The 135,303-nt window shown below is 44.1% G+C and overlaps 9 protein-coding genes and 1 non-coding gene across 18 annotated transcripts; 5 read left to right on the plus strand and 5 right to left on the minus strand.

The window, feature by feature from the left end:
- Nucleotides 1-19,790: 19,790 nt before the first annotated feature.
- Nucleotides 19,791-46,989, plus strand: RNF212B (ring finger protein 212B). Its single transcript, XM_063090102.1, has 14 exons — nucleotides 19,791-19,890; nucleotides 21,868-21,920; nucleotides 22,291-22,365; nucleotides 34,914-35,029; nucleotides 35,770-35,830; nucleotides 36,689-36,717; nucleotides 37,733-37,779; nucleotides 37,998-38,040; nucleotides 38,210-38,270; nucleotides 39,136-39,184; nucleotides 44,242-44,281; nucleotides 44,571-44,668; nucleotides 45,342-45,403; nucleotides 46,924-46,989. Exons 1-14 carry the CDS (start codon nucleotides 19,791-19,793, stop codon nucleotides 46,987-46,989), a joined length of 900 nt encoding a protein of 299 aa, XP_062946172.1.
- On the plus strand, nucleotides 33,275-33,710 carry LOC134373977 (U6 snRNA-associated Sm-like protein LSm5). Its single transcript, XM_063092108.1, is given in 2 exon segments — nucleotides 33,275-33,458; nucleotides 33,607-33,710. Coding segments are annotated over 2 exon segments (288 nt in total).
- Nucleotides 46,990-48,166: 1,177 nt separating the features above from the next.
- Nucleotides 48,167-56,728, minus strand: HOMEZ (homeobox and leucine zipper encoding). 2 transcript variants are annotated; one of them, XM_063090293.1, is made up of 3 exons: nucleotides 56,532-56,728; nucleotides 52,993-53,023; nucleotides 48,167-50,904 (listed from the first exon to the last, which is right to left on the minus strand). In XM_063090293.1, exon 3 carries the CDS (start codon nucleotides 50,870-50,872, stop codon nucleotides 49,301-49,303), a length of 1,572 nt encoding a protein of 523 aa, XP_062946363.1. In that variant the 5' UTR covers nucleotides 50,873-50,904; nucleotides 52,993-53,023; nucleotides 56,532-56,728; the 3' UTR covers nucleotides 48,167-49,300. The 2 variants fall into 2 exon arrangements, with proteins under 2 accessions (XP_062946363.1, XP_062946362.1); XM_063090292.1 differs by lacking the exon at nucleotides 52,993-53,023.
- A 5,230-nt stretch (nucleotides 56,729-61,958) lies between these two features.
- On the minus strand, nucleotides 61,959-67,496 carry PPP1R3E (protein phosphatase 1 regulatory subunit 3E). Of its 6 annotated transcripts, none has more exons than XR_010022930.1 (4): nucleotides 67,083-67,496; nucleotides 66,319-66,779; nucleotides 64,661-64,801; nucleotides 63,918-64,361 (listed from the first exon to the last, which is right to left on the minus strand). XR_010022930.1 is itself a non-coding variant. In XM_063090464.1 (2 exons), the coding sequence occupies exons 1-2, from the start codon at nucleotides 67,494-67,496 to the stop codon at nucleotides 66,357-66,359; spliced, it is 837 nt and encodes a 278-aa protein (XP_062946534.1). In that variant the 3' UTR covers nucleotides 63,918-66,356. The 6 variants fall into 6 exon arrangements, 1 of the variants encoding a protein (XP_062946534.1); XR_010022931.1 differs by having other exon boundaries at nucleotides 65,989-66,779; XR_010022932.1 differs by lacking the exon at nucleotides 63,918-64,361 and adding an exon at nucleotides 61,959-62,205 and having other exon boundaries at nucleotides 64,661-66,779.
- A 3,678-nt stretch (nucleotides 67,497-71,174) lies between these two features.
- On the plus strand, nucleotides 71,175-87,860 carry PABPN1 (poly(A) binding protein nuclear 1). 2 transcript variants are annotated; one of them, XM_063089619.1, is made up of 7 exons: nucleotides 83,295-83,645; nucleotides 84,011-84,125; nucleotides 84,819-84,886; nucleotides 85,178-85,284; nucleotides 85,713-85,800; nucleotides 85,883-86,034; nucleotides 86,974-87,860. In XM_063089619.1, the coding sequence occupies exons 1-7, from the start codon at nucleotides 83,295-83,297 to the stop codon at nucleotides 87,011-87,013; spliced, it is 921 nt and encodes a 306-aa protein (XP_062945689.1). In that variant the 3' UTR covers nucleotides 87,014-87,860. The 2 variants fall into 2 exon arrangements, with proteins under 2 accessions (XP_062945690.1, XP_062945689.1); XM_063089620.1 differs by lacking the exons at nucleotides 83,295-83,645; nucleotides 84,011-84,125; nucleotides 84,819-84,886; ... (2 more) ...; nucleotides 85,883-86,034; nucleotides 86,974-87,860 and adding exons at nucleotides 71,175-71,230; nucleotides 71,526-71,613; nucleotides 72,077-72,516; nucleotides 73,165-76,041.
- A 6,877-nt stretch (nucleotides 87,861-94,737) lies between these two features.
- LOC134374196 (U6 spliceosomal RNA) lies at nucleotides 94,738-94,844 on the minus strand. The gene has a single exon (XR_010023069.1). It is a non-coding gene; the product is annotated as a U6 spliceosomal RNA (small nuclear RNA).
- A 5,385-nt stretch (nucleotides 94,845-100,229) lies between these two features.
- On the minus strand, nucleotides 100,230-106,874 carry SLC22A17 (solute carrier family 22 member 17). The gene is made up of 11 exons (XM_063090103.1): nucleotides 106,864-106,874; nucleotides 106,467-106,614; nucleotides 105,777-106,286; nucleotides 105,581-105,684; nucleotides 103,123-103,277; nucleotides 102,369-102,534; nucleotides 102,025-102,170; nucleotides 101,751-101,856; nucleotides 101,374-101,591; nucleotides 100,961-101,072; nucleotides 100,230-100,815 (listed from the first exon to the last, which is right to left on the minus strand). Exons 1-11 carry the CDS (start codon nucleotides 106,872-106,874, stop codon nucleotides 100,527-100,529), a joined length of 1,965 nt encoding a protein of 654 aa, XP_062946173.1. The 3' UTR covers nucleotides 100,230-100,526.
- A 2,767-nt stretch (nucleotides 106,875-109,641) lies between these two features.
- EFS (embryonal Fyn-associated substrate) lies at nucleotides 109,642-118,441 on the minus strand. Of its 2 annotated transcripts, XM_063091363.1 has the most exons (7): nucleotides 118,404-118,441; nucleotides 113,578-113,856; nucleotides 113,175-113,315; nucleotides 112,351-113,073; nucleotides 111,892-111,978; nucleotides 110,457-110,558; nucleotides 109,642-109,894 (listed from the first exon to the last, which is right to left on the minus strand). In XM_063091363.1, exons 1-7 carry the CDS (start codon nucleotides 118,419-118,421, stop codon nucleotides 109,697-109,699), a joined length of 1,548 nt encoding a protein of 515 aa, XP_062947433.1. In that variant the 5' UTR covers nucleotides 118,422-118,441; the 3' UTR covers nucleotides 109,642-109,696. The 2 variants fall into 2 exon arrangements, with proteins under 2 accessions (XP_062947433.1, XP_062947432.1); XM_063091362.1 differs by having other exon boundaries at nucleotides 109,818-110,558.
- Nucleotides 118,442-123,584: 5,143 nt separating this feature from the next.
- On the plus strand, nucleotides 123,585-129,690 carry IL25 (interleukin 25). The gene is made up of 4 exons (XM_063090104.1): nucleotides 123,585-123,645; nucleotides 126,874-126,929; nucleotides 127,035-127,372; nucleotides 129,426-129,690. Exons 1-4 carry the CDS (start codon nucleotides 123,585-123,587, stop codon nucleotides 129,688-129,690), a joined length of 720 nt encoding a protein of 239 aa, XP_062946174.1.
- A 1,657-nt stretch (nucleotides 129,691-131,347) lies between these two features.
- On the plus strand, nucleotides 131,348-133,646 carry CMTM5 (CKLF like MARVEL transmembrane domain containing 5). The gene is made up of 5 exons (XM_063090105.1): nucleotides 131,348-131,473; nucleotides 132,494-132,646; nucleotides 133,174-133,266; nucleotides 133,456-133,540; nucleotides 133,633-133,646. Exons 1-5 carry the CDS (start codon nucleotides 131,348-131,350, stop codon nucleotides 133,644-133,646), a joined length of 471 nt encoding a protein of 156 aa, XP_062946175.1.
- The last annotated feature ends 1,657 nt before the right edge of the window (nucleotides 133,647-135,303 follow it).

Here is a 135,303-nt window from a genome sequence, read left to right on the forward strand (position 1 = left end):
CCATCACTCATGACAGTACTTAGTACTTAGTGGTTATATTTTTATTTGTGAGATTGAAAATAAAAAGGTCTTTCTTTCCTACTGTACTGGAAGTGTCTTGAAGGCAAGAGCCATGTCTATTATGCCTTCAAAAAGTTTATGGAAAGATTCATATTATCTTTCAATTCTATTTTTCTATGAGCTTTTTGTATCATTGTACAATTGCTACATAATGTAGAAGCTCAATAATATTCGTTGACTGAGTAAATAAATATTTTTGAAATTACCACATATTCTGTTTTGTAGTACACAAAATTGTATACACACTTGGATTCACAATTCAGTACTAGGGTTTTTGAAGGAATAGATGATATTTCTTACGTCTTTGTACCCCGTCCCCCTCCCACCTAGCTTTGTGTCTTGTATACAGTGGAAGCTTAGATAAAACTGTCTCACTAGAACCACAGGAGAATGTAAACTCCATGAAGACCAGGACTTTCCTCTTCCTTGCTATATCCCCAGTGGTGAGAACACTTGGTCCATGGCATTTGCTTAGGAAATATTTGTTGAATTAATGATTTAATTGCTAGATGGTTCTTTCTCCTACAGTACCTATTGGTAACAACTTTATATAAAAACCAATCTTCTTTTTATCCCTAAATTTCTCTTCCTCTTTGAAATGTAATCCTGTTCAAGCGTGCTAAAGTGGCAGTGGGGTAAGTGTCTCCCTCATAGTTTTTTCCCCCCATTCCATTATTCATCAAATATTTACTGGGCACCTACTATATATCAAATACCATGGAGAGCCTGGTAATCCCAAAATGAAGATACAGTCCCAGTCTGGTTAGTTAGAGAAAAGTGAAAAATTACAACACGGGGAGACAAGAGCTATGATAGAGAGACACACAGGCTACTCTGGGAGCACACCCCAGTTGGGCAGATCAGAGTAGGCATCTGGGGGAAGTGGTTTCTGAGCTGAATCTGGAAGATAAATAGAAGTTAATAAGGAGAATATGCCAAGCAAAGGAAACCTCTTGCACAAAGGCACACCAGTGAGAGAGTGTGATTTAAAGTCAGTGTGACTGAAGCATACAGTGCCTTTTACCAAACCCTGAGAGATGGAAAAAGAAACATAGATCATGAAGAGTTTAATGCCATGCTCAGTAAATTGTCTTTAAAATTTCAGGCAATTTTAAGCAGAACAGCAATCAGATCTGGCAGCAGTGGTAGAACAGAATGGAGCTGGGCAAATCTAGAGGCAGGAAGCAGTTAGGAGGCAATTAGGGTAATCAAAGCAAGGAATAAAGAAGGACGAAGAGAAAGCAAGACTGGTAAAAATGGAAAGAAGATGGATTCAAGATATATTTATAAAATGTCTATAACTGATGAACAATTGAACTTCTAGAAAATTACTTTTACACATAATTGCATGAATGCTCAAAGATAAATGAATAAAGATGTTTATTACAGCATTTTTGCCAAAGTTAAGAATTGGAAACACCCTATATGTACATCAATATGGGATAAGTTAATTAAATTAAGGTGTAACTAATCAAACCACACGACCTTTAAAAAGAATGATGTATAAAGGTAAAAATGAAAGATTAACTAAAAAAACAAATTGTAGACATTATACATAATATTATCACATTTTTCTTTAAGTGTGTATAACAAATATTTATGTTACTTGTTGATATATGTATTGAAAGAAATTCTGGAAAGATTTATACAAAGGCTGTCAACCATGTTTGTTTTGAAGAAATAGGATCAGGGGTGATGGGCTTTCACTTTCTAATTTATAAACTTGTGTTTTAATTTTTTTTTTTTAACAACTGAATGCAACATGTGATTTTTTTCTTTCTTTTTCTATAAAGAACATTTGTGGGACAATTGGCAAAATTTGAATAGGTCTCTAGACTTAATAACAGTACAAATTAATGTTAATTTTTTGATTCTGATAATTGAACTGTGTTTATGTAAGAGAATGTCCTTGTTTATAAGAAGTACTCACTAAAATGGACATTAGGTCTGCAACTTATTCTCAAATGGTAAAAACCAATAATGGAGAGAGAACGACAAATCAAACGTGGTAAAATGTCAAAATTTGGGGAATCTGAATTAAGGTGAACAGGAATGATTTGTTTTATATTTGCACTTTTCTGTAAGTCTGAATTTATAAAATTAAATGTTTTAAAAAGGTGAAAATGTAATATATGTACATATATTTGTAAATATATAAATGATCTGTGGTAAGCTACACAAGAACTAGTACTATTAATACTTTGGAAATGAGAATTTAGCAGCCGGGAACAGGGAAAAATGAGACTAATTATTCACTGAATGCCCTTTGATACCTTTTGATCAAAGAAAATAATTTAAAAGAAAATAATTTTCTCATCAAAAATAAATATAATTTTCGGGCCGGCCCCGTGGCGCAGTCGGGAGAGTGCGGCACTGGGAACGCAGCAGCGCTCCCGCCGCGGGTTCAGATCCTATATAGGGATGGCCGGTGCGCTGAGTGGTGTGGCCGGTCACAAAAAAGACAAAATAATAATAATAATAATAATAATAATAAATAAATAAAATAAATAAATAGAATTTTAAAATAATAAAACATTTTGTATAATGCAGAATTTCAAACATACTCAAAAGTAGAGAGAATACAATGACCTCTCATATTCCAGAACCATTGCCCAGATTCTATGGTCATCAAGATTTCCCTTCATTGCTTTATCTCCATTCCCCCCACTATTTCTTGTCTTCTTTGCTGACGTATTTTAAAGAAAATTCCAGACATCATGCCATTTCATCCCTACATATCTCAGTAAGGACTTCTGAGAAAAATTATGAACATTTTCTTATACGAAACAAGGCCATCATTACACCTAACAAACAACAATAATTCCTTGGTATCAACTAATATCCAGTCCATAATAAAATTTCTTCACGTCAAAAACGTCCACATACTGTATATAAACACTGTGCTCTAGCTAGTAGATTTGTTTTTCATGGAGTGTGGGTTAACAATTCTCAAACAGGTATACTGGGGTTGAACAAATGTGTATAGTAGATGTTGGGAGTCAGGGTTCTCACTGTTAGAAAGAGAAGTTACATTAATTCAAGAAGGGAAGGGTAGAATGAACCCTGTGGTACTGGGTTAGAGTCAGAGACATCAGTATGAACTCATGTTTAGCTAAATATATATACAGATATAGATATATGTATAAACAGATATATGTATAAACAGCCTCAGCTATTCATGGTCAAATATTAAATGAAAGATTCCAGAAATAAACAATTCATAAGTTTTAAATGCTGCACTGCTCTGAGTAGTGTGATGAAATCTCCTGCCATCCCTCTCCGCACTGCCCGGGACGTGAATCTAGATGCTACCCCCTCCCGTTAGTCACTTAGTAGCCATCTTGATTATCAAATCAATTGTCCCTGTATTGCAGGGTTTGTGTTCAAGTAACCCTTATTTTACTTAAAAATGGCCCCAAAGCACAAAAGTAGTGATGCTGGCATATTGTTATAATTGTTCTATTTTATTATTAGTTGTTGCTGTTACTTTCTTACTGTACCTAAGTTATAAATTAAATTTTATCATAGGTATGCATGTATAGGAAAAAACATAGTATGTATAGGGTTCAGTGCTATCTGCAGCTTCCGGCATCCACTGGGGGTCTTGGAACATATCCTCCATGGGTAAGGGGGGACTACTGTACATGGGTTAGTGTACTGTTAAAGTAAAAAAAATTATATAGAGACAAATCTCTAAGAAAACATTTTATTCAGGAAAACAGGATTGCATACACACAGACTGGGATGGTCTCTGGTATGTCTGAAAAACAAAGAAAGGGTTGGGAGTTTTATTAGAAAGAGAAATGCTACTTATTGTTTTGAAAGGAAGCTCATTGGCACTAGTGAAGTTTTTTGGAGTTGGCAGGTATTGATTGGTGAGTGACAGCAGTAGGCAAAATTAGTCTTAGAGTCATGGCAGGGCGTTTTAGCAACTATTAGGTAAAACTAGTCTTAGGGTTACAGTAGGCTGTTTTCAGAAAAAAACTCTTCTTGAAGCAGGTGCTGTGTGCCCCAAGTGCTTTTTCCTCCTGGCCCTTTGATTCCAATTTTAGTTTGGGTATGACAAGAATGACCCAATTTGCATAACCAACTTTCACGGTACATACAAATATTACCTAGCACTGTTCATTGACAAGACCTAGAAGTAATGACACCCTTGTGGCAATGAGCACATGTTGTGCCAGAATTTGGTTTCAAAATGCAATTCTCCAATAAAAGCAACCAGGGCTCCTTGAAGAAATGGCTGATTTTAGAGCTGGAGCAAGGTAAATACAAGATGAGTCTGGAGGATTTCAAAAGTTCATAGGAGTCAATCTGAAAGTGCTCCACAATGGCCAAAGCTGGAATAATTTGAGCAATAAAAGAAATGGCATAATATTACATTATAATCCAAAGTATAAAATAAATACTAATATACTTGCATCCATACTTATAAATAAATGATTAAACAAATAACTAAATGCTGGAGTAGAAACATCTTCTTTATGGAAGAATCCCAAATAAAATTTGGAGATACTTCTCCCTGCAGAAGGTGGTGCTTAACCACCCCATCCCCACACACAGGGTGGGCTGAATGTAGAGTCTCACTTTCAAAGAACAGATTATAGAAAGGAAAAAACAGTAACTTTACAGTGGAGGAACCTGGCAAACACTCTTACCCAAGTGATCTAGATTGATACCACCAGTTTGTTATGTGGATATAATAGACACCCAATATGATGTAATGAGGGGGGCACTTCACCTCTGTGGTATTCTTTTTAAAGCCCGTGACTCAGTTGAATCATGACACAACATCAGGCAAGGCCAAAGTGAGAGACATTCTACAAAACGTGACCAAATTTTCTCAAAACTGTCCAGGTCATGAAAAACAATGAAAGATTGAGAAATGTTCACTGACCAGAGAACACTAATGACACATGACAACAAAATGCAATATGGTATACTGGATTCGATCCTAGAACAGAAAAAGGACATTAATGGAAAAACTGGTGGAATCTGAAAATGAAGTCTGGAGTTTAGTTAATAGTAACATCCCAATGTTGGTTTCTCACTTTTGACAACTGTACCATGGAAATGTAAGATGATAACGTTAGAGGAAACTGAAACTGGGTGAAGGTATATGGGAACTCTCTGTACTACCTTTGCAACTTTTCTGTACCTGTAAAACTGTTCCAAAGTAAAAAGTTTATTTCACAGAAAAAAAGGGAATTTTATTTTATTTATTTATTTAGCCTTTTCTTTTTTTTCGTGACCGGCACTCACCGGCCATTTATATAGGATTCGAACCTGCGACGGGGAGCGTCGCTGGGCTCCCAGCGCCGTGCTCTCCCGAGTGTGCCACGGGCTCGGCCCGAATTTTATGAACAATTTTATACCAATGAATTAAACAACTTAGATAAAAATGGACAAATTTCTTGAAATACATAAACTACCAAAACTCTTGGAAGATGAACAGATAACCTGAATATCCCTATATCAATTAAAGTAATTTAATTTGTAGCTAGAAAGCTTTCCACAAAGAAAACTCTAGACCCAGATGGCTTCACTGGTGAATTCTACCAGACATGTAAGAAAGAAATAGTGCCAATTCTACACATATACTCTCAGAAAATCGAAGAGGAAGGAGTAGTTCCTAAATGATTCTTTGAGGCCAGCATTACTCAGATTCCAAAACTAGACAAAGATATTACAGGAAAACTAAAGACCAATTCTTCTCATGAAAATAGATGCAAAAATTATAAACATACTTTTAGCAAATCAAATCCGATAATATATACAAAACATAATACATCATGAACAAGTTTATCACAGGAATACATAGCTGGCTTAACATTCAAAAACAGTCAATGTAATTCACCATAGTAACACACTAAAAAAAAGAAAAATTATATCAACCAACACAGAAAAAGCATTTAACAAAATCCAATATCTAATCTTGGTTAAAATAAAAAACTCTCAGCAAATTAGAAATAGAAGGGAACTTCCTTGAAAGGGCATTTGTGAGAAAACTACAGCCAGCATTATACTTAATGGTGAAATACTGAATGTTTTATTTCTGTGGTCAAGAACAAGACAAGGATGTATGCTTTCACCACTTCTACTTAACATTGTATTGACAGTTATGACCAGTGCAATTAGTCAAGAAAAAGAAATAAAGGCATCCAGATTGGAAAGGAAAAATAAAATTGTTTTTATTCACAGATATCACGATCATCTATATATAAGCCAAATGGAATCTGCAAAAAAACTCAGAATTAATAAAGGAGTTTGACAAGGTTGTAGGATACAAGGTGAATGTACAAAAAGAAAAAAAAAATCAACTGTACTTCAATACAATAAGCAATCAGAAATTTAAATTTTAAAAAACAACACCATTTACAATATCATCAAAAAGTATGAAATTCTTAGGGATAAATCTGATAAAATATGTAAAGGGCCTGTACACTAAAAACTATAAAGTATTACTCAGAGAAATTAAAGACTTACATAAATGGAAAGAAACATTTTGTTCATAGAATGGGAGACTCAATATTGTTAAGAAGTCAATTCTCCTCAAATTGATCTATGTATTCAATGCATTTCCAATCAAATTTCCACCAGGAGCAATGAGGTGGAAGGAGGAAGTAGTGAGGTGACAAATCCACATCTCCCTGTTCCTCAGCAGAGCCCAGTGGCGAACTAAACTTCTATCTCCACTCAGCAGCAAGGAAGCAGTGTGAGTCAATGCTCACTTTTCCCTGGGGAGGTGCCAGTGGAACCCAGTGGAGGGCTGGACATGCCCCCTCTCCAGGAACTATGTGCTACACCTAAGCAGAGTAGCCTCATGTAAAAAGAAAGAAAAAAAAAAAAAAAAAGAAAGAAAGAGAAGGGAGGGAGGGGGAGATAGAGGGAGAGAGAGAAAGAGAGGAAGAGAGAAAGAGAAAATATGATTCAGAGTCTCAAAACATAATACCCAAATGTCCACTATATAATCAGAAAGCACTCATCATGCAATAACCAGGAAAATCTCAATTTAAATTAAAAAAAACCAATCAATAGACACTAACACTGAGGTGTCACAGATGTTGAAATGATCTCACAAGGATTTTAAAGGGGCCTCCATAAAAAATGTTTCAATGAACAATTACAAACACATTTGTGAAAATATAAAAAAGAGGAAGTCTCACCAAAGAAATAAAAGATAGAAAGAACAACCAAATGAAAAGTTTAGACGTGAAAAATATGATAATCAAAAAATTTTTAAAACCTCACTGATGGGCTCAATAACAGAATGGATAAGACAGAGGAAAGAATGTGTGATTGAAGACAAGATAATAATAATAATCTGAACAGAGAGAGCATGGGCCTAAAAAAATGAGCAGGACTTCAAAAATCAGATTTAACATTTGTGTCATTGTAGTCCCAGAAAAAGAGGAGAAAGAGCGTGAGAATAAAAACATATTAGAAGGAATAATGACTGAAACTTTTCCAAATTTGGCAAAAAAAATAATAAGCCTATAGGCTCAAGAAGTTGAGTGAACTCCAATCAGAATAAAACCAAAGAAATCCATGCCAAAAAACATCATAATCAACACTAATAATTTTCAGAAAATAATTAAAGACAAAGAAAAATTCTCGGTAGCTAGAGAGGAATGACACATTACCTAAAGAGAAACAATGGTTCAAATGACAGTGCATTTCTCCTTGGAAACCATGAATGCCAGAAGAAAGTTGCACAACACTTTTAAGTGCTGAAAGAAAACAACTGTCAACCCAGAATTCTATACCGAGCAAAAATATTCTTCAGGAATAAGGTGATATCAAGAGATTATCAGATGAAGGAAAACTTAGAGAAGATGTCATTAGCACCAAAACCTAAAAGAATGGCTAATGGAAGTTCTTTAAATGGAAAGAAAATGATATAAGAAGGAAACTCGGAACACCAGTAACAAAAAAAGAACAACAAAAAGACAGTGTATTACATATAGGTAAATATAATACACTATCCTTCTCCTCTTGAGTTTTCTGATTATTTTCATATTGAATTATGTTGATATCACCAGACTGATAAGTTATGTATCTATAGATGATAAATTATGTATGTACAGTGTAATATCTAGAGCAATCACTAAAACATTTACACGAAAAGATAAACTCAAGGGCTGGCCAGTTAGCTCAGTTGATTAGAGCATGGAGTTATAACACTAAAGTCAAGGATTCAGATCCTCATACTGACCAGCTGCCAAAAGTAAATAAATAAATAAATAAAAGATATACTCAAAAACATTGTAGATAAATAAAAATGGAATTCTAAAAAATATTCAAGTAATCAATAGGAAAGCAAGAAAAGTGAAACAGAGGAATGAAAAACAGGAACAAACAGAAAACAAACAATAAAATAGCATACTTAAGCCCTAACATATCAATAATCGCATTAAATATAAATGATCTAAATATATCAAAGACAGAAATTGACAGAATTAACAAACAAACATGACCCAATATAATTCCCAGAGAAATTGTGAGAAATTATGCTGAGTGAAAAAAAAGTCCAATCTCAAAATGTTACATAATGTATGATTCCATTTAAATAACATTCTTGAGATGACAAAATTATAGAGATAGAGAATAGATTAGTGACTGCCAGGTGTTAAGAATGGAGGCAGAGGAAATGGGTGGGTTATGGTAAGGGATAGCACAAGGGATCTTTGTGGAACAGTCTGTTTCTTGATGTGGAGTGACTTCACAAATCTGTACGTGTGATCAAATTGCAAACACACACACAAATGAGTGCATGTAAAACGAGTGAAATCTGAATTATGTCTGTGGATGGTATCAATGTCAATTTCTTATATTATGTGAGAGGCTACCATTGGGAAAAACTGAGTCAAGGGTACATAGGACCTCTCTGCACTATTTTTTTGCAACTTCCATGAATCTATAATTATTTTAAAATAAAAAGTTAAAATCTATGGTATTAGAAATCAGGATAATGGTTAGCCTTAGGGGAGATGCATGTGAAAGAAGGAACAAAGAGTTGTCTGGGAGCTAGAAGTATTCTGATCCTGATCTGGGTGCTGAAATCATGGGGGTGTTGAGTTTGTGAAAATTCAGTGAGCCATATGTTTATGAAATATGCACATTTCTGTATGTATATTATATATACATCAATAAAAAATTATAAAAATATAAAAGCCCTTAAAAAATCTCATCAGGCTCCTTTTAGAAATTATGTGATTTTAAAATTCACTTGGAAATGCAAATGACTTAGAACAATCAAAGCAACCCTGTTAGAGGCTCAAGACTACCTCATTTCAAGACTTATAAAGCTACTGTAATCAAGACTGTGGTACTGGCATCAAGACAGACATATCAATGGAATAGAATAGAGTACAGAAATAGGCCTGCATATCTATGGAAAACTGATTTTTCTTTTTCTTTTGGTAAAATTTTATATAACATAAAATTTGCCATTTTAACTATTTTTAAGCATACAATTCAGTGGCATTAATTACATTCAAATTGTTGTATAAGCATCACCTCTATTTCCAAAAGTTTTCATCATCTCAAACAGAAACTTTGTACCCATTAAGCAATCACTTTCCATTTTCTCCTTCCCCCACTGCCTGCTAACCTCTAATCTACTGTTTCTATGAAATGAGCTATTCTATATATTTCATCTAAGTGAGTTCATGTAATATTTGTCCTTCTGTGTCTGACTTATTTCACTTAGCATTATGATTTCAGCTACATTCATGTTGTAATATATATCAGAACTTCATTTCTTTTTATGTGTGAGTAATATTCCATTGTATGTAAATACCACATTGTTTATACATTCATCTGTTGATGGAAACGGGTTGTTTCTACCTTTGGCTATTGTGAATGCTGCTGTGAATACTGATGTACACATATATGTTTTAGTTCCTGTTTCCAATTCTTCTCAGTACACACCTAGGATTGGAATTGCTAGATCATATGGTGGGATAGTTCTGTACTTAACTTTTTGAGGAAACACCAAACTTTTCTACATCAAGCACACCATTGCACATTCCAGCCAGCAATGTTAAAGGGTTCCAATTTCTTCACATCCTCCCCAACAGTTATTATTTATATTTTTTAAAAAATTATAGCCATCTTAATAGGTGTGAAATGGTATCTCATGTGGTTATGATTTGCATTTCTCTAATGACTAATAATACTGAGCATCTTTTCATGTGTCTATTGGCCATTTGTATACCTTACTTGTAGGAATGTCTATTCAAGTCATTTGTCCATTTTTAAATGACCTATTTCTTTCCGTTGTTGAGTTGTAGTTCTTTTTATATTTTTGATATGAAATCCTTATTAGATATATGACTTGCAAATATTTTCTCCCATTCTGAGTTGGCTTTTACTCTTTTAATAGTGTCCTTTGATGCACAGTTTTCGATTCTAATGAAGTCCCATTTATCCATTTTTCCTTTTGTTGCCTGTGCTTTTGTCATACCTGTTATTTAAGAAACCACTGCCAAATACAAAGTCATAAAGATTTCCCCCTATCTTTTCTTCAAAGACTTTTATGGTTTTCACACTTACATTTAAGTCGTTGATCCATTTTGAGTTAATTTTTGTATATGATGTAAGGTAAGGGTCCAACTTTATTCTTTTGCATGTGGATATCCAGTTTTCCAAGCACTATTTGTTAAAAAGACAGTTCTTTCCCCAATTCAATGGTCTTAGCATGCTTGTCAAAAGTCAATTGACCAGAGACATAAGGGTTTATATCTAGACTGTCAACTCTATTCCGTTGGTCTCTATATCTATCCTTATGCAAGTATCACACTATTTTAATTACAGTAGCTTTGCAGTAAGTTTTGCAATTGGAAAATATGAGTCCTCTAACTTTGTTCTTCTTTTTTTTTTTGGCAGCTGGCTGGTACAGGGATCGAACCATGGACCTTGGTGTTATCAGCACCATGCTCTAACCAACTGAGCTAACCAGACAGCCCTTGTTCTTCTTTTTTGAAATTATTTTGGCTATTCTGGTTTCCTTGAATTTCCATATGAATTTTAGAATGGGTTTTTCAATTTCTGTCAAAAAAACATTTGGAATTTTGATAGGCAGTACATTGAATCTATGTATTGCCTTGAATCTGTATAACAATATTAAGCAGTTTTCCGTGTACAAGTCTCATACCTCGCCTTGGTTAAATTTATTCCTAAATATTTTGTTCTTTTTGATGCTCTTGTAAATGGAATTGTTTTCTATGCACAACTAATTCCTGACAAAGACAATCTAGTTGAGAATAGATCATTTTTTCTACAAATGGTGCTGGAACAATTGGATACCCTTATGCAACACACATTTTTATCCATACCTCACACCATATAGAAAATTAACTCAAAATGAATCATATACCTAAATGTAAATCCAAAATAACAAATCTAGATTTCTAGAATTTTTGAATAAAATATCTAGAAGAAAACATGAGAGAAAATCCTTGTGACCTTAAGCAAAGTTTCCTTAACTATGACACCAAGAGCATGCTCCATAAAAGAACAAATTGATAAATTGGATTTCATCAAAAGTAAAACCTTCCGTTCTTCAAAAACCTGCAGTAAGAGACTGAAAAGCCACAGGCTGAGCATATATTTGATAAAGGAGTTTATTCAGAATATGTAAAGAACTCTCAAAACTCAATAATAAGAAAATAAACAACCCAATTAAAAATGGGCAGAAGATTTTAACAGCCACTTTACAAAAAAAAAACAAAAAAACCCCAAAAAACACAGATGGCATATAAGCACATGAAAAGATGTTTATCATCATTAGTCATTAGAGAAATACAAATTAAATCACAATGAGATACCAGTACACATCTATTAGAGTCACTAAAATTAAAAATACCAAGTGCTGGCAATAATATAGAGAACCTGGAACCCTTATACATTGATGATGAGAATGTAAAGTGGTACAACCCTTTGGAAAAGTTTGCAGTTTCTTCAAAAGTAAAACTACCTACCATACTTACTATATGATCCAGCCATTCAATTTCTAAATATATATATACAAGAGAAAAGAAAGCATACGTTCTACAAAGACTTGTACATGAACATTTAAAGCAGCTTTATTTGTAATAGCTTCAAAATGGAAACGACACAAACATTCAGCAACAGGTGAAAGAATAAACAAATTGTGGTATATATTCATCTATACAATGAAATAATACTCAGCAACAAAAACAAAAAAAATATTGATGCATACAACAACACGGATGGATCTTAAAATCATTATTCTGAGTGAAAGAAGCCAGACAAAAAAGAGTATACACGATTCCGTTTACATAAAACTTAGAAAATGCAAAATGATTTGTAGTCATAGAAAGTCCTGTGTTACCTGAGGAGAGAAGTTATGGGAGGAATGATTTACAAAGGAGCATGGGAAACTCTGAGGGAATGATAGGTATCATCACTCCATTGCAGTGATTATTTCAAGGGTGTATTCATATGTCAAAATTTATCAAATTGTGTATTTTAAATATACGCAGTTGATTGTATGCCAATTTTATATCAATAAACCTGTTTTTAAAAAAAGTCACCAATCTGATAGACAGTTAAATCCATTTGTTTCAATCCCTACTGCCCTCCCCCCGCCACCCCGGCTCAAATTTTAGAAATTACTTTTTGGTTTTTTGGTGGCTGGTCTGTATGAAATCTGAACCCTTGACCTTTGTGCTATAACACTCCACTCTAATCAACTGAGCTAACCAGCCACCCAGGAATTGCTTTTTAATTCTATTTTTGAATACACAAAATAATTATGTTTCCAAAGACAAAATTATATACAAGTTAAATTCAAGAACTCTTCCTTCCATATTGTCACCTCTACAATGTTCCCTACCCTAAAGGTAGCCTTTTTTTGGTAATTTGTTTTATCTTCTAGTGTTTTTTAAATATATATTTATATCCCCCCTTTCTTAAACAAAGGATTACATATTATGTAATCTTCTACGTCTTTTCTTTTTACTTGACAATAAATTCTGAAAATTGCTTCATGTTGATGTATAAAGATCTTTCTCATTTCTTTTTATGTCTGGAAATTCAAATGTTCTTGGTTCTATTTCTGAACTTTCTACTTTGTTTCATTGATCTGTATGTTTATTCATGCACCAACACCACACTTCTTTTCATGTGTTTCAATACTGGGTGGGGCTAGCTTCCTGCATACCCCACATGGCACTAAAAGATTTTAAAGGTTTCTTGGATATTCTTGTTTGTTTGTTTGGTTGGTTGGTTTTCATATGAACTTTGTAAGTGATTTGTTTAGTTCCAGAAAGGCAACATGTCAGTGTTTTTTACTGGGATCATGTTAAATTTATAAATTAACTTAGGCAGAATTGACATCATTATAATGTTGAGTCTTCCTATCTAAGAGCAAGGCATGTGTTTCCATTTGTTTAAGCTGACTTTTGCCTCTTTCAGTAATGTTTTAAAATTTTCTTCATATATATTTGCCAATTATACAGAGGTTATTTTGCTTGAGGTATTCTCATAGTTGCTGTGTTTGTTCCCTTTTTTCTTATTCTTTTCTCTTTTTGCTCCTTTGATTTGATATTTTCATATGTTTTATCTTCATGCTCACTGAGTCTTTCCTTAGTTTTATTAAGTCTGCTGTTGGAGCTTTCTATGGAGTTTTTCTGTTCAGATAATGTATTCTTTATTTCTAGAATTACTATTTGTTTTTTCTTTTTAATTGATCCAAATTCTTTGTCAATTTTCTCATTCTGTTCCTGGATTGTTTTCCAGATATCACTTAATTTTCTCTCTATTTTCTTGTGACTTCCTGAACATTCTTAAGAGGGTTATTCTGAATTTTCTGTCAGCCATTTCATAAATCTGCTGTTCCTCTGGATCTACTGCTGGTATTTTGTTTGTTTCCTTTAATGGTGTCATATTTCTTTGTTCTTTCCAGATCTTTGTGTCTTTATGTTGATGCCTAGACATTTGAGGAGACTGCTACCCCTTCCAGGTTTTTTTTTTTTTTAAAGAAGACCAGTAAGGTGATCTTATCCCTTGACTTGGTGGTGTCAGCACCATGCTCACCAAAGTGAGCTAACCAGCCATCCCTACAAAGGATCTGAACACATGGCTTGGTGTTATCAGCATCATACCCTCCTGAGTGAGCCATGGGCCGGCCCTTCTCTTCTAGGCTTTATAGGTGTTCTTTGGTGGTGGTAGACCTTTACTGGTCGATATCAGACCTTTGCCTCTGGTCTGTGGGTTTCTTTTTGTTTTTGCTTTTTCTTTTCAGTTCTGTATTGGGTTTTTAGCTTCAACCAGCACTTAAACTCTGTACTGGAACTAGTTTTTTGTCCTTTGGTTAATTCCAAAGTTGGGGGAACTTCTCATGGGGACCTGCACTGGAGCCCTGTGGTTGAGCTAGATTGCTACTTTGCTGCTGATTCTCTGGGGAAGGCTTTTGGGGCAGATCAGATTTTAATTGTTGGCCTTTTAATCACTTCCAGGTCTTGTGAGGTCAGATACACCTGGGCTGTATGGAAATTCTGGTCCAGGGAACTGAGTCTTTCAGCAAGCTGTCTCCTGCAGTTCTATGGCTACCAGTCTCCACTGAGTGGGTCTGTGCCAATGGGAAGGCAGATCAGCTGGCCACACTATGCTCCAGTGTTCCCCCAGTGGGCCAGCCTCTCCACCACCACTCCAAACACTTCCTCTGGGGCGGGCAGTGCTTTGGTGCCTGTGATAACTCACCAGCCTTTGGGTGGCTGCAGCCCCTTGCTCTGATGTGAATCCATGGGAACCCTGTCAGTAGTCTTGCTGGCTTGGGGGCTGGTATGGTGTGCTCTGAGACTCTCTTCTCCCTTGCAGATTCCAAGCAACTTCATGCAAAGGGCTCAGCTATAGCTTTTCCTGGCTCCTGCTCTGTATGCTGCCACTTCTTCCCATCCCTCACCAGGAAGCCCTGAAACACCAGGGACTTGAAACAGTCGGAACAGTACTTTCTCCCTCTTGCCACAGCTTTTCCCACCATCATGAACTCCATAGGTCTCTCCTTCTCTTCTCCAATGCTCCAGTGATACTTGGTTGGCTGTCTTTGCATTTTAATAGTTGTACATTGGGCCGAGCCCGTGGCGCACTCGGGAGAGTGTGGCGCTGGGAGCGTGGCGACGCTCCCGCCGCGGGTTCGGATCCTATATAGGAATGGCCGGTGCACTCACTGGCTGAGTGCCGGTCACGAAAAAGACAAAAAAAAAAAAACAAGAAAAAAAACAGGCCGACCCCATGGCTCACTCAGGAGAGTGCGGTGCTGGGAGCACAGTCGCTCCTGCTACGGGTTTGGATCCTATATAGGGATGGCTGGTGCGCTTACTGGCTGAGCACGGTGCGGACGACACCAAGCCAAGGGTTATGATCCCCTTACCAGTCACATAAAAAAAAAAAAAAATTTGGAAAACTTATATCTGTAACTGCGAGCTTGACAGCTTCCCAATACTCAAAGTCTTACCTGATGGAGCTATGTAGTAATATTAACAAAAGTGATTTTTTAATATTATATAATGAAGTGTCTCAATATTTAATATTGTATAATGAAATATGTCAATGTGCATAACTCAGTGAACCAATATTTTCCAGTGACCAGTTTGGTCTAAATGTATGATGTTACAAAATCATGCATAGGTAAAAGATCCATTTAAAGTGCAAGACAGGGCTGTCTGATTAGCTTACTTAGAACGTGGTGCTATAACACCACACCAAGGCATCAAGGTCAAGGGTTAGGACCTCTGTGCTGGCCAGCTGCCTAAAAAGAAAAAGAAAGTGCAAGACAGATCAATAGGATTTAATGTAACATAGTGTAAAAATATTATTAATATGGTTTCAGATCCCATTTTTCAATTAGCTTTTAACAAACTCCTACTTCCTGAGTTTTGGCATAATATGAAAGAAAAATGTTCACAATTATCTGAAAAAGGCTATTAAAATACTACTCTTTTTTCCAACTATGAATTTGGGTTAGTCCAGACCTTCTCATGCACTTCAGCCAAAACATCCTATTGCAACAGACTTAATGCCGAAACAAACATGCTACTCCACCTGCTTCCCATTATGCTAGACAGTAAGAGATTACAAAAATGTAAAAACAATGTCACTCTTCTCACTAAATTGTTTTTGTTTTGGAAAATATATTTTCCGTAGGTTATTAATGTTAACATTTAATGAGTTTATTACTGTTTTTAAGTGAATTAATAAATAATTATTTTTAAATTTCTTAGTTTTAGTTGCTAATATGGTAAATATTGATAGATACAATCCACATAAACAAAAACTCTTTGGGAGGGGTTTCAACAGTTTTTAAAATGTAAAGGAGTTCTGGGACCAAAAAATTTGAGAATCACTACTCTAGTGCATTCTTCAGGAAGAGCTCATGTTCCCATTTTTTTGTCAGTGGCCTTTATACCTGAATACAACATGAGGGTGAGGAGATGTAAAATTCTTACATCCTATTTTCTTTCTTTAAAAATCCTCAAAATGTTGTTTTATACTTTCTAGCATAAACTGCTGCTGAGGAGAAGTCTGATGCCAATCTCATTTTCATTTTCTTATAAGTGACTAGTACTTTTCGTCTAGATGCTCAAAGGGATTTTTCTTTATCTTTAAAGTCCTTGGGCCGGCCCGTGGCTCACTCGGTAGAGTGCGGTGCTGATAACACCAAGGCCACGGGTTCGGATCCTATATAGGGATGGCCGGTTTGCTCACTGGCTGAGCGTGGTGCTGACAACACCAAGCCAAGGGTTGAGATCCCCTTACCGGTCATCTTTTAAAAAAAAAAAAAAAAAAAGATAAAGTCCAATAGTTTTCCTAGAAAATGTCTTGGTTTTTACTGCTCTGGGTCGATTTTTTTCTTATACATGGTATGCCCTTTCAATATGTAGGACTCAAGTCTATTTTTTTTCTTTTTTTGGCACTGACCAGTATGGGTATCCAAACCCTTGACCTTGGTGTTATCAGCACCGTGCTCTAGCCAACTGAGCTAACTCACAGCCGCAAGTCTTTCTTATTTCATGAAAATTTTTACAAAATTTTGTTATATATCTGTTCTGATAAACTGCTTTAGTTTTCTTTGGGGGACAAATGTGTGTATAAAAATCTCTTTGTTTTCTATACCACTTTCTCTTGAAATCTTTTATCTTTATTTCTTTTTTTGTAAGCCTTTCTTCTTTCAGCCTCTATTTCTTTAACTATGCTTTTTTCTCAGTTTTTATTTCTGAAGAAAAAAAAAGTTAAAATTTTTTTCCCCTGGTATTTGCTAGCTGTCATTCAACATTCAACTGTTCTCTATCCACATCATCTTTTAGATTTTCTGTTCCTTATTAACGTTATTCTTTCAAAGCATTCATTATTTTCATTTCATTTTAGGATATTAGGTTATTTAAAGTTTCCATCTACTTTGCCACCATATTTCCTGGTGTGTTCTCATCCGTTATTGGAACATTATTAGGTTTATTTTCACCTTTTTGTTTCCATAGTAACATGCACGGGATTAGATCATAGTCCTCATTGATCCCCAATCTTTAAATGAGGAGAATTTTCCTGGGCTACTAAAAAGAGAATCCTTTACCTCTCGTATGCCACCGCAAAGACCCCTCCTCGCCCCCAGAAATCCTGTGCGGGCCCCGCCCACGCTCTTAGCACACCTCCCGGCCACGCCCACGCCTCATGCACGCCCCGGGGCCCCGCCCACTATTTTAGCAGAGCGCCCAGGCCCCGCCCACGCGTCTTACTTGCTTCCGCTGGCCTCGCCCAACCTCTTGCCTCTCCCGGGTGTCCGGCCCACTATTTGTTTTCCCGCCATTTCCAGCTCTTCGTGAAGAGAGCTGGATGATTTAGGTGAGATCTGAGGCCTTCTGGGATCACAGCTGCCAAGCGAATACGGAAGGTAGCTAGAAAATGAACTCCTGGGAAATCTGAGACTGCTGAATCCCCAGCACCCCTGGAAACCAGGCGAGTTTTGCCCTCAGGGGGGTCGTCCTACTCACCCCGCTAACTGCCTTTCTTATATGGGGTTCATCTGGCCACCCTATGTGATTAAATGGTTGTTACTGTCCTTAAACAACCAGGAATATAGAGTGGGGCCGTTTCAGTAGTTCTTCCTGGTAGAAATTAGTGTATCGTGAGCAACAAATAGAAATCTGAAGTTAATGGCACTGCTGTATACCTTTGCGTTGAATTGTTTATTCAGTAAGTTTTTATTGTAAATCTTGCCTTATGTTACAAAAATGTTAAAGTATGGTGCAAACTAGCCTTCATTCATTTAGCAACTCTCTTCCATAAATAACTTAAAATAAAAAAAAAAATATATATATATATATATTTTTTTTTAAAGATGACCGGTAAGGGGATCTTAACCCTTGACTTGGTGTTGTCAGCACCACGCTCAGCCAGTGAGCGAACCGGCCATCCGTATATGGGATCCGAACCGGGGCCTTGGTGTTATCAGCACCGCACTCTACCGAGTGAGCCACGGGCCGGCCCCAAAAAATATTTTTTAAAGAAAAAGGTGTTAATGGGAGAAAATTACCTTCTACCTTGATTATTTTCTCAATGTAATTTTAAAGGAAATCAAACTAATGAATATTATATTATTAAATAGCATATTCATTAAATTAAATATATGATTTCATCAAACGTGTGAACTAATTATAGCTCAGTTCTGTTTTTTGTTTTGTTTTTTGGTGGCTGGCCGGTTCGGAGCAGTTCTGTGTTTTTGATATGTCAATATCTTCATTTAAAAATCCTACAGGGTTCGGATCCCCATACTGGCCAGCTTCCAAAAAAAAAATTCTACGGTTACATTTACTTAGTTATATATTTAAAAAATTATATGAAATTGGTTTTGGCAGAAAATAGGGGATGGATGTTTACCATATCTAACACAAAGACTATTTAATGTGGAAGCAAGAACTTTCCACAGGGAATCGGGAGACCTGGGTTCTGATCCTAAAGCTACTACTAACTAGGGATGGAATTTTGGACAAGTCATTTAATTTCAGTGAACACCAGGTACATCTTTTGAAAAATGGTGGGATTGGAAAAAACATTAAATGATTTTCAAGGCTTCTTCCATATCTATGATTTTGGGTTTCTGTAGAGTAGAAGGGAAAATGTACAAGCTGAGACCATACTGTCATTCATCATTCCTGTTTCCCTTAAGTAAAATGTGTCCCAAGTGACTCATGGGTGGTCTTTTATATCTGGTCTCCACTACCTCCTCTTGGCTCCACTCTGTCTCACAGTAGACCGTTAAGAAAGAAATAGATGGTTCCATTTTTCATTTTTGGTTTTCTAAGATTGTTTTTTCTAATTACAAATTGGTATATGAATTAGTCCAGAAAACTTGGAAAACAAAAAAAGTATAAAGGCAACACACACACAAATATTCATAACTTCACCACTCTAAAAAACTCACCACTGTCCTATTACTTTTCTAACTGTATATATATTTTTTAATTTTAAAAAAATGGTATATCAGTGCGCAGATGGGTGAATTAAAAATGATACAACAGTCTGCAGTCTGCTTTTTTTATTTTGTAGGTATATGTACTTCCTAACAACCAATTTGAAAATACACAACGATATGCCCACGTCCCAATAAGCTATCAGAAGCTAAGCAAACATTGTTATGTAGATTTTGGAACAGCTATAATTATATTATGTCCCAGATTGTTTTACTCTTTCTCTTTATCTGCTCCAGAATGGATTGGTTTCACTGCAACCAGTGTTTTCGAAAAGATGGGGCCCCTTTCTTTGTCACCAGCTGTGGCCATATTTTCTGTAAAAAGTGTGTGACTCGGGGTGAGTGACTTAACTGTTTTCAGATTCAGGCAAATATATTTATTTAACCTAAACATAATGGTTAGCCATTTCCCTGTGTGGCTTAGGATGAAAATGACTTAGTAGGCCAATGGCGGTGTGGATACTGTAGGAAACTGTCAATTTTGGAAATTAGAGGAATTCATTCATAAAGAATGGTGCTAAATGATTTAGCAAATCTGTTACTTGAGCATCAAAAGTACTCGTCAGTGTTTTGAAGTCTGTGGCAGGCAAAGCTGCAAGGGATCAGATTACTCAGGGAAAAGAAAAAGAATAAGAATAAATGGATAGGAATGAGGGAAAGTTTGATAGCCAGAGCCATTTCTAAAGGGAAAAGTGGTCTAGCCAGTGAAATCAATTTGCGTAGAAATGATAACGATACCTTTGCAGTTTAAAAAACATTTTTATCCGTACCGATTTTATGTACTCCTCACAACAAACCCAGGTGGTAATGAGTAGAACCATTTTACAAATAACCATTTGGCTTAGAAAGGATAAGAAATTTGACCAAGTTCTTACAGCTGTTAAATCTTATAAGGGATACTTGAATTGAAGGCTTGTTTTTTGTTTTTGTTTTTGTTTTTTTAATGCTAAATAAAATACAAGATATTTTAACTTTTTGTGTGTCTTTTTTTGGTGGCTGGCTGGTACAGGGATCTAAACCCTTGACCTTGGTGTTACAAGGTGGCGTTCTACCCAGCTGAGCTAACCAGCCAGCCACCAAAATACAAGATATTTTAAATGCTAAAAACAAGATATGTAAATGGCCACAGAGGGACTTCAGGTAGGATGCTTTCATAAGGGAAGACTTCACAGAAGAGGTGCTGCTTCAGTAGCGTTTTGAATAATAAACTGGAGTTTGCCAAGTGGATAAGGCAGGGAAGATCATTGTAGTTTAAGAGAACACACGCATAAAAACATATTACATCATAAAACCATATTGTAGTGGACTACGCATAGTTGGGATTGGTAGAGTGTACAGAGTAAGGAAACAAATGGTGAGAGATGAAGCTAGAGAAGTAGTCAGTGGCCAGATGGCTCTATACACCAGGCTAAAGAACTTGAACTTTACCCTGCAGGTGATGGAGAGCTGTGAAAGTTTGTTTTGCTTTTTTCTTAAATAGAAGAATGTTTAGCGCTTGCTAGTTCACTCTGGCAACAATATGGAGGGCAGGCTGTTCTTTCCCCAAAGAAAGAACAGTCAGATAAGGTAGCCTCCAGAGAAGCTTTTTTCTGTATACAAATCTTATGACCCTTTTTAAAGTTACCTGCTAATGTAACAAGGCTGTTTACTATGGTAACAGCAGCTCACTTTCAAGTAATCTGTCTCTGTGAAGCATATGCCATGTGACGTTTTCTCCTGATATGGCATTTATTTTAATCAATAACCAGCACCACTACTAAAATTTAACTTTACAAGGACAGATTAGGAATTTTAATATTTTTGCAACTTTCAGATTGGATTAATGGGAGAATAAGAGGAGGAAAGCTTCAAAGCAAGATCCAGAAATATTAGCAAAGTGACCAGAAGATTAACTGGGGAATTTTTTGTGGTACCCAATGGATGCTTGCTGTGAGGTAGATAAGATTAAAAAAGAGTAACTTGAAGTCACTGGTATTCTTGTGTTCTTCCCGGTACTCGTTTAAATGTACTCCAGTACTCCTGCTGGGGGTTTAGAGTTGTCTCTTATGTACCAGAGAAGAAAATTGGAAATTTAAAAAAAGAGAGGGAGATGGGTACAGGGTGAAAGCCTTACTTATACTTCAATATACTAGTTTGGAAATACTGATTTAGAAAATAGAGCTTTAGTTGATGTCCTTTTACAGTACAATGATATTCTAAATTCAGTAAGAACTCTTTTCTGCTCTTGCTAGCCTACTTGACTGTTACCATTTACTTAAGGAAAATCTTACCTCATGCCCTTGAGAACAAAATATATTTCTCCCTTTTCCTCCCAGAAAAATGTGCTGTTTGTGGAACTGCCTGCAAGCATCTGGCTCTTTCTGATAATGTAAGTTTTCCTCCCCCTGTCACAAACCATTTCATCCATTCCTGGCCTGTAGGAAGTATACACAAAGTACAGATGGTGAATTTGAAGAAAAAAGAAAAATAAAAAAACAAAGAAACTTACAGATAGCAATTGTAAAAAGGGATAAACAACATAGAAGAATTATTTGTGACTGCTGTTATAGAAGCACAAGGTAAGGAGAATCTGGAGACAGGATATACGTCTCCTAGAGCAGTGGTGATCTCCCTCTTATTTACACACAGTGGAAATACCAGGCAATTTAGAAAGGGTGGTACATCCTTTACCATATTTATCAGTATTTTATTTCATTCCATTGTGGATATTCTCACTGAGAGTCTTACTCTCTTGATAGCTGAAACCTCAGGAGAAGATGTTCTTCAAAAGCCCTGTGGACACAGCTTTGCAGTATTTTAGTCACATCTCTCAGGTATGAGAAACAAAAGTGAAGAAAATATGAATCTCCAGGCAAATTCTAATTGCACCTTATTCCTTTATCAAAGGTTGTCTTTAGACTGCATTTGTACACAATGGAGAGAAATAGACTGTTCTCTTTGCTTTCTTCTTTGATAGTATGAATCTCAACCAGTTAACTATTTACTGACCCAGAATCTGTGGTAGGCTATAAAAACCACCGTGTAGTTAACGTCTTGATTTGTGCTTCCTAGTTCTACAAAGTAACTTCTAAGACTAAAGGCTATTCTAGGGAGCTTTATCATCTTTCTCTGCGGATGAATGCATCTTCTAAAAATTGCTTGAGTACATCGATCTGACCCTGCAAACAATGGATTTGGCAGTTTAACTCAACTTTTTGCTTATAGACCTAGGTTCTGGCTCCCCAATAACCTTTCTAGTAATATTTAACTCTTCACTTAGAGTTTACAACTGATTGCCTGAATTTTAGAAAATGCTTGTCTTTTTCTGATGTACCATATGTTGGCATACCAATTACTTGGTCAGGAGCAATAGAAATGTAGAAGAATGTAGCGAGAAGGCAGGACAACTTTATTAGTCCATTTCTGTTGCTTATAACAAAATACTTGGAACTGGGTGATTTGTAAGAAAATGGAACTTATTGCTTACAGTTTCTGAGGCCAGAAGTCCAAAGTCCAGGGAACACATCTGGTGAGGGTCTTAGTGGTGGTGACAGTGACCTGGGGGTCTCACATGGAGAAAATGGCAGAGCAAAGAGAGACTCTTTGTGTGTTCTCCTTTTAAATCCTTCTGAATCACACCCCTTACCACCATTATTAATCCACTCACTATGACATGGTCCTACAATCTAATCACCTCTTCAAGGCCCCACCTATCAATTACTGTAATAGGATTCCCTACCCTCAACAGTTACAGTGGGAATTAAACTTTTAATATATGAAATTTGGGGGACACAATTCAATCAGTTCATAGCAACAATCATTTATTTATTTATTTATTTATTTATTTTAAAGATGACCGGTAAGGGGATCTTAACCCTTGATTTGGTGTTGTCAGCACCACACTCAGCCAGTGAGCGAACCGGCCATCCGTATATGGGATCCGAACCCGGGGCCTTGGTGTTATCAGCACCGCACTCTACCGAGTGAGCCACGGGCCGGCCCAGCAACAATCATTTAAGAGAGTTCCCAATTTGTAAAAACTTTTTTTTTCCTTCCACTCTCCATTTATCCACTGGGATTATTTTATAGCCTCAAGGGATTCCTATCTTGGCATGTTTCTTGAGACTTTATCACTGTTCCCTTCTTATACTCTTACTTCTTATTCTTATGAGGGGTACTTATTCTTATGAGGGTACCCCTTCACTAATCATGAAGATGATCCTTAGCCATTTTTTTGGTTGAAGGTAGATTTAATTTTTCTTTGGTGTCTTGTCCCTCAATTCTAATTCTGGACAGAGAGTGAGGGGAATTAAGGTTTCGGCTGCATTCTGTCTAGGCTACTTGGGTGTACCATCATATTTGAGATACTATGTTTAACATAATGAGGAGATAAAATTCAGCTGAGCCTCAAGGAGATATGAAAACAAGCTCACATGAACAAGAGAAAGGGCAGACTTTTGGTTAATAACTAACCCCAGGGTTAGTTAATGATCAACAGAGAAGTTGTATGTAGCTTGAATTCTAACCTGCCTAATCATGGGACCCATTACACATGGTCAAATAGTCAAGATAAAATAAATGGAAACTGTCAGTTAATCATCACTTTAGTGAAGGGCCAGTTTGGTGAAGTCAGCAAAGTCTGAAAATGTGTTTTCCCAATCTGTGAAGTTGAATAACTGATCCAAGTAATATCTAGATTGCTTCATTCATGCTTCTACTCAAAACTTTCTTCCTCAGTCAGACCTTTACTGACTCATATCTCAAATAGTAACCTCAACATTCTCTGCTCCTTATCCTGCTTTATTTTTCTTTTAGTTTTTTTTTTTGTTGTTGTTCTATGCTTTATTTTTCATCATAGCACTTATCTCTAACATTATATGTTTGTTTATTGTATGAATCCTGCACTAGAATATAAGCTCCATGAAGACAGAGATTTGGTCAGTTTTATTTATAGTTCTCCTTGAATAGTTCTTAATATGTAGTAGGCCCTGAAAACATTGTTAAATGAATGAATGGAATGTCACTCTAAATATCCATTTGTGTTTTACCCATCCCCAATCTCTATAATGACCTGACAAGGGCATTTTTCTACTGCAGACTGTGCCAATAGCTGATCAAGCTGCCTGTTTTGAATTCTTTACTCACTTCTAGATAAGTTTTCTAAGGGATTGAAGAACCCCATATGGACCTGTTAGCTTTTTCTATTCCTAAGTCATATACCACACTCTTACCCACAACTAGCCATCTTTCAAATGCATGCCAGTAATTGTCCTTCTTTGGTAAAAGCCTTCCATGATTCCTGTAGGCAGAGTTTTGCTCTGTCCTTTGTACTCTATTATTCCATGTTTTTACCTCTGCAAAATATTTAACGCTGAAAAAGTGTTTTATTTTAATTTTTCTCTCACTGAACTGTGAGCTTTTCAAAGACAGATATCATCTTTTCATCACACAGTATCTAACTAGGTATCTGACACAAATAAGGTACATAAGAAATGTTTGTTAAATGAATGAATGCACATTAAGCCTGGTTAAGAAGGAGAGTATAAGATAAGGTCAGAGAGAGGCTTGATCATTCAGGTACTTTTACCAAGATTGAGAAGGCTGTTTTGAGGGAAAATATACTTTTGGACACATTAGGTTTTAGATGCTTGTTAGAAATCCAAGTGGAGAAGTTATAAAGACAGATAGATTTACCATCCTGGAGCTCAGGACATAGGCCAAGACTAGAGATATAGGTATAGAACTCATCCAGATACAGAAAGTATTTAAAACTTTGGGACTAAATGAGATCACCTAGAAAGAGTCCCTTCAATATCTAGCAATTAGGGAGAGAAAGAGAAGTTAACAAACAGCAGAAATCAGAGAGGTAAAAACTGAGTGTTATGTCACAGAAGCCAAGAAAGGAAAATGTTTCTAGAAGGAAGAAATATGCTGGTTTAAATATTGTTGAGTGATGAGGTAAGATGAGGGCAAAGCAAGGTCTACTGGATTTGGCAATGTGAGGATTGTTGGTGACCCTCACAAGAGCATGTTGTGTAGAGACTTGAAAAGGAAAACTACATTGGAGTGCATTGATGGGTGTTTCTCAACACTCAGTCTGCATCTTCACCTCCCAAGCCTCTCCACCACCCTCTGGAGTCTGACTTCAGGCTGTCTCACTAAACTGCTCTTGCTGATAAGTACTTCAACAGCATCCTCGTTATCAAATCCAATGAATAATGATTTTTGATCTCTCAGTAGCATTTGAGGTCTTACTCTCTCCTCCTTGAAACATTCTTTGGCTACTATACCAATGTCTGTTTCCTTTGTGGGTTCCTCTTCCTTTGTCCATCTCTCTCTCTCTCTTTTTTTTTTTTTTTTTTTTTTGGTGTCTAGCTGGTATGGGGATCTGAACCCTTGACCTTGGTGTTATAACACCTCACTAACCAACTGAGCTAACCAGCCAGCCTTCTTTGTCCATCTCTTAAATAGTTATATTTCTTAGAGTTCTATCCTAGATACTTTCCTTACCTTTTATACTCTCCACGGATAATCTCATCCACTCCCATGGCTTCAGTTAGCACTGATGTGTGGATGACTTCCAACTCTGTTATTTCCAGTAAAGATCTCAGCTTAAATGTGACTTCAGAGGAGTCTTCTCTGACCACTATATCTAAATTAAGTCTCCTTTTAATTCTCTGTCATAGCAACCTTTTTGTTTCCTTAATAATAACTATGTAATTTGCATTTTTGTTGTTGTTAATTGTATGCTTTATAAACTGTAACCTCCATAAAGCAGGGACCAACTTTGTTTTGTTCATTGTTATATCCTTTACAAAGATCACAGTTTTGATACAAAAGAGGCACTCAAATCTTTGCTGAATGAATGAGCTCTCTCTCTCATACCTCAGAGCAGTATATCTATTTGCCAACTTGATGTCCCCACTAATTCTACATGTCCTAAACTGAACTTGTTATTCTTAACATCCTTTCGCTCTGTTGTTACCTCCCCGTCCACACACACACACACACACACACACACACACACACACACACACTCACACACTCTCTCTCACACACACACACACATACACACACACACACACACACACGAGAGGAAAATGAGGTGTTCTTTCTGTTTCTATCATGGCAAATAATGACCAAACCAAAAATCTAGGAGTTATTCTTGATTTCTTCTCTTTGCTTTTCCAGTCCATTATTAAATGATGTTAGTTCTGTCTCTCTGAAAAATCTTGAATCTATCCAATTTGTCTCCAACCTCCTTGCCACCATGGTTTTCCATCTAGATTACTATGGTAGCTTCCTAACAGCTCATTTGGCCTCCAGTCTTTAATTTTCCTATCAGTTCTCCATATTGAAGCCAGAAGAATCATTCTAAATATAAGTATGATCATGTTATTTCCCTATTTAAGACCATTTAATACAACCTTTGCTCTGAGGATAAAGTCCATCCCCCTAACATGGCCCATAAGGTTAGACATGCTTTGGTCCTTGCTTATCTCTTCAGTTATTACCTCTTATCCTCACTCAACCCCCAAACTATAATATAGACAGACTGAATCTTATAAGTACTCCATCTATTTTTTAATAACAGCTTTGTTGAGATATTCTTTACATAGCATAAAATTCATCCTTTTAGTATTTGCAATTCAGTGATTTTTAATGTATTCACAGAATTGTGAAATCACTGCTATCTAATTTTAGAACATTGTCATCACCCTAAAAAGAAACACTATACTCATTATCATTAGCAGGCACTTTCCAAATGCTCCCCACACTCCCCAAACTATAGGCAATCACTAATTTACTTTCTGTCCCTATTGGTTTTCCTATTCAGAACATTTCATAAATATGGAATCATGCAGTGTGTGGTCTTTTGTGACTGGGTGCTTTCACTGAGCTTAATGTTTTCAAGATTCATCTATGTTGTAGCATGTATTAGGACTTCATTAATACTTCATTCCTTTTTATGGCGAAATAATATTTCGTTATATAGATGGATATACATTTTATTTATCCATTCGTCAGTTGATGGGCATTTGGGTTGTTTCCATTTTTTGGCTATTATGAATAGTACTGCTATGGAACATTCATGTACAAGTTTTTGCGTGGACATACGTTTACTTTTCATTTCTCTTGGGTATATACCTAGGAGTGGAATTGCTGGGTCAAATGGTAACTATGTTTAACAACTTTTTAGGAACTGCCAGGCTATACCATTTTACATTCTTAGCAGCTGTATTAGTGCATTTGGGCTGCTATAAAAAACACTTTAGACTGGGTAATTTATAAACAAGAGAAGTTTATTTATTACAGTTCTGGAGGCTAGAAGTCCAAGATCAAGGCACTGGCAGATTCAGTGTCTGGTAAGGGCTTTCTCTCTGCTTCTCTCTGCATCTCTCAGGATGGTGCCTTCTTGCTGCATCCTTGTGTGGCAGAAGGGGCAAACAGGCTCCCACAAGCCTCTGTTATAAGGGCACTAATCACCTTCTAAAGGACCCACCTCTTAATACTATTAAGTTGGAGATTGGCTTTCAACATATGAATTGAGGGGTGGGGGACACAAACAGTCAGACCATAGCAGGTCAGTAAATATTTTAGGCTATGCACATCATACAATCTGTATCGCAGCTACCCATCTCTGCAGTTGTAGCATGGAAGCAGCCATAGACAGTATGTAAACAAATAGATATAGTTATGGTCCAATTAAACTTTATTTACAAATACAGACGGCTGGCTATGGTCAGTTGTTTGCTGATCCCTGGTCCACTTAATGGTTTTTAAAAGACTTTTGAAATGTTTTTGCTAACACATACATAAATGATTATCATATGTACTGCTGTAATAAAATCTGGTCAAGACCTGATCTCATCATTACATTAGAGCTTCTCCATCCCCCACTTAAATTAAACATTTGAACAACTGAGATAATCAATGGTGCTCTTGAAGAAAAGTTTTACCTAGTTTGAGATTATTTAACCTGAAAAGAAAAAGCTAATCTGTCAGTATTTAGGACTTCTGAAATAGTATAGTTGAATTCTTCGTTATTATTGAGGAGGAGGCTGAGGAACCTGAGGCCAGTGGGAGAGGTAATGATGCTTTGATCACAAACTGTACAACCCAAAATATAACTCCTCCCCTTGTGGGCTGTGTGGCTCTCATCCAGAGTGGGTACCTCTGACATCTTATTAACAGTCCTCCAATTGTTCTTGATAAGGAAGCATTTTTAGGGTTTTTTTTTGCTCAACTCTGTTCTCACTGAGCCACCACATTAATCTATTTCAATTACAAATCTGAACATATAACTGCCTTTTTAAAACCGTTTGGTGGCTTCCCATCACCTAAGTTTCAGACTCCTCAGAGTGACACATTGTTTGCTTAATAATCTGGTTTTTCCTAACCTCTCCAATCTCAAACACAGCTACCACCTCACATCTCATGTACCAAAACAAGTTATTATGCGGGTTATTTATTACCTAATCTATTAGGCAGATTTAGTTCTTTGGAGTTCTTTTAAGACCATACTTTTATGGTTTCGTACCTCTATGATTTCTTTACTCTAAAGACTGAATTAATAGTTACCTGTTAACCATTATTTATATATTTTATGCATACTTCTGTTCTGCATATCACACTATGTTTTGTTTATTGGTTCACACGTCAGGAGGTCTCTTCTACTATACTGTGATGAGCTACTAGAGGACAACAACCCACACTATTCATCTTAGCATTTCCAGTTCTTGTGCCTGGCATAAAGCATTCAGTAAAGATTTGTTAAATGAATGGATGAATAATATTTGCACTATATATTATCCTCTCTGCCCCTGTGTGAGGTGTTTTCTGATACTAACTAGTTCTCTGATACCAAGGTGTCCAGCAATTCGATTCAATTCTGACATTCCTGGAGTTAATGTCAGATCCCATAGGTTAAGGGATCAGTCCCACAAGACTGCCCCCATGTCACATGCCACATATGGGAGATACCTAGGCTACCAACATTTCAGCTTAGCTGACTACAAATTCAGGAGTTCCCTTGACACCACCCCTGAGCTTTGACAGTTTGGTAGAACGACTCACAGAATTCAGGAAAGCACTTTACTTACTATTACCAGTTTTTTATAAAGGATTATGACTCAGGAACAGCCAAATGGAAGAGATACATGGGGCAAGGTATGGGGAAAGGGGCGCAGAGCTTCTGTCCCCTCTCCAGGCATACCACCCGCTCAGCATCTTGATGTGTTCACCAGCCTGGAAGCTCTCTGAACCCTCTTGTTTACGGGGTTTTATGAAGGTTCCATTATGTAGGCATGATTGATTGAATAATTGGCCATTAGTTACTGAACTGAATCTTCAGCACCTCTCCCATCCCTGGATGTGGGAGGGAAAGAAAAGAGTGGGGGCTGAAAGTTTCAGCCCTCTAATCAGTTGGTTCCTCTGGCAACCAGCCCCCTCCTGAAGCTATCTAGAACCCAGCATGACTCACCTCATTAACACAAACTCAGGTATAGTTGAAAGCAGCCTGTTAGGAATATCCTAGCACTCAGGAAATTCTAAGGGTTTTAGGAGCTCTATGATAGGAACCAGGAACCAAACGTATTTCTTATGCCACATGCTGTCCAAAAAGACCCCGCAAAATCAACCAATTTTAAGAAAATAGTTTTTTAAACTTTTATCACAGATAATTTCAAATATCTAAAAGTAGAGAGAGTGGGCTGGCCGGGGATCTCAGTTGGCTAGGGCACAGCCCTGTTAACATCAAGGTCAAGGGTTTGGTTCCCCACGCCAGCCAGCCAGCCAGCCACTAAATAAATGAATGAATGAATGAGTGAATGTAGAAAGAAGAGTATAGAGACATGTATAATATGAAGGGTCTTCAAAAAGTTCATGGACAGATTCGCATTATCTTTTAATTCTATTTTTCCACTAACTTTTTGAAGTACCTTTGTATAGTGAATGTCCGTGTATTCATCACCCCACTTCAACAATTATCAGCTGATGGCCAATTTTTCTTCATCTATACTTCCTGCCACCTCAGCCAGATTATTTCGAATTTCAATTTGTAAATACTCCAGAGTGTATCTATAAAAGATAGGGACTCTTTTCTTAAATATAATCATGTCATGCTAAAATAATAATTCCCCAGTATTATCAAATAATAAGTCAGCATTCACAGCTCCCCAGTTTTCTTATAATTATTTTAAAAGTTTGTTTGAATTGGGTTTCAAAAAAGTCTATACATTTTAGTTGGTTTTTATGTCTAAGTTTCTTTTAAACTTGTGTTTCCTTTCTTTTTTTATTATTGTTGAGGAAAATAGCCTTTTGTCCTGTAGAGTTGTTCACAGTGTGGATTTTGATCATTGAACCACGGAATCATCTGCTTCCTGTAAATTGATAGGTATTTTGGCTTAATCACCATCATTTGATTTTGGGGAAAGTGGGGCAAGACTACTCTACAGCAGTAGTGTATTCCACTGAAAGGTATGTAATGGTCTCTGTCTCTCATTTTGTACAATGGTAGCCTTTGACGAACTTTGCAAAGATCCATCAATCCATTAGAATTTGCAAAATGTAGATATTCTAATTCTGTCATTTCTTTCTCATTTTTTAGTTGGAATACTTCTAAAGAGAAATTTCCTTTTATTAACCAAATGATTACCCTGAGATATAGTTCAAAAATACTACAACCTGTTAGCTAATGCGGTAGAGTGTGGTGCTGATAGTATCAAGGTCAAGGGTTTGGATCCCCATACCAGCCAGCCAACCAAGAAAAATATACTAAGGCCTATAGATATTGGGAATGAGGGAGTCAGTTTCACAAAAGATTTATTAGGCAAATTAATAGGTTTTGAATGTCAAAGGGAGAGAGTGAATTTACCAGTATCTTTAAAGTAAACTTCCAAAACTTAGCAACTTTTTGCAAATGTTCAAAACATTAAAATTGCATGGGAAAATAAATCTTCATCTGAATAAAAACTCTGACTTAAAAATAAGAATTAGGGGCTGGCCAGTTAGTTCACTCAGTAGAGCATGGCACTGATAATATTAAAAATAAGAATTAGGAAAGCCATTCTTTAGTACAAAAAAATTAAATAAATAAATCAAGCTAGTATTCTTTTCCAAAGCACAAATTATTTTTAAAAACAAAAACCTTTTGTTTTTACTAACCCACATTGGACCAGAATGTGTCTTATCATAGTAAACCTACTGAGCTTCCCCTTTGCTTCCATTACTTTACCTTTCTCAGTATCTTGCAGTTTCTTCCTTACTCTTCTCAGTCTCTTATTGGACCTAACTCAGAACTGAAGTTTTAAAATACTCCCTTCAGTAAATATAATAAAAATTACATTCCATGTGTGTTAAATAAAATTTATAGGAGGTCATTGGTTTGGACTGAACTCCTGCACTAGCCTTAACAGACCAAACCAAAATGGAGTTACTTATGTTGAGGTTCCACTCCACAAAGTCAAAACTAAGTTGGTTATCTGAGAGAGATAATAGCCAAATTCCCAAAGAGGCCAGTTTTAGCCAGCATGAGAAGGAAGTCTCTTCTGCCTTAACCTTTACAAGAAAAGTAACTTTGAAATGACCAATCTGCTTTTTGTTCTCTGTTCCTGCTTTCTTCCTCCCTTTTCTGCTTATAAAGCCAACCTCCTCTGCTCAGTTCATCAGAGCGTTCATTCTGTTTTTTAGAATGAGAAGTTGCCTGATTCCAGAATTGTGAATAAAATCCAATTAAAATCTTTAAATAAATTTATTGTTTTTGACACATTATCAATTCTAAAATGATTAGGAATCCAGAGCATGAAGACCATGATATCCTTACCTGGTCCCAGTGTTGAGATAAAGGAAAAGAATCTGGGTCTAGAAGTAGATAGTCCCATATAGTGTTCCAATAAAATAAAGAATATTTAACACTTGCATTATGCAGACAGTGTTTAGTGTTATCAACAGAAATATTTTTATTATTATCTGCTCTGTGTTATTGTATTCAAATAATCACACCTTAAAAAAAAAGCAAGTGAGCAAAATTTATCCTTCCTTGGGGAAAAAAAAGGCCAATATTCTCATGAGGCTAAGAGATTTGAATGATTGCGAACTACTGGGATTTTTTTAAAATACGGAGATGCACTACTGAGTTAGGTTTTAGAATCTTCTTCAGTGGATGTATATGAAATAACATTTGTACATTAGTGTCAGGCAGAATCACTTGTTGTCCTCTGTACTTCTTGCTGGTTTATGTTTTCTGGATTGGTATTTCTTGTTGGATTGGTCAGATACGAGATTTGGGTTTCAATTTTTTGGGTAAGTAGGCAAAGTTGGTTTGCTTAGGCCCAGGCAAAAGGCCCTCTGGTAGTCCAGTCTGGCTCCCTGAAGTTCTACAGTGGGGTCTGTTCTCTGTGCACATATGACCCTTGGTGATTTCAAAGGGAGGAGAACCAGTTTTGGGTAGGATTTGGGTTTTATTGATGTTTGCTTGACACTAACTTGATTTCAGTTCAGACTGAACCCAAAGATAGGATTAGGATGTTTGGGATACTGTCTTGACTACTGATTATATCTATTTATAGTAATTATTGCTTTGCAACTTCCTCCCCCACCATTTTAGGTAACTCCCAGAATTCTGAGTCTTTTTTTTTTTTTTTTTTTTTTTTTTCTGCTTCTGCACTGTTCAAATTTTCTAAAATAAACATGTTTTACTTTTATTAAAAACAGCAGCTTTTGGGGGCCACTTCTGGCGTAGCCATGGCAGCTAACACTATTACCAGCCTGTCACAGCTGCTGCCACTAGAGCTTCTGGACAAACGTAGAGGGTCAAGAATTCACATTGTGATGAAGAGTGATAAGGAAATTGTTGGTACACTTCTAGGATCTGATGACTTTTGAAATCACACCTGAGGCCGGCCCGTGGCTCACTCGGTAGAGTGTGGTGCTGATAACACCAAGGCCACGGGTTCGGATCCTATATAGGGATGGCCGGTTTGCTCACTGGCTGAGCGTGGTGCTGACAACACCAAGCCAAGGGTTGAGATCCCCTTACCGGTCATCTTTTTAAAAAAAAAAAAAAAAAAAAAAAGAAATCACACCTGAAGGAAGAAGGATTACTAAATTAGATCAGATTTTGCTAAGTGGAAATAATAAAACAATGCTGGTTCCTGGAGGAGCAGGACCTGAAATGTGAATGGGATTCTTTGACTTATGCTAGATTCTGTTTTGTCTTATAATGGCAACAAAATAGAAAAATTTTTTTAACCTTTTAATGTTTTAGACCTTGTAAAACTAAGTTTCTCATTAAAGGGAAATGCTTTGAAGAGGTATGCCCATTTTTCTAAGTTAATTATGATTATATTGGAAAAAGAAGAAAAGAATTTCTTCTTTGAAGATTAAAACAAAGGTGTTTTTGGTTAAAAAAAAAAAAACAAACATCAGCTTTTTTTGGGGGGTGGGAAATAAAATAGACTACAGTAAATCTTACCTGTCTAGATAGAACTAGTTTAGTTTGCCTTTAAGTAGAAAGGAAAGAGGCTAGAGACTATATAAACTCTTAAGTACAATTCTATAGTAAGGTTGCAAAAGCACTTTGCAAATTAGGTGAGAACAAAAAGTTTACAAGAAGAGTACCACCATCTAGGGATGGACCCTAGACAAAAGGTTTCTAGCCTGAGTGTGGAGGAAGCACATGACACATAAAAACTGCTGTGTACTCAAAAGTAGAGCCTGACAAAGCGAAAACACTTTCTAAATATTAACTTTTAATCCGACTCAGCAATCCATGATAGGCCCATCAGTATAGCAAGTGGTAAAGTGAGGCAAAAGATAAAATTATGTGTCTATGCCAAGAAATAAAATTCAGGAATAAGTGGTCTCCTTCTGTGCCTCTTCACCCGTTACTGTAGCAGTATAAGCAGCCTGTAAGTGTCATAGGGAATGCAGATTGTTTACCAGTGCTCTGTAATAGCTAGGAATGTGGAAGATATATTCAAACTAATAGTGGACAAGTTGGAACCAGTTCTAAGCTTGAGAGATGGTTTTTTGGTTATCACTCATCTTGCTCAGGATGAAAGATGATATTTTTAAAGGGCCATTCTGCTATGTCATAATATTCTCGTTAACAGTGTTATAACACCAAGGTCGAGGGTTCAGATCCCTATACAAGCTAGTGCCAAAGGGGGAAAAAAAAAATAGAAAACCAGTGTCCTGAAAATGAAAAGCTTCGGCTCTCTGAAGCTGAACTCTCTAGTTCTGGGGCAACATGAATTGGGCCAGATGTTCCAGAAGAAAATGAGCAGTAATAAAATATGAGTTGATGGATTTCCCTTTGTTTCTGGAAGTGAGGGAGAAGAGTTATGGGATTATATGTCAAAGGCCTGTTATTCCCTAGTAGGTGTGGAGTTTCCAGAAGAAACAAACAGATCTCCTCATCGCCTTTTATAAGCATAGAATTACAAAGTTAGAAGCAGCCATGCAGGAGGCTCAGCAAACAGTGGCCAGCCAGGACAAGTAAGTGACAAATCAAATCCCAGATAGCTTTTTTTTCTTTCAGGGAAACTATATTCCTGTTTCCCTGTGGTTGGCAAAACCTGAAATTGCTCCATGTGTGCTAATGTTTGGGAAAATCAGAATTTTTGGTCACCTCAATCTCTGTTTTTCTCTTTCTTCCCTCCAGGGGCCCTCCTCACTTCATAGCTTTCCTCTTCTACTTCCCTCTATCAAAAACTGCTTCGTCAGGGCTGGCCGGTTAGCTCAGTTGGTTCGAGCATGGTATTATAACACTAAAGTCAAGGGTTTGGATCCCTAAACTGGCTGTCTGCCAAAAACTAAACAAAAACCAAACTGCTTCTTCAGAGAAATCAGATATAGCTGGTTCACACTGATAAAAATGAGAGATAACATTTAAAATGTTACCTCTGGGAGGGCTTATTTTGGAAATCGTAAGCTAAAAGATGGAATCTTTAATGGACATTTTTAGATATTAGCAGGCCATTGCTATGTGTGGATAGAGAATGGAATTCAATGCAAACTCCCCTGAAATCATAGCAAATGACTGCTTAGTTTTGTCCATCTCATTTTTCTCACCACCAAAACACTGCCATTGTCTCCCTGAATCACCAGATCTCTGGTAGAGATACATTGTATCTCTCAGTAAGCATTAAGTAGATGTTGATAATAACAATAATAATAATCAATTTTTTTTTATCCTACTGACCTGCTGGAGCTGACTGTCTTCATCTTTCGCCTAGAGAGCTGTCAATCTTAAGGAAGGAGAATGAAGAACTGAAGAGATTTCTAGCCATCCTAAAGGTGAATGAAATAGATTTTCTTTAGTATTATTTTCTCTCCTACTTTTCCCATCAATCTTGCTGACTATAGAATAGTGTTTCCTAATCTTTTTCACATCATGGCACACATAGAAACTGGTAATATTTGTACAACAAGCACACTGTAGTAAATGAACAAGGCCACAGAAGACCGTGGAGGGCTGAGAGGCTCAATATTTAGCATACTTGTAACCCATTCTTGAACAGTGAATCATGACATACCAGTTGGGAAGCTCTCTAATAGAAAAGACATCTGTTGCAACTTAAAATTTCTCTTCAAGAGACCCAAGACACCTCAGGACCCTTCATCTCCCTCACACTCTATATCCTAGACATTTCTATCTTTCTAAGAAGGTTCTGTGGGGCTGAGCCCATGGCGCACTTGGGTGCGGTGCTGGGAGCTCAGCGACGCTCCCGCCGCGGGTTCGGATCCTATGTAGGAATGGCCGGTGCAATCACTGGCTGAATACCGGTCACGAAAAAGACAAAAAAAAAAAAAGAAGGTTCTGTGTATTTATTTTCCTATTGATCCCACTCTTGTAACTATTCCAGCACATTGTAATCGTGTCATTTTCCTTTCTCTCCCAATGGAGTCTCCATATTCCCCACATATATTAGTCTACACAATTCCTGATGTGCTCTTATGAAGAGGAACTAAAATTTTACTCCTTCACAGCTAATCATTTCGGAGGAAACACTGCTGCTATTTTTTCTCCTGCCAGAAATCTTAGCAACTACAGCTATGGGGCATTGCAGTTTAGTTTTCTAACTAGTCAGACAGGTCCATTGCTTAGAGACCCTCAATCTGCAGCTTTCTTCATTCCCATTTTTTCATCTACAGGAATCTCCAAGTCGGTACCAAGGAAGCAGGTCAGTTTTATCAGCTCCCATACTAGCCCCTGCACCCTCCCCCCCACTAAAAATTTCTGTTCTTTCTTGACTCCTGGCTATGTGGGCTCATAGATCTTAAAAGTGATTGATGAATTTATCTTTCACTTCTCTGAGAAAGAGTTACTCACTGAAAAGTGCTGAAGTGAGAAGTGAAATCTTGATTATAATGCTCACCCTTGACTGTCATCTTATGAAATCCTACTCATCCTTCAGAATTCAACTCACATTTCCTCTGGGAAGACTGCACTAGACAGAGTTAGATGTTCTTTTCGTTCATTAAATAAATATTCATTAAGTACCTACTCTTTATCAGGTACTATGTTAGGTGCTGGGTGTACACCAGTCCTTTCTAGTTGGTGATGTTTATGCTCTGCCAACTGTTAAATATTTTTAATATTGGCCCTGCATTGGTGGATTAAAAAAGACATGGCCTCTGCACTCATAGAAGTTATAGTCTAGTGTTCTTTTATACTTCTATACTTCTGATACACCCATTATAATGCTTAAATGTTGTTCTGATTATTATTTTTTGGTCTCTCCCACTAGCCTGTGAGCCCCTCAAAAATAGGAACTGTATTCTAGTTATCTTTGTAATCTCAGTCTCAGGACATAGAGACACTAAATAAATGCTTGTTGGATGGATGGAGGAGAGGGTGGAGGGATGTATGAATGGATGGACAGATGTAAGGTTGAGAGTACTTTGTAAGGCACTGAGGGAAGGAGGAAAGGAGTACTTAAACTTCTATTATGGGCAATAGAGAAGAGGAGAAGGTTTTACTTAGGGAGTTGTAGAGCAAAGGAATCTCATATGGAAACTTTGCTTCCATATTTTGGGGTGATACCCTGTAATACATGAGAGTAAGCAATTTGTGGCAAGAGAGGAAGCTATTATTTCTATAAACAATGATCTGATTGATCCTGTAAAGTAGCACATAACTTCTGCTTAGTGAGATTAGAGCTGCCTCTTTCTTTTTTCTTTTTTTTTCCCTTGCAGATTGACCACACCTCGACCAGTGGGCATTACTTCTCCATCACAGTCAGGTAGAAGACATTTTTTGCCCAAATATCTGTGTGAGATGAATAAATATCCTTTCCCCATATAGGAGATCATCTCCTCTCAAAGACCATAATGTGATTGTTCTAATCTTATGTATGATATGAAAACATGCAACCATATAACCACTTGCAATGGACTGGCTAGGCAATGTAGGGCACACTATTGCTGGCAAATTTTCATTCTGCACTTTATTCCCTTTCAGTAACTCCACGACCCAGTTCCCAGCATAGCAGCCAAGTAGTCAGGTAAGTAGAAAGCCTACACAGTCAACATTAAAAATGTTAGCAAAAGGTGGAAGAGGAAATAAATACCTAAATTGTGGCTCAGATTGGGACTGAAAAGACTTTAGGTCTATGTAAAAGTTTAACACCAGGTTTTGTGTTTTCTTTTTCTCTTTTATCTTACCTTATACAGTCGGTCCTCCTCAGGGGAGTCTATCCCTTACAGAGTGGCTGGCTTTGGTAGCTCGGGACAAGTAAGTAATATTCACCTTCTTTCCAAATTGTTGGTTTCTAACGCTAAGTGAAAGAGATTTAAGTCAAGCATCTTAAATTTATATTGGCTTTGGCATCAGTTATCTAATGCTATGCCAGACCCTATTTTCTTTTGGCAATGGAAATCTGATGTTAGAAGCTGACACAGAGAATAAATAGGGGTGGAAATAGTGGAAAAGTTCAAGGACTGAATTAACTGTTCATAGTATTCATTTTGGAAGTAGTAAAGTATGGATCCTTCTTAGACTAGTATGCCATGCTGAGAGAACATTACAAGGGTACTTCAAAAAGTCCATGGATAATTTGCAACAACATGGATGGACCTTGAGAGAATTACATTAAGTGAAACAAGTCAGGCACAGAAAGAGAAATACCACATGTTCTCACTTATTGGTGGGAGCTAAAAATTAATATATAAATTCACACACACACACACACACACACACACACACACACACACACACACAAAACCGGGGGCGGGGGGTGGAAGAAGATATAACAATCACAATTACTTGAAGTTGATAGACAAGCAAACAGAAAAGACATTGTTGGGGGGGAGGGGGGAGGGAGGAGGGAGGGAGGTTTTGGTGATGGGGAGCAATAACCAGCCACAATGTATATGGACAAAATAAATAATAAAAAAATAAAAAATAAAAAATTTATACATATACACTATAAAAAAAAAAAAGTCCATGGATAGATTTGTATTATGTTTTAATTCTGTCTACCGACTTTTTGAAGTACCCTTATACATGCTTGAATGTGTAAATAGAGAAATAGCAGGGAATAGGGAAGCCAGAGAAGCGGCATATATGTATTAATTGCTGTTACTTATTTGTCCATCAGGGAGGCAGAGGCCTGCAGGGAAGGAGCACTCCCAGAAACTCTTACACTGGTGAGAAGGGAAGAAAAGGTGTTAGAAATCAACATATTCTGTGCAGAGACATTCTGGTTTCCTATGCATAATGTAGTGTAATTTCACTTTGTCTTTTTTCCAGACAGTGACTCCAGGTATCCAGACATATATTACAAGTTTTCAAATAATGATATTTTTGTTCTCAAACTGATAAGGGGAAAATAAAAATTTGAGCAATAGAAAGTCATTGAAAACCTCTGAGGAGATGGAGGATAACTTTTGAGTAAAATAATTGACTTGGATTTTAAAAATTGCCACAAGATGGCAGTACAAGTTAGGTCTAAAAAGAAGGTTTATATTTTATATTTCTTTTTTTTATGTATATTTTACTTTACTTTAATTTAATTTTTTTTGCAATAAAACTTCGGAGTAAAACATTAAATAAATGAATGAATGAATGGAAGGAAGGTTAACAAGATGCCAATTGTTAGCCTGAAGTGTGTCTGGCTTTTTCATTGTGTATTAAACATAAAAATATTACAGTGAAGAAATACTTTGGTTCTACCCACTTAATTTATTGTCTGTATGCCCTTAAACAATTATTATTGTTCCTATTTTCAAGGGTATTAGCCAGTCCTTAGAGAATACCTATCAGAGAGGATTTCCCTTTCTTTCCCAAGAAGGCAAATATGAAATTCCCAAATCTCTTTCATTTTTTAAATTCACCAAATAGTTTCCCTCCAATTCTTCCACATTCTCCCCTTTGAAAAATGTAGATGTTCTAGCCCATTTATTCCTTTCTGGTTGGTAGTAATTTCTTTCTTTCATTCCTAATTTTAATAATTTAAGTCATTCCTCTCTTTTTTCTTGGTCAAGAACCTACTTTTGGTTTTGTTGATTTTCTCTATTTTTCTATTCTCTATTTCATTTATTTCTCACTTAATCTTATTTCCTTCCTTCTGGCTGTTTTGGGTTTAGTTTTTTCTTTCTTTGGTTTCCTAAGGTGGAAGTTTACATGACTGATTTGAGAGTTTGTTTTTTAATATATATGTTTATTGTCGTATTTCACTCTGGCACTCATTTTACTGAATCCTATAAAGTTTGGTGTGTTGTGTTTTTGTTTTCATTTATCTCAAAGTATCTTTTAATGTCCCTTGTGATTTTTCTCTTTGACCAATTGGTTATTTAGCAGTGTGTTGTTTAATGTTCACATATTTGTTTTTTGGGTTTTTTGTTGTTGTTGTTGTTTTTTAAAAGATGACCGGTAAGGGGATCTTAACCCTTGACTTGGTGTTGTCAGCACCACACTCTCCCAAGTGAGCTAACTGGCCATCCCTTATAGGGATCCGAACCTGTGGCCTTGGTGTTATCAGCACCACACTCTCCCAAGTGAGCCACAGGCTAGCCCTAATGTTCACATATTTGTGAATTTTCCAAATTTCCTCCTGTTATTGATTTTGTTATTGATTTCATTGTGGTTAGACACATATTTATTTAAATCAGTGATTTAAATTATTTTAAATTTATGGCCTAACATATGGTCTATCCTGGAAAATGTTCCATGTGCATTTGGGAAGAATGTGTATCCTATTGTTAGGTGGAGTATTCTATAGAGTCTGTTAAGTTTAGTTGGTATATAGTGTTATTCAATTGGTATGCTTCTATTTCCTCGCTGATCTTCTGTCCAGGTGTTCTGTCCATTATTGAAAGTGGGCTATTAAAGTCTCCAATTATTTTTGTTGAATTTTCTAATTTTCTCTTCTATTCTGTCAGTTTTTGCTTCATATATTTAAGGACACTGTTGTTAGGTGCGTATATAACTACTACATCTTCTTAATAGATTGACCCTTTATCATTATATGATGCCCTTCTTTGTCACTAGTAACAATTTTGTATCACAGTATGTTTTGTCTGATATTAGTATAGCCACTCCAGCTCTCTTTTGTTTATTGTTTGCATGGAATATCTTCTATCCTTCTTTCAACCTATCTGCATCTTTTATCTAAAGTGAGTCTCTTATAGATAGCATAGAGTTGGGCCTGTTTTTTTTTTAATCCGTTTCTGCATTTCTTACTTTTAATTGGAGAGTTTAATCCATTTACATTTAATGTACTTGCTGATGAGGACTTCTGCCATTTTGCTGTTTTACATCTTTTCTGTTCCTCAGTTCTTCCATTACTGCCTTCTTTTGTGTTAGATATTTTCTAGTGTACCATTTTAGTTCTCTTGTTGTTTCTTTTACTATTTTTTCTAGTTATTTTCTTAGTGATTACAATTAACATCTTAATTTATAACAATGTAGTTCAGACTAATACCAAACTTACCTTTAGTAGTATACAAAACTTTGCTTCTATGTAGTTCCATTCTCTAGTCCTGCATTGTGCTATAAGTATACAAATTACATCTTTATAAATTGTGTGCTCATCAACACAAACTTGTAATTATTATTTTATGCAGTTGTCTTTTAAATCAGATAGGAGGAAAAGGTTACAAACAAAAATATATTTATACTGACTTTTATCTTTACCTATGTAATTACCTTTACTTGTGCTCTTTATTATTTCTTCATGTAGATTTGAATTATTGTCTAGTGTCCTTTCATTTCAGCCTGGAAGACTTCTCTTGTAAGTAATATTACTACCTATTTAATACTACTAAATCCTTGCAGTATTTCTTCTAAGGAATGCTTAAAAGTGACAAATTCTCTGTTTTTGTTTATGTGGGAATGTCTTGATTTCTCCTTCATTTTTGAAGGATAGTTTTGTTGAATATAGAATTTTTGGTTGATAGTCTGTCTTTTGGCACTTTAAATATGTTATCTCACTCTGCTCTGGCCTCCATGTTTTCTGGTGAGAAGTCAGTGCTATTCTTACTGAGATCACTTGTATGTAATGAGTGGCTTCTCTCTTGCAGCTTTCAAGATTTTTTCTTTCACCAAGGTCAGGGGTTCGATCCCTGTACCAGCCAGCCACCAAAAAAAAAAAAAGATTTTTTTCTTTGTCTTTCAACAGTTTATTATGTGTCTAGGTGTAGTTCTCTTTGGGTGTATCCTACGTGGAGTTTGTTGAGCTTCTTGGTTATGTAGATTAATGTTTTCCATCTAATTTGGGAAGTTTTTAGCCATTATTTCTTCAAGTATTCTTTCTGCCCCTGTGCCTCTTTTCTCTCCTCTGGAACTTCCACTACACATATATTGGTATTCTTGAGAATGTCCCATCAAGATCTCTGAGGCCTTGTTCATTTTTCTTAATTCTTTTTTTCTTTCTTGTCCTCAAAATAATCTCAATTGACTTATATTCAAATTTCCTGATTCTTTCTTCTGAGTGCTCGTATCTGTTAATGAGCCCCTCTAGTGAAGTTTTCATTTTAGTTATTACGCTTTTCAACCCTAGAATTTATATTTGATCCTTTTTGATATAATTTTTCTTTTTTGGTCTTCTTTATGTGTTGAGATACCATCCTTCCTTTTAGTGCTTTAGACATGGTTTCCTTTACTTCTTTGAATGTATTTTAAATAGCTGATTTAAAGTCTTTGTTTAGAAAGAAAGTTCAATGCCTGGGCTTTCTTAGGAACAGTTTCTATTAAGACTTTTTTTTCTTCATACAGGCCATAATTTCTTATTTCTTTGCATGTAGTATAATTTTTTGTTGAAAACTAGACATTTAAATGATAAAACACAGCAACTGTAGGAATCAGATTCTTCTTCCTCCCCAGAATTGTTGTTGTTGTTGCTGTTTGTTGTAATTGTTGTTTAGTGACTTTTTTGAACTAATTCTGTAATGTCTGTATTCTTTGTCATGTGTGGCCCCCGAAGTTTCTACTTTATTAGCCTAGTGGTCAGCTAATGACTGGACAGAGGTTTCCTTAAATGCCTGGAACCAAAGAGTCTCTCAGTCTTTGCTGAGGGACTCTGTGTGTGTGTTGCAGCACACTTTCAACACACCTAAGGTGGAAGGTTAGATGATTGATTTGAGATTTTTGACAGCCAATTGACAACTGTGTCTTAGCCTTCACTTCCTGCTAGTATGGCTTCAAGGTCAGCCCAGTATGAGAGCTTAGGACCTTCTCAGGTCCTTCCTGAGCATGTGTACAGTCTTGAGCATGCTCATGACCTTCTAGATTCCAGGAATGGGTTAGAACTTTTCAAAGCCTCCACATACATCTCATTCCCCAGCTTTTCCTTTTATGCTTTTTCGTTAGCCCATTATTCTACCCAAGTGATATTCATCTTCTCAGGCAGCTAAAACAAGTGCCTCTGAATGTTTTCAACAAACACTCCTGTGGAAAGGTTTTTCCACACTTGATGAACTCTGAGCTCCAAGTCCTGGTGAACTTGAGTTCTGAGTCAAGTCAAATAAAGACAGCCTTGCAAGATACGTCTTCCAGGGAACCACTAGATAGGTCAAATAATGACAGTTCTCTGGGAATGAGGCTTTGGAAGGGCTCCAGCCCTCTCGCATCCCTTCCAGTGACTGCCAGACTATTGATTTTCACCATTATTGTGACCTGTTGGTTTTCAAGGCTACCATGGAGCTGGAGAAGGAGAAATGGGAATAGGGCAAGTTAAAATGCCACAAATCTTGTTGTTTTGTTTTGTTTTTACAAACACTCAACTATTTTTCTTAAATAAACATTCTCCAGATTGCTACTAGCACTTTGTTAATTCTGAGTTGTAAAAAAGTTGATTCTGACCATTTTTGCCACTTTTCTCATTGTTTTTATGAAAGAGAGAATTTTTGGAGGTCTTTGCTCCACCGTTTTTGCTGGTGTCCCTCCTAGCCAATTTAATGATCTTTGTCTTTAGCTATTCTTTCTGGTAATCTCCATTTTAGAGGGGAAGCCAAGGCACAGTTACATTAGAGCATATTAAGACAATGGTGGATCCCGGCTCACAGACTCATGAAAGGGAGAGGAAAACACCTTTATGAGACATTGCTAGGTGATTTGTGAGCTTTTTCACTTGCCATTAGTTCCCAAGCCTAACAGATACACTAAAAATCTTTGATCCCCATTTGCTTTACCCTGGCCCCCAGTATACCTGAATCTCTTCTCCAGTTTATGGATTATCTCACAGGCTCATTTTTATGCTTTCCAGAAACCCCTTCACCAGCTTCAACTCACAGCCTATCTTATAGGTGCGTAACACTCTTTCTTTTCTCTTGGGATCTGTTCACACTGATACTCTGCCAGCAGCCCTGGGGTTACTTCTCCACTGGCCTGTACCACTGAAGTTTGTATCTGCCTGTAAACAAAAGAGAAGGTTGAATAGCACTGTGTTTAATGTACATCCAAATTATTTAATTTTATTCTCACTTGCAAGCAGGGGATTTTTTTCCTCTCTGGCCTAAATGTATAGACCCTTCCTTTATGTATGCTTTTTATCTTTACCTTTCCTCTGCTTATGCTTTTATTTTCCCTCCTTAGACCTTCATCTGCCTCATCTGGACAGGGGATTTTTTCTTTCAGACCATCCCTAAATGGGGATTCAGGCCACACAAGAGTCCTCACCCCCAACAATTCTGGTAAGTTAAATAACTTTCCCAATGGAGTGTAGCTTCAACCATTGCATTGATACATATGCTAAAATGAAGATTTTTAAAGTGACAAGAAGTTGGTATTTGCTCCCCAAAGAGAACTGTCTCTAGTTTGCCTCCTTAGTATTAAGTCATCCCATTTCCTTCACAGTGAAAGGAAGCTCTGGATTTTACCTGAATAACACTCATCCTGTTGCACCAGTTGGTCCTACCATTTAGCCAGAAGTTCAACCTGTAGGATTAAACTGGCTTTTTTTATTTTTATTTTTTGAGATCCCTGTGTAGAACACGCTGGGAGCTCAGTTCTGAAGATTATAAAAACAATATCCTTCCTGCTTCCCATCTTTTTTTAGTAAAGGTACCTTTGCTACCCATCCTCTTGATAAGGGGTTGCCGTCTTCCATAGCTCACTCCGTCTTTATACTTCCTCTATATCTTTCCACTCATAGTTAAACTCAGATCTCAGCCCTATCAACACTCCATCTTCATGGGAAAAGAATGAACTTTATAACCCTCCTCTTAAACTGCTTAGCTAATAGTCTTTTCCCTTCTTAGTAGTATTCCTTTGGTTAAAAACTACCTAGTTATACTGCCCCACAAGTAACACTGCTGAGAAACTGCTCAAGTAAGTCATCTTTCACCATCCTATTCTATCTTTCAGGTCAGTGGGAGAGCAGAACCAGACTAGAGAGTCTTCCTGGTTTCCAGCTGCCAGTCCTCCAGGTGAGGCCTGGCTAGTCTAATTTGTCTGTGCGTAAAACCCACATGGTTAGGCCTACACGCTAAATGCGCCATTCTGGTTTCATGTTAGGGTGGTAGAATGTAACCAGTGGAGAATGACGTGGGTTTCAACTGTGGTAATCATGTGTTCACAATTTTCCAGGATGGTCTCAATTTCAAAGATTCTATCCTACTGTCAGATTAGCTTCCTCATTTGGGGTTTTAAAATTAAGGTACATGGTAGTCAAAGGCTTTAAACTGAGAGGTCTTGGCCAGGGTGAAGTAAGTGTGGACACATTGATATTCCCAGTAGTCCCACAAAAAAAGTATTTTCAATGGAATTTATCTTTTGGGTGGAAGCACTGCTTGAACTAGGAAAAACCATGTTTACTTCTTCAGAGATAGCTAGAATAATGTTTTGTAAATTTATGGAACTGATACTGATCCAAGGAACAAGAGGAAAGGGCATGGTAATGAGGATAGGTTCGTAAGGAGCTCTATTAAATGAAAAGTCCAGTTTTGCCTTTTAAGTTAACACTTTTATGGCTTGGGTTTTGAGGATATTTAGGCCTTTTTTCTACTCTAAGCTCCTGTCAACCCCAAGGACATACTAAAGTGGGTATATATGTTGCTCCCATGTTTCAAAATGCCCTTTATTTTTATCAGCAAGAAAATAGCGTCTAAGCCTTAAGAGACAACACTAGGGAAATAATATCCCCTCTTAAGATCCTCACAAATGGAAAGATTAACTCACATGTGAAAAAAGACTTAAGAGACTTATAAACCATCTGCAAATATATGGCCCCTAATTGGACCTTGATTGAAAAAAGCTTTAAAAAAAAGAGAGAGACAGTTGAGGAAAATTGAATATCTATTGAACATTGATATTAAGGAATTGTTAATACTGTTTTTTTTTTTTTTTAGGTATGATATTGTGGTTATGTTTTTTAAAATATACTTTATCGTTTATAGATACATACTAAAATATTTATGGGTGGGAAGTTAAATGATGTCTAGGTTTTGTCTTAGTATTAATTAGTAGAGAGGGACAGTGGGAGAGTAGAAATAAAAGATTGGCCATGAGTTATTTGTTGAAGTTGAGTGATGGATACGTAAGTTCATTATACTATTCTTTGTATTTTTTGAAAATTTCTATAAAAAATGTTTTCAGAAATAGTTATTGAAGAAATTGCCACCTACCCAGAGGCATAAGAATTCTGCCTCCCTGATAATTCTCTCTGGGCATGGTAGTCATGTGTTCTAGACCTTCCAAAATAGTTTGATTTTCAAATATTCCACCTTATTATCACTATAAATCACTGAAATGTTCCAGAGTAGCAACAAAGCCTTTGTCACACTAGATGTATCAAATTTTAGTTTAGAAAAATTACTTATGCAATGGAGAAAACTATGGGGAAGCAATAGTGGTGGTTTCTGTCCTGATAAACATATAATGGCTCGAGAGGGCTTTACTTGCCCTTTTGTAATAAACCCCCATATCTACCTCCTGTTCTCTGCTGCAGACGCTCTACCAACAGAGGCAGACGGGATTAGCCAGGGGGAGACACACCTGGACCACTCCCAGATAGACCCATCTTCAAGGTCTGATTTATACATATTGCTGAAGGATGGACTGTAGCATCCAGTACCCACTAGGGCCACTTCTGCTTTTTTTCCTGGTTTCACTGTCCTTTATTCTCTCTCAGTCTTTACCCTATACACCCCATATTACCTCCCAGGAAAGTGGTGAGGTCTTATATAAGGCTAGTGCTTCTGGAAGATATTTCTCTCTCTCCTAGAAGTCATATGTAGCTCCCCTCATTTCCTACAACTTAAAACAAAAGTTGTATAAATAATTCTTGGCATCATAATTGGAGGTAGGGAAGAGGGAGATAATATACTCGTCGGCTATGTTTCATTTGTGGATTTCATTTTTTAGCTTTGGATATATTGTCCCACTGCCAGTGTCAACAAGCACTTGTTCCTTGTCCTAATTTATTACACTTTTTCAACTTGCCTATTGTTTACTTTATGCCAAAGTTACTATTAAATATGTTGATTTTCCTTTCTGTCAAAATAACAGTTGGAGAACATAGATTTTGAGCTTCCTAAAGTACATAGATTAATAAAGAGAACTGCCCTTTTATTGCTATTGGAACTCTACTGCTATAACAAGATATAGAATGTTGGAATGGGCAAAGAACACTACCACTGAGGTCACTCAAACGTTTATTCTACTTCGGCTACTAAGTGGTAGAAATAAGGAATTAAATGGGTGGGCCAATCGCAGGCAGGCCTTAAGCAAAAATAGTGGAAAAATATAAACATAGCAGACATCTGCCAGAATTAAATTAGGTCCTGAGAATGATCTTATATCTGAACTAGAATCCCACTACCCTTTCTAGTACTGAGTTTATTTTATGTGTTTATTTTTAAAGGCATTTCTAGACACCTTTTATTTTGGGCAGGAGCCTGTGCTGTAGCAAGTGGAGTTACCACAGATATTGTTGTATCTGTCACTGATGAAGCCTAAGAAATTTTAATCATTATCATTATGGCTGGAAAACAATCTGCCTGGTGATAGATGCTGACCTACTGCCTTATAAAGTTTTTGTTCTTCTTAAATTTACTTCAATAAGTCCTGCCCCACCAACAAATAATAAAAAGTATACTAAATCAGAATGTTAATGGATTTGGCTCTATTAATCCCTAAACCATAGAAGTGGCAAAGTGGAGAAGAGAGAAATGATTTTATTTTTGGCCTTTTTATTATTATTCTAGCAATTTGGGGCTTCCACTCTTTTAGATGGTTAACCCATTGATATCTATTTGCTGTATATTTGATCCCAACTGATGAAAACCATTCTAAAACATCAATATTTAATTCAGCTAAAGACCATACTCCCTCTTTCCCCAAGACAGATCGTACAGAGAGGGAAAAGTCTCTTTTCTGAACACAAATTGAACCAACACCAAAAAGATAGAAAATCAGTCTCTGTCAAGCTGGACAGGAGGTAGTATCAGGTTTGTAAAACCAAACCTGGCACCTACCTCCACTGTGCTTTGATCAGAAGAAACCATTTCCTCTCCTACATGTCTCTGTAACATAATCCTATTTTTTTTTCACGTCTCCCCTAATTCCCACCTCCAATAAATATCCAGTCTTAATTATTCTCCACCCAATTATTAAACTTTTTCTCAAGCTCTGTGGGGAAAATTTACCCTGAGACAAATAGTGAACAGAGTGGGGATTTTGGAAAGAGATAAAAAGGTACATGGCAAAGTGGTCCCAGTATCAGAAATGAAAACATTCTGCTACCTGTCATTCAATAATGATGCAGGTGAAACACATAAAATCAAGCTGGTAAGAGGAAGTATTTGTGACAAAACTGGGACACACAGAGTCTTAGCTACATTATACTCAGACTCATGCTCAGAGAGAAAAGAAGGGGTGCAAGGCCGCCTTATATTCCAGGGAAAACGGTGGGATTGGGGATGCACTGGAATCATCAGTTGAATCAGAATTCTTTACTCCTCCTTCCCAGTCTTCCTATAGATGTGGTGCCAACATCTGGTCCCTCTATAGTACACTAAGGGAAAAGAACAATAGACATAAGGAGAGCAAAAGCTGTTTCTCAGCCCTTAGTTTGCCCAGATCCTTAGCACTCTCTACATTGAGGGGAGGGACCTGGATTTCTGTCAGTCTGATCCCAACCTTCATGTCCTATGGTCATCTTCCCTGGTCCACCCTCACTATATCCCCTTGTCACCCACCCTGAAGAACACAAAGTTTTTTAGTTCTTTGCCACAAGGTAATTTTAAAAATGGGTTTTTTTGTTTAAACAGTTACTAAGTTGGTTTATCTTTTAGAAACAGACCTCCCCTACCATAGCCCCCCACTCAGTCCTGTATGATCACATCATCATCATCATCATCTTCCTCCTCCTCCTCTTCTTCCTCATCTTCTGGCAGTTCTTCTTCCTCCTCTTCCTCTTCTTCATCTAGACAAACTACCACTTCAGCTGGCTCAGGTAATCGAGAGTCAAACCAGTGCAGTACCTGCTGGGTGCTAAGCCTTGAAGCCTTACTCAGTTGAGGGATATCAGTTTCCCGTAGCTGTTGGTGGGTTGCCCAGTACCTCTCCAAGGGTTGTATATCTGGTGGGGGTGGGGGGTTTGGCAGAGATTGTGTCTCAGCCCATTCGTTCAAGGAGCGGGTTGATGGTGGTGGTGTGGGAATTGCTGGGTCCTGGAAACTAGGGGCACCAGGTACTGCATTGTCCCGAAACCATTTTAGTTGCCCGTGCTTCAAGGCATAGCGTGTGTCACCAAACCACTGAATGATCTCAGGCCGAGGTAAACCAGTGATCTGTTCTAATTTATGGTAATCCTCACGCCGTGCCCATTGGCACTGTAAAAAAAAGGATTTGAGGATAGCCAGCTGCTCTTTGGTTTTGCGCTTGGTCTTTCGCTGGCGTTGCGTATCTGGGGAAAGGTACTCCATGGGGCCAACCCTACCTGATGCTGAGTTATGCCGTAGTCCATGGGGCCTGGCTGGCTCCACATGTGTGGGTAGTGCCTGTTCACTGGATGACAGTGACTGTGGGTTATGGCCCAGTGGCTGGGGGTGTTTAGAGGTGGCAGTAGCTCCATTAGCCAGTACCTGGGAAGAGGATGAAGAGGTAGAGGAAGACGAAGGAGTCATACTAGATGCTGACTCCTCCTTACAACTACTGGCTAGTAATGAGACTGGTGGGGGCTTATCCCGAGCACGTGGCTGGTGGACAGCTGCAGAATGGTTCCAGGAAGCCGTGCCTATGTCATGTGACTGGTTGAGACCACTTCCTGCGTGCTCCTTAGGGAGGCTACTGCTTTGAAGATCTTGCCAAAAATCTGATTGGTGGGAGAATGCTCCACTGCGAGGTGTCATCGGGGGCTCTTTTGCTTTCTGGTGACTTGATGGCAGTGGTGGTAACTGAGAGGACTCCTCAGGTTCTACCTTCAATCCTTTCATCTGAGTGGGCTCGTTAGGAGACAGAGGACCTATTCCAAGATCAACTTGTTCTGGAGGTGGCATTGGAGAAGGAGGCACCTCCTCTGGGGGCCGCCCAGCATGATGAGTAAAAGAGAGAAGGGATTTGAAATGGAGTTGGTCCCGATGGTAGACCACTCGGGCTCGAGTCTCTTCTATTTCTTCAGATGACCAGCTAATGCCACAGCGGAGGCGCTGGGCCATGAACCAAGTCTTTACTTTCTCCATCTGCAGCCCATAACGGAGGCAGAGAAGGGCAATGTCTGCTAGGCTGGGATAGGGAAAGTAGCTGAAGGTTTGTAGCAGGTGCTCATTGCCATCTAGCTCACTGGTCTGGGCTGCTTGGGTCCACACAAGCTGTAGCTCCTCAGAGATTGGAGGGAGGCAGATGAGCCCCACTGGTGAGCTATTAAGACTGCTGGCCTCTTTATTAGGAGGCATGGTGCTTTCTGATTTGTGCCCTTCAGAGACAGCTGTAATAAGAAGAGAAACAGCTCAATCACTGGGGCTCCTTTTGTGGCACATTGCTCAATTTCTATCAAACTGTTGGACAATAAAACAACTTTCTATACGTATCTTGTTGTATTGCTTTCAAAGTACTTCAACAGTTTCTCATTTAATTTTCATAACTTTATGAAGTCATCAGAGCCTATAATTTCTGAAAAGACTAAAGTCCACAGAAATTAAGTTGCACCAAATTACATGACTAGTGAACATTGTCACTAGGACAAAAATCTGACTTTGGAGATTAAGAAGGAAGGCTTGGGCTGCTCATTAGCTCAGTTGGTTAAAGCACCACCAAGGTCAAGGGTTTGGATCCCCTATCGACCAGCTGTCCCTCGCCTCAAAAAAAAAAAAAAAAAAAACAGAAGGAAAACTCATCCTTATATAGCCTTTGTCTTTCCAATTCAAACTTGCTTTTGGAAGCTATCCCCCAACTCTCTCTCTCTAAGTTTATTAAACAAGAGTCACAAAATGAAGACTCAACCACAAAAACAAGAGGAGCAGTTATCTCAGAACTGTTACTGTTTAGCTCCTAACAATTTATATTTCCCCTAGAATATGGAGATAAGTTGGAAATACAACTGATGAATCTGGAAGGTAGGACAGCACTGTCCTCTGCCCAGCCTTCTTTTTTTCTTTCCCTTCTTGGTGGCAGAGTGTTGGGGGGAGGTAAATGATAGTATCTTCAAGCCCTAAGCACAAACCTGATATCTTTATTTTTTCCATCTCTTGGTAGGATGAGAGATATAGGTCAGTGATCTGGGATAAATGAGGCTCTCTCCCCCTGGGTTTGGATCATGTGAAAGTGGAGAGAGGAACCGTTTCCTCCTCCAAGTCAGCCTTAGAACAAAGGTTATCCCCTCCCCCAGCCTTTGTCTCTCTTCCAACAGTTCAGCCTCTCTCCAGGGAGCCCAGAGAGCTCCCACAGACATTAATAGCCCCCTCCACACAGTGGAAGGCCTCCTGCTCTTATCTTTTCAGTCCAGCTTTCTCCTCAAGACCAGGTGAACAGGCTCATTATAAATGGTAACCAGCTCCCTCAAGCTACCCAGCAGCACCACTGCTCCTGGGGTTAGAGGTGTGGGGCCTGTAGAGATAGCCCCTGACTGTGCTTCATTCCTCAAATACCTGCTCAATTCATTTCCCAGAATATTCTGTTGACAATTTTAACTCAGCTCCCTGTGTGGACATTAGAGACCCTTTAACACATCTGTCACCCTTGACTCTTAAGGGAATCCCATCTGTGTTAATAAATATTCTGATCTGTTAAGGATAGGACAGGATTCCTATGTAAATGTTATATGATAAATTAAGAAAATAAATCTCAGGGCCAGCCCGTGGCTCACTCGGGAGAGTGTGGTGCTGATAACACCAAGGCCACGGGTTTGGATCCTATATTGGGATGGCTGGTTCGCTCACTGGCTGAGCGTGGTGCCGACAACACCAAGCCAAGGGTTGAGATCCCCTTAGCGGTCATCTTTTTTTTTAAAAAAAAAAAGAAAGAAATCTCAAGTCCGTTAAGTTAGAGTAATGTAATATCAGGGATTTTACATGATTTAAAAATTCAGAAGCATTTTAATGCATGTCACCATTTCCTTTTAACAAGCAAATCTAACAAACTGAAGGCCATGCAGATGATCTTAAGAGCAATACAGCTTGAAGAGGCAGTATGGCATGGTGGGTAGAAATATGGATTAGTAAGGCCAACCTGGTAGTTCAAATCCCAGTTCTGCCACTTACCAGCTACGTGATCTTGGGCAAAAGTTACAGAACTTATATAAGCCTCAGTTTCCCCATGTATAAAAAATGGAGACAGTGCTGAGTGTATGTACAGTTCATATTTTTACCAAGCACCTAGTATGTTATGTATGCATAGTTATGTATGTTAGGTGTGATGCACAGGCAGGGCATAAAGCAGCTATCAGAGATGGAAGTCTGTGGGTGAGGCAGATTTGAGATTAATTGCAGCTCTGCCACATTCTAGAATGTTGCTTGCCCTTGGGCAAGTTATTTAACCTCTCTAAGTGTTAGTTTCCCATCAGAAAAAAAGCACCTACCTGGCAAGAAAAAATGCACTTGACATTATGCCTGGAATAAAGTAAAGGCTCAATAAATAGCAGTTTTTAAATCATTACTTCAGCTTCACTGGGTGATTCTGACTGATATAAGGTAATGCTCCTCCTAGACAATGTGGGAACTGGTACAAAGACTGAATCACTTAAAATCACTGTTTTCAACCTGTTTTTGCAGAGCCCTAACTCTAGCTAGCAGTGGAAGAAACCAGGGTATCTATGATTTTATACTTTTTTATATTTTGGGGTTTGGATACAATTTCAGAACGGATTTTGCTGCTTTAACAAAGTATGAAAACCACTGCTTTAGGAGAATTGCATCCATAATTTGGATCCTTTTTGGTTGCCATGTGAATTGCCAATGTGGTAGCTCTACTTTCCCCTCCCATGTTCATCCCAGACACAGCTGAGTAGCCTGTGAAGCAGTGTTTGCATGGCCAGGTGCTAAACCACCATTTAGAAATTGTGGCCCACCAGGAACACCACCAAATCCAAGCTGGAGAATACTTTATTGATGGAAACACTCGACATCCACTTAACCTCATTTGTATCCTGTTCTGTAAAGACACAATAGCACTTTAGATATGAGGAAAATGTAGCATAAGGAATAAAGCAGTCCAGTGTGAGGATGAAGACTGCCAGATGGGAATGTGAGGCAGGCAAACATATACCCACAAGGAAGGATTCTGCTTTCATTCATGTGGTTTGATATCCTTCAGATTCTCATAGCATCAGCACCACACTCTCCCAAGTGAGCCATGGGCCAGCCCTCAGATTCTCATAGCATCAGCTTGATATTTCACTATAACATGCAGTAATGCAAATAACATATTTAGTGTACTATATACATCCTGTTTTCACTTACATAAAACACAGGTTATGGAAGACTTCCTGAAACAAAACGGTGCCTTAAATCAAGACACAGCTATATAGCTGGTACATCCTGGAAGAATCTGGCTTTGAACTAAGAAGAAACTATAACCAGAGAGTGGCTCATGAGAATTATAACAATTAGGCCAGACCCTATAGAAATCAAAACCATAATGAAGACACTACAATGTTTTATGTTCTTATGTCAACATTTTGGAGAAAGGAGAAAAAGAAGGGAATCAAAGCTGGAGAAATAAGTACTCCTAGGGTGGAAGTGGTGGTGGTGGTGGTATAAAGAATCTATTCTGAATAATCACTAAATGTGTATCCTTATTAAATATGCCAGATACGCCCTACTTCTACTCCCCCCCCCCCCTTACCTACTGTTAAAGTCACTAATAGCAAATATAGTCAGGGCTGGACAGTTAGCTCAGGCGGTTGGTTAAGTGTGGTGTTATAACACCAAGGTCAATGGTTTGAATTCACAGATTGGCCAGCCACCAAAAAGAAAAAAAAATTAAGAAAATATAGTTGATTATAACACCCTTCTATCCCCTTGGGCTTTCCGGATCTCTGGGCAGATGGCAGAGAAGAATGAACTACCTTAAACTTCAGTGTTCACCTAGTCCTAAGAAAAAGATTAGATCTTTGGGCTCGAAGCTAGGCTTATAGTTAAAGTAGGAGACAGTTAAAGTGGGAGACTAGATTTGATCCTGTTGAATTCCCTAAATCTTTTTTCAGAGATCTGAAGTACTGCCTGAAATGTGTTTTGGTGTGATACAGTTTTAAGGTCCTTAAGGACTTTTAGTGATATTCAACTTACATGCTTCTTAACTTTTTGGATCATAAACCTCTTTGAGAATCAGATAAAACTTACGGACCCTCAGAAAGTTATGACTACTCCTTCTCCCAAAATAAATATTCACACTTACACAGTGAACTCAGGGGGTTCAATGACTGCCAAGAAGCCAGGTTAAGAACCTCTGCCTTACGTTTTCCCAACTTAATAAAGGCAGTCGTGGTAGTCACTTAAGAATGAACACCTTGATGTGAATGAACAGAAAAAGTGGATGGAAGACTCAAAAGAATTTGAATAAGTCTAGAAGGGAAAGCGTATTCATATTAGGTGGAGAGTGTGGAAGGGGGAAGAGGTGCTCAACTGGGCCAGGAGCCTGTCTTAACTGACCTACTGGATTATATGACCAATACCCACAGTGCACTGGATACTAGAGGTTAGACTGCTCTCTAGTGTGCCAAGATCATCTGCTTCATTCAGTTGTTATGTGGGGGGGGGGGCCAGTTTTGTGTGATTCCAAAGCTGTTTATGTCCATAAACATGTTTATGTTTTTCTGCATCTGTATAATGTAATTAAACGTCACATAAATTTATAAAAAATTACTACGTTAAAAATTGTGCCTATAAAAATTAACTCATGCTTTGGGAGACATAATACAAAGAAGAATATACATTTTAAAAATTGAGTTGGGAGTTGGCAAAGCAACTGTAAAAGATTGGGGGTGGAACTAAAAATCTCAAAAGAAAATCTGTACTCAGATTGCTTCTAAGTGTCTAAATTCTCCCTGTAAAGAAATCAAAACTAGAAATTATCGATGATGAAAGTGTTTGAGTGGCTTTCATCCAGAATGCACACTAGAATTACCTGGGAAACTTAAAAACCAGGCCACCTTCCTCACCATTTTGATTTAATTAGTCTGGACTGGGGCCCAGGCATCCCTAGTTTTAAAAAGTTCTCAAGGTGCAGCCACTTTTGAGACTCCCTCGTGTAGTTAATTCCAGAAAGACAACTGGGAACTCCACAATCAACAGATTTACACACAAAAAGTCTCAGCACTACACCAAAAGATTGGTGAAATTAATGTACTTTTAATTATAATGTTTAAGGTATATACGCATTATTTTTAAAATCCTCAACTTTGGCATTTTCAATTAGTGCCATCTACCTGTCCTAATCATATAATTTAAAAGGGCTTCTAATACAGGGTGAGAAGGAAGTTCACATGATAAAAAAGATCTGATCTCGGCCCACATTACCGAACAGGTCTCGGCTTGAGTCTTCTTTCAGTTTAGAAGTCTCAGATTAGGACGCAACACCAGGAACCTCTGAGGACTCAGGTTCTCAGTTTCCTGGTTGGTTTTCTGAGTATGGCTGGGTATGGGAGTCAGAAGGGTCGTTTTCTTTTAAAACTTTCGTTCCCAAAGGCCACCGCTCCAGAAGTAAGGCCAGGTTCTGTACGTGTGTTGAGGTCGTCGGGAGGTAGTCATGGGGATGGGGGAAGGCCTGGGAAGGAAATGTTTCTCCTATCCTCCAATTTCACAGGCAGTCTAGAAGACTCCGAACTGGGTCAGAGAACAAAAAGTTGCTGCACTTAGGGGGATGAACCCCAGGAGGCAGGCGAATCTCAATCCTCCCCTCGCCAAGGGTGTCCCAACCCAGCCTTCCTCTCCTCCCTACACAGCCACTCACCCTCCCCCATTTACAACAGGGAACCGAAAAGTCCGGAGGAGAAAGGAGAGGGAACCGGGACACTTCGAACCTAGAATTCTCCTCCCCGCAGCGTGGGGATGGGGCTCCGGAGGTCGGAGATCGTCCACAGGCTGGGAAGGGAAGTCCAGGGGGCTGGGGATCACTCACCGCAGTCCGGCCCGGGCGGCGGCTCCCAGCCTCGCACCATGGGCCGGGGGACAAGGGGGAGAGAGGGCAGGGGGCCTCCGGGTGGGAGTGGGGTTGCTGCTGGTGCGGCCCGTTCCGAGCCCACCCGCGCGGAGGGCCGGGACCAGCACTGCTCCCCCCGCCCCAGAGACCGCGCCGGGCTAGCGCAACCCTGCCCCAGCGACTTGGAGGCGGGGCGGTGCCCAGGGGCCGTGCCAAGGTGGCCCGAGTCCTGATTGGTGGACACAGGCAGGCGGGCACCGGCGGAACGCACGAGGCCAGCCATTGGCTGCGTGAGTCTGGCTGAAGTCGGCTATTGGCTGCGTGGGCCTCAGACGGGGTCAGCTATTGGCTGCGTGGGACCGGGAAGATGTCCCCCGAGGCCAGGGTGCCGTGAATGGTACCTTCCCCCTCTCGAACTATCGGCGCCCGGCCTCTGGAGCACACGGGGTCCTGAAATTCCCCAACGAGAGACAGAGCACTTTGCTGAAGCGTCTGGACCGCCAGTAACTCTCCATTTGTTTCCTCCTGAGGGAAACCCACCAGGAAGACCTTATCAGCCTCCCCTCCCCAGCCTTACACACGAGCCGCGCCTTCCCCCGCCGACAGCCCAACCGCCGCCCGCAGCGTCAGCTGTAACGAAGCGCCTAAGGCAACCGGGAACTTGCTGTCGAGATGCAGAGCTCGAGAACTTGCCACCCGAGCGACGAGATCGTAGGAGCCTCTTCGCGGGTCGAATTGGCACCAGACAGGTGTTCCCAAAGACTAAGTGCTGAAGCGTTCACCTTGTTGGGACCTGCCAGACCCTTAGGCTCCCCTCCCTGCCCTAGTAAAGAGGATCTGGAGATCTGCCTCGTATTTGGGGACCTTGGTTTTCTCTGTCAAGAAAGGGATGACAATAAAATGGGGCTTCCCACCAAAGCAGTATCCCACACAGTACGAAGGTCTGGGCCAAAATGTGTATACTTAGGATTTCCCATCTTCTGACTAAAACTTGGGAACAATACTTTCTAAAGTGACTCTTCTCGTGTTGGTCTTTGAAAAAGTCTCTTCTTGCCTAATGATATTAACTAATCTTAATATTAATTAATAGCTTACATAGCTACTATAATTTATAAAACAGTTTCAGACTTTGCCCTGTCTTGTACCTCATGGCTCCCCTCTCCTTATATACTCCAGGAAACCAACCACCATAACTCCACTTTTCATTCTTTATTGCTCCACCCTAAGGTCTAGAGATCTTTCAGGGTTTCCAGATATCATAAATATTCCTACTTTAGGCTGGCCGGTTAGCTCAGTTGGTTAGAGTGCAGCCTTATAACACCAAAGTCACGGCTTTGGATCCTCATACTAACCAGTCGCAAAAAAAAAAAAAAAAAAAAAAAAGTCTTTTCTTCAGCGCTGAGTCCTACTTTCTGTCGCTGGCTGTGTATTTGCCACTGCCACGCCTCCCCCATTACATTTAGTAACAATCTCAACTCCTAAGAGCCAGTCCCACAACCTTCAAACTAATATCTGGCGAAAACCTCACAGAGGTAAACAAAAAAAAGACATATATACTCGTCTTTAAGGTTACAAATTTCTGATCCCACAAGGTTTGAACACAAACCTTCTCTAAATCATGACTATTATTACAATGCCCCATTGGTTTGTATGTAATGAAGGAGGGGAAAGGTGAAATATTTTAGATAGCAGCAGCCCTCAGTTACCAGAACAGAAATCATTCCCTCATAATCCAAACAGCTAATGAGACTGGATTGACTTGGAAGAATTCATGCTTGTTTGGCTGGAAAACCAGGCAGGAACTGTTAATGAGAAGTAAGCATTTGACTATGGAGCGTTTAGTGAGTCATTCTGGGCATCACTGGTCATGGGCTTGGAATTATAAAAGGTGAACCACTCAGTCACATTTCTTGTCTCAGAAAGACTCTCCTAAGGGTCAGGAGTAGGGGGTAGACTCAAAGACAGATTTAAGAGAGGGGGGAAATCCAAGGAACGGAGACGAAACTTCCCTGTCCCAATTCCAGAGTGCAACTGAAGCCTCCTCCACCTATGCGGTTTCACCCCATACTATGTCTTTAGACGAGGGAGTGGACTTGGGTGGGGAAGTGGAGGAGAGGAAGAGGTCCAGGCTGACAATATAAGAGAAAGGAGTGCCCCACCTTTAACAGGACAATAACCTTCCCAGCTTTTCCAGGGACTAGGGCTGAAAATGAGGACTAATGTCATCCTCAATGTAGAGATGTTAATGCTCTATCTTTGGTGAGAATGTTCACTCCCTTTGCGTGGCTCAGATAGTCACAGGACTAACTACAGGTACATTTACCCTACAGCTAAAGAATCTGAAGTTTCAGGGCCCTCGCTTGCACAGAAGACTTGCAAGGCCCTGGAGAAGCCCCAGCAACATGTTAACGTGGTCGCAGATTTTTGTAAAATTTGGGAAAAAAATATTTAAACTGTAATTGTTTAAGATTGATGTCTGTTTCCTTTCTGGTCTCCCCTCCATCACATTTTCCCTTTTGTCACGTGGCAATAGAGAGACCATGAACACTTTGGGATTGGCTGAACAAGTTGAGTTGGGGATACATTAGTTTGGGTTTAGTAAGTGTACTTATGTAGTTTGCAGTTACATCTGTAATTATATTATCCCCATGTAGATATTAATGTAGTGTTACGGACTAAACTGTGTCCCACCAAAATTCATGTTAAATTCTCACCCCCCAATACCTCAAAATATAACTGTATTTGGAAATAATGTCTTTAAAGAGGAAATTAAGATAAAATGAGGTCTTTAAGGTGGATTCTCATACAATATGACTGGACACAGACATGCGTACACACAGAGGAAAGACCATGTAAAGACATATGAAGATGGCTATGTACAAGCCAAGGACAGAAGCCCCAGAATGGAATCAACTTTGCTGACACCTTGATCTTGGACTTCTAGCCTACAGAACTGGGAAAATAAGTGTATGTTCTTTAAGCCACCCAGTCTGTGCTATTTTAAGACAGCCCTAGCAAACTAATATACAGTAGGTAACTTCAGGGAATATCCCTAACATCGTCAGTTCAAAGGGTATATGACATTAATCACTGTAAATTTGAAACACCCGAAAATCTTCTACTACATATATGAAAGAAATTTGAGAGGTTTTTCCAAGTTTGACAAAAATCTTAAAAATTTATTCGATATCACCACTTACTAGGTGTGAAGGTGAAATTTTTCTAAATTATAGAGAATAAAAACTGATCAATCATGCTAGATCATCTTTCTTACTCTTTACAGAAAATATTATGTAATCATGATATGAAAAGGCTATCAAAGAACATGCAGCCAAAAAAACTGTAGGAAAAAAGTTTTTCAGGAATTTTTTATCAGCTTTTTAAAAACTGTAATTCGTTGATATCTTTTCTCATTCTAAAAAATATTCACTTTTGTCTCTGCTCTGCCATTTCATAATGTGATCCCCTGCCATCATTGTCACAACCAACTAAGCCTTCACCAAATGTGTTCCCTGGGCTTTGGAATTCCCAGTCTCAGAAACTGCTTTGAAGGCGTCTCTTGGCTGCCTCAAATTTCTCAGCCATGTTCACACAAGGGACCCGTTCTTGGTGCTGGGAGTGTTCTGGTGTAAATGTGTTACACGACCCAGATAAGTGCTCGTGTAAATGGGTCCCCCCACCCCCTGACACCCCAGGTCATGCTTTACCCATATTAGGATGAGCTGCTAAACTCTCGGCCTTCCTTCGGGAGCAGTTTCTCAGCGTTGCCTCCTCTTGCGCGCCCCGGGGGGCTCTGGCTCACGCCCGCGTTTGCCCCCCCACCCCCGCACGAAGTACTGAATTTTCCTACAGCTGAGCGATTTCTTAGGTCTTTAACCGCTAATCTGAGTTTAACCTTCAGTGTCTGGAGAGGCGCCTGGGCTGCTCCCAACCTTCAGTAACAAAAAAATAAACAAACATACACAACAAAAGCAAAAAATATAAATAATAAATAAAAATAAAAAATATTCACTTTTGCCTAATTTTGTAATTTTGTGCTTTTTGGCAGCTGGCCAGTGAGGGGAACCAAACCCTTAACCTTGATGTTACAAGGCCATGCTCTAACCAATTGACAGCCCTGTATTTGTAATTTTGTATTTTTCTTAAAAGGGGCTCCAAAAGTTGTATGCTTCAGGCACCAAAAACCTGGATCTACTCCTAGGTCTAACCAAATGGATATGGTGAGTTTCTGCCCCATTGAGGGGAACACTGTTCTAGCATTCTGTGCCCTGTCTCCTAAGAAATATCAGAGCTGGAGGGAGCTGGAGAGGTGACTAGTCAGAACTGCAAATATCAAGGATTTGGAATAGTAAAAGTATTGAAGGTATTTACAGAAGAGAGTTAAGACAAAACTAGATGTGAAAAGTCTGGAAAGAGGCTAGGGCCACAGAGACCTCAAGCAATAAGCCATGAGGAGAACTCCTGGAAAGCCTCCACTTACCTCTCTTTGAGGGTCTGCTCCTCATGCTGATTCTACCCTTCAGCATATCTGGCTTCACTTACAACACATACCAAAGAGTGGGTGCTCTGCAGTGACATCATACCTTGGCCATTATGATGTAATGAGGAGGCATCTGATTATTCTCAGGGTATTCTCAGGGTAGGGCTTCCCTATCAGGAACGTTGTTTCATTACTTTCCAGGTAATTGGATTCTTTCATTATTCATGTGATGTGGGAGTCAAACCTTTTAGAACTTGATCTTTTTCTTTTGGCAACTGGCCGGTATGGGGATCCAATCCTTGATCTTGGTGTTATAACTGTGCTCTAACCAACTGAGTTAACCAACTAGCCCTAGAACCTGATCTTTTTCAAAGACTCTTTCCCTTTATTATTTCTATCACTCCATTCTGGATTAGACAGAGGTCCTAGCTTTTCCTCTATATCATATATCTCATCCTTTGCTTTAGGGTTACCCTTGATAAGGAAAGGTATTTGCTTTTCCCTTCAGTGTTCAAGGAGCAGAATGTAGGTCAGGTGGCCACCTTAAGAAGAGTCTCCCATCCAAGAAGAAACACAGGGCTTTTCTCAAGCTGTGCCCTTTAACTGTACCACCAGCAAGTGCAGTGCCCTGGTAACTTTCCCACTACCAAAAATGGTGGCAGGATCATGTTGTGGTGTCTTATACCAGAGCTGCTCAACTCTTCATCTCCTTCCCATCCAACTCTTGCATAGCCAGAGGATTCCAGCAGTAAGGGAACAGGACTAAAAAGTGAGATGACCAAGAAATGGGGGGTCAAGGAGAGAATCTTGCCTCTGGGTCTCTTGCCACCCTCAACCCAAAACAAAGAATACTTCTAGATATCTTGTGATATTCTTTTCATATTTCAACTTTATTTCAAATATGAGGTTTTATATCTAGAAGGGAATACAGCTGCATGAAGAAGTTGAAGTGAGGTACAGTACTAGTGGGTTTGGGGGCCCAGTGCACAGGGCTGCACCATGAATGGTTTGGGGAGGCTCTGGGAGGGCCTGGTGAGAACAGTGGTTTGCTATTCTATGGGTGGATTATTCGTCTTTTTAGCAGTGTCACTGTTCTTTAGCAACATCACCCAAAGAAAGGTCAAGGCTGCGGACACAGAGAAAACTATCAGTCCCTTCTGTTTTCCTTTATGCCTGGATGAGAAGGAAATGGAAACTAGTAGCAGAAAATGAAACATTTCTGATGTTATCCCTTGCCATGAAAAATCATGGGTCTACTTGTGTAGAGAGACCTGTTTCTTTGCCTGGGAAAGGGATGTGATCAGGATGGTGGGGATTAAGCCCCATCTTGAGCTGCACTAACAAGTTCTCTGACCCTGCTGGAGTCACTTCGCATCTCTGGACCTGTGTTATGTGTGGAGGAGTCTGGACCCAAAGACCTCTAAAGACAAGCCCTTTCAGGTCTCTGATTCTATGACCTGCAAAGTGCAAGGATCCAGAGGAGCTCCAGAGAAACACGGAGGTTAGAAGCAAGGAAATGTGGGAGTTAGATTCGAAACTTGAGAAGTTAGGGCTTATCATGAAGAGAAATAATGAATTATATTCATAAACAGAAACAAAGGAACTAAAGGAAGGCTATGGGATAGGACGGTATAGGAAGACCTCTGAGGTCTGGATAAGAGGAAAGAGCAACAGTGTTCCTGCTGGGTTGCCTCAAGGACCCAAGCCCCTGACCATGGCAGCATATTCTCTTACAGCACTTCCTAGTCCATGGCTGACATGTTATTGCTCCTGTTCATACAGTCATCAGCCTGTAGAGGAAAGTCTCCACCACAATACCTAATGCATAACACATAACAGGACCCCTGAAGATTCTGCTGAACTCCTAGTGTTTCCCATGCCAGATCAGACTGAACCATCTGGAAGGAACCAGTGGTTGCAGCTCTGTCTACGTGTACTCTGCTTTGCTTACTGGGGCTGGAAGAAATATGGATGAAAGTTCTGGAAAGAGTAGTGCAGGAAGGAAAGGACATACTGCCTAATCTTGGTTGATTTGCAGATGGTAGGGAGAATCTCAGTGTTCATGTGCTGGAAGGGGAGTGCACACCAAACCCAACAAGCCAGGGAAACCCTGCAGAGAATCTCAAAAGGACCATGCAAACAGAAGCCATTCAAGAAATATTAGTTTCTTCCCTATTTTACAAGGCTTGGTGGCACTAATACTTGTATAAGTTCAGGTTCAAAGAGGGAGAAACCCGTTATTTGTGTGTTCAAGGAAGCTCAGCCCAGGTCCAGCCTTGGGGCAAGAATGGAGGAAACAATCAGCTTACCCCCAGGCCCTGGGGCAGCTCAATATGGGAAGAACCAGAAGACTCACTTGTTCTCTAAAGCTGGGAATGGGGTGTGGGTGAGCTTCGGTACTTCTTACAGAGAAAGAGTTCAGGGAACAGGATTATCCTTGGTCCCCTGCCCCAAATTTACATTTACTCACTCAGTAATACTGGGGTTCCCAAGAGAAAGTCTGAGCACAGACCATCCAGTAGTTGTCCTAGTCAGGGACCCTTCTAGTGGAGACATTAGGGGGTTTGCCAGTTCAGGGCTAGTGGGGTGAAGAAGAGGGAAGGGGCACACCAACAGATGTGGAGGGTTGACTAGGGCCAGGAGAGAATCCCAGTGGAAAGGCTAGAGTTTAAATAGGAGCCCAAGTTCTCTAGCAGGCAGGTGGGGTGGTCACTTGCTGATCCTGCAGAGCTGGGACACTGGCACAGAACACAGCAGCAAGCTCCTAGGAGGAGCAGATGAAGCTTGGAGCCCTTGGTGCTTTACCTTCTAAGTCAGTTCAGGAGACTGGGAGGATGGGAAGGCAGAGCACAATCAGAAACAGGTCTTTTCCTAATAAGAGGTGATATATAGCAAGGTTTTTTATTTTGTTTTTAAAAGAAAAAAATGTAACATCATGATTATGCACAGAGGCTCTGGTGATTTCCTGGGTTCACAATCCTAACTTTGCTATTTACTAGCTGTGTGATCTTGAACAAATTACTGAGCTTCTCTGAGCCCATTTCCTCATCTCTAAAACAGGAATAATGATAATGCTCAACTCATAGGGTTGTTTTGAGCATGCATGCAAAACACATTTTAGCAGATAAGTGTTAAGTAAATGTGAACTATTACTATTGTCAATACACATAACAACAATAATGCATACATATTAGGTAAGAGATTGTTACACAACAGCCCCCACCCAGTCTCCCTATTATCCTCCTCTGGGCTCCTCACTGATGACTAAACAGTGCATTGCTTGGTGGCTTCCAGTACAGTTTCTCTCTTCACTTTGCTGGAACTCTGACCTGAAGGTGATCCACAAGATGCATGAAATTCTTTCTGTTTTCTTCACAACATAAGGATGATGTTTAATTGGGCATTTGCTTGAGGAACAACCTGGGGTTCCTCTCTTTCAGCTGTCCTTATTCAAAGGATTAAGGGTGTGGACAGGTGGGGCATGGTAACAAGCCCCATAATCTATTCTGAATGCAAGTGTGGGCACATGTGCACACTCCACTCCCTTCACTTAGTGATAAGGAAGATGGGGATCCAGAAATTTTTCTTTGATAAATCATAACAGAAAAGGGCATGGGAAGCTAGTTACCTGGGAGCTCCTTGTTTATCTGTAGCATCAGGAACTGCTTCTTTCATCTCTTCTCCTTTCTAGAAGACTGTCCAGGAGCCTGAGGGAGGAAGGTGGATCAACCATGGTCTTGGAGAAAGGGAAGTAGGTTCTCCACCCCTTCTAGAGGGAGAAGGAATAGCAGAAATCAACGAAGATGAAGAGGGAGGCAAACGGAAATAGAGAAAATGAAGGTAAATACCCTATATGATAAAAAAAAAAAGTGATGAGGTGGGACAGGGACATGGTAAGAAAAAAATTTTTTTTTCCAAGTTGGTTTGATTCTTGATTTGGTATGTTTTCCATTCCTTATACCCATAATCTTTTATCCTCAAGAGAGCCCCCAAACTTTCTCTTTTCATCTTTGGGACTTCCAAGCATCATTTTCCCCAACAGAGATGCACCTCCCCAAAGTTGTCTCAGAGTATGCAGGCTGGAAGTCTATGGGGGCAAGAGCAAAAAGCAATGGACAGAGGATGAGCTGTGGTTTGGAAGAGGCTCTGGAATACCCTGAGGCTACAGGCTAGTTGTGGGATGCTTCCTGGGCTCTGGAACATGTGTGCCAAAAGCTAGAGGATCCATCCTTAGCCCCAATCAGATGCTCAAGGTGCTGTGCATTCTGAACTACAGCACCAGGTTGGAGAATGTAGCTTCTAATCTACTCTGCCATGCACAAATCATAAAATGTCAAACAAGAAGGAGCCTTAAGAGATCATCTAACTCAAATCCAGTTTCCCACGGAGGAAACAGTGGCCCAAAGAGGTGAAGTAACATGCCCAAAGTTATACAGCTAGTGACTTCCTTTTCTTCTGAGGCATAAAGAGTAAATCAGAATAGTTATTCTCATGATTCAATGTCCCTTGACAAACACAGTCCATAACGTGCTCAGAGGTTAATGGAAGGTACCCCAGAAAGGTGAGGCTGGCATTTTTCTGGAAGCCCCTGAGTGTACCAATCCCTTAGACACCTCATTATTTGGCCACAAGGACAGGCTTGGAGTTGCTTTTGCCTTCATTGTCATCGCAGGCTGCCTGGAGGCAGAAGGAAGAATCTGACTGCTACCTGTCCTCACTCCCAAGCCAGTCCGTGGCCACTGAAGCCAGGAACTGTCAGAGGTGACAAGGAAATCCTGTCATAATGCTAGGGACCAGGGAGCAATGGCCAAGTTCCTGGGATTAAGCAAGGCAATTACAGTTGAGTTAAAGCTAGGATGGGCAGGACTGGGGGACCTGAGACGGCAAAGGCGGGTTAAGAAAAGGGAAAGAGCCAGCAATCCAAATGATTTCAACTGGGGTGGGCTATAAAAATACCTCCTCAATCCCGAAGGCGTTCCTTAACCTTCGACTGCCTAGGCCTGACGGGCCTTTCTCCCAGTGTCCACTCACTGAGGAGAACACCACCATCATCCCCATTCTTGGGCTCTTCTTCTAATCCCTTCGGCGCCCTTTCCAGCCTTTCTCCTCTGCCTCGGGTTCCTTGCACTCACAGCAGAGCTTCCTACATTCCGCCCACCCCCACGCCCCTTTGAGTGCTCCCACCGCGCTCGCCCTCCCGCACAGGACTCTCTTGGACGGCGCCTCGCCAATCTTGGCGTCTCCCCTTCCTCCCTGCCACATCGGGTGCCCCCCGGCCCCGGGTGCCTTTGCTGTTTTCCGCCGTCGGCCGCAGACGCCTCGTCTCAGATAAAGTGGATCCAGCCCTGGGGCTCCGGGGCTCCGCCACTGCCCGGATGCTCGGGCCCACGTAGAGCATAGTCTCGGCCGCCGTTGTTGTCCCAGAACTCGTGACCCGTCACACGGTAGCGCAAGGCGAAGAGCAGGGCGCCCCCAATGGGTGGAGCCGGCAGGCGGAAGGCGAAGCGGTCGGCGCGCGGCGGGGGCGGGGCCGGGCCGGCGTAGGCGGCGGGCACCTCGCGCTGGCTCCGCCAGCCGTCGGCGCTCCAGCGCACGCTCACGCGCTTCTCATAGGCCAGGTCCAGCACGCGCGCGCTCCCGGCCACGCCCAGCGGGCCCGCCTCGGCGCGTTCTAGGCAGATGCGCTGCGCCTGCAAGCGGGCGGCGAAACCGGGGTCGCTGGCCGGCTCCAGGGCGGCGCGAGCCTCCTGAGGGAAAGAGGGAGGGGAGGAGGGAGCCCGGGGCAAAGGAAGGGAGAGACAGGGGGCAGGATCAGGGCCGGCTCTGGGCCAATCAGAAGCCGACCCCGGCTTCCGGGGCGGTGGAGTCAGGCCCAGCGGGGAGAATAGCCGAGAGCCACTAGCGAATGGGCACCCCCGAAGGAATGAGCAGGCGCAAGCCCAGGGCTGTGGGTGGAGAGGGGTGTTCCCGGACAAGTCCACTCCCACACGCCCGCCGCGGCCGACTCGGGGAGGTCCCGGGAAAGGGGCGTGCCCCCGCCCGCCTCCTACCTGGAGGCCGCGGGCAAGGGGCTGACACGGTGCGAAGTGGCGGAGGGCGTCTCTCTGCAGCTGGACCTGAACGTGGAGGGGTACCCGGGGCAACTCTCCGGGGCGGAAGCGGCGCACGGCGGCCAGCTCCAGCCCCAGCGCGTCGGCGAAACGCACTCTCTTGCGGGTGTCGGGGCTACGGCTGCGGGGCGCCCGGGTCCCGCTGCCTCCGGCGGGTGCAGAGCGGGCCCTGCGGCCCCGACTCGGAGCGTGATCGCGGGATCTGGCCCCAAGCCGCGTCCCGGCCTCGCCTGACTCCTCTGGCTCCTCCTCGAGGCTGGGCCGCTGGCTGCGATAGTATGCGCGCTCAGTCAGCGTGGCGATAAAGCTCAGGTTGCGGGGGATGTCGGTGCGGGGGGGCCGCTCGCGGGACATGGCACCCCCCGCCCCGGCGGGGCCAGCCCGCAGCGTCACCGCGCTGCCCTCCCTTCCTCTCGCCCGCGTCCTCGTAGAAGCCTCCGGACCCGCTTCAGCAGCCTCTCACCGCAGCGTACTCTCCTTGCTGTCACCTCCAGGATCCTCCACCTCGCGTAGCCCTGCTGTGACCACCTTTCCCTCCCTCTGGCAGTCAGCTCCTAGACTATCACATTCTGCCTTTTGCAAGCTGTCTGCTCTGAGCGTGCGCTCAACCACGCTCACCCTCCAGTTCCGCGGCCCTCGCGGCCAGGGCCCCAGCCCACAGCCCTCTGACAGGTGGCACCGCATCTGTCTTTCCTGCAGCACTAGGGGGCGGGGACTCCACCCTTTCGGTCCCGAGTGAGGCCAGACAGGCTTTTTAAAAAGTCCTCAACTTCTCCGGCACGGAAAGGGTTAACACCGGGAGGAAAGAGTAACTTTTCATTTTCTTGCACTGGAAGGTTCAAAATGCCGAGCTTGTGATTTATCTTCAGGGCTCACCGTTTTCTTAAACTTACTTTCCAGGTTTGGGTGGGGTAGCGATGGATGCAAAGAGGGAAAGATCATGAAAGCTAGGTAGAGTCATTTAAATAGAAGGTGAGATGTGGCACTCAAAAGGGTGGGTGGCTAAACACCATCTGTTGAAAAGATTCCTGAACCGAGTGCAGTTGTGGGAAGACCTAGCTTCTAACCCCACATCTAGTGCTATTTAGCTGTATGACCTTGAGCAAGGCACAACATCTCTGGACTTGTTTTCTCAACTGTAGGGAAGTGGGTAAGAGTTCTGATCTCTAAACCAACTGTAAGCCCTTTGAGGGCAAGGGCTGTGGCTGATTCATGGTCAGTTTTAGCAAGAGGTAGGCCCTCAAATTATTGAATGAATGGGCACACAAAACTCTCTTGGAGCTGGGACTATGGGGTTCTAGTTACAGTGGGAGCTCCCAAGAAGGGCACGGAGTTGGCTTTTTTCCCTTACATTTTTCCTACATTAGTGGGAAAAAAATCATGCGAAGTGTTTTTAGTTTTTTCTAACTTCCCTACTGATCTTATATAGCATAATGTGCTAGGTACTGCTGTAAGAGTGTTACAAATATAAACTAATATAATGCTCAGAATCATCATAGGAGTGGGGAGTATTATTCCTATTTTACCCATGAGAAAATTGAGGGAGAGGGGATAGGACCCTTCCCAAGGGTCATATAGATAATAATTGGGGAGCTGGGATTAGGACCTCAGCAGTTCAGCTCTAGAGTGCACTCTCTTACCACTTGGTTATTTAAAATTAAAATGTTTAATAATGGTTAACATCTTCAGAGTATTAAAATGGGGAATCTTAGAAACGAAATCTCTAAATTTAAAACAGCAGGGTAGGTTAACTGTAGAATCATAAGTAACTATGTTGGAAATAAAGAATGAGGCTTACTATTGTACAATTCATTCCTACTTGCATTTTCACACCAGTTTTAACCACAGTAATGCTATTTAGCCAGGACTCAATTTTAAAGCTATATTTTGTTTTATTTTCTTATTTTATACATGTATATAATATCCATGGACATATTCTCTTCATATCTTAGGGTGTTAAATAATCATACACTAATTTATGTTGCAGTCAAGCAGTTTAAAACTGTCTTTCTTGCTCTGTTAAAATATGTGTCATTGAAGTAAAATAGATGAGGTTCAAGCCAGCCTGTATGGCCGCAGCTTTTCTGGCAAAGACTCTGTTGCCTTGTCTACCGGGTGAGCTGCCATCCCTTGGCTCTGTGGTGTTGGTCTGAGATCCTTCAGGTACATAGCTTTGGACCAGGTATAAGTTGTGTTGGTCCAGCAGCTCTATTCTCCTGGCCGCTCAGACTTACACTGAACCTTTATTCCAAATTAATCCTTATTTTTTAAACAGCTACTGCAGTAATCTTCAAACGTCTGGCTAGGACTGCTCAAAAATTGGCCAGAGGCATTGCTTGATTCCTCCAGTCAACATTTATCGAGGGCCTATGAGGCCATGAGGACACAAAAGTGAATAAAACTCAGTTCCTGTTCTTAAGGAGCTTATAAATAAATGGGCAGACAGAAATATATTCTTCTAAGACATTTACTTGAAATGAAAAACAAGATGTTTAGAAGAATCCAGGATTGCAAATAAAGGCCTAGACTACGTTATTCTCTAAAGGAGGAGTTGACCTTGCTGGTGGCAGCTGGAGTGATCAGCCCAAGATTAAAGAGGAAATGATGATGGTTGAAAAGACACAGCTGTAAAGGAGTGGAATAGGCTGTGCGTTCAGAGTAAAGGAGAGAACTAACTGTGAACTTGTAAATAGAGTGGCTTCAAACTGAGAACAACATTGTCTACCTGAATAGAATAGGTGATTTTGAAGCAATACAGTGTCAAAGTTAAGACAAACTTTCAGGTCAGACAGAATTAGACTGGAGTCCCAGCTTCTTTGCTTATCAGTATATGGCTTTGGACAAATTACTTAACCTCTCCAAGCCTAAATTTCCCTGTCTATAAAATGAGCCTAAAATAGCCTAAGAATTGTTGTGAAGATAAAATATTATGCATGTAAGAAAGCACTTAGCACCTATTAAGTCCTCAAAGTGTGTTAGTTGTTACTATTATTTTACAGAAAAGACCTTGCTTCTCTAGTGACCATAAGGGCAGATGAAAATATCAAGGCTTGGATTGGAGGTAGAAGAAAAGGGAACCAACAGGAAAGGAGGAGAATGGGTTGCTTCTTTCTGGCCTTTGGTTGAGGCTTTCTCCAAATAGAGCTGAAGGAAGTGCCGGCTCCAAGAGCCCAGGGGAGCCCAATCAGAATGCCTGTGAGTGCCCTCATGTGGATCAGCTGTGATCAAACTATTTCTTACCATATCTAATATACTGCCATGTATATATAATCTGGAAGGATAAACATCAACCTTAACACTGGCAACCTGCAGGGAGGGAGGTGGAATTGGGTGTGCGTGTGTGTGAGTATGTATGTGTTTGAGAACTTGTATTTCATTACTTTGTACTTCTAAATTTGATTTTTTTTTTTTAATAATGAGAATGAGTTCATGTGTTGGGCAAAAAAAAAAATTAAAAAAGAAAATCTGATTACAAAAGATGACGAAAAGTACCTTCAGAAACTGCTTGCAATCCAAGTCCTGGCTCCCTGGTGCCTGGTTGGAGCCCCAGCCCACAAAGAGACAACTGGATTGAAGGTACTGAAGAAAAGAGGATGGGAAAGGTTTGGTGTCCATGTGGTGTGCTAGTCCTACAAGGGCAAGGCATCTGGCAGGCAGTTCCCAGCGTGATGCCAACTGCTCCTCTTTTCCAGGCACACAGTTCAGGGCTGGAGAAGTTCAACAAGTGCATGACACATCAGAGACCTTCCGGAAATGCTGAATTTGCTCTGAGATGTCCTGAGGCCCAGTGCGCTTCTCTGGGAAGCCTCATCTCAGTAGCACAGCTCGGCCCATGGTGCCCTCCCTGTCCAGCCCTTCTTTTCCTTCAGCAGCCCTCTCTCTTCCCAGTTAGGGCCCTTCCCAGGCCTGCGTCCCAGCCCCGCCCCTCTCTCTGGACGCATCTCTGGGCCCCATCATCACCCGGCGCCGGGCCCTCCCTCCTGCCCCCCCTTTCTCCTCCCTCCTTCCTTCTCTCCCTTCCTCCCTCCCTCCCTCCCTCCCAGCTCCTGCACCAGGAAACGGCCCGGATCTCGGCAGCGGCTTGACCCGTGAGATCCCTAACCTGGCAAGCGGGGTTGGAGACAGGCTGAGGGTGGGAGTAAAGGAGGAGCTGGACCTTTGGGCTGTACTGGGGGGAGCTGGGAGAGAGATGGTGTCGGCAGGAAACCCTTGGCCCAGGGTTTCCCGGGAGGACAGTCATGAAACATGGATTCGGCCACACAGCTGGTAGAGTGTCGGGGGCAGGGGCCCAGTCCCTGGAGCTGCAACACCAGCCCTTCCTTGGCCAGACCCTGATCCCTGGCCTTCCCTCTCCTAGTTCTGATCTCCCCCTCCCCTTCCCAGGGCTCCACGCTGGCCGGGAGGATGAAAGGCCCCAGCTGGGGGCTTCTTGCCACCAGTGCTGGGTCCTAAGAGCTGCCATCCAGGCTGGGTGAGTGTCTCCTTCCTGTCTCTGTCCCGGCCAATCCTTTGCTCCTCCCACCTTTCTCTTCAGGCCCTCTCTCCTCCCCATCTTCTGCCTCTGCCAACATCTTCCTATCTTTCTTCGGGGGAGGTCTTAAGCCCCTTCCTCTGGTCAAAAAAGGTGTGTACTGTAGAGGAGCGGAGTTTGTAGGGGTGTCATAGAGCTGGTGTTGTCTTATTATGAAGAGTCTAAGATATTTTACAAATGAAACTTACTTGTTTTACATTTAATTTGGCATATTACAGATTTAATGGTCAGCCCCTCCTGCCCTGGCCTGCACCATAACTTAATTACCTTGTTCTTGCCACTTCCTGTCCAGTGGTCTCTGAGCTTCCCCACAGTCTCACTGGGTAGGCCACCAGAAGTGCCCCTCCTGGGCCTCTGTCCATCTATTCCATTCATGCCAGACTTTCATCCTTGCCTCTTCCAGCCGCCCGGATGGCGACCCCAGCCTCAGCCCCAGACACACGGGCTCTGGTGGCAGACTTTGTAGGCTATAAGCTGAGACAGAAGGGTTATGTCTGTGGAGCTGGCCCCGGGGAGGGCCCAGCAGCTGACCCGCTGCACCAAGCCATGCGGGCAGCTGGAGATGAGTTCGAGACCCGTTTCCGGCGCACCTTTTCTGATCTGGCCACTCAGCTACATGTGACCCCAGGCTCAGCCCAGCAACGCTTCACCCAGGTCTCCGACGAACTTTTCCAAGGGGGCCCCAACTGGGGCCGCCTTGTGGCCTTTTTTGTCTTTGGGGCCGCACTGTGTGCTGAGAGTGTCAACAAGGAGATGGAGCCACTGGTGGGACAAGTGCAGGAGTGGATGGTGGCCTACCTGGAGACGCGGCTGGCCGACTGGATCCACAGCAGTGGGGGCTGGGTAAGAAGCTTCTCAATTGCTGCTCTCCACATCCCTCTGCAAAGCTGGTCTCCAGGGGGAAGATGGGAGCTCTGATTGGAGGCTGGGGAGGCTGTGCTGGGAGTGAGGCATGGGGCTGAGTCTGCCTGTTTGGGTGGAATCAGACTGAGAAGTGCCCTCACTGTGGGCATCACACTGGACTCTGCACTCCAGGGCTGCCATGCAGTAATCACTGGCTGGGCTCATGGTCCCAAGCAGAGGACAGAATACACAGTACCCAAAGAAATTTTCCTGCAGGGAAATGGTGTCAGGAACTTTTTACACTTGAGTATATGGCATGGGGTGGGGGTGGGAGGTCAGGAACGGGTGGTGGTCAGGCAAACCTTAGCAAAGGATGATAGTCTTGAGCAGAATTTTTCTCCAAGGAAAGGATGGGGCTCTCTTGAAGCAGAGAGGGCAAATGAGCCAGGTGCTCAGCACGGGGGGTGTTGCACATGGGGAGATCAGAGGGGCTGGCAGCCAGTAGAGCTTTGGCTGGAGAGGAGCTGGGTGTGGGGTAGTGCTTGCAGTGGATGGAACTGGAACTCTTCCTCTCCTCTTCTCTCCACTCCTTCCTCTCCTGATATCCCTTTCTCCTTCTTTCTCTCCTACTTCCCTTCTCTCCCACAGGCGGAGTTCACAGCTCTATACGGGGACGGGGCCCTGGAGGAGGCACGGCGTCTGCGGGAGGGGAACTGGGCATCAGTGAGGACAGTGCTGACAGGGGCCGTGGCACTGGGGGCCCTGGTAACTGTAGGGGCCTTTTTTGCTAGCAAGTGAGAAAGTCCAGGGCCAGGTGGGGCCAGGTATGGCTGGGGGCCAGGAGAGCAGGAACAGAACAGAGAAATGCCCTTGGAAGAAGTGGGGAATGGATGGGCACGGGACAGGGATGGACAGTGGCAGGACAGTGTATGAGAGAGCTGAGTATGCCAGGCAGGTGGTTGGGAGAGTGAGCTGGAGACATTGGGAGTGTTTTGGTCAGTGGGCCAGGAGATGGAGTCATTCCAGGGTTGGGGGGAGGTGGGAGGGATCATGCCTATAGGTGTGGGCACAGGAAACTACCTGGAGCTTAGTTTGCAGCCCTGAGGAAGGTAGACTTGCATAAGGGGTTGTTTCTCCATTGGATGAGTGGGATTTGGGGAGCACAGAAGGCACACCCCTTTAGAATGGAAGCTTGGGGTTCTCGGGTAATAGGGAGAGGTGGCTGTGACAGTGGGCTGCTTGGACACGTGCATGCATGTGCACTCATGCTCTTGTGCATGCTGGGCCGCTTGTCTAATCTGGTGTTGGTGGGATTCTTCAAGGAGAAAACATTCCTTCCTGCAGTGGCAAGAACAAGAGGCAGTTCTCTGCCCCTCCTCCCAACCCCTCCTTCCCCCTCCCCTTGCGCTGATGCCTCAAGGCTCAGGAGGAAACACTGTGCCCACAGAGGGCTCTGGTACTTCTCTGCAGAAAGTCATTAGCAGGGCTTTGGAGAGAAGAGCAGCTCTGCAGCTGGCCTTGCTTCTTCATCATCCCCCTTCCTTGTGCATCACGCACTTGCTGCTGCCTCCCGGGCTCTGACAGCAGGGCAGGGCTGTGGAGCCTGGGTGAGTGGAGGCTTTGGTAGCTGGATCTGCCTGCTGCCCTCCCCTCCCACTGGGGCACAATGGTGCCTAACATATTCCCTTTCTCTGGGACCTCTGTACCCAAACTGAAATTCTAAATTGGGGCTCTAATTTTCCTTTAGAGGGTGTGGACATAAATGCTGGTCTAGAATACCACCTGGGTCCTGCACTGTGTGAGACTGCTGATGCCTTGAGAGGACCATGCAGCTCTGATCCCCATGGGTTTGAGGGTGACGGATACTCTGTGACTGGCCTGTTCTGTGTTGTGGGCTTTGGTGCTGCTTTATCAGGGGCAGGAGTATGGGTTCTAGAGTACCTATCATGACCTAGAAGCACTTATGTTTTCTTTGAAGCCACACTGTTTGCATGGATGTTACTTGTCTGTACCTTGGAGTCTGAGGATGTTAACTTTAGAACTCATAGTCCTCTAGAACAGATTCCAATTACAGCTTTTTCTTTTGAGGAAAAAATGATTCACTCCAGATGCATGCCCTGAGCCAGACCTCACTGCTGCACTTTCCAAGGTGCTAAAATTGCTGCTCTCCAGTGTTGACTTCAGACACAGTGCTCTAGAACCCTGCCCGTCATCCTGAGCACTGATCAGCTTAGCTAGACTGTGGTTGACTCTTCTTGGAGATTTTCACTTGGTCCCAGAATGTGGCAACATAGTTGTGCTTGCTAGAATGTGGGACCAAATGGCCTCAGGTGTTTAGTCCAGACTTTTGCTTTTGAGTGAGGGCTGCACTTTTTAATGGTATTTATAGGGGAGATGGTAGACTGCATGTGCCACTCGGTCTGTCATGAGTATGCTGATACCAGAAACTCAGAGCCCGTCTGTGGCAAGCAGTTGGGGTGGGGGGGCCTCTGACTTGCTCAGGACAAATTAGGCCAGTGGTTTTCAAACTGCTTGGCAGAGCCCCAAAGTTTCCCAGGGGTTGCCTCAGGAGTCCTTGGGGAGATGAAGGGGGTAGGGGGCTGAACATGCTGGGCAATTTGCCCTCAAACAGAACAGCTCCCCGTGTAGCTGTCTTACGTATCGGGGTTCAGGGTAAGATTTTATTTGCATTAAGGGGTTTGCTGCTGGAAAAAAGTTGGAAAACCACTGACTAGACCATCAGCTCCAAGTTGGAGCCTGTGCTTCCCCAAGTTTGGAGCAGACTCTTCACCCTACCCTCTACCACAGGACACCTATCCTTGTTAGCATTCCTGGGCACCTTTAGCAAACAGGGGCAGCAAGGACCATGGTCAGGTTACCAAAATGCCCTGCTCTGAGGCCTTCACACCTGGGTGGAAAGAGAGGCTGTTTTCTGAAAGGGTAAAGGGCTTGGTCTGGATTCCCAGAAGCATAGCTTACATGGGACCACAGTGGGCAGTTTTGACCTATCCTGCCCTTTCTTAGCTTGAGGGGCAATGGAAACCCCAGAGACTCTTCTGTCAGGGAAAACTAGGGACTCTTCTAGAGCCATATAGTTTCTTGGGATTAGCTCTTGGCCAAGAAGGCTGAGTATGGCTCCCAATTTTTAAATCTATTTCATTTTTTAAAAAATAAGGGAAACAAATGTAATTGCCATTTTTCAAAGATTAAATAGGTGGAGAGGGTGTTTCTTGCTCTCCAGAGCCCAAAGGGACAAATAGAGACTTTGCTTAGGCCAAGGAAGGAGCAGAAGTAGGGCAACTCGGTCCTGCGATTATTAATCCCACTCCCCACTTATTCTAGGGCATACATACACTATTTTACTTTTTTAAATCATAAAACGGCAGAACAGATTTGGTTAGTTTAGAAGAAAAAGCTCTATAAATATAAATATATATATTCCTGTATTTTTATTTAATAATTTATAAATACCAAGTTCATTTGACTTTTATTTTTGTGTAATATGTAATGGTCGTATTAAAAAAATAAATAAAGCCCAGAAGTTTAATGAGAAGGACTGACCAGGGTTTGTGACTTCTACACTGTATAACCTGGGATCAGGACATTCCTTGATCCAGTCATCTCTTCATGACCTTGTTAAGGGCAAGAGTTAGAGTAACAGAGATTTGGGAAAGTGTTGATTGAGACCATTTTTAAAAAAATCAGAGTTGTTCCCCCATCCTCCCTACCCGACCTCCACCCTCCTCACCCCATCCCCACCCCCACCCCAGCCAAATACCCAAAGCCAAGAACTCTATTTGTCCCAACCCAAGCCTCAAGAGGATGTGTGTATATGGTACTTTGGGACTGCCACAAACAAAAAACAAAGCAGAAAAAAAGAAAAACATACCAAAAACTTTTGTGTGATAGTAATCAAGTCTGCAGTTGTGGTTCAGCCTGTAATCAGAATTGTGTGATAATGAGCGTTTCTCCCTGCTGCCTACTTCAGACTTAAAATAGGGCCTGCAAAAATGGAGCCCCTGCTTCCTTTTCTGGTTCCCTGAGACATTTGGTTTCAGCCCTTTTGGTGCAAACTGCTAAACTGGTTAGAATCTCCAGAAATATTCAGCCCATATCTCTGTACCTCTAGTCTAAGACCACATTAAAATCATGTTTGACAGGAATATTGATCCTAATTTTAAATTTCAAGTGGGAATTTCTAGTCTTTCTATAATTCAGTGTGATAAATTGGTATCTGGGTATATGTGTGAAATTAAGAGACATATGATCATATAGAGGAATCAGTGTTGCTTTTCCATTCTCCACCTGCAGAAAAATCTATAGGAGAAGCCATATCAAAATCAGGGTGGCTTGGTGCACTAGGGGAAAGCTAGTGCATTTATCTTCACTGCAGCATGATTTACTCAGTGATTGATTGATTGATATTTGCTTAGTTCCAAAAAGTATTTGCAACATCTTACTATAATACACAAAGGACAAAACAAAACAATAAGAAAATGTAGATTTTTAAAGTAGGGGTAAAAGTCAAGGGTTTGGATCGCCTTACCAGCCAGCCGCAAAAAAAAAAAAAAAAAAAAAAAAAAAAAGTAGGGGTAAAAGGAAAATTGAATGAACGCACAGAAGAGCATTCTATGAGTAGTATTTCCAAATAATAAAGCTAGGCTATGAATTCAGCTCTGACCTTCTTGGCAGCTAAAGCAAATTGGAAAACACAATGAGATTAACATTCCTTTTAGGATTTATAAAAGCCTATCAGTTGTTCAAGAGGGGCAAAAAGTTTTGTGGCTTTTCTGAGAAGACACAGAATGACAGAGTAGACATCACCCTCTGTAACACCTAACAGCAAATATGATGTTGAGTTTTGCAACACCATTTCTTCTATAAACACCAAATAGGGTTTCAGAAGGTTCTAAGCTTGTTCTGTCAGGATCAACACAATTTAGCCCAAATATGCTGCTCTATCATGGTCTGGTTTAACAGATAGTTTGTGTTTCCTTCAGACAGTTCTCCAAATATCAGTTTCTCCAAATGGCACTTTTGAAAAAACTAGGCAACATTCAGTTACAATTTCTAGCAAATGGATGGACTGTAGATATTGTTTTTATTTAATAACAGATCCTTCAAAAACTTTAAAAGCTGCCTTAAAAGTGGATACAGGAGAGATATATAAATAAATTAACTATTTCAAAACTCAACCAGAAAACATAATATAACGGAATGATGTGTAGTTGTTTATTCATTCAGTTACTAATTCTTGCAGCAAATATTCAAGCATCTTCTGTGTGTTAAGCACAGCTCTAGGCACCGAGGTAAAGTGAACAGACAGACAGACACAAATTTCTGCCCTCATGCTGCTTACATTTTAGGAAGGTAAACAAAAATAAAAATAAATTTCATAACATGTTGAAAGTGATGAATACTATAAAGAAAAATAATTCATTGAAGGAGGATGGGAAGGTATACGTACACATGTAGACAGAGATTTCAATTTTAAGTTGAGTGGTCAGGGAAGGCCGCATGTCTAAGGTGATTTTTGGAATAAAACTGAAAAAACTGGAAAAATATATTTATTGACATGGAAAACGTTTTCTGTATTTTATTGGGTAAAAAAGAAAATAGATTAGAAAATAATATATACAGTATGATCCCATTTTGCTAAAAATGTGCCTCTATATATCTGTATATGGAAAATTTCAGGAAGGGTATATGCCAAAATATCATTAGTGATTATCTCTGGGTGGTGGATTTTTTTTTTTTTTTTTTTTTAAGATGACTGGTAAGGGGATCTTAACCCTTGACTTGGTGTTGTCAGCATCACGCTCAGCCAGTGATCAAACCGGCCATCCCTATATGGGATCCAAACCTGCGGCCTTGGTGTTATCAGCACCACACTCTCCCGAGTGAGCCATGGGCCGGCCCTTGGGTGGTGGATTTTATGGATGATTTTATTTCGTTTTGTTTTGCTGTCAGTATTTTCTGATTTTTTGATAATGAACACATATTTCTGGTACAGTATATTAAAACAAATTTTTCAGGTACAAAATTCTAAAAAGTTAACCAAGCAGAATGGAAATTAAGCTGCCCAACATAGGCTCCATTATATTTAAATGGCTACCTCAATTCCATGCAAGGGTGGACCTAGGAAGTTAAACAGGGCCAGACCACGTTAGAAAATAATTGGGATCTGCTCCAAAATAAAAGTAAGTAAATGATAAAGGTGCCAAGGTTCTATATCAGCATTGTCCAATGGAAATATAATGTAAACCACAAATGTAGTTTTACATTCTCTAGTAACCTCATTAAAATAAGCAAAAATAAACAGGTAAACTTATTTTAATAATATTTTATTTAGCCTAGTATATAAAAAATTATTTCACCATGGGAATTAATATTATTAAACAATGAATTATTTCATAGTATCTTTTTCATACCGAGTCTTTGAAGTTTGGTGTGTATTTTACACTTTCAGCACATCTCAAATCAGACTACTCACATTTCGAGTGCTCAATAGCCATGTGTGACTAGGGGCTACCATAAACAATGTAGTTCTAGATCCTAGAGAATTACTGTAGCCTGTATGCATTTCAAAGTAGGAGTTAAAAACAAAGATGAAACTACTTAAGGCCAAATATTTATGTTTTCTAGTGATAAAACTTTTCCCTTCTGGACAGAAATGAAGATGCCTTCACCCATTCTTACTGCTTAATTTTCCTTTTCTTAACCCCACTGACCATTCTCTTTAACAATTTTTCCCCTCTTCTGAGGAAAGTTTCAGTTTTTCCATAACTGCATGGTCCTCTATTTATAGGCTATTACTTAAGGAGAATTATACTCATAATGGGTGAATCTCACACCATTGCATACTAATGTTTTAAAAATTAATTCTCAGAGGAAGACATATCTCTTTGATATTCTCTATTATTCATTCAGTTAGCATTTACTCAGCACAGAGTGATGGGCAAAGGGAATACAAATATAGTTAAGATGGTCAACAGCTGCCAAAAAAAAAAAAAAAAGATGATGTCCCTGTCTTTTACAGTTTACAGTCTAACAGGAAAGGATCTTACTTTACAACTCACCATTCAAATATCTTTTTAAATGTGTTTGTTTTTTTGGTAAAGTAATCAGGCCTATTAGAGAAAGTTTGGAAGTTTGAGTGATTTTTTAAAACATATATGTGATCACTGGAAAAATTCTAGATCATAGAAAATTATAAAGAGGAAAATTAATCATAATCCTATTACCCAGAGAGAACTACTATTAACATTTTGGAATATTTCTTTCCTATCTTTTATCTGTGTTTCTATTTTATGATCATATTGTACATACAATTTTGTGTACTGCAGTTCTACTTACCATTGCAAGCATTGTCCTTGTCATTAAAATGCTTTGAAGACATGACTATATAAAATTACATACACGTGTGTATAATAATTTTCATGTCCACTTGAACATTTGTTTATATTTTTTCACTTTGATAAACATTCATTCACACATGTTTATTCAATTTTTATTTTTTTTGTGGATGGGGATCTGAACCCTTGACCTTCGTGTTATAAACACCTCGCTCTAACCAACTGAGCTAACTGGCCAGCCCTATTTATTCACTTTTTAGATTATTTCTTTAGAAAAGATTATAAGAAATAGGATTACTGGGTTAAGAATGTCAACATTTTAAAAGCTTGTTGGTACTTATAGCCAAAGAATAGAAAGATAGTATTGGTTCTTGTTCCTTTCTTCCCCCATGCCGAAGTATTTTTTTTAATCATAAATACATAGTTGTAATCACACTTTATTTATTTATTTTTTTAAAAAAGATGACCTGTAAGGGGATCTTAACCCTTGACTTGGTGTTGTCAGCACCACACTCTCCAAAGTGAGCAAACCGGCCATCCCTATATGGGATCCGAACCCATGGCCTTGGTGTTATCAGCACCACACTCTCCCGAGTGAGCCACGAGCCGGCCCTGTAATCACACTTTAGATACAATTTTACATTGTTTCTTTGGCCTAACAAAAATTATTTTTGCATTTTTATCACACACTATGTGTAAACCTTTTTTTTTTTTTTTTTTTTTTTTTAAAAGATGACCGGTAAGGGGATCTTAACCCTTGACTTGGTGTTGTCAGCACCACGCTCAGCCAGTGAGCGAACCGGCCATCCGTATATGGGATCCGAACCCGGGGCCTTGGCGTTATCTGCACCGCACTCTACCGAGTGAGCCACGGGCCGGCCCTATGTGTAAACCTTTTAATAGGTGCATAACAATCTTTGATTGGATATAGTTTGCTTAGATTTTTGTCTATTGTTGGGATTTAGTTTTTTAATTTTCAGCATCATACATAATGTAATTTTTGTGTATTAAAGCAGACTTTATGCAGTTTTCTTTCCTTTTTTAAAAAAATTATTGAAAAATAAAATAAAGCAATTAAAAAATAATTTTTTGACACGTATTGATTGTACATATTTATTGGATACACAGTTATAATTGATATGTATTGTACATATTTATGGGGTACAGAGTTATATTTTAATACACATATACAGTGTGTGATGATCAAATCAGGGTAATTAGCATATTCATCATCGCAAAACTTTATCATTTCGGACTTTATAGTTATGGTTTTAGAAATATTTACTTCAAAGGGTTGTGAGAATTCAATGAGGTAACATAATAAAGAGTAGTGCCTGTTAAAAAATCAAGTCTCAACAGAAATAGGATTCAAAAGCATTATTTAAAATCACATTTACCTTAGTTGGACTGATTAAATTAGGTACCAATAAAACAATCAAATCTTGTTTGGTTAAGATCTACCCTAAGTGAATCATTGTGCAGTACATGCATGTATTGAAACAACATACTGTACTCCTCAAATATGTAGAAGTAAATGTTAAATTTTATTTATTTATTTTGGCTGCTGGCCTGTATGGGGATCCAAACCGCTTAAAATATTTTGAATAAAATTAAAAAATCACATTTCCATTAGGTGGTTTGATTAAATTAGGTGCCAATGATACAATCACATTTTGATTAGGTTAAGATCAGTATAAAAGACCTTTCTTCCAGGGATCCCAATCATTTTGAGCTTGTCTTTGGTGCTCAACTTTAGTTCTCCCAGATCACTAAAGCCGAGGATGATGAACATTTGCAGCGAAATTTTAAGCGACTATGACTCTGCTCTAAGTACCCCAGTTCCTGAGGTAAGGAATTGTGAGGAAAAGTGGGGGTGAGGGAAAGAGTGGGGTATGAGTCGTTTGTGACATTATGGTTTGCTAATAGGCATCTCCTTTTGTCCAGACACCCCTGCCCCGTGAATGTGGCTATCAAAGTGTAGCTTGGTCTGCCTACAAAAATCCTCTTGCAAACTTAGCACCGCCATTCCTTCCTTCCATTTCATGTGGCAACCCTGCCTGGGCTAGGTCTCATTGGTATCTGTGGGTGCAGCCGGTGGAAAGAAATTCCTCTGAGGTCTGAAGGTGGGCTTGGGGGCTGGGAAAGCGATGATGATGAAGAGTGGTACCCATATCCCCAATCAAGGCATCTTTTGGTCAATAAACAATGTGCTAGGCCTATTGTCCAGCGGTGCAGATCCAAATATAAATAAGATCCAGCATCTCATTTGCCCGCGCTCACAACCTAATTAGGAAACGCAGCACAAAACCACTAAGCGCACAGTGGAGGTAGGCTCAAGTGTTGCGGGAAAGTAGGGGAGGCTGGAGTTTGCAGTGGTCTGGTTGAAGAGGGACTGTATGTACAAAGGTAGACTGGGTTCAGGTACACCCACTGGAACAAGGAGTGCGAAAACAACATTCGTGAAGTAGCCAGGTCCTGGGGTGTCTAAGGCCACGGTAAGGAGTTTTGAGACTTTACCTGGCCAAAAAAGAGCAGTCAGTCTGGTAGCAGTGCGGATTGGACAGGCAAGAGAAGAAACAGGCTGAAACTGGGCAGGAGCGGAGGGCCTACGAAAGGCCTACGCAGGAAGACAGGACAGATAGGACTCGTGACTGGTAGCTCTGGAGTGAGGATTCCTCTCTACTTGCTGGTTTGGAAGACCTGGTAGATGGTGGTGCCAATAACCTGGATGGGCAAAGTAAGCTCCTTCTTGGATTACTCCATTTAGGACCTCCATTTTCGGCAACATCCCACCTAGTGGTTTTTCCTGGTCAGGAGACCAGTTTCCAGAAACCGCCATTCTGTTTCGGGCCTCTGCCCTAACAATTAGCTCACTAGATGGCCAACAGTAGTATAAAGATGGCGGTTCCTAAGTCCTGACTAGTCATGTGACCTCGGATTTCCCTAACTTGTAGCCCCGCAGTCCGTTCGGGGACAGGGTTCACCTGTCACGAAACGGATGTCAGCCCTTCGAATCTCGCCAGCCAACCGGCGTCTGAGACTGGGCCACCGCGGTAAGGCGACAGGAAGACTGGTCCTTTCCAGTCGCCTAGCCAGGGGCCAATCACTGAGCGTCCTATACTTTGCGGGCCCGCCCATAGGCGGGGTAGAAACAGGAATGTCGTCACAGCCTGGTCGTATTGTTACCTAAGGACTCGAGAAGAGGTGGGACGCGTATTGATTGACAGACAGATTTCTCCTACCGGAATTTCAGAATTTGGCGCAATAACCCGCCTTGGAGGTGGGGTCTTATTTGATTGCCAAGTAATATTCCCCAATGGAGTCCTAGCTCTTGGTGACAGGCAGGCTGCTTGACTAATGAATCCTCGGCGTGGCCGGCGCAACTCTCCAATCGCCGGGCGGCGGGCCCCAGTCTGAGCGGCGATGGCGGCGGCGGCGGCGGCGGCAGCGGCAGCGGGGGCTGCGGGCGGTCGGGGCTCCGGGCCGGGGCGGCGGCGCCATCTTGTGCCCGGGGCCGGTGGGGAGGCCGGGGAGGGGGCCCCGGGGGGCGCAGGGGACTACGGGAACGGCTTGGAGTCTGAGGAACTGGAGCCTGGGGAGCTGTTGCTGGAGCCCGAGCCGGAGCCCGAGCCCGAAGAGGAGCCGCCCCGGCCCCGCGCCCCCCCGGGAGCTCCGGGCCCTGGGCCTGGCTCGGGAGCCCCCGGCAGCCAGGAGGAGGAGGAGGAGCCGGGACTGGTCGAGGGTGACCCGGGGGACGGCGCCATTGAAGACCCGGTGAGGGAAGGAGGGCGAGTGAGCAGGCCGGTGGCCGGCCGGGTCAAGGGAAGCCCAAAGCTCGGGCGAACGGGAGGCAGGCGGGGGGTGGGGTTGGGCAGGGAATAACGTGTCTGGGACCGGTCCGGGTCGGGCCGGGGACGGGTCTGCCATCGCCACAGGGGGCCCGGGCGGGTTGATTCCGGCGTCATGGGTACCTAGTGCTGTTGTAGAGAAGGTAGCTCGCTTTTCTTTTCATCACGACCCTCGCGTGGGGCGAAGGAAATGGTAGAGCATGGCTGGGGCCGCGCGCCGACCTAGAGCAGGGCACTGCCCTGCGTTGGTTCCTCTTAAGCTCTCCTCCGTACCCTCCCCACTCATTGTAGGAGCTGGAAGCGATCAAAGCTCGAGTCAGGGAGATGGAGGAAGAAGCTGAGAAGCTAAAGGAGTTACAGAACGAAGTAGAGAAGCAGATGAATATGAGTCCACCTCCAGGCAATGGTGAGTAACGGCGGTTGCACGCGGAGCCCGGTCCTTGTGTGGTAAGGGTTGTGGGGAGCACGGGGAATGTGGGATTAGATGCTTGGGACCCTGGAGCTGCTTGTTTTAGCAGTTATTGGGCAGATGCCGCGGGCATAGTCCATTGTGTGTTTCTCTTTGGTGAGACGGAACATATGGTTTTTGATAGTGGTAGTCTTGTGCCTCCCTTTGTCTCTGTTATAAATGAGTTGCTCTTTGTTCTTAGTATCTCTACTCTGTGAAGTTTACCACCTGGCATTTGACCTGCAAGTCTAATAGTTTTTCCTTAAATTGAAGACCTTTTAGTTAGGACTCCTAAGAGAAATTGCTCGGCTGCAAAGGGCTTTCCCTGTAATCTAGCAATGGCGAGTCTCCCCCACTTAATTTTGCTCACTCAAGGTGTTTCAAGCAAAGCTATTCGGTGGGGACTTGTTTCGAAGCGGAGGGATTCCTGTATGTTGTTTATGATTTTTTAAAGATATATTGATCTATTCCTTGGTTTATCAAATATTTATGACCATCTGCTATGTGCTTGGGTAATGGGTACAACAGGGAACAGAACAGACCAAAATCTTTGACTTCACTGAGTTTATAGTATAGTGCTGGTGGCAGAAGTGCATATATTGGTCAAGTAGAAAACAAGTGTTTTTGTTTTTAAATCTTTTTTCCTTACAGCTGGCCCAGTGATCATGTCCATTGAGGAGAAGATGGAGGCTGATGCCCGATCCATCTATGTTGGCAATGTATGTAGTAGGGCTGTGATTAGGGTTGGGAAGTTCCTACTTGCGGGAGTTATTTAATAGTCTTAAAAGGAACATCTGCACAATAGCAGTGGTTTTGGGTGGGGAGGAAGGGTTGGGAGAAGGCTAAAGGTCACCAAAGGCTCTGGGGTTGGAACGAAAAGGATTAGTTCCGTAGAGAACCAGATTTGATGTGTCTTAGTGTATGTAGATGACCCAGACTAAAGGCTAGGCAGGGTACTTGTTGAGTCAGGAGATTACCCAGTACCTGTGAAATGTCCCCCCTTTCTTCAGGTGGACTATGGTGCAACGGCAGAAGAGCTGGAAGCTCACTTTCATGGCTGTGGTTCAGTCAATCGTGTTACTATACTCTGTGACAAATTCAGTGGCCATCCCAAAGGGTAAGTAGAGTAGTAAGTTGAGATCATTTTGTTCACAGCTTTAAAATAGGTAAGTTATGTTTTATATTGAATAGTAAGTCACTCGCTGTTAGAACAAGTGGCCTTTGTCTTCTAAGATATGGCATTAATGTTGGTATTACATGTCAAGGATTTCATGTAAGTGCTTTCAGGGGTCAGACATAACAAAAATGAAGGCTAGGTGTTGGGGGGATCATGAGCTAGAAGGGAAGTGGCAGCTTCTAGTTGGCCCCGGACAGTTATGGCCACATGAGTAGCTGGAAATTATGATTAAAATCTTTAACTTAAACTTTTTTGACAAATAATTTAAAATGTGAACATCTTGCACCCAAACAAAGCATGCCTGCAAGTTGGGTTTGACTTACGAGCTATTTGCAACCTCAGATAAATAAAGTGACAATTATTTTCAGATTTGCATATATAGAATTCTCAGACAAAGAGTCAGTGAGGACTTCCCTGGCCTTAGATGAATCCCTATTTAGAGGAAGACAAATCAAGGTAAGCTCTGTGCCCGTTGCTGTTCTGGTTCTGTGTAAATTCTCCAGGTTCTAAGGCTTTCAGCTGTACATCCCTTACTCAGGTGATCCCAAAACGAACCAACAGACCAGGCATCAGCACAACAGACCGGGGTTTCCCACGAGCCCGCTACCGTGCCAGGACCACCAACTACAACAGTTCGCGTTCTCGATTCTACAGTGGTTTTAACAGCAGGCCCCGGGGTCGCGTCTACAGGTCAGGATAGATGGGCTGCTCCTCTCCCCAGCCTCCCATGAGCCCTGTATGCTTCCTTCTCTCCTGAGGAACCTCCCTCCCTTCCCTTCCCCTTGGTCTCCAGGGACTTGGTCTCCTGCCTGTGCAGGGTGAGGAAGGTAGTTGCAGGCCAGGCCAGGAGGCCAGTCTCATCATTTCTGGAGCAGGAATTGGTGATAAGGGCTGGATCTCTTCATCTGTTCTGAGAGATGCTTCCTCCTCCAGCCTTTTTTTCTTGGGAGTTGGTGGCAGTGTAGGTGTTTACAGAAAAAGCCAGGAAGAACTGGGCTTCAGGGCAGTGAAAGCACTGCTTTGACATTCTCTACTTTTCCCAGAGTTAGGGAGGGGTTGAAGTTTGAACCTCCCTTGGAAGTGTACCAGAGGCTAGTTGATCCTATAGTATAGCCATGTGGGAGGATTTTGAGATATTTACTCTTTATTTGAGCCAGTCTTTTTCAAGGTTAACTTTCTCAGTGGGCTTATTGTGCCCATGTATTATTTTGCTTTCCCTCTGTCTCTTTACATTTAAATAGACAAGTTAGGCATATAAAGCTTGGCTTTTCATAAGATGTACCTGTCTGCTCCCAGGAGTTAGGGAGAATCTATTGGTTAGGGCCTAGGGTTTAAGAGCTGTGGAGAACTAAAAAATGGATCAACAGTGGGTCCTTTTTCTTGCTTCTGTATCTCAGATGCACTACTTTATTGCCACTGTTTGGCAAAGTATTCTGTTAAACTCCCCACCCCATCCCCCACTTGCCAGGTGTGTGGCTGTTCCTGGGATTTTAGGGTCAGTTTTAGGATATTTGAAAACTTCTTTTCCCCACTTCCCTTCACAGTAACTGGGGCAAGGGCCCGGGGGAGGGGCTTGTACTGAACTATCTAGTGATCATGTTAACACCTAACTCTCCTTCTTTCTTCCAGGGGCCGGGCTAGAGCGACATCATGGTATTCCCCTTACTAAAAAAAGTGTGTATTAGGAGGAGAGAGAGGAAAAAAAGAGGAAAGAAGGAAAAAAAAAAAGAATTAAAAAAAAAAAAAAGAAAAACAGAAGATGACCTTGATGGAAAAAAAATATTTAAAAAAAAAAAAAAAGATACACTGTGGAAGGGGGGAGAATCCTATAACTAACTGCTGAGGAGGGACCTGCTTTGGGGAGTAGGGGAAGGCCCAGGGAGTGGGGCAGGGGGCTGCTCTTTCACTCTGGGGATTCGCCATGGACACGTCAACTGCACAAGCTGCTCCCCATGTTTCCCTGCCCCACTTCACCCCTTTGGGGGCTGCTCAAGTGTAGGTGGGCATGGGTGGTTAAGAGGGTTTTTTTTACCCAGGGCTCTGGAAGGACACCAAACTGTTCTGCTTGTTACCTTCCCTCCATCTTCTCCCTGCCTTTCACAGTCCCCTCCTGCCTGCTCCTGTCCTGCCAGGTCTACCACCACCCCACCCCTCTTTTCCGGCTCCCTGCCCCTCCAGATTGCCTGGTGATCTATTTTGTTTCCTTTTGTGTTTCTTTTTCTGTTTTGAGTGTCTTTCTTTGCAGGTTTCTGTAGCCGGAAGATCTCCGTTCCGCTCCCAGCGGCTCCAGTGTAAATTCCCCTTCCCCCTGGGGAAATGCACTACCTTGTTTTGGGGGGTTTTGGGTGTTTTTTTGTTTTTCAGTTTTTTGTTTTGTTTTTTTCCTTTGCCTTTTTTTTCCCTTTTATTTGGAGGGAATGGGAGGAAGTGGGAACAGGGAGGTGGGAGGTGGATTTTGTTTATTTTTTTAGCTCATTTCCAGGGGGTGGGAGTTTTTTTTTGATATGTGTCATAAATAAAGTTGTTTTTGAAAATAAAAATTGTTTGGCCTTTTGGGTGTAAAGATTATTTACCTACTTATTCTCTTAGGTTGCATATGGCTATTCTACTTAATGGAAGTGCTGGTGTTGTGGAGGGGAAGTTCCTACTTGTGAAGGAGTTAGGAGTTAAATTACAACTAGCAGGAACATTATGTGTTTAGTTGAGGATGATGGGTTTTCCAAATAGTGTGTAACACTGTCCACACCAGCAGCCCTACCTCAAGGTGGGTTCAAGAAATGCAAAAACTAAACAATTAACAAAGACCATTGCAAAGCTTATCTTTTCTCCAGCCATGCAGTGACTACATATGTTAAACTTATTTTGGATCATTCATTAATTAGGACTTAACTTGCTTTCATTGTTTTCCTGTCTTCTTGTATAGTTCCTTGACCATCTTAATAACATAATTTTTCCGTTTTATATTCTTATGTCAGATTGATCTTAAAATCCTTGAGCACTACATTGTTCCCCAGTTTAAGCCTTCATAGACTCCATTACCTGCAAAATTTCTAGTATTCCAACCTCTGTGTACTCTTACTTGCTATTCACTTCTTTTCCCAGGTTGTTTTATTCATGACTATCTCTGACCTGGATGCTCTTTTCTTCAAAAGTCTTAGGTTAAAGAAATGACTCTGGGAACCCTTTCTGTATCGGGAGGCCTTAACCTACCTCTCAAGTCTGTATTTTGAATTCTCTGGTCAGTGTTGACCACCACTTATTTTAGTATTTGATCATTTTTTGTACTACCTCCTATTGTGTGATAATTTAGGCATTTGAAGTCTATCTTTTGTCCTAAATAGATTCATGTAGTTAATAGTGCCTGGCCTCAGTGTGGAGACTTCTGCAAATGTTGGATAAAGTGTTCAATACGAACTTTTTGCTGGAAGAATGTGAAACATCTCAAGTGGCTTGACATTACTAAGGCCGAGAAGGTCTCATCTATCCACCAGGGGGCACCAAATGGCTGGCTCTAAAAGATCTCTGTAAACTTGGACCGTGGAGGGTGAATGTGGTTTTTTGACCCTTCTTGGCTTTAATTTTGTTTGGTCAGTTCTACTCTTGCCCATTCTCTTCATTCCTACTTACACTGCTTGAGCAACTTCCTGTTGTCATTGCAGTGGGCTCCTGGCAGATGTCTGGCTCTAATCCTTGCCAAAAGGGCCCCTATGATGCCACCAGTAAGTACAAAGTACAAACTAGACTATGGAACTAAGGCCTTTCCCAATTTGATCTTGATTATATATCCCTGCCAAATGCTGCACTACAACTGATGCACTGTATGTTTCAGTTGAATTACCTTATTTTTATGTATGGCTCATGTCATTCCCTCCATCCTAGTGCTATAACTTCTCTATCAAAATTATGCCCATACTTCAAAGTGTAAGCCAGCTACCACAGCCAGAAAGCTTTCTTGATTCCCTAGTCAGAATCACTCATGCAGTCAGGACAAATTGTTCCTATCTCTATTTAGCACTTTGTGGTTTTATAATTAAAATAATTGCTTTCCTGTTTCTCCTTGAGGGCAAGGATTATGCCTTTGTTTCTAACAGTGCCTGCCACTTAGTAGGTGCTCAAAAGTTGTTAACTTTGGGGTTGCCTTTCCTGTCCTGGAGAAGGCAGTTAACATTAGCATTCCTTTTATCTCAGACCTGCAAGTTACTGTCCTTAAAGGAGTCAGACTTCCTACTTTACCTGGTCTCTTCATTTTTCCTGTATCCTCAGTGGTTTTAGAGGAAGAAGCTTGGAGAGAGTTGCTTTCTTTGGGCAAGCTTGGTTATTTTTGGCAGATGATTTGTATCAGTCATGTTAACTGAGGGATAGTAATGACTCGTCTCATTGGAGTTCTGTGAGAAGAAAGTGTCTTTAAGGAAGAGAGACTGGGGAAGCCTGTCTACAAGATTTATCTGGGATGAGGATCTATGAGTGAGAAATCCTTAGAGGGACTTTGAGTGATGCGAAATAAACCAAGACAACCCAGTGCTTTCTTAGACAGTATTTGCCCAACTTGACATTGGCAATTGTAGTGGATTGAATTATATCCCCTCCAAACTCACTGAAGCTTGAATTGTGTCCCCCAAGTTTTATGTGTTATAAACTTAGCCCCCACAGTGACTGTTAAGAGGGTGGGAAATCCTATTATGGTAATTGAAAGGTGGAGCCCTGAAGGGGTGATTAGATTGTAGGACCATGCTTTTGTGAATGGATTAAAAATGGTGGTCAGGGGCATGGCTCTGAGGGCTTTAAAAGGAAAGGAGAGTCTGTCACTCTCTGCGCTCCCACCATTTTGCAATGTGAGATCCCTGGGTCATTGTCACCACCACCAGATGGACTTTGGACTTCCCAGCCTTAGAAACTGTAAGCAATAAATTTCGTTTTTCTTTATAATTACCCAATTCCGTGTATTTTGTTATAAGCAACACAAAATGGACTAATACAGCAATAGAGAAAAAAAGCAATTGCTGGGCTTTTACAATAATATAACGGCTTTACTTGCTTTTATATATGGTTAGAATGAATAGCATTTGTGGAATTATGATCAAATTTTAAAATGTCTATTAACCCTGATAATTTCCTATGTCTCTTTCCCTTTTATGCTTACTGGTAATCATTTATTCAACAGGTATTTATTGACTTCCAAGTGCTGGGCACTGTTACAGAAAAAGGAGTCACTTGGTAAAGGAACTTATTTATTTACTGAAGAAAGGTGTCAGTTTACCATACCTCTGATTTGCATCCCACCAAAAAGCTTCACTGGTTTTTTTTTTAATTGACACATAATTATACCACAAAATTCACTGTAATAATTCGTTTTTGTTGCTTATAATAGAATACCTGAAACTGAGTAATTTATAAAGATACAAAATTTATTTCTTACAGTTTCAGAGGCTGGGAGGTACATCTGGTGAGGGCCTTATCTGGGTGGGAACTCTCTACAGGGTCCTCTGTTGACCAATGTATCACATGGTGAGAATGGGCTGAGCAAGAGAGCTAAACTTATCACTCACTCTCCTTATAAAGCTGTCAGAACCACACCCATGATAACCCATTACTCCATGAATGGATTAATCCACTCACAAGGGCACAGACCTCAAAGTCCAATCTCCTTTCAAAGGCCCCACCATTTAAATATCATAACTGGATTTTCAACCCTCTTAACACTGTTACAATGGAGGTCGAGTTTCCAGTATATGAACTTTTGGGGGAAACATTTAACTCATAGCATTTACCTTTTCAATGTACAATTCAGTGGTTTTTAGTATATTTAGGTATTTAGTATATACATTAATTGCAAATATGTAGGAACTATCACCAGTATCTAATTTTAAGGCATTTTCACCCCACAAAGAAATTCCATACCCATTAGCAAGCATTCTCAATTTCTCTCTCCCCCCAGCCCCTTGCAACCACTAGTCTACTTTCTGTCCCTATGGATTTGCCTATTCTAGATATTTCATATAAATGGAATCATACAATATGTGGCCTTTTGTGTCTGGCTTCTTTCACTTAGCATAATGTCTTAAAGATTCATGCATGTTGTACCATATGTCAGTATTCCTTTTTATGGCTGAATATTATTATTATTATTATTATTATTTTAAATTTAATTTTATTAATTTTTTTTACATTCTGTGATGTTGTTGCAGAGCAGTTGGGAAGGAGGGGGAGAGAGAAAGCAGGAGGAAATGTGATGGGAGAAGGAGGAAGGAGGAAGGTTGGGGTTGAGGCCTGTAGCACCACCCCTCATTTCCACAGGAGAGCCTGGTGTGCTTCCTGCTGTGGCTTGATGGTCGTTGCTGGGCTGGGTGCAGGTGTAAGGGGGCACGGCTGAGGCCCCCAGCCCTCCCCACATTCTGACTTGGTAGCCCAAGGGACTTCTGGTCCTTCTAGGTATTATAGGTGTTCTTTGGTGACACGCGACTTTTACTAGTTACTATCAAACTTAGTCTCTGGTTGTGGGAATTTTGTTTTTTCTTTCAGTTCTGTGTTGGATTATTTGCTGTTCCCACCACTTAAACTCTGTGCTAGAACTAATTTGTTGTCCTTTGCTTACTTCTAAAATGGGGGAACATCCACCAGTACTTGAGCTCTGTGGTTGAGCTAAATTGTTGCTTTGCTACAATTCCCTGGGGAAGACTTTTTGTGCAGGTCGGGTTTTAATGGTTGATTTTATTGGTACTTCCAGCTCTTGTGAGATCTGGTACACCTGGGTTGTATAGAAACTCTGGTCTGGGCCTGAATCTTTACACCAAACTGTGCCCCATGCAATTCTACATTCCTGACTAGTCTCCTCTGAGTGGTCCTGCGCTGATTGGGGGGCAGATCAGTTGTCCTTGTTGTGCGCCAGTGTTCTCCTTGTGGGCCCGTTTCCCCCAACACTCATGCTGCAAACACTTCCCAGGGGATGGGCCATGCGCCAGTCCCTTGTGATGACTCACTGGCCTCTGAGTGGCTCCTTTTTGTCAGTTGTGGCTCCTTGCTCCTATGTGGGTCCATGGGAACCCTATTAGTGGTCTTGCTAGCCTGGTGGCCACCAAGACCCTCTTTTCTCCTGCTGCCTCCAAGCAAATTCATCCAAAAGGCACAGCTGCAGCTTTTGCCAGCTCCTGCTCTGTGCGCTCAGCAGCTCCAGACTGGAAGCTGCTGGGGCTCAAAACATTCAGAGTGGTTTTTTTCTTTCTCTCATCGTGGCCTCTCCAGCCTTCATGCACTCGGTAGGTCTCTCCTCCTCTTCCCCTGAGCTCTAGTGGCCCCAGCTTGGCTGTCGTTGCTTTTTTATAGTTGTAAATTGGTTGATCTGTGGGAGAGAGTGACACTGGGGAGAGAGTGATGTCTATTCCACCATCTTGACTGGAAGTCTGAATAATATTTTATTGTATAGATATACATTTTATCCATGGTCAATAGATGGACATTTGGGTTGTTTCCATTTTTGGTTATTATGAATAGAGCTGCTATGAACATCTGTGGATAACTTTTTGTGTGAAAATATGTTTTCATTTCTCTTGGGTATGTACACCTATGAATGGAGTTGCTGGATCATATGGTGCTATGGTCTGAATGTCTGTATCCCACCCAAATCAATATGTTGAAATCCTAACCCCAAAGTATTAGGAGGTGGGACCTTTTGGAGATGGTTAGGTCATGTGGGCTCTGCACTAATGGGATTAGTGCCCTTAAAAACGAGACCCCAGAGCCGAGCCTGTGGCGCACTCGGGAGAGTGCGGCGCTGGGAGCGCGGCGACGCTCCCACCGCGGGTTCGGATCCTATATAGGTATGGCCGGTGCACTCACCAGATCTTTTTTTTTTTTTTTTTTTTTAAAAAAGATGACTGGTAAGGGGATCTCAACCCTTGGCTTGGTGTTGTCAGCACCATGCTCAGCTAGTGAGCAAACTGGCCATCCCTATATAGGATCCGAACCCGTGGCCTTGGTCTTATCAGCACCGCACTCTACCGAGTGAGCCACGGGCCGGCCTCAGACACCAGATCTGATGTTGCCTTGTCTCAGCATCCAGACCTGTGAGAAATAAATTTCTGTTGGTCATAAGCTACCCAATGTACGGTATTTTGTTATAGCAGTCCGAATGAATGGACTCAGACATGTATGGTAACTATGTTTAACTTTTTGAGGAACTGCCAAACTTTTCCAAAACAACTGCATTATTTTACGTTTCCACCAGCAATGTATGAGGCTTCCAATTTTTTCACATCCTCACCAAACTTGTTATTGTCAAACTTTTTGATTATAACCATCCTAGTGGGTGTGAAGTGGTATCTGTGTGGTTTTGATTTGCATTTTTCTGGTGACTAATGATGTTTAGCATCTTTTCATATGCTTATTGGCCATTTGTATACCTTCTTTGAAAAAAATGTTTATTCAGATCCTTTGTCTATTTTTTAATTAGATTGTCTTTTTGTAAGACCTTATTTTTTATTTGGCAGCTGGCCAGTACAGAGATCTGAACCCGTGACCTTGGTGTTAAAAGCTCTAACCAATTGAGCTAACTGACTAGCTTGTAAGACTTCTTTACATTTTTTGAATACACCTAGACCCTTATCAGATATATGATTTGCAAATATTTTCTCTCATTTTGTGTTTTTTTCACTTTCTTGATAGTATCCTTCGAAGCATAAAAGTCACGAAGACTTATATCTGTGTTTTCTCCTAAGAGTTTTATTGCATTAGCTCTTACATTTACATCTTTGATCCATTTTGAATTAATTTTTGTTTATGGTGTGAGCCAGGTCCAACTTCCCTCTTTTGCACATGGATATCTAGTTATCCCAGCATCATTTGTTAAGAAGACTATTTTTTCTCCATTAGATGGTCTTAGGTCCCTTTTTGAAAATCAATTGGTCTATCTTTGGACTTTTAATTCTATTTCATTGATCTATGTCTGTCCTTATGGCAGTACCATGCTGTCCCCATTACTATAGCTTTGTAATAAATTTTGAAATTTTGGAAGTATGAGTCTATCAAGTCTGCTCTTTTTCAACATTGTATGGCTACTCTGGGTCTTTTGCATTTCTATAGGAATTTTAGAATCAACTTGTCAATTTCCGCAAAAAAGACATCTGGAATTTTAATAGTGATTATTGAATCTGTAGATCAATTTAGGGAATATTGCCATCTTATCAATAGTGTTGTCTTCCATTCCATGAACACAGGATGTCTTTTTATTTATTTAGGTCTTTAATTTCAACAGTGTTTCATAGTTTTCAGTGTACAAGTCTTGTGCTTCTTTTGTTAAATTTATTCCTGTTGTTTTTTTTCACTATTGTAAATGGAATTGTTTTCTTAATTTCATTTTCAGATTGTCCATTGCTATTGTACAGAAATACAATTGATTTTTTTTATATGGAACACTGCATAAATTTGCATGTCATCCTTGCTCAAGGGCCATGCTAATGTTCTCTGTGTCATTCCAATTATAGTATATGTGCTGCTGAAGTAAGCACGCAATTAATTTTTTATATTGATCTTGTATCCTGCAAATTCAGTAACCTTGCTGAACTTACTTATTTTTAGTACTTTTTTTTGTGGGTTCCTTAGGATTCTCTCTCTATAAGATCATGTCATTGCAAATATAGAGAATTTTACTTCCTTTCCATTCTGGGTACCTTTTTTTTTTGATGGCTTGCTGGTATGGGAATTGGAACTCTTGACGTTGGTGTTACAGGGCTGTGCTCTAAACAACTGAACTAAGTGGCTAGCCCATTCTGGGTACCTTTTATTTCATTTTCTCTCTTCATTTACCACTACAAAGTTGAATAGAAGTGGCAAGAGCAGACATCCCTATCTTGGTTCCTGATCTTTGCTCAGAGGGAAAGCTCTCAGTCTTTCGCTGAATATGATGTTAGCTATGGGTTTTTCATAGATGTCTGTTTTAGTCCGTTTTGTGTTGCTACGACAGAAATACCTGAGACTGGGTAATTTATAAAGGAAAAAGGTTTATTTGGCTTATGATTCTGGGACAGCTGCATCTGGCATGGGCCTCAGGCTGCTTCTACTCATGGCGGAAAAGCAGCAGGCTGCCAGCGGGTATAAGCAGATCACATGGAAAGAGGAAGCAAGAGAGAGAGAGAGAGAGGAGGTGCCAGGGTCCTTTAAACAATCAGGTTTTGCAGGAACTGATAGAGCGAGAACTCACTCACTATCCCTCCTCCCCTAGGGAGAGCATTAATCCATTCATGAGGGATCTGGCCCCACGACTCAATCAGTTTCCAACACTGCCACATTGGAGATCAAATTTCCACATGAGTTTTGGAGGGGACAACACATCCAAACTCCATCAATGTCCTTTATTCCATGGATGTTTAAAATAAACACTTGCTGTTCTCCACGCTTACCGTATTTTGTCATGCCTACAGGCTTTGCATTGTTTCCTCTTTCTCATTTCTGTCCCTGCAAACTCAAGACTTTTCCTATAAGATTTAATTCAAATATGATTCTTGCCATGTGATTGCCTGTATCACCATAAGACTCTGTAGAGAATTCCCACCAAGAAAGCACTCACCAGATGCGCTCCCTGGACCTTGGACTTCCCAGCCTCCAAAACTGCAAAACTCACCGTGCCAAAAAAGAGCACAAGGCCCTAAGAAGTGCCTGCCATGCAACAAGCCAGAGAGAAATGTTCCCTTTCAAGGGAGAGGAATGTTTCTTCTCTATTCCATTCTAACAAGTGAAACTTTCTACAATTCTGTGAAGGAAATAGGGCAAGTATTGCATTAACTCCAGTTTACAAAGATGGAAAACAGAGATGAAAAGAAGCTAAGTGACCCGAGGAAGAAGGTAGCCAGCTGGGAAAGAGCTGAGGCCCAGCTGTTTGCCCTGAGTCTGGGGCTCTCTTCTATGCTGGCCACCACTCAGCTCCATTCCCAGAAAGAAAGAAGCTCCTTTCCTGTTATTTGCCTTGCTGTCGCCACCCCTACTCCCAGCACCACAGTTAGGAAAATATGGGGGGAGAAGTTGGAGACTCCCTAAAATAAATTTCCAATAAATTTTTATTTTTTATGTTAAAAAAAAGTCTGAGAAACTTTCCTTGACTGTCTCAAATAGAATGTATCTTTCTGTTATGGTCTGAATATTTGTGTCCCCCCAAATTCACGTTGAAGCCTAATCCCCAATATTATGGTATTAGGAGGAAGGGCCTTTGGGAGGTGAGTAGGTCATGAGGGCTCTTCCCTTATAAAAGGGGCCCCAGAGAGCTCCCTTGCCCCCTTCCACCGTGTTGAGGACGCAGCTGAAAGGCACCATCTATGAACCAGAAGGTGGGTCTTCGCCAGACACCAAATCTGCCAAAACCTTGATTTTGAACTTCCCAGCTTCCAGAACTGTGACAGATAAATTTCCATTGTTCATAAGCCATCTAGTCTATGGTATTTGGTTATGGCAGCCTGACCGACTAAGATACCTTTCCTCCTCAAAGCTGCCACAGCGCTTTTTACATTTCTCTGCATTTTCCATATAGGATTGTAAATATTTGTCTCACAGTCTTCACCCAGACTGAGCTCTTGAAGGTGAAGACCATACATGCCTCTTCCCCCAGACCCGAGGCTGCTTGAGACAGTGGCGGCTAATCAGTAAAAGTTGGTTGTATCATAGCCAGGCTAGGTTGACTGCATGAGAAGGCAGGGACATGACCTTCATGTTACTTCGTATAACTTTTTTTTTTAAAGATGACCGGTAAGGGGATCTTAACCCTTGATTTGGTGTTGTCAGCACCACGCTCTCCCAAGTGAGACACGGGCTGGCCCTACTTTGTATAACTTTTTAAGGTTAGAAATGTACCTTGTGTATCCTTTTAATTTCTCCCTCAATAATCCATTGTGGCTCTTAGTTGCAAATCTAACTAAAACATTTCTTTTTTAAAAAAAGATGACCAGTGAGGGGATCTTAACCCTTGACTTGGTGTTGTCAGCACCACGCTCTCCCAAGTGAGCTAACCGGCCATCCCTATATAGGGATCTGAACCTGCAGCCTTGGTGTTATCAGCACCACGCTCTCCCAAGTGAGACACAGGCCAGCCCTTGAAACATTTCTGAAATCCGTGTTTCAATCTACAATCTTTTCATGAAAAGTAGTCATTTCTCTTACTTGCCTGAAAACTATCTCTTTTAAGTTCCTGAAGGTACCTTCTGTATTTAATATTACGGGGTGAATAATACTTTCTCTCATAGTGTTTAGAAATATTTCCTGGCGTGCAGGAAGAAGATTGAAGGCTCTCAGTTCTCAAATCTGGGTATTCTAACTACTTCCAAGTCACTTAACCTTGAATAAGTTACTCACTTCTCCAAGCCTTTGTCTCCTTAAGTGTAAAAGTCTAAAAAATAATAACTATTTTTCACGGGATTATTGGTGAGGATCCAATAAGATCATGTGGTTGGTGAATTTTAGAGCAACTGACAAGCTACCAGTTGTTTCGGCTACACACATTGACCCTTTCCACCTAGACTATGACTTGCTTGAGGATGAGGGATTCCCTGATGCTTCCACTGGGCTTCCCTGATGCTTCCTGAATGTTTCCATGTTCTTTTCCTTTACTTCTTTGGTTGAAATCAGGGAATCTTGTTCACTTTCACCCAATACAGGAGCTGTGCTAGCTTTCTGATTATTTTTGCTTTCCTTCCTGAACCTTTCATCCAGTGGTTGTACAGAGGGTGGGTTCATTGAAATGCCCCTTTGACACCATTCCTCATAGAGTATATTGGAAAGTGTCATTATCACATAAATAACTCTTTGGCTCTACATGGGCTCTTCAAAAAAGTACAAGAGCTTTCTTATCTACCATCTTGTTGGTTCTCACAGAATCTCTGGAGTTAGATAGTGGTATGATCTCTTGTTTTATCACTGACTGTGCAAAGCTTAAAAAGTCAACGCAGGAGTCAGTTAAAACCCCATGGGCATTGTTCTACAGAGTGTGTGCTACATAGTGTAACTGTGAAGGTATTGGGGTGGGGTAGAAACAATAGCCAGAAGGCCTGGGTTTGAGTCCTGGCTCTGCTACTTACTGGCAAACCCCTCAATTTCTCTCATCTTCCATTTTTTCAGTAGTAAAATGGGGATAAAAATAATAATGTCTGTATCAGAGGGCTGTGAAGATTAAATGAGAAAGGTCCTTATGAGATCTCCAGTAACATTATGATTATTAGTGAGAGCCCAGTAGCATGGCTTAGTTCAAGCGCTTTGGGCCTCAGACATGGATTGGCAGAGGGAAAGGAGAAAGCAACTGTGGTGCTGTAGGACTCTGTGAGTAATGGGGCTTCTTTTCCAGAAGGGGAGGGCCTCAAGACTTCCATTTTCCTAAGAATCCCTCTTTCCAGGACCACTCTTCCAGGAAAATCTCACCCATTTCTACCTCCAGAAATTTTTTCTCCTCGTGCTTTTTGCCTAGACTTAAGAGTACTATGTGACCTCTGCCTGCACTCTCTGGCCCTTGCCTAAGGGCTTCCTGCCTCTCTCAGTGAAGTCTCACCTCCTTCAAGAAGCAGCCTCTCTGTGCTCCAAACCAATGGCCTCTCTTCCTCCTTGTTAATATTCCTAGTGTTAGATGGATTTTAAGCTCCTTGAAGGATGGCACATTGGTCACAGAAACACCTGCTAAAAGAATGAAAAAATATTTCTCAACTTTTCGTTGTTGTTTATTTATTTATTTGTTTTCTTTTTCTTCTCAGCTTTTTGAACATCTGAGATGTGTCAGATATTGGTGTTTTAAAGTTGAGTAAGACACAGTTCTTGCCCTCAAAGAGCTTATCATATAGTGGGGTAGTTTAAAAGACACTTGGACTCATTATCTTGTTTAATCCTCATAGTAACCCTTGAAGGAAGCTGGAAGTTAGGAGATTTGCCTAAAGTGGTAAAGGCAGGCCAGGGCTGGTTTGAGAGGTATGCTGGCACTGAAGTAGAAGTCCTAATCTCCTACTGCTACCTCTCAGGGGTGCCAAGAGACTCCACTCCTCACTTGCAAGAGAAGTGTCCAAAGCTTAAAGGAGTTGGCAAGGTGGCCACAGTGTACTTTGATGAAGAGCTCTAGCTCTGGGATCTAATCATGTCTTAGTTCTGTCACTCATTAGCTTTGTAAACTTGGGCAAGTTACTGAGTCTCTGAGCATTAGTTTTCTCACGTGTAAAAGTGTAATAATACTGTAGTGGGCATCCATCGTTTGTTCCTGAACAGCATCCAGTCTCACTTCTGCTAACAGCAGCCAGGTTGTGCTTTCCCTCTCCCCAGATGTCAGTAATAGGGGTAGGGGTGGCATGTTACTCAAGCTAGCTGGTCATGCTCTGAGGAAATGAGTCTCCAGTGGGGTGACCCAAAGATTAAATCCTACTGGAGTTCATTCATCCAGGAGAAGCCCTGACAAAAACGTTACTGGTTCCTGCTCCCTGAACCAGAAGGCTTTTCAGTTCTTGACCTTTTAAGACTAGTTCTGCTTCTCCTCCCATTCTATGAGCTCCCCCTACCACCTGCCCCACCACATCTAATAAATTATCTTTTTGTTTAAGTTCATTAGAGTCCTTTTATATTGCTTGCAACAATGTCAACAAAAAACTAATTGATCTAAACATCTGCTTTGCAGTGTTGTAAAGATTAAATGATATCAAGTGTGTAAAGCACCTAGCCCAGACCTGGCGGCAAGCAGTAAGTGGGGAGGGTTTTCTGTAAACTAACACTAGGGGGCAGAGCACAGGGACGGGAGGGGAGAGGAGAGTCTCATGAGTTTGCACACCACTGACAGAAACCTTCCCCAAGAGACAGCAGAACAAAGGAAGGGAGGGAAGTCCAGCTGTGATATGCTCGTTTATTCAAAATGTCTTTATTGAAACAGAATGATAGAGCAAGAAAGAATGAGGTCTGGGAGCATGTCTTTGGGCACAGGATGGAGCCCAGACCCAGCAGTTACAGTGTGGAGCTCTCTCCCTGTCCCCTGACTCTCTCCGGAAAGTGAACACAAAGCAGCAGGGAGGAGATGGGGGTGGGGACAGCCCTCTGCACTCTCCTCGAAGGCTGAAGGCTGGCGTGAGGTGCCTCTGAGCTTTCTGGGCAGCATTGCCTTCCTCACTGTCTTCCCAATCTCCTTGCTGGGCCCTATGTCATCCTTTCATATGGGCCAGCCTCCTGCCAGGGTGTGCAGAGGCTTCTCAGAGGGCAGGGTTGGGGGTGGCAAGCAGTGGGACATGGTCACAGCGGTTAGGGGGTGGCTGCCTCAGCAGGGAGGGCCGGCGGCACAGCTCCCCATCCCGGAGCACCTCAGGCAGGAGCTTGCGCTTGGTCTCTGGCAGAAGCATGATGCTGAGAATGCACAGGAGGGCACAGGCCGCCAGCACCACGTGCTGCAGGAAGGCTCCATGGCCCATGTGCAGGCGCTGGGCTGGGCCACTCAGCCCCCCAAGTGCCCCCAGCGCCATGATCAGGCCCAGGCCGCGGCCCCTGGGAGAGGCAGAGGAGGTACTCAGACTATAGCTGTGGGTCTCGCCTCGGCCCTCCTCTGGCAGCCTCCCTTCCTCCATCCCTCAGGCCCTATCCTCAGTGGGAGGCCTAGAGGCCCTGCCTCTGGCAGCACCCCTGCTCTCACCGGACAGTGGTAGGGATGACTTCAGAAGCAAGGAGGGTGCTGAGGATGGCAGCAGCTTGTGAGGAGAAGAGCCCAAGGACAGAGAAGGTGGTGATGGCAGCCTCGTTGAGATCTGGAGGACCAAGAGGAATGATATGAATGGAGATGGGGAGAGCGTGCCTGGCCTAGTCTCCAGTGTTATCCGCTTGGCTCTTTAATTCTATGGCTCTAGCTGGGTGGACTCTGGGCATTCACTAATTGACTGGGAGAACAGAGAGGGTTGTGCGGCCGGGTGGAGGCTTGTGAAAGATCTGGGCAGGGCCTGGGTCTTGTCTTGGGAGGCCTGTGCCAGGAGTAGTGGCTGAGCCTGTCTGAGGCACCTCTGTTGGGGTTCCCTTGTTGAGCCCACACTGTGGGGAAGAGAGGATGCTCACAATCCCACAGGCCCAGCAGGACCAGGGATGCAATGCCAGTGAGGGTCATGGAGAGAAGCAGGATGCCCCGGCGGCCAAATCGGTCCACGGTGACCCCCAGGAAGACACAGGCCAGGGCTGCTGTGCCGCTGGCCAGCAGGGAGCACAGGTAGAAGTCTGAAGGGCTCCCTCCTCCTCCCACAGGCTGGTAGCAGTGGCGAATGGCGTGGGCAATGAAGCTGTGAGAAAGGTGGGGAAACAAAGAAGGGTGTTTGAATTCCTATCCGCAGCCTTCCACAATCCTGGTTGTCCTCTGCAGGGGTCCTTGGGCCTTCCCCACCCAGCCAGCCCCCATCCCAGCTACCGGTCTGGCCCTCGGCTCAGACACCCAGACTCACTTGGTGAAGCCCAGGATAAGCAGATTTTTCCAGATGTTGCGGTAGTTGAGGAGAGAAGCGAAGGAAAAGGAAGATGTTGCAGGGAGAGGGCAGGTGTTCTCCAGGTCTTTGGGAGAGAGAGAGGAGCTGTTTGTTAGAAGAAATGGCTGAGCACCCAGGATCCTCCCACACAGGTGGTGGGGACCATAAGAGAAGGAGGCGCAGCTACAACCATGCAGAGGGCATCATCATGTGTGTCTGTGGGGCATTGCCCGAGGGGTTCCCTGTCTCTTACCTTGCAGGGCCTCCTGAGCCTCTTCCCCTAGCATCTGCCCATGGGGCCGATTCCGCTCAGCCAGGATCCTCAGCACAGACTGAGCCTCCTCGATCTGCCGCTTCACTATCAACCACCGTGCAGACTCGAGAAACAGACCAGGCCAGCTGGGGGCAGGGTGGTGGGGGTGTGCCATGAGGCCTCCCCTCTCCTGACCCTGGGATGGGAAGCTCCCATCTCTGAGGGACTGGGGCTGGGGCAGGCCTGGACCGGGACAGTTGGAGAAGAGGAGGGGTCTCTGAGCTAGAGTTAGGCTGGTGGTAGAGATGGGAATGGCCAGACCACAGGTGAAGGGCAATACTGACCCATAAAACAGGAAGAGGATGCAGGGAGCGGTGATCATTCGCTGCAGAAATCGCCAGTCCTTAGAGACAAGGGCCAGGCCCAGGAACAGGAAGTGCCCTCCCACCCCCACCAACTCCCCTGCCAGGGCCACCCGAAGCCTCTGAGTTGGGTCGCACAGCTCCAGGCCTGGAGATATAGCAGGGACAGAGGGAGGAGAGAGGCAAGGGAGGAAGGAGGCATGAGAGAGAAGAGAGGGAAGAAGGAGGACAGAGAGTGAGGTCAGACCCTGGGTGGAGGCTGCAGCCATCGCCTCCCACAGACTAACCTCTGGGTGGCAAGGAGCAGAGAGATCGTTCAGTCCTCTCTCCTCTCCTGCTCAAACCTAGGAGGGCTCTAGGGTCAGAGTGCCTGACGAGTGTTTAGTATCCTCAGTTTATAGGCTCTTGCACATCAGGCCTCTTATTTGACCTTTACATCAACCTTCCGAGGTTACACAGCTAGTCAGGATTCCATTTTTAAATAAGGTGCTATTCCCTGACAGCAGTAAGTCCAGGTCAAGGAAGGCTTTAAAGCCCTTCCCTTGTGGAGGGGAGACAGGTGTGGAGAGAAGCAGGACCCCTGGATCCTTCAAAGGCTTGGGCAAAAAGACAGTTGAGATTCTGGGGACTGAAATTTGGGGCTGAGGAGACCCTAAGGGGCAGTGGGAACAACCTGGGGATGCAGATGGACAGGGGTGAGACCCAATGGAGGGATCTCTGGGAGGGTACCACTTACGCATCAGGTAGACACCAAGGTCAACACCAGCAAGCAGAAAGCCCAAGAGGAATCGGAGGGCCATGACGCCTGTGGAGGAGCCCGCAGCAGCTCCCCCCACTCCACAGGGGCCCACTAGCCCCAAGGTCAGCAGCACAATCCCACGACGGCCAAACCTGGAAAGTGGGGAAAGCTTCTGGTCACCCAGATTCCCTGGGGATGGAGTTGCCGGGTGGGGCCCAGCTGTCAACTTCACAACTAGAGGTACGAGCTGAGGCTCTGGGAGCAAGAGTTGGACTGTCTAGAGAAGGTAAGAAGGATGAGGACCGTGAGCAGGTTATGTCTGGCTACTAAGCACTGGGGTGTGTCTGTGGTTCTGTGGGGAGGTGGGACTGTTGACTCTCGGGAATGGGGCTATTGGTCAGAGATTAGGGCATTTATCCATGGATGTGAGATCACTGATCAGAGGGGATGGGATATTGCTCAGGGGATTTTGAATTGTTGATTCTTGAGGATAGAGCTATTGGTCAGTGGGCATAGAGCTTGTCTTGCTCAGACTGGTCAGAAGAGATGGGGGTCATTCATATATGGGGTTGGAGCTATTGATCTGTGGAGGTGAAGCTATTGGCCACTTGTGCATGGGGACAGTGTTGGTCAGTGAAGATGAAACTACTGAGTCATTGATTTTTGGGGATGAGGCCATTGTTCCATGGATTTGGGACATGGGTCTATAAATAACGATGGTCAGTGGGGATGGACCACTGGCCAGGAGATGGAGCTGTTGATCCATGGAAATTAGTCCATTAATCCATGGGGTAAAACTATTGATTAGTGGGGAATAGGACTATTTTCTTTTCTTTTCTTTTTTTTTTTTTAACGAGATAGTAGAAACTAAGAGATGGAGCTATTAATCTCTGGAGATTGGACAACAGACTTTGAGGATGGAGCCATTGATTCATGGGGTGAGGATCTTAGTCCATGTGGATTAGCCTGTTGGTCAGTGGGGATCAATCTATTAATCTATGAGGATAATCAGTAAGGATGGGGTCACAGACCAGGGAAGATGAGACTGCTGGTCAGTGATGATGGTCACTGACTGTGAGTTAGTGAGGACAGGGCTACTGATCCTTGGGGGCTGAGCTATTGATCTTTGGGGACAAGACCATTGATCTATGGAGGTGAAGCTTGTGGGGGACTGGTCACTGGAAATAGGTCACTGACCCCTGGGAGTCAGGCTACTGACCCAATGGGGTAGGGCCATTTTTCCATGAAGATGGGCTTATTGATTAGTGTGGCTAAGGCTACTGATTTTAGGATACTGAACTATTGATCTCTGGGGATGAGGCCATTGTTCTGTAGGAATGAGGCTACTGGTTTGTGGAAACGAGGCCAGTGATGCATAGGAATGGGCTGTTGACCTGTGGATTTGGGATCATTGGCCCACAGGGGTGTGTGACTATTGGGCAGTAAGGATGGGTATTGATTTTAAGGAATTGGACTATTGAATGTCGGGATGCTTTGATCCATGAATACATTAGGAGGATGAAACTTTAGACTAGTGGGGATGAGTCTAATAATTCATGGGAATGGTCAGTGGAGCTGGAGCACCTGGTCAGCGGTGATGGCATCCAGAATCAGAGGAGATGGGATTTTTGATCGATGGGTAGAGTTACTGGTTGGTGGGGATGAGCTGTTGATCTTTAGAGATGAGGCCATTGATTCATGGAAATGAGGATTTTGGTTTAAGAGAATCTGAGAGCCCTGAGGATCCAAGAGGATGAGACTATTTATCTACAGAGGGTGCTGTTGGGGTCATTGATCCATGGGAGTTGGGTTATTGACCCATGAGGGTGGAGTCATTTGGTGGCAGGCATGGAACTATGGGTCATTGGGGATGAGGATATTGTTCTTTGGAGGTAGCTATTGACTTGTAGAGGAGAGGCCACTGGTCTGAGATGGGGTAATTTGTCAAGTTGAACTATTGGTCAGTGGGAATGGGGCTGTTGATATTTAGGAATTCACATATTGATCTTTGGGAATGAGGCCACTGAGATGGAGCTATTAGTCAGTGGGGATGCGTCTATAATTCATGAAGATGCTAAGGGCTGTGGTTAGGGGGATAAGGGAAATAGAGGGAGAGATAGGACTTTTGATCTATGGAGATAGGGTTTTTGATCAGCAGGGATGGGATTATTATCTTCGGAGATGAGGTCATTGATCCATGATTGTGGGGATACTGACCAGTGGGAATGGGACTAATCGTCTGTGGAGGTGAGGTCATTCTCTTGTGTGGAAGGGTTATAGAAAGAGTACTTCTTGATGGGGAGTGAAGTAGAGACAGGGGTAGATCATCGAATGGAAGTCCTGAGAAGACTGCAGAATCCAGCGACCTCTTCGACCACTTGCAAAGGCTAGCTGCGTGGACTAGCTTTCCTAGCACCCCCTCCTCTTACCAGCCCTGCCCCACGAGAGCCCTCACCTGTCTGCGGGGTAACCCAGGAACAGGTAGCCGGAGGCAAAGCCCAAGATGAAGAGGATCTGCTCCAGGATCACCTGCCAGCCCAGGTCACACACCAGATCCCACTGGGAATGTGAGAAGGGTCAAGCGGGCGTGAGGCCCCGCCCTTGACGCCCTCAGCCCGCCCCTGGACCCGCGGCCCGCCTGGCAGCCTCACCTGGCCGATGGCGTTGGTGGTGAGCACCGGTAGGCCGTTGTAGTCCCAGTCCTTGAGGCAATGATTGAAGTCCGGCGGGGCAAAGCCACTGCACGAGGGGTCCGTACTGGTGGCGGTGGAGACGTGGCTGGCGGCGCTGGCTGCTAGGGCAGCGCCGGTGACGCTGACGACGCTGGCATTAGGGGGCTGTTCCCAGCCAGAGGCATTGGGGGGAAAGCCCCCGTAGTGGCAGTGCAGTGGGGGCGCCAGCGTGAAGATGGGGTCCGAGGCCATACCCAGCGCCACGAAGAGCACGGGCAGGCAGCAGAGGCCGAGCTGCAGCTGCTGGCCACCGCCCAGCGCCCCCACCTGGGCGAGCAGCGCCTCAAAGCTGAGAGGGCCTGGGGGCACGGCCAGCGACAGGCTGCTGCCCAGTCCGTCGCCACTCGTGTCGCCCTCACCCTCCCGCTCGCGCTCCCGCTCACCCTGCAGCTGCTCGGTGGGCACCGCATCTCCGAGGGTCCCGACCTGCTGGGGGGGGGGGCAGGAGAAGTGTGAAGCGGAGAAAACCGCAGAGCAAGGGGGGAGGAGAGCGGGAGCAAGGAAGGCAGTCAGGGGTGGGAGGATGCGCGGGAGGAAAATGCTGGGCGCTCGGCTGCGGCGGGGGTGCGGGGAGAGGATGGCGTAGCCCCTTGGGGCGCGGGCACTTACTCCGTTGGAGCTGGGGGTGATCTCTACAGTGCTGTCGATTTTGCTGCTGCCCCCGCCATTGGGCTCAGGGGTGCCGGTGGCCACCCGGGGAGCCAGCTTGCCGACCGCAGGGGCCCTGTCGGCCCGCGCCGAAAAGATGCTCTGTCCTCTGGCTCAGCTGCGCGCCCGGTGCCCGGACACTGAGAGCCTGAAGAGACCCCAGTCTGCAGCTCTGCAGCCGCGGGCGCCTCCTAGGTCTCTGCGATCTCTGCGCTGCTTTCCCCTCCCCTTCCTTCAGACTCTCCTCCCCTTCCCACGTCAGCAGAACCTTCGGTCCAGACTCTCCGTCAGAGAGAGGAAGGGGGGCCGGGGCTCAGGGGAGGGAGGGGGTGAGGGTTCTATCGTCTGTTCTCTGGGCCTGCGGGCCATTGCGGTAAAAAGGAAAGAAAGTTGAAGGATAGTAGCTAGCGCAGGCGTCTTGCCAGAGTCCTCCTTTGCTTCCAGTTCTTCCCCATCACTCACTCACTCACTCAGCCATCCACTCACTCATTCATCACTAAAATTTATTAAGTTTCTGCTATGTTTCAGGCCTTGCACTAGGCTTTGGGGATAACAGGGTGGACAAGACCTACCTTAGAGGAGGTTACTGAAGGGAGACAGACATGTAAACTGTCAATTACAGTACAGTTCATGCACCTAGAAGACTCAGCCCTAGCTTCAGTCCTCGACAAGGAGGCCATTTCTCTGGGTTTCACCACCTCTATCCTGGTTGAATCTCCATCATCTCTCAACAGCATTTGGCACTGTTAACCACCATGCCTTTAAACACTTTCTTTCTTGGCTAATTCCCACAATCCCCTGGTTTCTCTCTCCTGCTCTCCTTTTCTCCATTGCAGGCGCATCCTCCTTTTCCTGACTATCACTCTGTTTCTGTGATCATCAGAGGCATGGTCCTAGGCCCTCCTCTCATCTCTCACTATTGTCTCCACCTTGGGGCATCTGTTTATTCATAGTGCAGATGGAACAACCTTTTCAAAATGCAGATCTAATCATGTCCTTTTCCTGCTTATCAGCCTTCAATGGCTTCTCCTTACTGTCAAAATATTAATAGACACCTCATATATGGTGCCATATGCATGGTCATATGCTGTCTGCAGCTCCATTCCACTTTCCCCCTCAAACTCTCTGCACTCCAGCTACACTGGCTTTCTTTCAGTTTTTCCAATGCCACAAGACCTTTGCACAAGCTGGTTCTTATGCCTAGAAGCGTTCTTCATCAAGTTTTACTCGTCTTTCAGCTGTCAGCTCAAGTATCTTTGCCTCAGAGAAGTTTTCTAGGCTTCTAGAATTGCTACTCAAAGTGTGGCTCATGGATCAGCAGCATCTGTATCCCCTAGGAGGCTGTTAGAAATGCAGAATCTCAGCCTCATCGAGACTACTGAATCATTTTAACTAGATCTCCAAGTCACATACATTAGAGATGTATTTCTCTAAAATATTTGATACCTGATAGGTACTTTATTCTCTAATCCCAGGTAAAGGCTGGAAAGAAGTGTCCTGTCAGTCTCAACCAGGAAATCATTCTGCCTTCTCTCTACTGAACCACACCTTTAACTTGTCTCCTCTGTTCAGAAATTTACCAAATATGGGAAACCCTTCTTTTCTAATGCATCAAGCAGCCTCCCACCACTTCCCCTCCCCCAACTCATTTCAGCATCTGTTCAGGACTTACTATGGTGCTGTCACAGCCCAACATTCCTTGGGGATGTCTGCATCCTTGTGTCTGTCCTGGAATAATCCCTTAATTTTATGTGGTGCTGGGCTGTTCATATGCATTATCTTGTTAGGTCCTTACAACACTTTAAGACCATTATGATCATCCTCATACTAAAGATGAAACCAAGACTCAGAGAGACTAGCATGATTTACCCAGACTTACAAGTATGCGGCATATTTGAGGATTTGAACTTAAACCTCTGACTCTAATTCCAAGCTAATCTCTTGAAATTCTGTCTGGAAGATGATGGGAGATGGCCTTTGACACACAGGGGTGAATTTTTTTGGCCACAGAATCTGGAAATGAGTTTTCCTTTGTGAGTAAAATAAGAAGGAACCCAAGTGGAGGAGGCAAATGCACAGGGGTGCCAAGAGACTTAAGTGTGATTGAAATTTGGGGTGCCCCCAATCCAGTCACCATGCCAGGGTAACATCTCGGGAAAGCAGAACTAAAGCAACAGATCTGTGGCTCAGACTTCCCCTGTGGTAAACAGCTGGAGTGATTCTCCATCAAAGCCCTGGTCTCATCAATTTCACCAAGGTGCTGAGGACTATGGAATTCCAACACATTGCACTCATCTGCCATCTTGGCTCCTTGAAAAGATGGTTTGTCCACAGGATAATCAGCAGGAAGCCTAGGAAGTGGAGTGTAAGAGGCTAGACTCTCTTGGGGTCACCTAAGGAAGAGGATGCCCAGGCTGGCCAGCAATAATCTTTAGTTGGCCAGGGCTGTTCTGTGGTTGGAGCTCCAGTGGCGCAATCAGTTAGCGCGCGGTACTTAAACAGGGCTGTTCTGTGGTGCAAAGCCTTTAGTTGGGTTGACGTCTCCAGAACAGCACCTTTCAAGGCTCTCCTATAGCCATCTTCTCTCCACATCTGCACCTAATGACATCATTTGACAATGAAGTCTTGGAGGAAGGTCCCCTGGTCAGAAATCAGTGTCTGTCTTCCTGGAACACCAGTCCTCAGGCTCTTCTTGGTTTTCTCATCCTCCAGGTTTCAGCTCAGATATCACCTCCCAACCATCCTGTCTCACATCTCCTTCAGTGGCCTCTCCCTTCATCTAGTTAGTCTCTTTGTATCACTCTGACTTCCATCACCAGCAAGTGTCAAGTCTGTGCCAGGCCTATTTTTTTATTTACTTATTTTAACTGACTTATGTCTGTCCCACCCTCACTAGGTTGGTACATTCACATCCCTTCAGAACTGTGCCTGGTGTATCATGGGAGCTGAGAACTTGCCTAGTGAATAGATGAAGGAACAAAATTTTCCCCAAACCTCTAACAGCATCTACTCCCACTATGTGACCTATAGGCATGGCCCAGGGGTGCCAGGCCCACCCCCAGGCTCCCAAGAAGCAGAGTCAGGGAACCAGAGTCAGGGAACCAGACACCAGGGTTTATTGAGGTACATGCCCATGCCTGAGGCCCAGATCTCACCAGCTTTCTGAGGCCTTCACATTGGGGCACTCTCAGCTAACAGTGAGGTGCTGATGTTCTAGAGCCAAGAAACAGGAAAACAGAGAGGATCCATGTGGTCCCTGGTTCCTGCCTCCTGATTATCTGTGTGTCCAAGCTTCCAGAAGTAGGTGGCAGTGTAGCAACCTCTACCCCAGGCTGAGGAGAGGAGGAGGGTCCAGTTCTTCCCTGCCCCAGAGGGCCTGGTGCCTGCCCCTGACAAAGCAGGGAATAATATTAAATATAAATAATTTATACAAAATGGCTCGTACAAAAGCTGTGGGTCAGGGGGAGGAGATGCCCCCGTGAGAGGCTGAGATGTCCAGAAGGAAAGGGAAAGATAACTCCATCTCTCCTAGTCTCTATAACAAAGCCCTCTAGCCACCCAAGGTCTGGAGGTGGGCTCTGGCAGATAGGGGAGGGGCAGAGCTGTGCCAAGAGACTCTCAGGGTGCCAGGCTGCTGAGCAGGGTGGTGAATTGCAGGGCGTGTCCTGCCAGTTCTGCCACACATTGTGCCATCTCTTGGGCTGCAGGGAGGGATGGGTACCCCAAGGCAGCCCCCTTGACTGCCAGCACAGTGGCCCGCAATGCCTGGCCCAGTGCTGTGCCTGCAGCTCCGACCTGTGCTCGCAGAGGTGCAGAGGCTGCCAGCCGGCCCAGGGTATCCCCAACAAACACCAAGCGGTGAGCAGCCACTACCACCCTCTTGCCGTGGGGCACAAAGAGGCGTGGGGGCTGGTTGATCTGGGTACTGGCCATCAGGGCAGCCACAGCCACCTGCAGTGCTGAGTAGTGGCTCTTGCACTGCCCTGCATAGAAGTGCAGGAGCTGCAGATCTCCAGCGGACAGAACCAGTGGCTCTCCTGAGGTCAGGATCTCCTAGGGGCAAGAGGAGTGGTCAGTGGGAATAGTCTCATCAGTGCCACTTCCTCCCTCACTTCCTTTCTCCTTCCCTCCCTTGGTTCTTCCTTCCTTCCTTTCTTCCCAAAGGCAATTCCTTTAGCTCTTACCTCTGCCCATCAGAAAATTTAGATTCTTAGAGAGAGTGGTAATGAAGTGTTCAGACTTGCTGTCAGACAGATCTAGATTAAAGTAACCTCAAACTTGACTTCAGGCAAGTCTCTGAACTTCTTTGTTTCCTTATCTTTTTTTTTTTTGTCTTTTTTGTGACCGGCACTCGGCCAGTGAGTGCACCGGCCATTCCTATATAGGATCCGAACCTGCGGCACCGTGCTCCCAGCGCCGCACTCAGAGTGCGCCACAGGCTTGGCCCTTTGTTTCCTTATCTCTAAAGCAGGGAGTCTAGTATGCACTGCACAACATAATGTGAACCATAGGTGAAACTGTAAACTTTTTAGAGCCACATTAAGTAAAAAGAAATTGGTATAAAATATTTTATCTAACTCTAAATATTAAAAAATGTAATTTCAACATGTAATCAATATGAAAATTATTGAGTTTTTTTCCATACTAAGTCTGCAAAATCGGGGGTGTATTTTATATTTACGGCACGTTTCAATTCGGGTTAACCACATCTTGAGTGTTCAATAGCCATGTGTGGCTAGTGGCTACTGGACTGGATAGTGCACTTCTACTCCACACTCACAAGGCTGCAGTGAAGACTGAGATAATATATAGAAAGGGCCTGGCACAGTGCATTATACACTGTAAGCACCATATGTTATTAACTACCACTGTGATTAATGTTGATGCACACAGTGTACCTGGCACAAGGTCGGGCACTTGGTAAATACCTAATAAATGGTAGCTATTGTGCTATGGCCATCCTAGACAGGGTGTGGGAAACCACTTTGCTTTCCTGAGGCCCAGAGAGATTAACTGACGGCCTCAGAGCCCCTGGCTTCTTAGTGGTGGAGCCAGGTTTCTTAGGAACCCAGGAATTCACAGTTGGAAAGAGCCTCAGAAATCACCTGGTCCAGCTCTGACCCACAGCCCAGAAACTCTTTCTGCCCTGCTGCCCAGTTTTCTGACTCCTCTCCAACACATTCTTTCCCCTCTTTCTGAATTCCTAATATCCAGCTCCTTGCTGTTGCATTCTAACTCCTCTCCACTCTGTCCCTGCTTCACATGAACTCTCACCCCCATCCTAATCTATTTCCCTTGATGATGGTTCAGCTAAGGATGCCCTTCTGCCAAGTTCCTGTTCCTCCTTCTCCAGCCCCTTCTCTAACACCACCCCCACCAGGATTACCTGCTCCGGCAGCCCCTTCTCCAGCAGTTCAGGATTCCCTGGTAAGGCCTTATCCAGGGGTCTAGATCCCTGAGCTTTATCCATGCCCTGTAGGGAAGGATCGGGTCTCAGTGCAGGGCTGGGGGAGCAGGACAGGGTGGCCTCCATGGCTCTCCTGCCCCTTCCCAGTCCTCCTTCCTTCCCAAGGATGCTCCTGCCATTAGAGGTTGCAGTCCCTTGACTCTAGGTCTGAGAGAGCTGTGGTGGCCCCAGGCTGGGTTTAGGGGGAGGAGTGTAGCACTGGTACAAACGGTGTGGCCAAGTACCAGGGTCCTAGGCAGGCCACAGAGTGGAGGGCTTGGGAGAGGGGAAAGAGGGACGGGAGGCAGGGAGGTGGTGCATCTATGCCCCAGGCCTCCACGCTCCTCCCCCTGGTCCCCCTGGGGGAATTTCTGGTGGGGCTGCCTGAGAGGAGCTCACCTTCAGGTGGACGTAGTCATACTCCTCGGCCACTGGGATGCCCTCATACTCATTGTGGTGTCCTGTTGTATCATCCTCCAACTCCCCGCCCTCTGGATCCACCTCAACCTTGGGGCCCCCATAGCCAGGCAGGCGGGGTGGGGGTGGGGGTAGAGGCCGGTCCTGGATGCTGCCCTTACGGCCTGAGCCAGGAGAGGGAGCTGGAGAAGGGCTAGGGGCCTCCGGCACAGGCAGGGCAGGCAGAGGGCGGCGGGACAGACTCTCAGCTGATGGCAGCCGGGGCCTGTGTGGGGGTGGGGGACTTTTAGCCAGAAGCTGGGTCAGGGTGTCCAGGTCATTGGAAGATGAGGCTCCCGGGGGATCTGGAGAAGGCGGTGCCTCTGGCCCCAGCAAGGGCACATCGTAGATGCCCTCGTCAGTGCTCCCACCTTCCCTGTCTGCTAGCAGTTCCTCAGGTGCTTCATACAGGTTGAGGAGAGCTGATGCCCGTTTCAGGTTGGAGGGGGCAGCGTAGAGGGGGGGCCCTGGTTCCCGGCCCCCTTCCCACTCCAGATCTGCCTCCAGCTCTGCAGGTGACTTTGGGGCCAGAGGCACATCGTAGGGAGCATCATCCTCTCCAGGGGGCTGTGGGGCAACCCGGGCTAGGGGGCGGGAGAAGGAGGCAGGAGAGTCATAGGGGCCACTGGAGGGAGCCCGGAGGGCAGTGGAAGGCACATCATAGACCTGGAAAAGGGAGAGGTGAGTTTTCCTTTAGCTCAACAAAAGACCCTCCCTGAGGGCTGTTTATTCCCCACCCAACATACACAGGGACCTCTAGCCCTCACCTCCAAGACATCTCTGGGGGCAGCCAGCTGGGTCTCACTACCTCTGGGGACCTTGTAGATAGGATCAGGGGAGGGTGGGCAGGGTCCAGCCGGAGGTCCTGAGGCAGGACAGGGACGAGCTGGAGGTGGCACCACATAGACCTAGGGGACAAAGACAGGTGGGTAGGTCAGGAGGAGTGGGGGCCAGGAATCAGATAATGTCTGACTCAGAGCAGCTTAGAGACCTTCCAACCCCCCTGTACTGACAGCGACACAGAGCTCAGAAAAGGTTGGTTGACAGGCTCCACCCAGCATGAGGCAGTGGAGAGCTTTGGCCTTAGGACTCTCCGTGCCGGTTTCGCTGCAGACCCCGCTGGAGAGGAATGGGTTCTCCTGGCTTGGGGTTGGGGAGGCTCTAGCTCACCTCCTGGTCCTCATTGCTGTGCTCTGGGACTGGATTCAGTGAGCCAGGCTGGGCTGGGGGTGCTGGGGAAAGGCTGGGCTTGGGTGCTGGGCCAGCAGGAAGGAGCTTCACTCTATTGGCGGGCACAATGCCCTGCTGTCCATGCAGGGAGCAGAGGCACCAGCCATCCAGCCCACTGGCGCCCTCCTTCTGCAGTACCCGTAGAACATCCCCTCGCCGGAAGGACAGCTCCTGGGGGGACTCAGCCGTGTTGTCATACAGTGCCCGTGCCAGCTGGGCCTGGTAGATGAGGGGGGAGTGGAGAGAGGGGTCTTTACATGTATCAGGTCATGTCACACCCTGTCCAAAACCCTTTAGAGCTCCCCATTTCCCTCAAGCAAAAAATCTGAACTCCTGACTGGGCCCTGCCATCTCAGTTACCCACACTCTCCCTTTTCCCTTCTATTCCTTGAACTAGACAAGGTCTTTCCAGCCTCAGGGCCTTTGTTTTTTATTTTATTTTATTATTATTATTTTTTAAAATTTTGTTTTGTCAATATACAATGCGGTTGATTATTGTGGCCCATCACCCAAACCTCCCTCCTTCCTCCCTCTCCCCCCTCCCACCCAACAATGTCCTTTCTGTATTCTTGTTCTGTCAACTTCAAGGAATTGTAATTGTTATGTCTTCTTCTCCCCTCTGGTTTTTTTTTTTTTGTGTGTATTTATTTATTTATTTTTTCCTCCCACCAATAAGTGAGAACATGTGGTATTTCTCTTTCTGTGCCTGACTTGTTTCACTTAATTTAATTCTCTCTAGGTCCATCCATGTCGTTGCAATGGCAGTATTTCATTTTTTTTTTTTATAGCAGAGTAGTATTCCACATTTTCTGTATCCACTCATCCGATGATGGACATTTGGGCTGGTTCCAACTCTTCTCAGAGCCTTTGGACTGGCTGTTTACTCTACCAGAATGCTCCTCCCCTGACTTCATCTGACTGGCCCTTTTACATCCTCAGTTCTGCTTAACTGTGTCCTTCAAAGAGGCCTTTTCTTCACTCTTCTCCTTGCCCCATTCTGTGTCTCCACACATTGTTTCTTTCATAATACTTTACACTATTTGTCTATTTGCTTTTTTATTATCGATCTCTTCCCCTACACTGTAAGCCCTATGAGGACAGGGACTGCTATATTCCTAGCCCCTACAATAGGCCTGGCCTAGACTTGGTCCTCAATACACATGTTGAATGAATTTCTTCCAAAGCACACAAAGAAATCCTGCTAAGGTCTCCCACAGAATCTCATCTACCTTCCCTCTGTTCCCCAGTCATTATCCCTCACAAGCAAGATGTTAGATTAAGCAGCTGCAGAGACCTCTCATTCTGAGAGAGACTGGGAGAAGCCTAGTTCAGACAGAGCACCTAGGCATAGAAAGAAAGAAAACAGAAACTGAAGCAATTGTTTTGTTCCCAGTCTGAGCAAATAAGGTTCTACCAGAAGAGGCTGTGTATATGCTCGTGTGTGTGTGCGCGCGCGTGTGTGTGTGTTTCTACTTTCTACCAGAAGAGGCTGAGGTTACTATGGAGAAAGGTGTATATGCTCTAGAGTGTGTGTGTGTGTGTGGGGGGGAGCTGGCAGACCAACCAAGAGCAAACATTTATCAGCCTCTTTTCAGTCCCGTCGGGTGCAGCACTTAAGCTTTTTCCATCGATGGTCACATGCTGAGGTAATAAGTCACAGATACCAAGTGTAAATGATATATCCAGACATAGTGCAAGTCTTTGTATTAATCATCTCATCTCATTTAATTCTCACAACAACCTTAAGAGGGAGGATGCCATCATTACCCACCTTTTGGAAAGGAAACGGCAACAGAGAAGTTAGTACTCTGCCCAACGACATATAGCTGGTACATCTGATGGAGCATGATTTGAACCCAGGCTGTTTGATTCCAGAGCTTGCACTCTGTCAATCACTCACGCTACTGACTCTCCATAGTCACAAATGTAGGATCTGCCTTTTTCTTTTTTTCTTAATTAGCAACAGTGGTTGAGTCGAGAGGACCCCTGACTGAAAGGTGAGTCAAGTGCATGTGAAGGCTTCCTTACACTCTATTTCCCTTTGCTATAACCCTTCACGGTGCTCCTGCTCCATGATGGCCTTTGGTAGAATCAAGCTTAAACCACTCAAAATGTCAAATTATATTCAGCTTCAGTTTTGATTGTTAAATGACTGCGCCTGCTGGTGGGATCCCAGGCAGTGGTGGCTACACAGCAGTTTTGAAGAGAAGCTAGTTAGGCACTACCGGTCAGGCAACCATGTGGACTGACTAATTCAGTAAAAAAATCTCAAGCTAAATATCTCAGGCAGGCTGACACCAGACCCTAGGGAGAAGTATGCCCTGCTCAGCCAGCAGGAGTACATGTTCCTCTTGGCTGATATTTCCCTCTGGTGGAAAGGCTGTTCAGCCCTCTGTGGCTGGGTGATTTTATCAGGAAACTGACTCTTCCCTTTGCCTGATTTCTAGCTCATCAAACCATTTTCTGATTCTATTTTAGCTTCTAAAGGATATTGTCCAACAGAAAGAAAACATGCTAAACAGATGACAAATTCCTGGTTAGTTCTGCACTTTTCTCTCTAATTGTAAATTATGAATTGGTGTTTTGGATCTAGCCAGGGGGTTAGAAGCAGAGTTCTAGAGGCAGACAGAATTGGGGTTGAGTCCTGGCTCTGTCCCTTACTAGCTGGATGTCTTTGGCCAGGTTACCTTTTTTTTTTTCTGGTGGCTGGCCAGTATGGGCATCTGAACCCTTGATCTTGGTGTTATAACATTGCACTCTAACCAACTGAGCTAACAGCCAGCCCTGTTTAACCTTTCTGAGCCTCAATTTCTTCCTTTATAGAATTCCATATCCATATCCAAATATACGTTTTCATATAATAGCAGTATTGTAGTGGATTGAATTATGTCCCCCCAAAACTCCCTGAAGCTTGAGTTGTGTCCCCCAAGTTTTACGTATTAGGAACTTAGCCCCCACGGTGACTGTTAAGAGGGTGGGAAATTCTATTATAGTAATTGTAAGGTGGGTGTAGGATCATGCATTAGTGAATGGATTAAAAATGGTGGTCAGGGGCGTGGTTCTGAGGGCTTTAAAAGGAGAGTCTGTCTTTCTTTCTCTCTGCTCTCTCTGCTTCCACCATCTTGCAATGTGAGACCCCTGGGTCACTGTTGCCACCACCAGATGGACTTTGGACTTCTCAGCCTCAGAAACTGTAAGCAATATATTTCATTTTCTTTATAAATCACCTAGTTCCAAGTATTTTGTTATAAGCAACAAAAACCAGACTAAAACAAGTACTATCTTGTTGTGAGGGCTGGATGAGATAATGCGTCAAAAAACCATGACAAAGATTAGCAGAGGGCTAGGTGTAGTAAATGCTCAATAAACATTAGCTGTTATTACAATCGTGTGAGTTTGATCACTTCAAAAAAAAAAATCTACCTCCTGGTACTACAAAGCTGGCCAATTGATCAGCTAGCTGGCTCCTGAGCCAGCATCTCTATGTCAGAGTACCCACGGAGGATTTTCCCCTTTCCCAGCTCTGAGCTAGGGTCTGCTAGCCATCTATAGACTGAGGAACTAAAAGGAGATTGGTCTGAGAAGGAGCCAAAATCTTTTTTTGTTGTTGTTGTTTTTTCAGTGGCTGGCTGGTATGGGGATCTGAACCCTTGACCTTGGTATTATCAGTACCACGCTCAAACCTATGAGCAAACCAGCCAGCCTGGGGCCAAAATTGAACTTGTCCTCAAGGGGTATCGGAGACGTTGGGTGGCTCCACGTTTCTTTCCAGTCTCGCGATTCTCCTTTCCAGAGTCCCCATTCATAGGGGACCAGAAAGCAGGTGGCAGCCTCCCTTTCCCTGGGAATCTCAGGCAGGGCTTCTAGGGAAGGGTGGAAAGGGGACAGCGTTGCCTGGGTTCACACTACATGCAGAGTGTAGGACAGAAAGTAGAGTTGGGGCTGTGGAGTGTTCCTCCCTGTGTTAGGTTTGAATTCCATCCAGAGGGGCCAGACCTCTAAGCCTTGCAATTGCAGGAAACCAGGCCAGAGTTGCTGATTGACTGATTGATGAGGGGTGTGACCACCCCTGCTCTACCTCCTCCTCAGAGGCCTAGCTGTCTTGTGAGGGAATGGATGTCTTAATGGGGGTGGCAGGGGGCCACTGCGAAATCTGGGAGGTCTCCTCCCACTCTCCCATCATGCCAGCTGTCTCCTCCCTTTGTCCCCAGTCTCCAGAAAGTGGCCTGAGGCTGGCTGACATCACCTCCCCTCCTTCCTCTATTTGCTTTTTCTCCCTGCCTGATCTCCCTGCTTTGCTCTATTCCCCCACTTTTCCTCCGTCTCTCATCTAGAGATGGGCCTCCTTGGGTACTTTGGCCTCTCCCATTTTCCTAGAAAATGGGTGAGGTCCCTTCAGCCCCCTCCCCACCTTTGACTTGCCTCCCAATCACAAACCCCTGACAACCACAGTAGCCATCTATTCCCGCCCAAAAAAGAGCAGATAGGACTCGGGCCACACTCGCCCTCCCCTCCATTCAGGCACAGCCTCTAGAAAGAAAAAGGAGAATAGGGAGGAGTATGGGGAGGGGGAGGGGGAGGGGGAGGGGAGGGCGAACCCAGAACCATAAGGAGCAGGGGATGAAGAGTGAGAGGGAGAAGGGAAACAAAAGTGAGAAGAAAGGGACCAAGGAGAGAGGCCAAGAAAGAGCAAAATAAAAGTGACAGGAGTGCAGAGCAAGAGTGGAGGTCTCTGACCGGCGGCCTCTTCTCCCTGGTGGACTCACCGACGTGGCAACGGCCATGGCCTTCCTCGCTGCCTGCTTCAGGCCAGGCTCGGTTTCGCTGACTTCAGCAGTGGCTGCCCCGCACCATGATCCGCGGCCTCTAGGCGAGGAGGTCGCCTCCGGCTGTGGCGCCTGAGTCGTGGCCTCCGCCAAGGTTGGAGGAGGAGAAAGAAAACCCACAAAACTTCCCAAATGGGAGGCAGCGTGGCCAGGCAGGAGGAGGAGCGGGGCGGGCCGTCGCTGCGGGACCTCGTCCAAGGGCGCGCGCTCTGTGCTGTCCCCGCGGCCTCCCGGGGGCCGCCGGGTTGGCCAGGACCCCGGAGCTGCCCGTCCTAGGCCGCGGAGGCCCCCTGGGCCCGCATGGGCCGAAAGCTCCCTTCGCTCCCTTCCAGGGTCGGAGCGGGCGAGGAGGCGGGAGCTGGAGCTGCGCTCGACGCCTCTCCAGGCCGCTCAGCACAGCCCCGAGGGCTGGGAGAAGCCGCCGGGGCAGTTGAGCTGGACAAGCGAGTTTAAAGGGCCAACCCTCCCCACCCGCGGGCCGCGCGGGACAGCGGCGCTCCCACGGCTGTGGTCGCGGCAGCGCGGGGCTCTGCAGCGGGACCCGCCGGGAGGGAGGGAGAGCGAGAACTGAGACGTTTGTCCCTCTTCAAACTCGCCCAAGTTGGCGAAAGAAGGCCAGGCTGGCGCCAAAGGCCACCGAGAGGGAGGCCATAGGGCTGGGTTGCCGGGGTGGCTGCTTTGCGCCCAGACGCTCGCACCCGGGCGTGAGGCGGGTTCTCACTCACGCACACGCGTTCTCAGCACGCCCGGGGTCTACGGACGCCGCGACGGCGCCTCGCGGGGCGGCCGGGCCTGCAGCGGCCGCACGTAGGCACGGCTCGAAGAGGAGGACGGCCGTCCGCACGCGCCGCCGCGACCCGGCGGCGGAGGGCCGTGCCCGCTTCCACCCCTCGCCGTCCCGCTCGCACGCACCCTCGGCAGGGCCCCGCGGCGCGGCCTGGAGCGTGGGGCAGCTCCCAGGTGTCTCTGGGAACGAAGAGAAAGGCCACAAAGCAAAAGGAGCAAAGAGAAGCCGAAGGAGGCGCAGGGGCCTGTGGACTCGCCTGGCGGGGGGAGGGACACTGAGAGGGCTGGGAAGGCCCCGGGGGTCGCGCGTGGCCCCCAGGCTCACCCCTTGCTCGCGGATCCCCTTCCCTCCCCGGGCTCCCGGCTCCCTTTCAGTGAAGCTCCGTTCTCCTCCCCTCGGGCCCTCTCCGCTCTGGCGCGGGGCTCAGACCTGGGGATTAAGAGAAAGGAGGGTGGGGGAAGGGAAGGGGCGGAGGAGAAAGGGGGACGATCCTTCCAAAGGCGGGTGTTGAGTTTCAGCTCAGGACCCTCAGGCCCAACTGCACGTCCCCTCTCGGCCCCTCCTTCCTCTGGGCTTTACGGCAGACCTCCCGCTGGTTTGGTCCGCTCCCTCCTGGGAGCTTTTCTCCCGCCGCCACCCTCCCAACCCTCCCCGCCAGCCCCGCGCCTCTCTCTGCCTCCCTTTCATTAGACCCACATCTGTCTTTCCCTTGGGAGGGAGCGCGATCCTTCCGCCTTGCTGGCGGATCTCTCTGCTCTTTGGTGCTACCTCTGCGGGGGTGGCAGGGTTAGCCCGGTGATTCTTGCGGGGAGGGGACAGGCCGGGAATCTGGCGCTGGGTATGGATTCTAGGCCTAGCGAAAGAACACGAAGCCTGAGCGTCTGGCCCCGGAGCTGCAGGTGGGGGTAGAGGTGGGTGGGGGCGGGGGGTGTTGTGTGGCCTTTTACACTCCTCTGCCAGTCTTGGCCTGTCCCTCTTCCTCAGCCGGGCTTATTCTTGCAGCTAGGGAATTCCTGCTGCTAGAGAAGCAGGATTGGGGACTGCAGGCACAGAAGGGAAGAACTCTTGCAGAGAAGCTGGAATCTAGTCCCCCAGGAGTTTCAGCTGGGAGGAGTGGACTCTTAGACCCCCAAGCCTCTCCTGTCCTATTATTACCCCGTAGTGTATGCTGCCTCCCTCCAGCCTTCCCTGGATCTTTCTTTTGGGGCACAGATCAGGGCCTCTCAGAGGCTTGAGGAAAGCCTGCGTTCTTCCATTTTTGAGGTTCCTGGTATTTAAATACCACGATGCCAAACAATTGAAAAGCTGTAGTACATTTTCAGTGTTTATATTTAACAAATTAACACTTCAAATACGTAAAGAATATGAGTCTATGCATAACCTCATTTGGAGATAACATCAGAAGTCTAATGTAAGGGTGACAGTGTCACACTTTGTGAACCTGAGGCCTTGGACAGATACTCCCTCCTTTGCTACCTCCCCCCTGCCCCCAGTTCCACAGGTCCACACATCCAGGCATTTCCCAGGACACTGGGAGGCGGGTACCTGCTCCAGCTCCTTCCCCACCCTATTGCCTGGGCACTTTTGAAGAACCCTCTGCAGGCAGGAGGGGTGGAGCATGTGGAGTGGATTAGGGAGAGTTTCTGGAGTGAACACAGTTCTGGGCTTGGCTCTCAGTGACAGAGTACAGATCTGGGTGTGGGGCTGGGAATCCCGAACAGAGTCAGACTCCATTTGGATGGTAGAGGAACTTTTAAGTTTCCAGATACATCTGAAGGGAGATCTCCCCACCCCAGCTCCAGTCTGGCTAGTGGTGGCCACTAGAGAAAAATTTCCACCCTCTTCCAGACCCCAGCCCTGGGGGGCCTGGGTGCCTAACACAGACATTCAGCTGCTGGGGAGTGATTGGGTTTGATCTCTGCTCAGGAGGCTGCCAAGGCAAATTGGGGCCCAAGGTGAAGATGGGCAGGAACCCTGTCCCCAAAGATGAAAGTTCTGAATGGCACAAGGGGAAATAGATGGTGGCCAGAAAAGGTTAAGCAGGAAAGAAGCTGCTAGGATAGGCAAGATGGTGTCTTGAGAGAAGGGCAGTGGGTCTCGTGGCCTGTAGCTCAGTGCCGGGGAAATGTAGGTGAGGGACAGCAAACTGCAAACCAGCAGGAAAATAAGACTGTGCTTCTGGAATGCCCAGGCATGGAATGGAACCAGTCAGACTAGGGAGAGGATCCTGGTTTATTAGCTGTGTGACCTTAGTCAACATCTCTGAGTCTCAGTTTCTCATCTGGAAGAGTGACTTTGGGGAGGGGTAAATATATGTAAAGTACCTAGCACAGTGCTCTTCTTCCATAGTTTTTCCTCTTTATCTTGGCTCCCCTATAGCTTGTGCTTTCATGAAAGCTGAAAGTGTTTCTTTGTTGAGGGCAGGAGGATCCTTTCCCTTATCCTTATACCTTATCTCTGTCCTCTCCTTCTAAAACAGATGTTTAAGGAAATTCTGACTTGTTCAGGGAGAGCTCTAGACTCTGGTATGGTTGGAAAAAACCCAGGCTGGGGGCCGGCCCGTGGCTCACTCGGGAGAGTGCGGTGCTGATAACACCAAGGCCCCGGGTTCGGATCCCATATACGGATGGCCGGTTCGCTCACTGGCTGAGCGTGGTGCTGACAACACCAAGTCAAGGGTTAAGATCCCCTTACCGGTCATCTTTAAAAAAAAAAAAAACCCAGGCTGGGCTGGTAGCTGAGACCCTGGGTGAGCAGCAGCCTCACCACCCACACAATACACCTGCCTGCAGCTCCTCAAGGTTTGCCCTTCCCATACTCAAGGAGCAGAAAGGGGGGAACCCCTCCATCTGGCATCCCGAGTCCCAGTTTTCTCTCCCATTCTTTCCCCTTCCCCACAGGGTCCAACCAGCTAGTCTCTTCCTCACCGCACTCCAAGACTTCCTGGACATCTTCTTGTTCCTCCTGCTACCCAAAACTTCTTGGGAGCTCACTAATTCTCCTAGTCCTCCTTTCTTTGGATTCACCGCACCCAAATTGCCTGGGTCCTAATTCTGGTTCCCACACTAGCTAGTGACCTTGGCAAGCTATGTAACCTCTTGGAGGCTCTGGGACCTTGTCTGTAAATTGGAGGTAATAATGGAACCTATAGCATCAGCTGTTTGTGAGGATTAAGAGAATCCTGAGAACAGTGTCTGGCCCATGATGTGTAAATGTTGGACAAAAACAACTATTACTGTTATTTGGTGCAAGCCATATGGGCACACCAGAATGTCAAAGACATGGTGCCTGCCCTTGAGAGACTCATATCACCTAGATCATGCTTGAATCCAGTCAATACCTGCCCACTGACCTTGGAATAAAATCGAAGTGCTCCACCATAGCTTGTATGACCCTATGTGCTTTGGTCCCTGCCTACCTCTTGTACCTCATCTCCTCCTGCCATCTCCTTACACCGTGTTCCATCCACACTGTCCTTTATGTTTCTTTAGGACCCTGCATGTCCTTCTCCCTCTGCTTAGACCACTCTTCACCCAAACCCTTTCCATCATTATGCCAAATACTGCATACTCAGAAAGGCCCTCCCTGACTTTCCAAGTTAAAGTTGTCCATCCTCAGTCCCCTAACCGCTGTAACTCCCCATCTCATAACACTGTTTCATTTTCTTTATAGCACTTACTATTATCAGAAATAATCTTGTTTCCTTGTTTATCATCTGTCTTCTCCTAGAACATAAGCTTCATGAGGCAGGGACCTTATCTGTCTTGTCCTCCTCTGCATTCCTAGCATTTTGACTAGTGCCTGGTGTCTAGAAGGTGCTCAATAAATGTTTGGTGGGGGCCGGCCCGTGGCTCACTCGGGAGAGTGTGGTGCTGATAACACCAAGGCCACGGGTTCGGATCCCATATAGGGATGGCCGGTTAGCTCACTGGCTGAGCGTGGTGCTGACAACACCAAGTCAAGGGTTAAGATCCCCTTACCGGTCATCTTTTTTAAAAAAATAAAATAAAATAAATGTTTGGTGAATGGATGAATGAGCTAGAGCAGCCGTGAGTACAGGACAAAGCTGACTAAGCTGAGGGCCCTCCTTGGGGAGGCACCAGCCCTGGGCTGGAGGCAGGGGATTATTGGGCTCTTTGTCCTGCTAACTCTGATTCTCCAAGTGTCTGCTTGAAGACAGGCTCCTGAGTCTAAGCATTTTTGTAGCTAAAGGTGATATAAAAATAATTAACAACTAGTATCATTATCACCTACCAATCCGAACATGGGCTTGATGTTCCAGAGGTCTCCATCTGTACCAGATGTTCACCCTTTAGTTGCTGGATCATAGGGAGATGGTGGTGGTGGTGGTGATGGGGTGCCCCAAGGCTGAGGGCAGCATCTACTTATCAGCAGGTGCAGAAGTATTTCAATCTATTTACAGCCAGTGTCCCAACCTCACATAAGGTGAGGGCAGATGAGCTTCAGTAGAGTCCTGTGGATTCCTCAGTATCGCAGGAGCTAAGGTTCAGAATAGCTAAGCTGGTTGTCACCTTTGTGGCTATCCAGATCAACGTTCCCCCCAACCCAAACACACACACTTCTACAAATGAGGTGGGAGGAGCAGACAGAGGGCCCATGGTCAAGAGCTGGTTAGAGGCAGGGCCAAGACTTCAGGGTAGCAGGTGAAGACTTGAATATCTTTCTGAAAAAGGTCAGGACAGCCATATTCTAACTTTCTGCAAGCCCCACAAGCCTTTCCAAGCCATGGGTGGGAAATGTATTCCATCACAGCTTCCCTGCCCTTTCCTGGTAGGTACTAATCTCTTCCCAGGGACACAAAGGTAGGAATTCCAGCAAGCCCTCTTTGGCTGCCAGGTCAGGCCTGGGCAGGTGGGGACATGTTGGCAGGGTACCCCTGATGTCAGGTGCTGGGAGAACTTTCCTTTGCTCCCACCTCCAGCATTCTCGCCATTGCCACCCACATATCCCTACACCCCCAAGGATTCTGTGGAATCTGAAATGACTCAGGGATTCCAAAGCTAGTCACCCCAAGTGGAAAATGCTCTGGAAAATGTTTCTCATGGCAGGGAGTCACCCTAAGGAGTCCTACAAGCTGCCACTGAGATAAGGGCAGAGGCTGAGCAAACGGGGTGGGGTAGGGACATGTGGCTTGGAGCACAGGCTCCTGGGCCATCACAGGGTGGGAAGAGCCAATCCTGGGGGAGACGAGTGCTAGGAGGGACCCTCCCTCTGGCTTTCAGAGGTTTCCTCTGAGATACAGAGTCAGGAGGCACCCCAAAGACCTCTCGTGAAGGGCTATGACCCCAGTAACCCAGGCTGGGTCCTTTCTGCAGTGTTAACAAGTGAAACAAGTAGCTGGGATAATTTCCAGCTCCTTTGTGCACCCACTCTGGACACGGGCCAAGATCAGGAGATCTGAGCCAAAGTCAGGCTCTAGTTCTGCTCCCTCTGCCTTGAGGTTCTGATTGGTTTGGGGGAGATCCATAGAAATCCAGCTCTTCTGAAACAGCACTGCCCTTTGAGAGCTTGTTCTGGGGTTAGGGCTTGCTCAGGAACACCTGAAGCCACCCTGAGGTCATGTGCCAGACCAAAGGCTGGGGAACAGAAAGCTGGAACAGTGGATCCCAGCCAGCAGGGCTGAATGCCTAAGTGGGCAGGAATGCTCTATGGCTTCAAGCAGATGCAGGTGAGGCCTGTCCCAGCCCAAGCCCAGGTTAATAGGAAAGCATTCACTGTGGGGGTTCCCCTTCTATCCACAGCCAAGGGGGTATTGGCACAGTGTGGCACCTCCGTGCCAGGAGCTTAGATTTGGGGTTGGTCAGGGCTGGAGTGGAAAACTATCTCAGCCTTTTTCTAACTATGTGACCTTGGATGGGTTACCAGATTTTGTTGTGTCTCAGTTTCCTCATCTATAATATGGGGATAATAGTTTCTGGTTTTATTGTAAGAATAAAATGACATGGTGCATGACCAGGGCTTAGCACCATGCCTGGCACATGTAGGTGCACAGGAGCTGAGGCCAGCAGTATATGGAAGGGAGAGGATGTCTGGGAGCACAGTGGGCAGAGGGCGGGGCAGTGGGAGTGGGCAATGGTATCCTTGGCCTCATTGTTCCTCCCAAGTGCCCCAGGCTCTCCTACCTGTTTCTCCTAAGTGCCCCCCAGCCCACACAGTTCCAGGCCCCCCAGTAGCCACCAGAGCAGCTTCTCTCAATTCTCTAGAACGCCCTCTGACCTAATTACTCCTCTCTTTTGGGGATGCTTAGCCCTAAAGCGTTTGAAAGGTTCCCCCTTACTCTACAGTTTAAATTATTCCTGGTTCCCTTTGTTTATTTTCTGAGTCTTTGGTTACTAGAGGAGTATTTTCTAAGGGAAAGCACGAGCAAATCAGGAAGCATCATTCTAGAGACAATGTCTGTGTGTAAGTGTGCTGGGTTGTGGGTGTGGGGGATGAAGTGGGGGAGGTCCACAGGCAAGGATGAAGAGAAAAGCCTGGAGGGAAGTCAGCTCTGGCTTGCTCTCAGTACAGTGCCTCCCAAGCAGGCTGTACCCTGGCTGACCTGTGTCTTTGGGGCCAGGCCCAGCTCCGAGCCTTTTTGGAGCACACACACTCCCTCCTGGCTGACGGTGGCCCGTGTTGCTGGGGTACTGAGGCTGAGTGGGCTTACCTCATGGCCTGAGCATGGCATCTATTCCTGCCATGGATCTTGTCCCCAAGCAAGGCCCTGTGAGTGGGGTTGGGCAGGTTGGTCACTGGAACTGAGACATACTGTTGGGTCTTAGGTGAGGTTGTTACTGTGCCCCTCCTCTTCCTTGCTTCACCTCCTCATTTGAGCAATAGGAACAGTCACCCACAGGCTTTACAATAGACTTTCTTCCATCCAGCCAATAAACTCACAGGCTCAGGGCCTTCCTGGCAGTCCTGTGAGGTTAGGCCTGTATCCCTATTCCAACGAGGAGGTCAGGGGAAGTATGGGGCTGGGGCTGGGGGCAGCGACTGGAGAGGGCTAGGGGAAGTTAGGAAGTGGGTAGTGGACAATGGGGTAGAAGTCATAGATGACAGGGGTCATAGAAGTTGGGGTCATTGAAGATGGGGAAGAAGCCAGAGAACAAAGAGGATAGGGTTCAAAGGAGATTGGGGGGATGGGAAGTATTCTCTTAGGTGGGTGAACAGGACAACTGAGAAGAAGAGGACAGTGGAGAACAGACCCTAGGTGGGAGCAGTAGAGGTTGTGGAAATGAGGCCTCTTGAAGAGAAGCCAGATGACATTTCCTAATTTTGGGTACCAAACCAACCAGGGAAAATCCCATAATGCCTGTTCACAAGAACACAGAGTAATAGAACACTATTGCTTTGACCCCACGCCCGGAAAAGAGCAAAGAGCAAAATTTACCCAATCAACCACCAGGCTTTTAATGATGGTCATCACAACTTCCATGAGTATAGCATTTTAAGCAGCTTTTGTAAATACTTTCAGGGGTTTTTTTTGGTTTGGTTTTGTTTTTTAATCTCAAGTCACTCCCTCCAAAAGATAGGGGAAATAAATTTGAATAAACAAAACAGGTTTGCTGAAAATAAAACCAGGACTCCTAAACTGCTCCAGTCAGCTCACTTCCACAGGCCAGTCAGCCAGTGCAGCAGCTGTGGCCGAGCCAGCAGCATCCAGCATGAACCAGGTGAGCGCAGAGGCCTGGCAGTGGACCAAGCTGAGAGGGAAGGGAGCAGAGATGCTGTTGATCATGGAGGGATGGCAGGCTCCCAGGTTTGGTGCTGGGGGCTAGGTGGAGCTAGAAACCAGGATCTCAAGGAGCAGCTGGGGGAGAAGGAGACCTAGATTCGGTAAGAGCAGTTCTCTCTCTGGCCTTTTCCTACAGGTGGTTACATTCTTGACAGTGGTCATGGGAACTCATACCCTCAGTTTGCGGATCCAGAAGGACTGCAGCCACTGGCCCAGCTGCTGCCCCAGCAAAGGGCAGGAACCCCGTGAGGAGTGGCTGGAGTGGAACACTGTGTCCATGCCTCCCCCAGAGCCTGCTAGCTTTGCCTACCACCAAGAATCCTGCAGGGCCAGCAAAGATGGACCCCTCAACAGCAGGGCCATCTCCCCCTGGAGATACGAGTGAGTCTGCCACCCCTCTCCCAAATGCCTGCACATGCTCGCCTATGTGTGCTGGTCAGGGTATGTGTGAGGGACCAGAGCAGTTCCACCCATTCCAGCCTACATTCTTTTTTTGATCTCAGAGAGGCCAGAAATATTTGGGAGCTAGATAAGGCCTGGATTTGAGTGCTAGCTCTGACTTTCATTGGGTGACCTTGGGCCAATTTCTCAAGTTTCCAAGGCTCAGTATTTTTTTTTTTTCTCTATAAATTATACAATACCCCATAGGCTAATGTGTAGATCAAATGAGATAATGTATATAAATCTGTACTTATGTTGGTTCTCTCCTCCTTCCTTTTATCCTTATAATGGCCCATGGTTTTTGTTTGTTTGTTTTTTGCATTTTTTTTGGCAGCTGGTTGGTACTGGGTTCTGAACCCTTGACCTTGGTGTTATCAGCACCATGCTCTCCCAAGTGAACTAACCAGCCAGCCCTGGCCCACGTTTTTCTAATGAAAATATCAGAGAATAATGGTCTGATACAGGCACAAAGCATTCCAATCCAAATGCTACTGCCCCAGGCCATGAATGGGTTACAAGTATACTGTGATAGTGAAACCCTCAACTCTTGGGGCAGCTGGGTGGCTGGAGCCCTGGCTGGTTATCTTATTCTTGCACACAGTGTGCCACACAAATATTATAATTTTCTATTTGTGCCATGATGGGAAAATAGGAAACACTGAAATGGGGACAGTGAAGCAAAATTTTAAAAATTAGGACCTTAGGGATCCCAAATATATTTCTTCTTCTGTTTTGTGTCCTTATCCGGTGTCTGTGTTCCCACTCCCTGTACGTCTAGTTCTGGCTTAGCCTTGGCTTTGGGATGGATGGAGAAGTTCAATGGGGTAGGGAGGGGGGTCTGCTTTGAAATTAGATCTGGGGTGGACACTCCAGCTTATAATGCCTTGGAGTAGTCTCAGAAGGCTGGCTGGGTCCTGGGCCAAATCCAATGGTACAGGAGCCTCCTAAGGGAGGCTGGGTGACGCAGCTGGGGTCCAGACTCTTATTGGGAGACTGTGAACAGCTGCCAACCACTCAGCTAGCTTCCCCAAAGTGTATTCTGTGCAGCACTTGTACCACAAGCTGCTCATTGGAAAAAAGTAATGATGTCAAGGAAGTTTGGGAAAAGCTGCTCCAGCCCCTACTTCTTAGAGATTCATAATGCATGCTGTACATTAATGTCTGCAGAAAAGAAACCATTAAACTCAGCGTTTCCCAAAGTCTTGACCACAGAACTGTTTTCTTGTAGGGTATCTGTTAGGGAACTCACCTTGGAAAATGCTGTATTAGCTGAACATGTTTGTCAGGGCTTGTCTGTTTGGGGGATGGTCCTACAACTCAGGGGCTGTTTCCTGCTAGGCTACGGGAGGAAACAGATCTTTGGAGCATCTACTTTCCAGTAGTTTGAAAGTCTTTTTTGGGCCATGAAATCCTTTCAGAATAAGCAAAGAAATTTTCCTATGCACTCTTAAGTGTGCTTATAACATATACTTGGAGAGAGTCTAGAAAGATGTGTAGGAAATAGTTGACAGTGGCTCTCTAGGGTGTTGGGCTGGTAGGGAGAGACTGTTAATTTTCACTTTATACTCTTTTATAACTTGGCTGTCAGAGCAGTTTTTACTTTTGTGATACTACTAATAAAAATAACCAAAAAAGTAATAATTACAAGAAACCTTATACTAGAACCCAGCATATATATATCAGATGGAAGCAGAGCTGGTCTGATGGAGGCTAAGGCAAGAGCCTGCTCACCCTGCCTGGCCTCCCTCAGGGTCCCAGTCCTGTTGGAAAGCCACTCTTTTGTCCCCTACCCTCATGTACAGTGGGGGGAAATAAATCCCAGAGAGGAGAGGGGAGTGACGTATTCAAAGTTACACAGCAAGTGGGTGCTAGAACTGAGACACAGCCAGGCCTCCCTCCCCACACCACTTCCTTCCTCTGGAGTTCCTTCCCTACCCTGCCTGCCCTGCTTCTGGCCCATCCCTCCGGGGCCTGACACGTGCTAACCCCACAGGTTGGACAGGGACTTGAACCGGCTCCCCCAGGACCTGTACCACGCCCGCTGCCTGTGCCCACACTGCGTCAGCCTACAGACGGGCTCCCACATGGACCCCTTGGGAAACTCGGAGCTGCTCTACCACAACCAGACCGTCTTCTACCGGCGACCGTGCCCTGGCGAGCGGGGGACCCACAAGGGCTACTGCCTGGAGCACAGGTTCTACCGTGTCTCCTTGGCTTGTGTGTGTGTGCGGCCCCGTGTGATGGATGAGATGGACTAGTGCCTTGTTGGGAAAACCAGAGCCAGGTGTATAACTAGCCATGGTGGCCCAGGACACCTGAATGCTTGGCCCTACAAAGCGCAACCTGCAGCAGTAGTAACCTGGGACAGGATGGGGTAGGGGGAATGGGTGGGACCTGTGCTTTTTGCACTTTTTGGTTTTTGGTAGCACTTTTTTTTTTGGCTGGTTGTGGTAGCACTTTTTTTTTTTTTTTTTTTAAAAGATGACTGGTAAGGGGATCTTTTTTTTTTTTTTTTTTTTTTTAAAAGATGACCGGTAAGGGGATCTTAACCCTTGACTTGGTGTTGTGAGCACCACGCTCAGCCAGTGAGCGAACCGGCCATCCGTATATGGGATCCGAACCCGTGGCCTTGGTGTTATCAGCACCGCACTCTCCCGAGTGAGCCACGGGCCGGCCCCGTGGTAGCACTTTTTGAAGGGAGCAGCTGCTACTTATGGCTGCTGTAAGCCAGTGTCCTGGCATTTCCTATCAGGAAAGGTCTTCAAAACTGTGCCCATTTTTGGAAGCCACAACTCCTGTCTCTTCCTCTCCTGCCATTTCCAGCTGCCCTGGCCCAGCACAGGCACTTTCTTGATATTTTCCCCTTTGCCAGTGGAGAGGCCTTCATTTCATTTGTTTGTTTATTCATTCATTCATTCATTCATGAAACTCTAAGTAAACATCTACTTTGTGCACATCCTGGTATAGTTACTCATCTTTTGACATAGATGATTCAGAGGAAGAAGCTGTTATTGGACATGGAGAGATTTATCTAAATAAATATCTGTATTTAAAAATAGTCTAATTTGTCTCTGGCATTCATGGTACCTGAACATCTTGTGGGCCCCCAGCCTGGTCCCTTCTCCTTCCCACCATCAGCTCTCACCTCCTGCCCACCCGGCCAGCTCTCTCTGCCCTCCGGAGATTCCAAAGCACCCTCCCATCCTTTCCCCTCTCTGGTTCCCTGGCCCACCCCTGAACACCAGGGTGGGGGTCAGGCTCTACTCCAGCATGCTGGAGAGACAGAGACCCATTGAGGCACTGCAGCAGATACACAGCGCCCCCTTGTCCCCCCAACAATTCGCCTTTGTTCTCTGGTCCTGGCTGCTGCAGCTTGGTCCTGGGGGTGCTGCCTGGGCCGGGCTCCAGTTCCCACCCTCCCTAAAAGGAAAAGGGAGAAAGGGCTGGCCAAGGAAGAAGGTTAAGTTTAGGGGAGGGGGACGCAAACTTCTTCAGGCGTAGGTCCCTGGGGGGCTCGTAGTCCTGCCCTTGTTTCTTGGCTCACCTCCCAGCTCCTCCCAGCTTCTTTTTGGACCTCCTTCTCTCCCTGGGTCTTCTCCCCTTCTCCAGGCTGGGCTGGGCTCTGAGTAAGGGGAGGGGTTAACCACTCCTACCCCTCCGCCCCTCCCCATGTGCCTTCTACGGGCCGATGCAAGCGACAGCAGAGGCACGCTGGGCAGCTGGGTGAAGGCCCATTTGGGCAAGCCTCCCCCAGCTGCAGCCTTCTCCTGGGGCCCCCCAGGCAGGCCTCCCGTTTCACTTTCAGGTTTGTCAAAGTGCCTTCTAACTCCTGTCTGCTTCCCTATCCTGCCAGGTTTCCATTTTCCTTCTTGAGCTGGTGGCAGTGGGGACCAGTGCCCAGTGGGCCCCTCAGAGATGCTCAGTGCTTGGGATCGCCGGGACCAGCCCCCTGAGGAGAGGACAACCGCAGAGCTCCAGGGCTTCGCCGTGGACAAGACTTTCCTCTCCTCCCTCAAAGGCATCCTGCTGGAAACTGAGCTGGTAACAGCTGCCTCCCCAACCTGGTGCTTCCATCCCTCCCATCCCAGCTCCCTGGCCCAGCCCTGTGCTGGGCCCTCCAGGCCCACCCCTCAGCAGTCTCCCTAGGCTTTCTGGCCACCTCTCCTGTCCCCAGCTGCCTCGTCTTCATCTCCTACTCTACCTTCTCGCTGCCTCTGCATCTGGAGGCAGTTACAGCTGGTGTCAGCGACAGCAGGAAGGATTGAAGTGAGACAGAAGGACAGCTTTCTAGGACACTGAGAGAGTGTGAGACACAGGGATGGGACAAGAGTAACACAGGCCTGTCTTTTTCTGGCCTCTGAGACAGACAATTTTGGGCATGTTTAAGAAGTCCCACTATCAGAAAGGACAGACTTCCTGCAGCCGGGTTTAATGTGTTGTCTGCGGCCCATGAACATCTGTCCTCAGGAAAGGATCTTCCCCTGGCTACTTAGCAAGACCACAGTATAAACGTAAGGCCTCTGTATATGTCATCCTGTATTTCCGGGCCTGAGGGACCCCCAGAGTCCAGTGGGGAGCATCTGCCTTCTAAGCCTTCTCTCTTGGCATGGAATCCAAGGCTTTGGTCCTATCAGAGGAGTTTTAGGCATCTGGGAGTTAGGAAAGCATTATGTGGCAGCAGTGCCTCCGGGGGTACAGGGATGCTGTGGGCACAACTCCAGGGGCTGCATTCACATTGTACTCTGTCCTCCCATGGGACATCACTCTGGTGGGTTACTATAGAATAGTGCCCCCGGAGCCATGCAGCTTGGCCAAATTTCTGGTGTTGCTGGGATCCCTGGGTGGGCAGAGGTGGCAGGCTGGAGACTGCCCCTGATGGGCAAATGCCCTGGAATGGTGGCTCCTGACACCAGGGATGGGGAAGACATGCCAGAGCTCTTCCTTCTCTCCAAGGATTGGGGGTGGGTGCCAGCCTGGGGGAGCTCCCGAGAAGGGAAAGGCAAAGGCCTGGCCTGTGCCTGTGTCCCCTCCCTGGCAAGCTCCACATGCTTGGTCCTACAGGCCCTGACCTTCATCATCTTCATCTGCTTCACGGCCTCCATCTCTGCCTATATGGCTGCGGCGCTGTTGGAGTTCTTCATCACGCTCGCCTTCCTCTTCCTCTATGCCACCCAGTATTACCAGCGCTTTGATCGGCTTAACTGGCCCTGTTTGGTGAGGAAACCTGCCTCCCCATACTGTTCTGATCCCTTTTCCTCTGCACACTGAGTTTTCCCTTTCTCTCCCAGCTTCCCTCCTTTTCCACACTCCAGTTCAAAGCACTCAGAACAGTGCCTTGGCCCACGCTGATTTCACAGCTACAGGGTCCCTGACAATGAGGAGGATATGTATCCCTTAGATGGGCTCCCCTACTCACCAAAGGTCCAGCCCCAGCCCCAGTGCTGCCCTGGCCTTCCTGGCTGGTGTGCTTCAGCCACTGCCCCTGGGCTCCAGCCACCGTGCCCGGGTCAGCCCCAGCCACTGGCTTCTCCTCCTGGCTGCTCTGGATTCATCTGCTTCCATTCCCTGGGAAGCAGTGTGAACCCTCTCTCTTGAAAGTGCTTTATACTGTGTCCAAGAGCACCACCATTGCAGGGATTCAGCATGCCTGAGGGTCAGGCCACTGACTAGCCTGGAAAATCTCAGGGTGATGCCTCTCTGCCTCTGACTTCCCTTTGACCCTGCATCCCCGGCCCCCCCAGGACTTCCTCCGCTGCATCAGCGCCATCATCATCTTCCTGGTGGTCTCCTTTGCCGCTGTGACCTCCCGGGATGGAGCTGCCATCGCTGCTTTTGTGAGTCCAGCCCTGCAGGACTGTCCAGCCCCTTTGGACCTCTGGCTGGTGCTTGCACACTTTCTCTGTCAAAAGCCATAGCCAGGGTCAGGTCCTGGCTCACACTTCCCCCCATAACACCCGCCTCCCTCTGCCTTAATCCAGTGGCCCAGTAGCCTTTGCTGTGCCATCTCTGCTCCTACTCCACAGGTTTTTGGCATCATCCTGGTTTCTGTCTTTGCCTATGATGCCTTCAAGATCTACCGGACTGAGATGGTGCCCAGGGCTACCCAGGGTGAGTGCCTGTGTTTTGAGGAGAGATGTCCCCAAATCCACCCCAGCTACCCCATCCTGATGTGGCTTCCCTGCCTGGCTTCATCTTCACAGGGGACCAGCAGTGACTCTGGGGCTACCTGGCTCCTAGGCCCAGCCAGACAAAGGGGACAGTGGAGCCCAGACACATCTCTGGATTCACTAGCCTCCACCACAGGCCTACAGAGATGCCTGGCCTGAGAAGTCACTAGGGACTTCTCTGTGGAGCCTGGGATCTTGGATCTGGCTCCTGATGCAGCTTTGGCCAGATGAGGAGACTGATGGAGGGGGGCAGGGGGAAGAGGCTGGGCCCCTAAGTTAATCCCAAATTAAAAGATTCAAATCCTACTGGTGAGTCTTTTTCTTCCCCAGAAGTTAGGCAGATCAGGAATGCCAAGGAGTATTCATGGAAATGTTGCCTGGAGCAGGTCACGGTACCTCTCTGGGACCAAGCCTGAGCAGTGAGGAGGTGGGGGCTAGCCTGAAGAAGCTGAAGACATCCTCCAACACAAAACTTCTATGCCACAACTCTCTGTGTGCAAGGCCACTTTGTGGTGTGTCTGGTGGCTGGGCACCCAGCTTTCTGTGTTGGGAAGGCACAAGTCTTGCTGGTGTAAGTGCCCATACCACCATTGTTAGTGGGCTTGAGGTGAGGCAGCTGCCTGGGGCTTGTGTAGAGCTCCCCCTTGTGGTGTGGGGAGGACTTGGCCCACAGGTGACAGGAGAGAGGGCACCAGAGGCATCATAGGAGGGAGAGATTCCCAAAGTGCTGTCGCTGGAAAAGCCCTTAGATGTCAGCTGGTCCAATGCCTCATTCCACATAAGAGAAAACTGAGGCCCAGTTAGGGAAAGTGACCTCCTTATTGGTAACAGAGCTAGGGCTGGAACTCAGCTTTCCTGACACTCAAACAGGTGTCCTGGGTACCATACTGAGCCCCCTTGCAGCTCATAAAAAATGGCCCTGCTTCATCCACAGCCCCCTCCATGAGTTGGTCCACCTTCCCAACTTGCCAGCTCCTCAGCACACACTTTCTGAGGGTCTCCTGTGTGCAGATCCTTTGCTGGCACCAGGGTTCAGGGGTGACAGGCAAACCTGTCTTTGAGCACTCATGGACTGGGACAGAGACCAGCTAGTGAAGGCTCCCCACGATGATGAGTTGCTCTGGGAGAGCTTAGCTCTGAGGGATCTGGAGCAGGCACTGCCACAATCTGGGAATCAGCCCTGCTGGACCTAGGACAGTCCAGTGTGGCCAGGACATCCCTGCCCAGCCCGAGGAACCCAGCATGGCCTAGCTCAGTGGCTCCATCCAAGCTGACTTGCTACCCCTCTCCAGTGCCTGTTTGTTCCTGCCCTGAAATCCTTACCTGGGCGCTCCTCCCAGTAGCAGCCCCAGCCCCTGAGCCCTGCCTGAACCCTGGACCTTGCACTCTGCAGTGGTGCTCTGCTTCCTTGGTGGTAACTGCTCCTCTCTTGGTCTGACTTCTCCCACCTCCTGTGTCCTATTCTCCTTTCCTCCTGTCCTGGCCCCTCATCAGGGCTGGCAGCCTCTCCTGGGCTAGAACCAACTGGACTTTGTGTTTCTCTAGTCTCTGCTCACTGTTCTCAGGGCTTTATGCACAGTCTATTCTCAAAACCAGGTGACCGACCTGGGGGGTGGGGGTGAGGGGTGGGCAAGGCCTCAAAGGAGGGATAGAAGAGGCTCAGTGCAGGGAGTCGGGTGGAAGGGGTGCTGGGTGCCAACTCAC

This window comes from Cynocephalus volans, chromosome 3, assembly GCF_027409185.1.
Source record: "Cynocephalus volans isolate mCynVol1 chromosome 3, mCynVol1.pri, whole genome shotgun sequence".
Taxonomy (NCBI): domain Eukaryota; kingdom Metazoa; phylum Chordata; class Mammalia; order Dermoptera; family Cynocephalidae; genus Cynocephalus; species Cynocephalus volans.

Bases quoted from the DNA above. Each gene is read 5' to 3' on its own strand.
- RNF212B (XM_063090102.1), top strand. From the start codon at position 19,791: ATGGATTGGTTTCACTGCAACCAGTGTTTTCGAAAAGATGGGGCCCCT. The intron at 38,271-39,135 runs GTAAGTAATATT...TTTGTCCATCAG, and splicing joins GCTTTGGTAGCTCGGGACAA to GGAGGCAGAGGCCTGCAGGG. The intron at 44,669-45,341 runs GTAAGTTAAATA...TCTATCTTTCAG, and splicing joins CCTCACCCCCAACAATTCTG to GTCAGTGGGAGAGCAGAACC.
- HOMEZ (XM_063090292.1), bottom strand. From the start codon at position 56,571: ATGGTGCGAGGCTGGGAGCCGCCGCCCGGGCCGGACTGCG. The intron at 50,905-56,531 runs GTGAGTGATCCC...TTCTTATTACAG, and splicing joins GCCGCCCGGGCCGGACTGCG to CTGTCTCTGAAGGGCACAAA.
- PPP1R3E (XM_063090464.1), bottom strand. From the start codon at position 67,496: ATGTCCCGCGAGCGGCCCCCCCGCACCGACATCCCCCGCAACCTGAGC. The intron at 66,780-67,082 runs GTAGGAGGCGGG...TCTTTCCCTCAG, and splicing joins CCCTTGCCCGCGGCCTCCAG to GAGGCTCGCGCCGCCCTGGA.
- PABPN1 (XM_063089619.1), top strand. From the start codon at position 83,295: ATGGCGGCGGCGGCGGCGGCGGCAGCGGCAGCGGGGGCTGCGGGCGGT. The intron at 85,801-85,882 runs GTAAGCTCTGTG...TCCCTTACTCAG, and splicing joins TTAGAGGAAGACAAATCAAG to GTGATCCCAAAACGAACCAA. The intron at 86,035-86,973 runs GTCAGGATAGAT...TCTTTCTTCCAG, and splicing joins CCCCGGGGTCGCGTCTACAG to GGGCCGGGCTAGAGCGACAT.
- SLC22A17 (XM_063090103.1), bottom strand. The intron at 102,535-103,122 runs GTAAGTGGTACC...CTATATCTCCAG, and splicing joins CCTTGGTGTCTACCTGATGC to GCCTGGAGCTGTGCGACCCA. The intron at 102,171-102,368 runs GTCAGTATTGCC...CCCTGCCCCCAG, and splicing joins ATCCTCTTCCTGTTTTATGG to CTGGCCTGGTCTGTTTCTCG.
- EFS (XM_063091362.1), bottom strand. The intron at 113,316-113,577 runs GTGAGCTAGAGC...TTTGTCCCCTAG, and splicing joins ACAGCAATGAGGACCAGGAG to GTCTATGTGGTGCCACCTCC. The intron at 113,074-113,174 runs GTGAGGGCTAGA...TCCCTTTTCCAG, and splicing joins CCCCCAGAGATGTCTTGGAG to GTCTATGATGTGCCTTCCAC.
- IL25 (XM_063090104.1), top strand. From the start codon at position 123,585: ATGGTGGTGGTGGTGGTGATGGGGTGCCCCAAGGCTGAGGGCAGCATC. The intron at 123,646-126,873 runs GTGCAGAAGTAT...TCACTTCCACAG, and splicing joins CAGCATCTACTTATCAGCAG to GCCAGTCAGCCAGTGCAGCA. The intron at 126,930-127,034 runs GTGAGCGCAGAG...GCTGGGGGCTAG, and splicing joins CAGCATCCAGCATGAACCAG to GTGGAGCTAGAAACCAGGAT.
- CMTM5 (XM_063090105.1), top strand. From the start codon at position 131,348: ATGCTCAGTGCTTGGGATCGCCGGGACCAGCCCCCTGAGGAGAGGACA. The intron at 131,474-132,493 runs GTAACAGCTGCC...TTGGTCCTACAG, and splicing joins TCCTGCTGGAAACTGAGCTG to GCCCTGACCTTCATCATCTT. The intron at 133,267-133,455 runs GTGAGTCCAGCC...CCTACTCCACAG, and splicing joins GAGCTGCCATCGCTGCTTTT to GTTTTTGGCATCATCCTGGT.